Source organism: Lissotriton vulgaris, chromosome 4_1 (assembly GCF_964263255.1).
Source record: "Lissotriton vulgaris chromosome 4_1, aLisVul1.2, whole genome shotgun sequence".
Lineage (NCBI taxonomy): Eukaryota > Metazoa > Chordata > Amphibia > Caudata > Salamandridae > Lissotriton > Lissotriton vulgaris.
Genome location: NC_141691.1, coordinates 1,544,095,257 through 1,544,239,435, shown reverse-complemented (window position 1 = coordinate 1,544,239,435; position 144,179 = coordinate 1,544,095,257).

The following is a 144,179-nucleotide window of genomic DNA, read 5'->3' as shown; positions in this document are numbered from 1 at the left end:
TCCCAGTAAAAATGCTGAACTGGTGCAATTCTCTGGAGAAAAGACACCCACTTAAGACTGAACCTGCGATGCAAATAGAGGCATCCACCAACACACGCTGACCTACATCTCAAACAAAATGCCAAACCACTGCAGTTCCTAACATGCAAGGTAAATATGTCTGACAAACAAAATCTACTGCCAAGCAGAACGTGTCAACGCAACGATTTGCATGCTCACACTTCACGCGCACCGAGTCACATTTGCATAGACAGGTATCGGCGAGCTCAGACCGCTCAGCGGACATCTGATAACTTCAATGTTCACGAAAAGGTTTAGAAGTAAGGCGTGTGGAAAGCCCCATGTATCTTTAATGCAGACAACAAAGATAAACTTCATAAAATGCGATACTTGCAAACTAAATAAATTAATTTCAAAGATTGGTTCATGACAAAGGAGGCTCAGCACCAATCAATATAGTATGAGGTTCATCAACAATAGTAAAATAAGGTTCAGCATAAACCATAGCACAAGGTTCATTAAAAAGAATAACACACGGTTGAACACTAACCTTAGCATGAGGCTCATCACAAAGAATAACACAAGCTTCATGACTAACCATAGCATTCGGTTCTTCACAAAGAATAACACAAGGTTCAACACTAAACATAGCATGAGGCTCATCGAAAAGAATAACACAGGGCTCAACATAAACCATAGCACAAGGTTCATTAAAAAGAATAACACAAGGTTCAACACTAACCATAGCGGGACATCATCAACACCGCCTTCGACACCGCTACCTTGCCGGAGAGCTGGAAGCACGCCGAACTCAGCGCTCTACTCAAGAAGCCATCGGCTGACCCCACCGACCTCAAAAACTACCGCCCCATCTCGCTGCTCCCGTTTCCTGCAAAAGTCATCGAGAAGACCGTCAACAGGCAGCTGGCCGCCTTCCTCAATACGAACGGATCCCTCGACCCCTCGCAGTCTGGCTTCCGGGCCAACCACAGCACCGAGACAGCCCTGATCGCAGCCACCGATGACATCCGAGCGCTGCTTGACAACGGAGAAACAGCGGCCCTCATCCTCCTCGACCTCTCCGCGGCCTTCCACACTGTCTGCCACCGTACCCTAGTACAACGCCTCAGCAACGTCGGAGTCCAGGAGAAGGCACTGGAGTGGATCATCTCCTTCCTCGCCGGAAGGACACAGAGAGTCCGCCTCCCTCGGTTCAGATCTGAAGCCACCGAAGTCATCTGCGGCGTCCCTCAAGGCTCCTCGCTCAGTCCAACCCTCTTCAACATCTACATGAGCCCCCTCGCAGACATCGCACGCCAGCACAACCTCAACATCATCTCCTACGCCGACGACACCCAGCTGATCCTCTCCCTTACCAACGACCCCGCCACCGCCAGAGCCAACCTTCACGAAGGGATGAAAGAGGTAGCCGAATGGATGAAGAACAGCCGCCTGAAACTGAACTCAGATAAGACGGAAGTCCTCATCCTGGGATCCTCACCTGCCGCCTGGGACGACTCCTGGTGGCCCCCCGCCCCAGGCAGCGCACCCAAACCAACAGACCACGCACGTAACCTGGGCTTCATCCTGGACTCCTCCCTCTCCATGACCAGACAAGTCAACGCCGTCTCCTCGTCGTGCTTCAACATCCTGCGCATGCTACGTAAGATCTTCTGGTGGATCCCCACCGAGACCAGGAAGACGGTCACCCAGGCCCTCGTCACCAGCCGTCTGGACTACGGCAATACCCTCTATGCCGGAACCACCGCCAAACTCCAGAAGAGACTCCAGCGGATCCAGAACGCCTCAGCACGACTCATCCTGGACATCCCCCGTCGCAGCCACATCTCCGGACGCCTGAGAGACCTGCACTGGCTCCCGGTCAACAAGAGAATCACCTTCCGTCTCCTCACCCACGCACACAAAGCCCTACACAGCCAAGGCCCAGGATACCTCAACAGCCGCCTCAACTTCTACGCTCCCAAACGCCAGCTTCGATCGACCAGCCACGCCCTCACCGCCGTCCCCCGCATCCGTAGAGCCACCACAGGGGGACGGTCCTTCTCCTACCTCGCCGCCAAGACATGGAACTCCCTCCCCACCCACCTCTGCCTGACCCAGGACCACCTCGCCTTCAGGAAGCAACTCAAGACCTGGTTTTTCGAGCAGTAGCAGATCCCTCTCCCCCAGCGCCTTGAGACCCTCTGGGTAAGTAGTGCGCTATATAAATGCGATGATTGATTGATAGCATTCGGTTCATCACAAAGAATAACACAAGGTTCATGACTAACCATAGCATGAGGCTCATCGCAAAGAATAACACAAGGCTCAACATTAACCATAGCACAAGGTTCACTAAAAAGAATAACACAAGGTTCAACACTAACCATCGCATTCAGTTCATCACAAAGAATAACACAAGGTTCAACATTAACCATAGCATGAGGCTCATCATAAAGAATAACACAAGGTTCAACACTAACCATAGCATGAGGCTCATTACAAAGAATAACATACGGTTCAACATAAACTATAACATGAGGTTCATCACAAAGAATAACACACGGTTCAACACTAACCATAGTATGAGGCTCATCGTAAAGAATAACACAAGGTTCAACACAAACCATAGCACAAGTTTCATTAAAAAGAATAACACAAGGTTCAACACTAACTATAGCATGAGGTTCATCACAAAGAATAACACAAGGTTCAAAACTAACTATAGCATGAGGTTGATCATAAGGAATAACAGGAGGTTAAGAAAAAAATAGCACAAGGTTCATGACAAAGAATAACATGAGGTTCTAACCAAACCATAGCACAATGTTCATCAAAACGAACAACACAAGGTTCAACACTAACCATAGCATGAGGTTCATCACAAACAATAACACAAGTTTCAACACTAACCAGAGCATGAGGCTCATCACAAAGAATAACAAAAGGTTTCACACTAACCATGGCATGAGGTTCATCACAAAGAATAACATGAAGTTCAACAAACCATAGCATGAAGTTGATCACAAAGAATAACAGGAGGAAAAAACAAAATAGCACGAGGTTCATGACAAAAAATAACATGAGGTTTTAACCAAACCATAGCATGAGGTTAATCAAAAATATTTACAGGAGGTTCAACACAAACCATAGCATGAGGATCATCACAAATATTAACATATGGTTCAACACAAACCATAGCACAAGGTTAATCAAAGAGAATAACATGTGGTTAAGCACAAACCGTAACATGAGGTTCACCAGAAAGAATAACATTAGGTTACACAAAAACCATAGCATAAGGTTCATCACAAACCATCACATCATAAGACTCATGACAAACCATCATAGCATGAGGCTCGGCATGAAACCATCAAATTATTAGGGTCATCACAAAGCATAGCATGAAGTTCAACACAAAGTATAGCATATTATTTAGCACAGCTACTAATCCGTCACAGCATTCTGGTACTTGTAGTTTTAAAGGTTCTGACCCTAATACTGTTCAAGAGGGGTAGAAGTCCATCCCTAGACCTATAAAGGTCTGTTAAATTTATTCACTTGTGGACCTTATAATAAAAATATGTATTCTGGAGAAATGAAATACTTATGCATGGGGGATAGAAAACATTTCCAGGGCATGGTACAGCACGGACAGAAGCAAATTAAAAAGTATATGCTTTAAGCTAGTGTGCAGAAAGGTAGAACAGTAAACAAGATCAAAAGAAGAAGAAGAAACACATGGCAAGTGGATACAAAAATCTACAGCCCCAGGAAAATCATGTTCAGTGTTTTTGCTGTTCTGGCTTTTCAACTTTGAATGATTTGCTGCATTTTGTGATGTGTTTCTAACAGCCTTAAACGAGAAAGTGACAATGTCAGGGACATTTGTTAACTGGTTGTCTTTTAGCTTGGCAATTGAATTTTTATGTTTAATTTGAAAAATTAATTTCTTATAAACCGGATAAACAAGGCAGAAAATTCCTCCAAGGAACTTTATCAAATCTTGAAGGAATTTACTACCCCTAGCAACCAGCCATCCATCCCTAATTCTCAAGATTGGACTGACTCCCTTTCTAAATTTTTGGAGGTAAAAATTACAGCCATTCATCAGTCTTTCTCATCACAATATAATAACATTCATTCCGAAGATGTGCCCTGCACGTCCTCTGACCCCCCCATATTTTGAATGAATTTGTCAAATGTGACACTAAGTCAAATACAATTGTCATGCAGAAGATAAAATCTGGCTCTCCCACTGACTCTGTACCTCCAACATTCTTCTCCACTATCGCCCCGGTATTATGGGAGTTTAATTGGTATATTTAATAAATCACTCTCAGAGGCGGATTTCCCTATAATGCGGAAAGCAGCCAGAGTGAGACCGATTTTAAAGAAACCCTCTGCCAATCCAAAACTTCTTCTAAGATATTGTCCAATTTCCCTTCTTCCTTATTTTGGGAAATTGTTGGAATCCTTCATGAACAAACAGCTTGATGACCACCTTGAGAGCCATGGACTGTTAAACTCTCATAGTCCGGTTTCAGGGCGGCGCACAGTACAGGGACAGCATTGGTCGAGGTTACTGATAACATATGACTGGCCTTGGATAAACATCAGTCAGTCATCCTTGTCCTGCTCGACCTGTCTGCCGCCTCTGACACCATCTCCCATAGTATTTTAGAACATCGGCTCAGGGAGATAGGTGTCAGAGGAAATGCTCTTAAATGGTTCAAAAGCTACCTATTGAACTGTGTAACTAATGTCCAGATGGGCAATAGCATTTCATGTGAGAGACCTGTCAGGATGGGAGTGCCACAGGGATCTATCTTGAGCCAGACACTTTTTAACCTGTACATGACTCCATTGGCTAGAGTGATTAGAGCCTATGGATTTGATGTCATATCTTACGCAGATGACACGCAGATCCTGATCCCCATAGGCCCGGACCCTTCTGAAACTAAGCAGCTTTTCAAAAATTGCATGTCTCATGTTGACAGGTGGATGAGACCCAACCACCTCCAATTGAATGGCGGCAAGTCAGAGATCATGCTCTTTGGCAAGGCTCTGGAACATTGGGCACACAACTGGTGGCCACCCAACCTAGGCCCCTGCCCAACCTCCAAGGAAATGATTTGTAACCTTGGTTTCTACATGGGCAATCAAATGTCCATGAAAAGCCAAATAAATCATGTCATCGGCACCTGCTTCGGTGTAATGTGCAGTTTGTGGAAGGTTTTCAAATGGATTCCTACCGAGGCTACGAAACCATTAATCCAGGGATTAATTATAAATAGAATGGACTACGGCACTGCCCTACTGCTTTCAATAACTGAAAACCTCCTAAACAGACTCCAATTTTTGGGGAACACTGCTGCTAGGCTAATCCTAGACCTTCCGCACAGATCTTCCTCTGCTTCATGTTTAAGAGCTCTACACTGGCTCCCAATGAGAAAGCATATTCTCTTTAAAACCCTCTGTTTGACACATATGCACATGTACAGAAACGGTCCGAGATACTGGTCAAAAAATATATGTTGGTATCAGCCACGTAGGATGCCCAGATCCAGTAATGAATCACTGCTTACCTCCCTCAGAATTCACACCGCAAGAAAAGGTGGTAGGTCTTTTTCTTTTCTCGCACCAGCATCCTGGATTAAAAGGCCCTCAAACTTACAAGAAGTTGAAGTCATGGCTATTCGATAACTAAGCTAGCATTTATATCAGAGCCGTCTGCAAGCTCCATGAGACTTTATGAGTGATGTGTGCGCTATACAAATGTCCCTGATTTGATTTGATTAATCAGTAATGTGTAGAGAAAGCTGAGAGTTTATAGCATGTAATAGTAGTTCCCATCTGTACAAGAATGTGTCCAGAGGCAGTCTATAGGCATCAATAAGGTACAAATGGACAGGGGTATAGAAGGATGGTAGTTCCATGCCATAGAGGTGTTGGCAATCAACTGTCTCCATACTTTGTACATGACCATTGTTGGAAGGATGGTACTATGGTGACTGAAGAAGACAATAGTTGGTATGCTAAATGAGACATTAAACAGAGTGTCTTCTAGGTGAACCTGGTTCATTTCCTGTCCTATATTTAGGTATTTGGAATTTGAAAAGTGTGCATGTGCCGATGGTTAAAGTAATATGCTATTTTGATCTTAAAGTGCTGGTGAATAGGAAATGATTTGCATGAAATGTCTGAGGTAGTGGATGTCTTGAACCCAAGATCACCTTTGTCTCAGGGGATCCTTTCAGTACATTACTTTGAAGATTTCACCAGTGACTGACACCTAGTGATAGTTTGAAGAGCTGCAAGTATTTGATGTGGGTGTTGAATAGTTGCTACACTCTAAGGGTTGTGGTTGATCTATATAAATGACTCTGCCTTGTTTGTAACTGGCTCTTTATTGTGTCATGTTTTAATATATCTCAGTTTGTCTAATTGTACAATAGAAATTTATTTTATCCTAGGGAAGCAGACTAATGTACATACAAAATATATGCTTCGAGCCCAATGTCGAGGGCTACACCTGTTGTGAAGGGACATGAAAACAAGTTATAGATCCAAGCCGCAGGCAAAGGCCTCTAATTAAGGAGAAGCTCTTTACCGTATGGTACCAAGGTAGAAGGCCTACAAGGCTAGGAGAATATTCCACCCACTGTTCTTGTATTTTTTTTATTTATGAGGTACTTGTAATGTGTTGTCTTAGGTTAGAGTTGATGAATAGGATGCATTTACCCCTGCTATGCTGTTATATTTTTTGAGTAATTAATGGACCTGAGTACAATTGGTGGTTTTCCTGTGGCTAGCAGTTTTTTAGCGGTTTGTTACACATAAAAACCATCAGTTTTCAGAGGTCAGGAATTCTCTTTCATAAAGTGTTCATCAAGAGGTAGACTTTTGTGCAAAATAGGATTTAGGGCCAGGCCATTGAATAGACGCTTTTATGGCATAGGTTAAACAATATATTGATTTGCAAAGTCACATGTTAGAAGTTGTTGGTCAGTGTTCTGAGCAATCTATATATGTTGTACGAGTTGGTCAATGTGGCATCATACATTGCGTGCATGTGTGTGGGCATGTTCATTCAAAGGAACATTATAGTTATGTTCAAAACTTAAATTAATGTTGAAATTCCCTTTTCCAGTTACATTACACCTTGCAGTAATAGTTCCTGACTACATTATATTTGACATTATTTTAAAGCCATTTGTGGTGGATCCGGTTATGGCCATTCTAGTTGGGCTGAAAAAAAACATTTACAAGTAAAGATCCTCCAATTCATGAAGGGTAATGTGGAAAATATTTTCATTCAGTGCAAGTGACATGTCATGGTCTTCGATGTTTTATATTTTCTTTCAGCACACTCATTTATCTAATTACAAATAACTAACTAATAAACCATCTCTGGTCTATCGCACATGTAACCCACCACCTTGGTGCAAGAAAAATCACATTATCCTAGCCCAATTTGAATACATAAGCGCAAAAGTAAATCCTTGAAAATGTAGCAATTATTTGCAGTATTCAAAGACACACTTTAGTCTCCCAATTTAGGTTGTTATATTTAGAACCAAGAAGAGGACCTCTGCTTAAGGAATTAATCCTCTAGGTTTTCTTTTTAGTATATTTTATTCTCTTCCGTTGAGAACATCTACACATTTTAAGCACATTGGTCTCCCCTTTGATTGTGTCATAAGGAAAATAATCTAATGGTGCCATACCCATACACTTGTGCTTACGAGTGAAGGAAGGCAAATTCTCTTTTATTTAAGTTTTGATCAACTGTTTACCTGAACAGTTCCCATTTTCGTATTTGTTTCAGAAGAATGATAACCTACTGAAAGATGATGAGTCAAAGACCTGTATATCTTTACATATCTTCCTCAGCATGTCCCATTCAGTTGCTGGCACTGTGGCAAAGTGAAGGAATTCTCAGGAATATTCATTACAGAGGAAAGACTGTACTATCTCCAAAGGTAATAGTATCCCCAGTGTTTTACATGGGAGGGAAATAATACATTCTACAGAGTATTCAATATAGTTATAATTTTTTAAAGATCTTTTTTTCAGTCATGAGCCTAAACTTCTGTAAGTGTACATTCTGAAGGCATAAATGAATTTGTTGAGAGTGTAACATTTCTACATAGGCTTTTATTTGTTTGCAATAAGGCAATAACATTTTAGATTATAACACTGCATAAATATTCGATTCAAGAGCCGAACTTTTATTTGAATAGTTAATTAAAACCATAACAAATAAACATCTCACGAGTAAAAGAAAACAGCCGTTAAAATCAGGAACACATTATAAAAGGGCAGGCAGAGCAAGATAAAGTGTCAATTGCAAAGCATCATTTTTTTGTTAACTGACAAAATATATCACCTTCATTATGGCATTAGAAAAAAGTGCAAGATACAAAAAGTAATTAACGGAATGTCCCAAAATTACTTTTAATGCCATCACTTGGATTCAAGGAAAAACTACACAGGGTCGTGACTTTGAACCAGGAAGGCTGAGTCCAAACTATCTAAAGAACAACACAACTGCCAGTACTGGACATCACTCGAATATTTTATGGCAAACTATATGAAGTAAACATAACGGTCCTTTTTTTATTTGCGTCACTAGTTTATTCATTCATTTTTGCACTAGTGGACCAAAGTTATTTTCATAAACAAACAAACAATTTTTATGTGCATGTACAAATATACAATATGCCATTACATATGGATCTTAATATATAATACAATTTACGAATTTACAACACATCCACACTTTCATCCATCTACTATCATACCACAACGAAAAATACTTAGGACCTAATGTCAAAAAATAGGTTCTTTATACATATAAATGATTTCACATCCTAGGAATGAGATCAGCGTGATGAGCACAGTTTTAGAGGTATTAATCCTACTTAATGAACACTATTCATGATATAATTCAACTTTGACAGAAGGAACCAAAGACAGGTCGATGCGTTTCGAACTCCCAAGTGCGGAGTTGTCCTCAGGACCAACAATCTACAAAACACAAACAGACAATCCTTTAAATATTCGGTACAAAAACCAAGTTTCCTTACTGCCAGTAACACCGCCTGTCAACAACCTCTATCCATACCTTATTATTGTGAACAAAGTAATCCTCGAGTAGATGGTGTTCAGATGATAGACAACTCTGAATAGAGAGGACATGACAGACATTTTAGAATTAGACACCAACATACCCAATTCTCACATTTAGTCTCCATTGTACATTCATTCCTCATTTCTAGGCACTTACCTATTTAAGTGCTGTTGTCGCCTTTTCTGGGGGAAAAAAAGATGTATATATATATATATGAGGTGTTGTGGACCTAACTTGAATGCAACGTCGTTTTTAATAAAAAGAAACAGTGTGGCTGACTAACGACATTGCTGGCAGCTTACCGAGTGTTTTCAGGTTTTATAATTTGAAACTTAATTATGTGTTCCGGAGGCCGCGTGTTTGTTTTCGCTGGCATCCTGTGAATGAAATTAACCGCAAGTTTAGACAAGGGTACAACCACGTTTAGATTGTGTTCATAGCAGCGCGATTGAATTGGCCCCTTACCTTCAAGACCGTATTCTCTCATCTGTAACAAGCATGCAGGAACCTCATTAATGCTCCGATGTGTAACGTGCTGTATTATTGGCAACGCGGTCTGTCACATGGTCTAGAGCCCCGTAGTGCGGCACGAAATTTAAAGCAACAGTGTGACCATGTCAGATGTTTATCAAACTTTATTGCCCACGGACATTTGCACATGAAAATATTTTTAACGGAAAACTAAACATCGTGACAAGATCTAAAGTCGAGTATTACTTTTGAAGCATACACTAAAGCGCATGTGATGGATACCACGTGAAACTTTGCTTCAAAAGAAAGTACGCCCTGAACAAAAAAGAATTGTATGTGTTACCACATTTAGTCCCCATGCCAACCAACTACAGAAGATGGTGACTCAAAATTGGCATTTGGTCCAAGATCTACACAGTGAGTTCAATGAACCACCGCTCTTCGCTTTTAAAAATGAAAAAAGCGTGGCGCAACATATCGTCAGAGCATCATTGCCTCAAGTTGCCAAAACATCCCTTAGAGGTACAAAAGGGGTGGTGATGGACGGAGCATCCGAATCAATAAACACTCACACCCAGTCAAAAGATCTGGGTTTAATCCATCACCGTTCTTTAGCCCACTCTGCCACCCCAGTTCAGACATGGCTATATGCAAATCAGTCTGACCCTGTGCCTCATGGGAACAGTCCAGCCCGAACTGCCAAGCCATGTCTTCCCTGGACCGGAAACAAGCTTCCGAGGACCGGTTTCTGGCATTCCAGCCGTCTTCAGCCCGGCTTGCTTGAATCCAGTGGCAAAGTGAGCAAGGGTCTCACGTCTGAGCATACCCTGCCACACTTATGGCGGCCAAAAGCGGTACAAAAGGGGCGGTGATAGACGGAGCATCCGAATCAATCAAACACTCACACCCAGTCAAAAGATCTGGGTTTAATCCATCACCGTTCTTTAGCCCACTCAGTTTTGCCGTATTGATTGGATACTTAATACATTTATTGCTGTGTTTAGATAAATATTGTCTGGAGCTTTATCTTTATATTTCATATCCTGCCACAAGGCTTTGCACAAATGATTTTCAGAGGCAGTTCTTATTCTATTCCACGTTCTCACATATATCCCCATCATTGCTATTGTTTGATCGGTGAGTGCGAATTGCATTCTTATCTGGGCTGGAGATGCTTTCAAAGATAGGTAGAAGAGAGATCTGAATAAGTTTAAGAGGATCAGATTTAAAAGAACTTCATTCCTGCGGCAGAGAACTTCAATACCATATAAAATAGCTGGTAGCAGCCTTGGTGAATTTTTTTGGAAAAAGAAGGGGCCCCTGTATAATTGGATAAAACCCTCACAGGGAAAAAACTTAATTGGGAAAAAGCTTTGTACACATATAAAACACTACAATCACTCATATATTTGGACCACAAATAGAAAAGAAAAACTGTATAACACACACACACATATATATATATATATATATATATATATATATATATATATATATATAACATATTTTATCTTTTTATTTTTTTACTTCATTTATTATATGATCAAAGATATGTTTTGTCAAAGATCAAGAGAATATATACATAATTAAACATCATAAAAATGCATTCATTTGATGAAAACAATACATTAATATATAAGAATCAATGAGAGCATATTACAACCACCAGACAATATACAGTGTGTCCCCACCCCCAGAAAAGAGGAAAAGAGAAGTGTTAGGGGACAAAACCTGGAACAAAATACCCCTAAAGAATATAGTTGACCCGTCACAAATGTAACTAAACAATTGTCTTTAATCTTAAAAGGACTGGTTGCAGATGTAAAAGACCAACACGTTTCGGCAAAGCCTTCCTCAGGGCATATACTTCATACCAGTGGTTTACTAAAATGCAAAAAGGGACAATACAATACATATTAATTGTGGCCCAAAATAATTGTGCTAGATACAGAATTTCAAATAGACCGCCAATTAGACGGTCAACTATCCTAATAAAAACATAGTGAGATCTGCATACCTGACTAAAACCAGAGTCTCCAAACACTTCCAGATGTTACTACTTACTCATACATTCACAAATTAACAGACATTTGTTATTCATCTTTGGCTAACACCTGCTACCTATATGCAGTCAATGAATCCAAATTTCGACTATAACTTTTAGTGTGCTTAAACCCAAAGACTGGAAGATTGTATATCTAAGGGAACACCTCATATGCTTTTATGAATTTAATGGGGTTCTTAAAGCACAACAGTCTCAACACATCCATCCACCTACAAAGTTAAATATAGACATTCCAATTGTTTCACTTGAGTGGAAATACATCCCAAAATTTTGACGGTCGATGTCTCTATGCCTTATTGTCTGGGATATAAGGATATTTATATACACTTATTCTATTTACATCATTGGACATTACTGAAAATACTCCTCTATGGGTACTTCAGAATCACCTACATCTCCTATTAAGTTAAAAAAGCAACCAGAGATTGAAAAAAACCTTACCTATTCCAAGTATTTTCCTGATTGTGTTTTATATCAATTACAATCTCCAAGGGAAACCTTGTAGTGCTTCGTGATTTGCCAGGCTTTAGCTATTATCTAGAGACACATAAGTATGCGAAATATTATCACAAAGAGCCTCTCACATGTAAGTCCTCAATCGCTAAACTCTAATTCTAATATTATAATGTTGTTACCTAGAGAAAAGTCCCTCTATATATATATATATATATAGATTAGGTTGAAAGCCAAGAGGATCCAGGGAAGCTGCATTCTCTAATTTCTTACAGATTTTGCAAGGCCACAGCCCGATATTAATCTGACCGAATTAGAAACAAAACAAAGGGAGGATGCCCCTGATTAAATCTCTAATAAATGCAGATATTCAAGCTCTTAAACAAATAAACTGCAATTGCAAAAACTCAAGTCAGAGGCCACGTTCTTACCTCTACCCATATGGTTTATTTCAGAGCTCAGCAAATATATACTTCAATATATTTATCTTGCAAATAGTCAAAATCACCAAAGATTAGCGATCTAACATATAAAAAGCAAAAAACACAGGAAATCCCCTTGCTGAGTTCGTAATAACAACTGAATTAATAGCTCAATCTAGAATAAAACGCAGTAATGGATAACAGGACCAATGGAGGATATACCTAATACAATATCCAATGAATGTAATAATTCCATCTAAAAAAAAACAGATTTGCCGCAATACCCCAAACCAACACAATTGCTACCTTCTTACCTTTAACCTTATGGTTTATTTCAAAACTCGATAAAAATTCATTCCACCAATGTTATATTGCAAGTTGCCCAGGTCACCAAGAATTAGCGATCTAACAAATAAGGGACACAAGATACAGAGAAATACCCTGGCAACCCAAATAAACGTTCAATATGAAGTCAAAATGCCATAATGGATGTAATAGCCTACGCCACGATCTTACCTATGATACACTGATGTTTGAATTGATTTGACAGAAACTCTGCTCCGATATGGTGGCAGGAACGTGAAACATAAACACTGTGCCTTAAATACTTTTGTGTATGTACCGGTTAGAGCAAACTCCACCCATATGCATGTATGATGGAGCTACGCTCGATCTAGCCACCCAGTATCTCTATGATCTTTAGGGTGGTTTGTAATCGAATCATTGATTCGTCTGTTTCAAGAGCACCGTTCATATTATGCCTATGATAGGGTGCCGTAGTGATGACATCACTGAAAGTACTACCGGCATTCTAACGTGATCCAATCATCGGCTCTAAAAGGTAATCGCCAATGTCCAGCGTAAGCTGAAGGTCGCCAAGTGCCTCAGAACATGGTTCTCTGCCCGCCATATTGAAGCCACTGCTCTGTCCCTTACAAATGTATCTTATGTGCACATTTGAGCTCTATATAGCTGTACCATGGTTAATTATATGTTTTTACACAAAGGAGCAAATATTATAGGTTTAAACAAAATAAAAATGTCGCAACCATATTGTATGTCCAGTAATCAATTTACGGAGATAAGAAAGAATATGAAAACATCCTCTATGGAACTATAAGTCTAACACTGCTAAATCTTTAACCTTAGAATGCGACAATCAATATCAGCCACGGAGGGTTATACACTGTGTCTATAATCTTAGGGACATATCTTTTTACGAACTCCATATTCAAGCAGCCTTGGTGAAAACAGTTTCAGAAGTGGTGCATACCTGGGACCTTCTAAAGTTCTTGGTAAGATGCAGAAAGCTTGGGTTAAGGAGATAGCATTTATCTTCAGATCCACTTTACGCAGATTAAAAGTCACCCAATGGTCAAAAGAACTCCCAGATATTTATATGTTATCTGCTCCACCTGGGTTTTTTCTAAGTACCATTTATACTTCTTCTTTAATTTCCAGCTAACTTCCATGATCTTTGTTTTCTTTAGATTGACTGTCAATCCATTTTTTTGTGGAATATATAAAAAGCTGGTCTATAAGTCTCTGTAAACCAATTTTTGTCTGGCTAAGTAATAAGTAATCATCTACATATTAAAGATTAGATATGGGCATAATGCCCAAATTTGGATGAAGGGAATTTACTTTATCTAGATCTGTCAGGAGGTCTGCTAGGAATAGATTGAATAGATATGGTGCAAGGAAACAGCCCTATTTTAAGACCTGCTGTGTCTCTATTTGCTTTGATAGCCATGTTCCATCTCCTATTATACCTTCACCCAGGTATCCGTATATAATAGCTATATTGCCTTTGAAAGAGAGGTCAAATTACCACAAAGGGTTAGCTTGTGCCATGGGAGATTTTGATTTACAGAGTCGAAAGCAGCCTTGTAGTCCACATAGCATAAATAAAGTGGCTGGTTCCTATTTTTTATTTTATCCATTAATATTGATATCGCCAGTAGGTTGATGTCCATTCCTTGAGATTTGGAAAACCCCATCTGGTTAGAAGGGGCAATGTTGTTATCGTTTGACCATCCTAGTAACTCAGTAAGAACGAGATTGGCAAAATATTTAGCCTCAACGTCATGCAGGGTAAATTAGGCTATAATTAACCCGTAAAAATTGGGTTAATTGTTGCTGCCCTCCACAACATAAATATTTAAAATCTTTTCTTGAATAGATATTTTAACATTAAGACAATTAAGGTATTTGATTGGCTGCCATCATCATTTAATATCTGCAAGGGTATTTATATGTTATGTATTGGAGCTGCATTTAGTTTGTAAGATACGTTCTATTGTGTTAGTCACTATGATCAGGATAATGTCTGCCTTTCCGTTTTTACCATTGAAATGGAGGATCATAGCCTGCTTATTAGACAATTATGTCATATTGCTGGGGTGTTCTACTCTTGTTTGCAGCAGTTCAAGACATTCTTGCCCAATAGAACCACCCATGTGTACAAATATGTTGTGCTTACTTATATAGTGATGTTTACTTGTGGATTCTCAAAGGAATCCCTCTAAACCCTATACCATTGTAAAGCCTATATAAAATCATTGCATGATTCACTTGAATAACTGTTGTGTGTTTTTTCATTGCGCGCACTTGAACGCATTTGGTGTTTCAGTACACGCAATGATATTTGTTTTGTTTATTTATTTCTTTACATTACTCCAGTTGGCGGTTAGCTGGAGTTTACTACCCCCCCCATCCGGCCCCTCCCCTTCACCGCCCTCCCGTCAGCTGCACTCCCTCTGTGGGCCGCTATTGACATTGAGTAATTAAATGATGCATAACTTTATAGTGAAAAAAATTGCAAAGTTTTTGTTAACTTCGGGTTTTTAACATAGAGCTTCTTTACTCCATCAGGTGCCTAGAGTCCTTAATAATTAACCAGTTCATCCTGAGAGAAGGTTTCAGATGTACACTTAATTATGCAACAATATGTGAAAGAAGTAAAAGGTATAGGTAAAAGAGAAGAAATCAAGTTGAACAACCAAGACATTTTACAGGATGAAATCAAGTCTGTACATTAGTGTGGGAAAAAGATAAAGGTGTTTAAATATTTAGTGCAAGGTTAAAGCGTAGAGGTGTTACTTTCTTCTGGAAAGTGCCTAAACCTTCTTGACAGCTGATATCCTTGGAATGAGTTTCCTAACAGGGAGGTAGCACCAGATAAATATTTAGGGGCAGTTATCTTTGATTTTTGAAAATTCAAGGTAGAAGGGGTCTTTACTCCTTAAGTTTCTCATCCCAGCTGAGATGGTAAAGCAAGAGTATAGGAAAGTGTAGGCAAGTAAGTATATATTTCAGATTTCAATGCTTTTTGTTTGAATTCTACTCACCGTGGAGATGTAAAGTGTAGTGTTGCAATATATTTGTCAGAGTTCATTTTCACCCGTGGAGGCTTGCCATGCCTGCCTGCGGCATAGATATATAGCTGGGGCATTCTGAAGATTTCATATGGGGAAGAGGAAAGCCTTTATACTTTTCGAGAGAAGAATCTATTTTTCTAGAAATATCTAGAAAGTGAGAAACCCAGTACTCTTCACCTTACTGTGTAAACATATGATCACATATGTGATTCAATCTTTGGACAGAATGTATTTTTCCTTAATTATTGTTTGCATTCATGCCACAGAAATAAAACATATTCTCGTAAATGAAAAAGGTTGTTTTTAAATGCTCAAAGGATTTGTTCAGGCATGGTTTTCCAAGCCATCACTTGCATCACAAATGAAACAGCTGGTGCACACAAAATGGTGCAAACATTGTTGATCTCTCATCCTTCAATGTACACTGAGGCCGCCATGTCTATAGATCAAATAACATGTATCCTTAACCAAGTATTTAATGTTTTCCTAGTCTGGAGCGTGTGTTAAAGAATAAGTTCATACTTTTCAGTCCACAATGTTTTTTTTTCTTCTGTTAGCTAGCATGATTTTAAAAACGTACCTTTGGTTGCAGCAAGAGAAGATCCCTGAAATGCTGGATAGGTGGAACATGAACCTACAAGGTCCATCAGCTAATGGTTCCCACTTTGGAGCACCCTGGCATGCTTTGCACAGCTAAAACTATTGAAACTGAAATGAAGTTTAGTGGATATTTTCAACAGACACACTTCTTGAACTGTGTACGAAAGCATCACTAAAGATATCATACAAATATAATACAACCAATAAGACAAATAAAGTCTAATCAAATCAAATAAACTTTATTCGATTTTTTGCATTTAAAAATCATAAAAGTCACATAGTAAAATTTACAAAATACTGTTTTTAAAAGAATTAAAACATTACATACAAAATTACATCTTTATATACCACATGTATCTTAATATCCCTTCTTCAGTTAATTCATAATTATTTAACCAGTCATTCTATACATTGGTTCTCCTCAGATTGGATCTCCCACATTAGACTCTTCCTTTTTTTCAATATGGATTTCAAAAGTCCAGACATAACACCCACACAGTATACGTTGTCCAATTTTTGTAAATATATGAAGGCAGGGCGACATTGCCTCCAGCCCGCTCTCTTCAGCAATTGCAAAATCCACCTTGTTCTTTCCGCGCTATAAAACTTACAAAATAAAATCACATGTATTGTCGTCTGAGGAAAGCTTTTATCACAGGGGCACCTGCAAAGGTCATTGGTCCAATCAGTAGATTTTGGGAAGCTGACTAATCTATGGAAACTGTCAAATCTGAGTCTTGTAAAAACATACCTGTCATATCCTCCAATACACCACTCCAAATATGGTTGAATATTGTAGGATATGAGAGTTAGCTGATGTGGGATTACAGTACTTTTCTTCATCTCTATGGCCGCTCTTAAAGGTAGTTTTAAAATCCTTCCTGGAAATTGTACTCAGAGATTCGGGGTTATTATAAAAGTCAGGTTTACCCATGTCTATTAAAGATCTTCTAATATAATTTAACTAAGGAATCCTTTTGGCATGGGTTAAACTCATAACATCTCCAATTATGTCTCTGTTTCGCTCAGTGTTGTTGGCCGTCCAGACTCTGTGCCATAGTAGCAGTGGCTGCATCTTAATCACACACAAATGGTGCAAGTAATTTTCATTAATTGTTGTTTGTATTGTGTACCTGTCCTGACGAATGCTCCGTAGACCCGGCTGGGCGATATGGAGCAGAAACATGTTGACGCTATTAAAAAGGTATAAAGAGATCCATTAACTCGATCTCCTATTATACCGCAATTTATTTTATTAGCAATACTTCACCCCCCTTTTTTAATAAAACTTCCACCGGTGTAGTATTAGCTTCTTAACCTCCTTTTTTTGGGTGCCCTACCTTCCCTTATCTCTGGACACTGCCACTAACGCCAGAGGTTGCCTCGGGTTGAGGCTTGGCATACAGCACGTTATTGGTACACTCGATGATAAATGCCATAACGCGCGTGAGGGGCGGAAGAAAAACATACACCGCACGAGTAACACCGCGTTTATGAGAGTGTCCAATTTTAACCAATGGTTAAAGTGGTAACAAGTGTCCATTCTTCTTTTTTGATTACCATATAACTGTTACCGGGGTGATGAATGGACCGTCTACCCTACTCCCCAATTTTTTGATTAATTGTCTCTGAAGCAGCGCACAGCTGCGGGAGTCCTTGACCAACAGTGTGACACTCAGTATAGTGTAACTCCACTGTTGTAGAACTGGTAGATCATAAACAAAATGGAGGATAACGTGGGATTGAGCTTCACTGGAGAAGACATCAACGAAATATTGGCAGGCCAATCTTTACTGCAAAACACAGACTTAACGCAAGCCTTGGCCCAAACAGACGACTGGGAAAGTCTTAGTGAGAAGAAGAGAGAACAAATTCGTACTGCCATTCATGGCATAATAATGACAGAGTATCTGAGGTCCAAATCAGCCCCAAGAGGACTATGGGTTAATAATGCCCCTAGAATTTTTCTGCACGACTTAGCATTTCGTCGTGATTGGTCATCGATTTCTTGGAAATGTACTCTAGATTACCTGGTTTTAATAGTAAAAACAGCAAAGAGACTGTCTGATGCTCTATTGATTCAGATACAAGCATGCAAAGATGAACTGAAAAAAGCAATCAACCCAGCGATATATCAAAAGAGGTTGGAGGAGATAACGAAAGAAATGAATGACACCCATGAATACCTCATGCAAAATAAACTTCAAAAACTCGCAAAAGATCTCAAAAAGTTCAGCCAGGAACGCATGCACCCATACACAAAAGAGGAGTACACAGGCCCTAATGCAGGATCAGATAACGAATCTTCAGATAGAAACACCTCAGAAGGTTCAGAATCAGGATCCGAGGATTCCATACCCAGAAGAGGCCGCTACAATTACCGGAATCAAAGACCCAGGAGAAGCAATAGATGGCAGAGACCTTACTATCAGGGGAATCAAATGCCATACTTTCAACCTTTCATCCCCCCATATGCAGGCTGGATGAACCCCTACAATCACAGTATGCAACCATTGCCTCCACAAATGGGAAATCAACATACTGCCGGAAATGAAAACACTCATCCTCAACAGCCTTTTTTAGGGAGAGGCCAGAATCAATCCCGCGGAAGAAAAAAGAACATCAATTGGCAAGACCAGAAACGCAACATACAAACGAGAAGCATGGCAACGGCCAAACCGAGTACGAGCAAGAACAACTGATCGTCAACTTGACCAATGTAGTCCTAACAGATGACCAAACAAGAGTCTTGAACAAAGGCCTGGGATTTGTCCCTACCCCCCCATTAGACACTTTCAAACTCAAGTGCGAACTCTCTGAGTTCTGTAGAACCCTAAAATTGAAATCATTCTTCATGGGCACAGAATACCGGAATGAGGGAGACACGTCCTTACGGAACAAATCCAAATTTAATCCACCAAATAGTGCCATTCCTGTAGAAATACAGACCTTTGAACAAGCATTGCTAAAAGGAATAGACGACCTTGACAAAACTAAAAAACACACTTTCCAAAACCTGTCTAAAAAAGAACGTCTAGCCTTGGAAGAACTGCAGCAGAATACAGAAATTATCTTAAAACCTGTGGATAAAGGGGGAGGAATCGTTATCCTAAGCAAACAAGGATATGACGAACAATGTCTGAACCTCTTGGCAGATACAAAATTCTACCAACGGATACTAACGGACCCTACCCCCAGACTCCAGAACACCATTTCAATAATGGTCTATGAGGCTGAAATCAATTCTTGGATCTCTAAAAAAGAAGCAGAATACTTGATAACCAAAGAACCAAAAACACCGTTCTTTTACTCTCTTCCCAAGACTCACAAAAACAGAGTCCCCCCTCCTGGACGCCCCATAGTTTCGGGGATTGGTTCTCTATTAGAACCATTATCTAAATTCGCTGATGAGTACTTAAAACCCATGGTGCAAAAGACACCCACCTACCTTAAAGACACCCGGGATCTACTCATCCAACTATCCAATAAAACATTTGACCCAGACACTATGGTACTGGTAGGACTGGATGTGGAACAACTATACACCAGCCTCCCACAGAAGGAAACTCTCCAAATGTTAGAAGACCAACTATATATGGAGGAGTGGACCTACAGGACACCCAGACACTTTGTCCTGGAGTGCTGTCGTTTAGCACTCACTGAACATATTTTCGAATATAATGGTGACTTATATCTCCAATCCCATGGAACATCTATGGGCAGTTCCTTTGCCCCCTCGGTGGCGGGTCTTTATGTGAGCCAGTTTGAGAACAACTTTGTCCTCAATGAAACTAACCCATACGTTTCCAGTATTTTATACTGGAAACGCTATATAGATGACATTCTATTGATCTGGCACACTAACCAAGACCTAAAACTCTTTATGAATTGGCTAAATGAGAGGGACAAGTGGTTGAATTTCACCTACACCGTGAGTAAAACCCAGTTGGATTTCCTAGATCTCACGATCTTTGTAGAAAACGGAAAGCTGGAAACAAAAACATACACGAAACCCACAGCAAAGAACAGCCTTTTATCTTATAAAAGCTATCACCCAAAAGCCCTCAGGGACAACCTACCTTACAGCCAATTTTTAAGACTCAAAAGAAATTGTAGTAAAAAAACGGATTATGAAACACAATCAAAGGAACTGTGTAAAAAACTGAAATCAAGAGACTACACCTCAGCAACCATCACAAAGTGTTGTAAAAGAGCTAAAAACCAACCAAGGGATTGCCTCCTACAAATCAATAACAAAGAACCCAACCAAGATCTAGTAACATGCGTAACAACCTTCTGTCCTGCGACATATGATGTGCAAAAACTCATCAATAAAAACTGGTCTATTCTGTGTACTGAAAAACAAACCTGGCCGAAGCCCCGTTTTGCCAACAAACGGACAAAGAACTTAAAAGACCTACTTGTCCACACTCGCCCAATCGTACCCAAAACCAAACCCTCCGATCTGAGAAGTCTAGAAATGTCACCAGTCACAGGACACTATCCCTGTGGCTCTTGCCAAGTGTGCAAATTAACAACCATCACACAATCTCTACAACTTACCGACTCCCTCACCTGGACACAAAAACAACATACGAACTGTAATTCGACCCATGTGGTCTATATGATCCAGTGCCCATGTGAGAAGAAATATATCGGTATGACTTGTAGAAAAGTCAAGACCCGCATAGGGGAACACAAAAGTAATATCCGATTAAAAAAGAACAACACGAAACTTTGTTCCCACTTCGTTGACCAAAATCATGATTGTGAAGAAATGAGATGGACAGTTCTTGAAAAGCTAACAGACAGACCGTGGAATGCCACACGAATTTTATTCGAAAAAGAGCAACGATGGGTAGACCGATTGAAAACCCATCTATTTGGGCTCAATGATAATATTCCCTGGTGCCAGTTCTCGTAAAATTCAGAATACCTATGCCTGATAATGCACTAATTTGTGATGCTGTTAAACCTCTCCCCACAAAATAGATAAGCCCTATTTTCCTATTTTTTGGCAGAAGATCATTAACCAGTTAATAATAACATTGTAAGTTGCAGCATTTTCGTATATTCACGAATATTGTTCTCCACCACAATGATTTGTAGTCCCAATACCCGACGGGGTTTTTCTAATCTGAACCTGCCGATAGCATTAACAGATGTGGAGTCTGTCCTCTAGCTCTATTACATCCCCAACCTACAATTGTAACAGGAAACCGGCATCTAGTATCCGGGGGCAGAGACAGCACAAGTTCCGGGAACTTCCCACACGCTGGTAAGAATGGCGGCCGCTTCCAGGCAAACACTTAATGATTATGAGGTAAGAACTCTACCTGAAGGCCCCCTCTATCTTTCCGTTTCAGTCTGGGACCAGAGAGTCCCGTTGCCACCTGACTGAAGCTTCTTTCAGCAAATACATTAGGTAAGATTACCGCGTTTTCAAATATGTGCACACCTCGCTTTGTAAGACTCACATCTTCCGTGTGACACTTTTAAACTGAACGCTGCACTTAATCCTTCGGCCCTGCATGTGTTGACCGACTTAGCCTTAAACTCCACACTGAGCTAACCACCTCGTCAGTCCTTTTCATACATGCGAGGCTCCTTGCAGCAATTAACTAAAAATCCTCCTAAAGAAGCCATAAGTACCACGTTTTGCCTCAAAGCACTATACCAGTTCTTCTTTTCTTCCTTTTTATAAATTTGGCTTTCACTTAATTAAAGCTATTCTCCACAAAATGGTGAGAGATTCCTTGTATGCTATAGTTGCACCCATAAGACTTAATTCCTAAATGCAGAATTATTTCCTTTTTTCAGACAAATTCCTGAAAAGGCGAGAATTCGACATATATCATTACTACACAAATGGTGCAAGTAATTTTCATTAATTGTTGTTTGTATTGTGTACCTGTCCTGACGAATGCTCCGTAGACCCGGCTGGGTGATATGGAGCAGAAACATGTTGACGCTATTAAAAAGGTATAAAGAGATCCATTAACTCGATCTCCTATTATACCGCAATTTATTTTATTAGCAATACTTCACCCCCCTTTTTTAATAAAACTTCCACCGGTGTAGTATTAGCTTCTTAACCTCCTTTTTTTGGGTGCCCTACCTTCCCTTATCTCTGGACACTGCCACTAACGCCAGAGGTTGCCTCGGGTTGAGGCTTGGCATACAGCACGTTATTGGTACACTCGATGATAAATGCCATAACGCGCGTGAGGGGCGGAAGAAAAACATACACCGCACGAGTAACACCGCGTTTATGAGAGTGTCCAATTTTAACCAATGGTTAAAGTGGTAACAAGTGTCCATTCTTCTTTTTTGATTACCATGCATCTTAATCAGGTCAGAGATATAGGGAAGCCCCAATTCAGTGTGACAATTATACACGGAGAAGCTCTGCGGTACTGCTAGTAAAAACCTTAAAAACACATTTTCCTCTCTGTGTAATATTGCTACATCCCAGTATCCTCATACTCCCTCCTCATATATAGCTATACTCATGCATTTTGCTTGGAAAATTTTAAGTAGTATCCCTGGGGGTCCTTTACCCAATTTATTAGAAAAGTTCATCAGTGCCCCAATTGACCTTTTAAAAAGAAGAGTTCTATTCTTAACCGCCGGGAACCATGTCCCTGTGTTATCAAGTAAGACACCCAGATGGGAGAAAATACTGGTTGCGTTAATCCTATCGTTCCTTAGAGGCAAGCTTATAGAAATAGTTCTCCCCTTTCCACATGTCATCACATATGTCTTCTTGACATTAAGTTTTAGGTCCGGCTATCCATGAATTCAGTGTATGTTCTAAGGGCACTCTGTAGGCCTAGCTGGGTTCTGGCCAAAAGCACTGCATCATCCATGTAGAGCAGAGACACAATGGGCCTATTGCTGTAATGAGGAGGGTATTTTGTCCTGGCCATTAATACCTCCTCTAAATTGCTGGTATATAAGGAGAAGAGGAACGGGGCCAGAACGCACTTCTGCCTCACGCCCTTTTCCACAGGGAACAACGTGGTGCATTCGCCCCCTACTCCATCCCTCACTTTTGCTGAGGCCCCTGCATACAGTTGCCTTACAAACTGTACTAAAATTTGGTCGACTTTTATGTCTTGCAAAATATCCCAAAGTTTATTATCACTGACGCAGTCGAATGCGGCCGTAAGGTCCACGAACATTACGTACATTTTCCCTTCTTTGGCTTGAGCATATTTCCCTGACAGCATTGTAAAGTTTAACACCTGCTCAATAGTCCCTAACCCCCATCTAAAACTGTACTGTACATTAGATAAAATGTTATTATCCTCGGCCCATGTTTGCAATCGGTTGAAGACTATTATACCTACAATCTTAACCAGAGAGTCCTGCCGGGAAATTGGGCGGTAGCACGCCGGATTTTCCCATTCACCCTTCTTAAATATTGGAATGATCACGGATTCGGACCATGTTGTGATAAATACCTTCTCACAACAGCCCTTCAATACCTGTGTCAGCAAAGAGGACCAGAGTGCGGGGATGTTATGAAATAAATCCATAGGGACGCCATCTGGCCCGGGAGCTTTGCCACCTTTACTTGCATTTATTGCATTTATTGCTGCTGTGACTTCGTCTAGAGTGACATTTAACCTTATGGGTGTGAAACATTCCGCCCCTCCTTGTGCTCACAAAGCAGTAGCAGTTATAAAATCTTTGGCCCCCCTATCGCTGTAAACACCAGAGAAGAATTTTATCCAAGCCTCTTCCTCTATAGCCACTTCTATCATGGGACCATCATAGTTTGCAAAGAAAGGAGCATTTACTGCCCGCCAGAATATAGTGCAATCCCTTTTTTGTGAGGCCTCATGTTCTTTTTTCCTATTTTTTCTGGCCAAATTATAGTTCTCTCTATATGTACTAATTTCTCCCTGATTTCTCTCAGTCTTGTGGAGGGCCGCCTTCAGTTGGTTATAGGCTTTCGTACATTTAGTATCAAATCATCCATTTATCTTCTTTTGAGGTGCCTTCTTGTGAGCTCTTAACGAGTTTTGGATCTCAGTTGCAATTAATGAGTATGCCCTCAAAATTTCGTTATATCCACACTATCCCGGAGACATACCACTATTTGATCATGTGCGTTTCGAATGATTCTTTTGGTCACCTCTTCAACATTTATCTTACCCCAACTTAAAGAATAGCCATTCTGGTGCGATAAAGTAATTAGAAGCTGAAACTAAAGCATAGTTCATCTTTCTTCAGCTTCTTAAAAAATAAAACCGTTTTATCATTACATTACATTTGAAATTCACGATTAAAAATGCAGTAATCATACATCAACAAAGAAGCTTTCTTTTTTTGATTACTATACGCCCAGGCATCTCAAATATCTAATGCTTTTATTCCAAATGAGTCTGACCAAGTACATGATCCATATTTTAAAAAGTTAGGGATAAGAAATGCATTTTTTTCACCTAAGAAGAAGAGGTGATCTTGCACCAATTGAGTAACAATATACCTTACAACCAGAATACATATTGAACAGCCATTATTGGCATTTCAGTCTGTCTGTGGTTTCCTATAATTCAGAATGGTTCCTGACAAATCTAATTCTTAGAATTGGATCTTGTATATGTTCATGGATGATCTTGAATAGACTAGGAAGAATTCCATCAACTCGATCCAAGGTTAAGAATGAATTACAGAAGTTTCAAAGTTAAATAATCGCTATCCTTAAATTTTCTAATTTCATACACCTTTTCATTCAACATTGTTGTTAGATCTGTTATCTTAGGCTGGTTTTCCCCCAAACCCTTTGCCTGCTTACCTCCCCTTTGTAATGCATTGTTTTGTTGATCATAGGACTATGAGCACTTTACTACCGCTAACCAGTGGTAAAGTGCATGTGCTTCTTCACAAAACATGGTGACATTGGTGTACACATGATTGGCATATTTAGTTTACTTGTAGTCCCTTGGAAAGTGGTATACCATATACCTCGGGCCTGTAGTCTAAATGTTACTAGTGAGTCTGCAGCACTGGTTGTGCCACCCAAACAAGTAGCCTTTCAAACCTGTCTCAGGGGTGCCATTGCAAGGCCTTTGTGTTCAGTCTACTTTTACTTCAACTGGCCATTAAAATCACATACCAAGCCTTAAACTCCCCTTTTTAAACTTATAAGAGACTCTTCAGGTAGGCCCTAATGAGCCCTAAGGGCGGAGTGCTGTGCAACTAAATGGCAGGATATGTGCCATTCAGTTTTTCATGTTCCAGTAGTGACAGACAGCAAAATATTTTTTCCAGCACTGGGAAGCCAACCCCTTTCATAGACTAGCATTGGGAATAACCGAAAACACTTTAAAACTGTAATTCCTGATTTGAAAGGAGTAGCTCTCTCATTTTTCATATATTTTGAAAGAAAAGTTTAATATCAATTTTGGATTTAGATTTACTGTTTGAGAAATACCACTTTTAAAAAGAGAAAGGAACAAATGATGGATGGAATGCTGAACAATTCAAACATTCACCCCCAGTTACAGAGATCTGGGTTTAATCCATTGTTCATTAGCTCACACCGCTACCCCATATTTGACCTAGCCATATGCAAAGCAGTCTTTACCCTGTTCCTCTTGGGAAAAGTCCAGCCTGAATTGCTGAGCAAGGCCTTCCCTAGACCGGAAACAAGGAACCTGGGACCGGTTTCGGGACACCACCTCATATCAGCCAGGCTAGCTTGAATCCAGTGGCATAGTGATTATGGGGCCCGCGTCTGGGCATACCCTTCCCACTTAGACTGACAAAACGAAAAGGAACAAATGATGGACGGAATGCTGAACAATGCAAACATTCACCCCAAGTCACAGAGATCTGGGTTTAACCCATTGTTCTTTTGCTCAACACGCCATCCCAGTTTGGAACTAGCCACATGCAAATCAGTCTTGACCCTGTTCCTATTGGGAACAGTGCAGCCTGAACTGCCAACCCAGGTCCTCTTTGGACCAGAAACGAGCATCCTGAGACTGGTTTCGGGGCATGACCCCTCATCAGCCAGGATAGCTTGAATCAAGTGGCGCAGTGAACACGGGGCCCACATCTGGGCCTACCTTTCCCACTTAGGGTGACAGAAGCAAAAAAACAAATCATGGTTGGAATGCTTAACAAGGCAAACATTCAATCCAGTCACAGAGATCTGAGTTTAATTCATCATTCTTTTGCTGACTCCAGTCTGGACCCATCCATATGCAAATCAGTCGTGACACTGTCCCTCATGGGTAAAAAACCACCCCAAACTGCATTTGCTTGTTTGCCCTAAGTTGGCAGGGTATGCCCAGACATGGGTCCCTTGCTCAATTTGCCACTGGATTTAAGCTAGCCTGACTGAGAGGGGTGTTACCCCAAAACCGGTCCCAGAAGGCTTGTCCAGGGAAGACCTGGTTTGACAGTTCGGGCTGGACTGTTTCCATGAAGAACAGGGTCCAGACTGATTTGCATATGCCTGGATCTGAACTGGGGTGGCGACATGCGCTGAAGAACAATGATGGATTAAACCCAGAACTGTGACCGGGGGGGGAGTGTCTGAAAAGTTTCAGCCCTATGTCCAACATCTCCTTGTGTTTACTTTTAGAAAGTGGAGATGTATCTGCTCTCACTGCTCCCTGTGCCTTGCAGCCTGTCTCCAATACATGTCTCGAGTGGGTCACAGCTACATTTTGTGCATTCCCTCTAGAAGGCCACAAACAAAGGAAGGGTTGGTGTGATAGATAATACAGAGGTCCCTGCACACAAGACGGCTGGGTCTATACTGGCGTTGGTGTTTTGGCAGCAATACTTTATATTTCAAGTTATTGAAAAGACCCAATCCCACCTCTCTACTTCAGGCGGAAAAAGAAGCGGTGTCGGAGTCACTGTACTCCGCGCTGGGTGAGATGCATTGCCATTCTTACCCCCGCTGAACAGATCCCTGGAAGAAACGGTTGTGCAGTCAGGGGACTCGAGGAGATGACACATTCCTGTAGGCAGCGCAGGACATCGGCGGAAGGTTTCACAGAACCCTAAAGTTTGCGCAACCACTGGGCCGCCTGATCCTGACTCACAACTGCATTCTGGGACTTGCAGTCAATTCGACACTTCAGGATTTTTCACAGGTGATATTAATCACCCATGGAGGCGGAGCGAACCTTTACTATTTCTGCTGGGACAAGACACACCTTGTAAATTAAACCTCCCTTTTCTGTTTCATTCTGGGCGCTGAAGAGGCCACATGGCCGAAATGCATACGCCCGCTGCCACATCATTTGGAATAAAGAGTCTCCGTGTTGCTCCCCTACTGCGGCCTCTGCCTTTCTTCTTTGGAGGGGTTTTGAACATGTATGCAATGCTAGCCAGCGGCATACTACAGAGGTCCCTGCACACAAGACGGCTGGGTCTATACTGGTGTTGGTGTTTTGGCAGCAATACTTTACATTTCAAGTTATTGAAAATTCCCAATCCCACCTCTCTACTTCAGGCGGAAAAAGAAGCGGTGTCGGAGTCACTGTACTCCGCGCTGGGTGAGATGCATAATGCATTGCCATTCTTACCCCCACTGAACAGATCCCTGGAAGAGACGGTTGTGCAGTCAGGGGACTCGAGGAGATGACACATTCCTGTAGGCAGCGCAGGACATCGGCGGAAGGTTTCACAGAACCCTGAAGTTTGCGCAACCACTGGGCCGCCTGATCCTGACTCACAACTGCATTCTGGGACTTGCAGTCAATTCGACACTTCAGGATTCTTCACAGGTGATCATAATCACCGATGGAGGCGGAGCAAACTTTTACTATTTCTGCTGGGACAAGACACACCTTGTAAATTAAACCTCCCTTTCCTGTTTCATTCTGGGCGCTGAAGAGGCCACATGGCCAAAATGCATACGCCCGCTGCCACATCATTTGGAATAAAGAGTCTCCGTGTTGCTCCCCTACTGCGGCCTCTGCCTTTCTTCTTTGGAGGGGTTTTGAACATTTATGCAACACTAGCCAGCGGCGTACTACAGAGGTCCCTGCACACAAGACTGCTGGTTCTATACTGGCGTTGGTGTTTCGGCAGCAATACTTTACATTTCAAGTTATTGAAAAGACCCAATCCCACCTCTCTACTTCAGGCGGAAAAAGAAGCGGTGTCGGAGTCACTGTACTCCGTGCTGGGTGAGATGCATTGCCATTCTTACCCCCGCTGAACAGATTCCTGGAAGAGACGGTTGTGCAGTCAGGGGACTCGAGGAGATGACACATTCCTGTAGGCAGCGCAGGATATTGGCTGAAGGTTTCACGGAACCCTGAAGTTTGCGCAACCACTGGGCCACCTGATCCTGACTAACAACTGCATTCTGGGACTTGCAGTCAATTCGACACTTCAGGATTTTTCACAGGTGATATTAATCACCGATGGAGGCGGAGCGAACTTTGACTATTTCTGCTGGGACAAGACACACCTTGTAAATTAAACCTCCCTTTCCTGTTTCATTCTGGGCGCTGAAGAGGCCACATGGCCGAAATGCATACGCCCGCTGCCACATCATTTGGAATAAAGAGTCTCCGTGTGGCTCCCCTACTGCGGCCTCTGCCTTTCTTCTTTGGAGGGGTTTTGAACATTTATGCAACGCTAGTCAGCGGCGTACTACAGAGGTCCCTGCACACAAGACGGCTGGGTCTATACTGGTGTTGGTGTTTTGGCAGCAATACTTTACATTTCAAGTTATTGAAAAGACCCAATCCCACCTCTCTACTTCAGGCGGAAAAAGAAGCGGTGTCGGAGTCACAGTACTCTGCGCTGGGTGAGATGCATTGCCATTCTTACCCCCGCTGAACAGATCCCTGGAAGAGACGGTTGTGCAGTCAGGGGAATTGAGGAGATGACACATTCCTGTAGGCAGGGCAGGACATCGGCGGAAGGTTTCACAGAACCCTGAGGTTTGCGCAACCACTGGGCCGCCTGATCCTGACTCACAACTGCATTCTGGGACTTGCAGTCAATTCGACACTTCAGGATTTTTCACAGGTGATCATAATCACCGATGGAGGCGGAGCAAACTTTTACTATTTCTGCTGGGACAAGACACACCTTGTAAATTAAACCTCCCTTTCCTGTTTCATTCTGGGCGCTGAAGAGGCCACATGGCCAAAATGCATACGCCTGCTGCCACATCATTTGGAATAAAGAGTCTCCGTGTTGCTCCCTTACTGCGGCCTCTGCCTTTCTTCTTTGGAGGGGTTTTGAACATTTATGCAACGCTAGTCAGCGGCGTACTACAGAGGTCCCTGCACACAAGACGGCTGGGTCTATACTGGCGTTGGTGTTTTGGCAGCAATACTTTACATTTCAAGTTATTGAAAAGACCCAATCCCACCTCTCTACTTCAGGCGGAAAAAGAAGCGGTGTCGGAGTCACAGTACTCCGCGCTGGGTGAGATGCATTGCTATTTTTACCCCCGCTGAACAGATCCCTGGAAAAGATGGTTGTGCAGTCAGGGGAATCGAGGAGATGACACATTCCTGTAGGCAGGGCAGGACATCGGCGGAAGGTTTCACAGAACCCTGAAGTTTGCGCAACCACTGGGCCGCCTAATCCTGACTCACAACTGCATTCTGGGACTCGCAGTCAATTCGACACTTCAGGATTTTTCACAGGTGATATTAATCACCGATGGAGGCAGAGCAAACTTTTACTATTTCTGCTAGGACAAGACACACCTTGTAAATTAAACCTCCCTTTCCTGTTTCATTCTGGGCGCTGAAGAGGCCACATGGCAGAAATGCATACGCCCGCTGCCACATCATTTGGAATAAAGAGTCTCCGTGTTGCTCCCCTACTGCGGTCTCTGCCTTTCTTCTTTGGAGGGGTTTTGAACATTTATGCAACTCTAGCCAGCGGCGTACTACAGAGGTCCCTGCACACAAGACGGCTGGGTCTATACGGGCGTTGGTGTTTCGGCAGCAATACTTTACATTTCAAGTTATTGAAAAGACCCAATCCCAACTCTCTACTTCAGGCGGAAAAAGAAGCGGTGTCGGAGTCACTGTACTCCGCGCTGGGTGAGATGCATTGCCATTCTTACCCCCGCTGAACAGATCCCTGGAAGAGACGGTCGTGTAGTCAGGGGACTCGAGGAGATGACACATTCCTGTAGGCAGCGCAGGACATCGGTGGAAGGTTTCACAGAACCCTGAAGTTTGCGCAACCACTGGGCCCCCTGATCCTGACTCACAACTGCATTCTGGGACTTGCAGTCAATTCGACACTTCAGGATTTTTCACAGGTGATATTAATCACCGATGGAGGCGGAGTGAACCTTTACTATTTCTGCTGGGACAAGACACACCTTGTAAATTAAACCTCCCTTTCCTGTTTCATTCTGGGCGCTGAAGAGGCCACATGGCCGAAATGCATACGCCCGCTGCCACATCATTTGGAATAAAGAGTCTCCGTGTTGCTCCCCTACTGCGGCCTCTGCCTTTCTTCTTTGGAGGGGTTTTGAACATGTATATATATATATATATATATATATATATATATATATATATATATATATATATATATACATAAATATATAAATCAATAAATAAATATATATATATATATATATATATATATATATATATATATATATATATATATATATATATATATATATATATATATATATATATATATATATATATATATATATATATATATTACCTACTGGCTATCGCCAGTAGGTATATATAGTTAGGATTAATTCCCTATGGGATTTCTGAAAATTCTATGTCTAATAACTTTGGCGTTTGTGGACGGAATCGGATGAAATTTTCAGGAAAATGGCACATTTTGTTTCTGAGCAGCCCCTGAAAATTTGGTGGGGTTTCGTCAAGGGGGGGCTGAGAAAAAAGGGGGGTCCCAAAACGCGTTTTTTGCATTGAGTTTTCCATAGGGCGGTTGGACTCACTTTTAGCTCGAACGGCTGAATGGATTTGCACGAAACTTGGCAAAATTGTAGGGACTGTTAGCCCGATGTGCCTTTGCTAGGTCTCAATATATGTGCTTCAGTGGATTTTGAGAAATTAACGTTTAAATCAAGATATATATCTGTAACAGCGCTCCGGGCAGCGATCCGGTCCGCTTACTTTTCGCGTTTCGGAACTTTGCGTGCAGAAAGCTGATTGGCTCTCCGGTGTCTGTCAACATTCTAAACAGTCCGGAGCGGCCGCCATCTTGTCTCTCGGTAGGATCGAGAGAGAAGAAGAGGTGAAAAACGAAAGGGGAATTTAATGAAAGGGGGCAAGGTATCCCCCTCTTGACCCCCTAGGAATGTTGTTGGGGTTATTAAAGGGTCCCGTGGGGAAAAGAAAAAAAAAATGATTTTTCACGGTAGAAGCGCTTCACGGGCCGCGAACTGGGCCGCAAACTGGTAGCGAAACGGGAATTCGCCATTTTGTGCTTCGTTTTAATTGTTTAGAGATAAAAATTATCGCCGCACATCGGCCACAATGCATGAGTATCGTTGAAAAGTCAGCGATATTCATGCATTATCCAGCAAATGCTCTTAGCCGTGTTATCCACCTTCCATTGGATAACATGGTTAAAAACTGCTCTGTGCGTGAGCTTTTTTTTTTTTTTTTTTTTTTGCTGCGTGACGTTTGTTAACGTTCGATTCGATGGAAATCAGGAAGTGTTGACCACCATTTTGTCACTGCGAGTAAATATTTTGTTATAAATGAATCCTTATTGAAAAACATTGTCTGCGCCATCTTGCCTTTTTGTCCAATGCCACAATTTTGTCGTGCACGGCAGCCATTTTAGATGCCTTGACCAGGCCCACTCTCTGCACGCCGCCGATCCTCAGCATGGCTTCCCACCCTCGCAAGCATCTCCCCCACGCACTGGTCATCCCCGCTCTGTCTCTCATGCATGGGCCATATACTTCCCCCCATCTGCGCTGCTCTTCTCTGAGAATCACACCCTGTGCCCTCCCGACACCTCTCTTTCACCCTATTCACTACCGCACCCTCTGACACTCCTCTTCCTCTGTGTCCGATTGTCCAGGCCGGACCTAGGCTATCACCTACCCCTGCGGATGTAGTTTATGGCCCCAGCTGTAGAGAATTCAGACATGCCAACCCTCCCGATTCAGGCGTGTGACTACTGATTTCAGTGCTAGTCTCCCGCCTCCCGATTTCTGCAAGCAAAAACTCGGGGGCATATTACCAACAACTAGCGATAATTTTTGTCTCTTATTTGTTTAGAGACAAAAATTATCGCCGCACATCGGCGATTTTTATCGCAGATAAACTTTGCTATTATCGCAGAAAAGTCAGCGATATTCATGTATTATCGAGCAAATGCTCTTAGCCATGTTATCCACCTCCTATTGGATAACATGGCTAAGAACTGCTCAGGGCAGGTGTTAGATTTTGGAGATATTCGCGCTTAGCGCGAATATCTCCAAAAGTTGGTAATAGGAGATAGCGATGTTAGGGACTGTTTCCAGTCGCTAACATCTTGGCACGCCCGCTTTGCATGTCATTAGTGATAAGTATCACTGACATGCAAAGCGGGGCCCAAGATGGTCGCTATCTCCTTTTAGCTGTCACTAACTGGTGTTAGCGACAGCTTGGTAATAGGGAGATATTTTTATCTCCGCTTTCTTGGCTTTTAAAGCCAAAAAAGCGGAGATAAACCCCCTTGATAATATGCCCCACGATTCCTTGGGGGTTTCAGCTGACAGGGCTTGGTATTGTGTTACATGGTAATTTTTCCAGGAAACGTCAGAGGGTCGATGCAGGGGTTCTAGAAGAGGTGATAAACCATTTAAGCCTCATGAACAAGCGCATGGTCTTTTAAAGATTTGTGAAGTACTCGGGCGGCGGTGTGTGTGTGCCCTCTTTCAGGAGCGGGCGGGGGGGCACTGCCAGCAACTTGCCAGGTCAGGTAGTGTTCAACACGTGCATCACCCTTTCTCTGCCTGCTATTGCGCTCCATGCTTCGGAAAGGTAAGAAAAAGAACGTGCATTTGAGTTTGAAATGTCCGATCCTGCAGCAGCACACTTCCAAAGCCCACACATGACAATAACCCGATTCAAGGCCCCATTCACCCGTTTTTAAAAAAATAGATAACACTCCAACAAAGTAAGATTATAAAACTTTATTAACTATTAACTATAACGAACGGAACAAAAACTAAAAACATTTAAACATTTTTCAACACAAAAAGCAACAATGGTTAGAAGCTGTCTTTTGTGCGAATAGTCCCAAGTTCTGGACGGCACCCAGGTGATGTCGCCTGGGTGCCGCACTGGTTTTGGGATCCTACAATGCAGCACAGAAAAACAGCGTGGGGCGTCCCGGGTGGTGCGGGGGGAGGCCTCGTCAGTAGCGGTCTGTTGTGCGAATAGTCCCAAGGCAGCAGAACGCGTTGAGATGTTGATGGGACTGTGTCCAGTGTCACATGGCTGACACAACATGTACGACAGGCACCCAGGTGATGTCCAGTAAACTGCCGCACTGGTTTTGGTATCCTACAATGCTGCTCCGAAAATTGGCGAGCGGCGGCCCGGGGGTGGGGGAGGCGGCGTGAACGGGCCTCCCCAGGTGGCGGCCATCTAGCTGAGTTGCGCTCGCTTTTGCGGCTACAGCGTCTCGCTCACCATGTTGTTGAGTTGCTTCCACTCTTGCAGTGCAGCAATAGGCGGCTGCCACATGGCTCTTAAAATGGCGGACGGCTCCTCGGTTTTGGGCCTGGTCCACTGAAATGGCCCTGGGACACCTTGGAACTCGGACGCTTGCCTGCTAGGGCTTGGGCTCCATTCTCGAAAAGCGTCCCCTTAGCCGTGAAGATTCTACAAAAGTTTTGGGGGCCCCCGACTCCCGCAGGCTTCCGGTGGGGAGCGGCTGCCATGATTGCTCGCGGAATGACCACGACGGAGCCACGAGATGGTGGTGCTCTCATGCTGACGCCAGTTTCAGTCTGAATGATCCAGAAACAAGGTGGGGCTTTCATCGTTTGGGAAAAAAAAATGTTCTAAACCAATGAAAAGTGTTATTTTTAGGTCATATGACCAAGCCTTCCATCTTTAGGAAACCAAAAGTAAAATGAACCAATGAAAAGTTTTATAAACAAGTCACATGACCTGTTATGCGGCATAGGGCTACAAAAAGCGTAGAAAATCCGTTGGCACGTGAGGCGGCGTCAGTAGCGGACCGATGTGCGAATAGGCCGAAGGCAGCACAACGCGCCGAGATCCGGATGGCACCGAGGTGGTGTCCAGCAAATTGCCGCACTAGTGTGGCCACCCTACAATGCTGCGCCGAAAGACGGCGTGTCCAGCTGAGTTGCGGTCACTGTTGCAGTACAGTGACTCGAACGCGCCGAGATCCGGATGGCACCGAGGTGGTGTCCAGCAAATTGCCGCACTGGTGTGGCCATCCTACAATGCTGCGCCGAAAGACGGCGTGTCCAGCTGAATTGCGGTCACTGTTGCGGTACAGTGACTCGAACGCGCCGAGATCCGGATGGCACCGAGGTGGTGTCCAGCAAATTGCCGCACTGGTGTGGCCATCCTACAATGCTGCGCCGAAAGACGGCGTGTCCAGCTGAGTTGCGGTCACTGTTGCGGTACAGTGAGTCGAACGCGCCGAGATCTGGATGGCCCCGATGTTGTGTCCAGCAAGTTGCCGCACTGGTGTGGCCATCCTACAATGCTGCGCCGAAAGTCGGCGTGGGGTGCCCCGTTGGCTTATGAGGTGATGTCAGTAGTGGACCGATGTGTGAATAGGTCGGAACCAGCACAAGGCGCCAAGATCCGAACGGCAAGTCCTGGATGTTGAGTGCCTCAGTTGAGAGTTCTGAGCAGTGCTTGTAAGACTATCTGAAGTTTATTATAAGAATCAGAGTAAGTTGAAGACTGTCTGAAGCTTATTTGCACCTTTTGCAGCTTCACTATTGCCCAAGGTGGTGTTCAGCGGAACTTTTTTCCTTTTCCTTTCTGCTTCTTTTCCTACAATCCGTTTCATCTGAAGACACGACCAGGTCCCTGAATGTGTGTAGGGGGACGCTATTGAGTGAATGAAAATGGCGGCTTGTCCAGCTGAATTGCGGTCACTGTTGCGGTACAGTGAGTCGAACGCGCCGAGATCCAGGACCGATGTGTGAATAGGTCGGAACCAGCACAAGGCGCCAAGATTCGAATGGCAAGTCCTGGATGTTGAGTGCCTCAGTTGAGATTTCTGAGCAGTGCTTGTAAGATTGTCTGAAGCTTATTTGCATCTGCTGCAGCTTCACTATTGCCCTTGTGTGGCCAAAGGTCGCACATGACATAGGCGGCCGGCTCCCGAGGTCCGGCGGAACTTTTTGCCTTTTCCTTTCTGCTTCTTTTCCTACAATCCGTTTCATCTGAAGACACGACCAGGTCCCTGAATGTGTGCAGGGGGACGCTATTGATTGAATGAAAATGGCGGCTTGACACAAAGCTGACTCAAGCGTTACTGTTGATGCTATACAGACAAAAATTGGTTTTCAGTTTGTACATTCTTCATGTTTTTTTTTTCCATCCAAGTCTGATTAAGAGTTTGTAGAAAAATGGCTTCAGATTTTCCACATACTACTCTTCAACATTCTTCCTAAATGTAACAATGTGAAACTCACTAGGAGAACGGCTGTTTCTGTTTCCTTTCAAAATGCTGCCAACAATATTTTCTGAATGGAAGACACCATCTTGTAGCATAAAGGGCCGAAAGGGGTTCTGGTCTGGCCGATGGTTGGTGGAGACATTTTGACTATATCTTGGACCTGCCCGGCCTCGCCCAAAATGGCGCCGGTATAAATGGGACTCGTAACTCCTTGCCCGCAAATGTATATCTAGAAAATGTTATTGTAAGTGGCCCTGTCCTATTTTAATTACAAAATGTATGTCCACCGATTCCGCAACTGTTAGACACCTTAGTTCTTGCAACCTAATGGCCCGCTCGTTACGTTCCTCTACAGTGTAAATGTCTCCTCATCATATACGATTTCAGTTTGCTCCGTGGCCGGCCCACGTGGTTATAGGCCCGTATTTGTATACTGACATTTTCACAATAAAGGTTTTTAAAACAAAACACGGTAGTAGTATTTACATTGGTAAAGTTTTTACTTTTAGTCACTGTTTTCGAATCAGTAAAAGGCAAGTGAAATAAAGCAGTCCAATTACATGACGGATAAAAGGTATAATATGTAGGAACGCAGTAAAGATAAATGGTCAAGGGCAGTTGTGTTTTTCATGTCTGCAACATAAAGTGATCGATAAGAATCTGATAATCAGGCGTATCGGCGACTAAGACAGCAGGCCGAATCTCTTTTACTCAACGGTTCCGTCATGGAAGGAAGAAACGCCCTTTTTCTCGAAAAAGGAATATATTTTACTTGCAAGACAGTTGTAAATTTTCCGGGAAAGTACATTAGCCTGGAATATTATAACATATGTTTGAAAAAAAAATATTCGAAAACAATAAAAAGCGTAATTTTTAGGTCATATGACCAAGCTTTTCATCATTAAATTAACAAAAGTAAAATGAACCAATGAAAAGTTTTATTAACAAGTCACATGACCTGTTATGCTTACGTTACGCGCTGCGCGCTGCGCCTCGGATCACTTCCGGGTGCGCTAACGCGGCGTGTCATATAACGCATTACACGACAACGTAGGTCAAGAATATAGTCAAAATGTCTCCACCAACCAGCGTTCAGAACACAACCCCTTTCAGCAGTCCAAAAAGTTCTGTTAAATGACAACAGAGGGGACAGGCAACAAGAACCATCAGTCAAAGAGGGGAGGGCAAGTTCTTCTCTTCCGGGTCATGTTGGGGCGCTACCGGAACTGATCGAATTGGTAGTCTACAGTGTTTCTGGATGTTTCAGACTAAAGCTGGCGTCAGCATGAGACCACTACCATCTCGTAGCTCCGTCGTGGCCATTCCACGAGCAATCATGGCAGCCGCTCCCCACCAGAAGCCTGCGGGAGTCGGAGGCCCCCAAGACTTTTGTAGAATCTTCACGGCTGAGGGGACGCTTTTCGAGAATGGGACCCAAGCCCTATCAGGGAAGCGTCCGAGTTCCAATGTGTCCCAGGGCCATTTTAGTGGACCAGGCCCAAAACCGAAGAGCCGGCCGCCATTTTGAGAGCCATGTGGCAGCCGCCTATCGCTGCACCGCAAGAGCGGGAGCAACTCAACTACATGGTGAGCGAGACGCTGTAGTCGCAAGAGCGGGCGGTAAACAGCTGAATGGCGGAAGAGGCACAGTGTAGCAAAAGCGGGCGGAATGGCAACTAAAACGGTAAAGGGGCGCCCCACTACAGCTTGTCTTCAGGTGAAACGGATTGTGGGACAAGGTCCAGAATTGAATAGTCATCAAAAGGCAAAAAGTTCCGCCGGACCCCGGGAGCCGGCCGCCTATGTCGGGGGCGATCTCAGGCTACACCAGTGCTATAAGACTTGGGGAGGGTGTCGGAGCCAAGCGTCTTATCCGAGTCCATGGCCATCACACCGCCCCTCAGGGGCCTCCGTCAAGCTGTTTAGGAAGGTAACATATCACATTGTTTTCTAATGCAGTCAGGTCCACAAACGACACTCACTTACTTTGAGAATAGTGAAGCTGCAGTAGGTGGAAATAAGCTTCAGACAGTGTTACAAGCACTGCTCAGAACTCTTAACTATGGCACCCAACATCCAGAACTTATGCTATTTGAGAATGGCAGTGACATCGAAGCAACTCAGGGACCAAAACCATTAACGTACTTTCACGTATGAAAATCTTACTTGGGGAGGGGGCAGGAGCGAAGCGCCCCCTCCCAGTCAGCGCCACCACACCGTATGTTGAAAATTTGAAGCCATCGTTCTACAAAGTCAACCAAACTTGGATTGAAAAATCTAGAAAAATGTACAAACTGAAAACCAGTTTTGGTCTGCTTAGCATCAGTAGCAACGCTTGAGTCAGCTTTGTGTCAAGCCGGCATTTTGATTCAACAAAGCACAGGCATTGAAAAAGGCTCAAACTCAGAACTCTGAACTATGGCACCCAACATCCAGGAGCTTGCCATCCGGATCTTGGAGCCTTGTGCTGCTTTCGATCTATTCACACATCGGTCCACTACTGACATCATCTTATAAACCAACGTTATGTAAATAGTTTTTTAATAAAATGTTTTACCCTGTTTCTTTGCTGGTGTGTTGTCTATATTTTTAATATTTGCATAGGGTTTGTCATTATTTTGTGCGGGATGGGTGATGGAGCCGAGCTGTCTTGCAGCTCTCATGGTGTGGAGCTCAGTTCATCTCACTATTTTCGTATTTCTCATGAAGGGTTGTTCCTAATATTTCTATTTTAGCGAGGTCAAAAAGAGATCCAATTAGTGGCCTACTGATTTTGCTCGATTACTTTTATTTTTTTACACAATTTTTCACTATCTGCAAAGACTAAACAGAGTATTGCGACTTTGTGCTTGTTTGTAAATAGAGAATGATCCAAAGAGAACCAATTCTAATACAGTAAATGCTTGGACAACAATCAATCAAATGGAGAGACAAGCAGGCACGACGGATTACAACGGGGGCAAAGGCTTGCGTTAACTACCGTTCACTATCTGCAAAGAGAGAGTACTACTAAGACAAAAGAGGGGAGGGGTGGTGCAGCGTTCAAAGCACATCAGCGTGCATAAATACGAAAATGTTTTTATCTATCACGTACTTGACATTTTAAAGCTTTTCATATTTGCTATTAAAAAACCAATGAAATTCACAGAAAAAACCATAGGTTATAGTGGATATATAGTTAGGAATTTGCATTTACAAAACCTTGAAAATTCAATGAAAAAACCATTGGTTTTAGGCCATATATAGTTAGGGATTTGCATTTACAAAACCTTATTTTACTCGCATAAAACCATTGAAATTCCATATATAGTTATAAGCGCTAACTATATATCGCGCACCCGCAATCCACTGCTGATGATGTCACATATTACATCATTCATGACATGGTTAGTGACATCACTGATGACATCACTGATGACATCTCAAATGACATCACTGATGACATCACTGAAAACATCTCATTTGACATGACTGATAACATCACTGATGATATCATTCATGTGATAATACGATGAACCTCTTCAGACTCTAATATAACCTTAGATACAATCAGTGTAAACAGACACTCACAGACTGTCACTCATCCATGGAGTTACTCACACACCTAGTCAGTCATGCAAAGAATCAATCACACCTCCATTTCCTCAACTATACAGTTATACAAACTTTACTTATTCAAACATATACTAACACATATTTACTCTATTATACAATCCCTGATACAAGTTCACAATGATCCATACAGCCACTCACACATTCACTGGCTCTTATGCACAGTTATTTATATATGTCAACTCTCACATGTACTGTGTTTTACATATGTACTTACTTTGACATGTAGCACTGAGATATCCATTCACTCACCAATGCACTCATGCACACAGTCAACCGCCCATACAGCTGTTTCCACATGCACTTTTGAAACCATACATCTAGTGAATCAACTGCTCACACATCTATGCACAGAGTCATACACCTCCCAGCCACCCACACACACACTCAGTATCCCATACAAATACTTGGGCAACCAATCAATAACCCATATAGTTACTCATATAGCTACTTATCAACACATGCAACAGTTTACAGAACAACAGACATAATGATGCACAAATTAAGACAGTTTAGTCACTAACCCATGCACTCAGTGAGACACATTTAATCACTCACTCATACAGTCAGTCATGCACCTACTAAATCCTTCATCCAGACACTTATATATCCACTCATTCTTCAATATGTAAGAGATATTTTAACTTTACAGAAACATACAGTCACTGGATGTTGTCATCAGTGATGTCATCAGTGATGTCATTTGAGATGTCATCAGTGATGTCATCAGTGATGTCACTAACCATGTCATGAATGATGTAATATGTGACATCATCAGCAGTGGATTGCGGGTGCGCGATATATAGTTAGCGCTTATAACTATATATGGAATTTCAATGGTTTTATGCGAGTAAAATAAGGTTTTGTAAATGCAAATCCCTAACTATAAATGGCCTAAAACCAATGGTTTTTTCATTGAATTTTCAAGGTTTTGTAAATGCAAATTCCTAACTATATATCCACTATAACCTATGGTTTTTTCTGTGAATATATATATATATATCCACTGCTCCAAATGACCACCAGCCGGTTGCACTCACGAGCGGGTGCTATCAAAGCGGGGGTGTGCCCTCTGTAGAATACAAGCTCCCAAACATTCAAACCCAATTCAAGTCGATGTTTACCATTATAGTCATTTCATTACATCATTCTACTTCACGATGGGACCAATGCCTATTAATCATTAGATTATATAGCCCTGGATGGGCTCGATGCTAATATATATATTGCAGCCACAAAAAATGCATCTAAATCTTACCCATAGATGGGCTTATGTGTCACACATCAAATGACAGTACATGACATCTTGTAAGGTCTTTCAAAAATAATAATTTTGTAAATACATCAGAACAGAAACAACCTATCAATTCATTTGAACATTTTTATTTTACAAATTCATTTGAGACGTTTGGAATCTTGTTACATTATTGATCTTCAAACCAAGAGTCCACTGGATTTAAATAATCATGAAGAATTAGCTTCCCACTTGGGCTAAAGCTAATCGTTCTGTCGTTCTTTTGTCTTCTGAAATTTGTAAAAAGAAAAATGAATTTGGCGGGACTTTTGTTAAACATCTAGTCCTTTGTCTATGTCAATGTAACATTGATGACGCTGTCAGCTTGTATCATATTTAAAAATGGCCGCGATGCGTTATGTGGTGCAATGGAAAAAGGCTAAGTGCCGAAACGCGTCTTGCTGGTGCTTGAAGGTTTCGAATAAAAACACTGGAAACCTCCCCCTCGTGAGTGCTTTTGTCTTTCTTGGTGGCTGACTTTACCGCATTTCGGAAAGGACTTTGGGAGCTTATATATATATATATATATAAACATAATAATAATAAAAAATATAACAATATTTTTTCTGTAGGATAGCGAAAGGGTTACATTTGCTATTACCACTCCAGTGAGTGCAACAGTAGAGAAAACATTGGATAGCGTAGCAGTAATAATTACTATTCCGACTCCAGTGAGTGCAAAAGTAGGGAAAGCGTTGGATAGCGGTAGGGTCAAAATTACTGTTCCCACTCCAGAGAGTGCAACAGTGGGGAAAGTGTTGGATAGCGTAGGGGTAAAAATTACTATTCCCACTCCAGAGAGTGCAACAGTAGGGAAAGCGTTGGATAGCGTAGGGGTAAAAATTACTATTCCCACTCCAATGAGTGCAACAGTAGAGAAAGCGTTGGATAGCGTAGGGGTAAAAATTACTATTCCCACTCCAGTGAGTGCAACAGTAGGGAAAGCGCTGTATAGCGCAGGCGTAAAATTTACTATTCCCACTCCAGTGAGTGCAACAGTAGGGAAAGCATTGGATTGCGGGAGGGTAAAAATTACTATTCCCACTCCAGAGAGTGCAACAGTAGGAAAAGCGTTGGATAGCGTAGAGATAAAAATTACTATTCCCACTCCAGTGAGTGCAACAGTAGGGAAAGCATTGGATAGCTTAGGGGTAAAAATTACTATTCCCACTCCAATGAGTGCAACAGTAGGGAAAGCGTTGGATAGCGCGAGGGTAAAAATTACTATTCCCACTCCAGAGAGTACAACAGTAGGGAAAGTGTTGGATAGGACAGTATTTAAAATGACTATTCCCACTACACAGAGTCCAACAGTAGGGAAAGTGTTGGATAGCGTAGGAGTAAAAATGTCTATTCCCACTCCAGAGAGTGCAACAGTAGGGTAAGCGTTGGCTAGCGTAGAGGTAAAAATTACAATTCCCACTCCAGTGAGTGCAAAAGTAGGGAAAGCGTTGGATAGTGTAGAGGTAAAAATTACTATTCCCACTCCAGTGAGTGCAACAGTAGGGAATGCGTTGGATAGCGTATGGGTAAAAATTACTATTCCCACTCCAGAGAGTGCAACAGTAGGGAAAGCATTGGATAGCGTAGGCATAAAATTTACTATTCCCACTCCAGTGAGTGCAACAGTAGGGAAAACATTGGATAGTGGGAGAGTAAAAATTACGATTCCCACTCCAGAGAGTGCCACAGTAGGGAAATGGTTGGATAGCGTAGAGGTAAAAATTACTATTCCCACTCCAGTGAGTGCAACAGTAGGGAAAGCGTTGGATAGCGTAGGGGTAAAAATTACTATTCCCACTCCAGTGGGTGCAACACTAGGGAAAACGTTGGATAGCGAGAGGGTAAACATTACTATTCCCACTCCTGAGAGTACAACAGTTGTGAAAGCGTTGGATAGCATAGTAGTAAAAATTACTATTCCCACTCCACAAAGTGCAACACTAGGGAAAGTGTTGGATAGCGTAGGAGTAAAAATTACTATTTCCACTCCAGTGAGTGCAACAGTAGGGAAAGTTAATACTTCATATATGAATACAAATTAATTAAATATGAATACCAGTTAAAAATTAATTAAAAGTAATTAACAATTTTATATAATATAACAATTAATCAATTAAAAATACAAATACAAATTAATTATTAAAAATAATTACCTATTAATAATAAATATTTACCAATTAACAATTAATTAAATAACAATTAAAACGTTATTAAAAATTACAACAAAACAAAACCAATAAATAAATTAAAATATTTAATTAATTACAATTTAATTACTTCCCACCCTATTCCCCTACAAACCCACAACCCGCAACAGAAAATAAATAAATAAAATTAACATAATTATCAATTAATCAATTATTTAAAATTAATTACCAATTATATTTTAAATAATTGCCAATTAAAAATTTAAATATCAATTATTAAAAATAAATACCAATAAATAAATTAAAAAATGTAATTAATAATAATTACATCACTTCCCTACCCTATTCCCCTATAAACCCACAACCTGCAACAGAAAATAAATTATAAAAATTAACATAATTATCAATTAATCAATTAATTATAATTAATTACCAATTATATTTTAATTAATTACCAATTAATAATTAAGGGACAATTAATTAAAAATAAATACCAATAAATAAATTAACATATTTAATGAAATATAATTAAAATACTTCTCATCCTATTCCCCTATAAACCCACAATCCGCTACAGAATTATGTTACGCAAAAAATTAAATACCATCAAATTAATTAATTAAAATAAATTATAAAATAAATATACACTTTTCACACATATACTAATATAAAAAACACTTTAAAAATGGGATATTATTATAAAATTAATATGAACTTACTTACCTCAAATTCAATATTTTTGTTGTCTATATTCTGTCCATTCTATATTTTTGTTGTCTATATTCTGTCCATTCACTATTTTGAAATCGATATTACTGACCGATATTACTGCTATTCTATTTGATATTTTTATAGTCTATATTCTGTCCATTCGATATTGTGTCCATTCTATAGTTTTTTATTCAATATCAATGTAAATAGATATTAAAAACTCGAAATTTTGAGTGTATACCGTGATTTCTCAGCATGCAGGGACCTTTGGTGCCAGCAGAAATTCCTCTTCTACCAATCTATCAGGATGCCTAATATTTATAATAAAAAGCAACCTTAATGATGTGCATGTTAGATTAGTGATATTATGGATATATGGATATCCCTGTCGCATGAAGATAGGTTGACTTTTGTACCTAGTGCGTAGAGAGGCCTGATACATGATGTTCAAGGAATTGTGTAAACACAGTACTTTCAGAGAAACTAATCCAACATTGTCGTGGATGCAAATTTGTGCAAAAGGCCACCGCTGAAATGTTACTTTCTAGTACAAGGTCGACGCTTTTCAGTAAAAGCATCCTCAGGCTGGAACTCGCTCCCACGCTGTCTGCGGCTGGAACCCTGCTACCTACGCTTCCGCAAACAGCTAAAAACCCTTCTCTTCCCCAAATAGGACCATCTTTCCACTTTTGGCCAACGCAAGTTCTTACAGCGCGGGGATGCCTCCGGGTCACCAGGCGCTCTACAAATCGTTAAAGAAATAAAATAAATAAATAATAGTACAATGTAAGAAATAAGCTGCCTCGCTAGATGGGCCTAACTCTGGAATATAACAGTCTTACATTAGGGTGCTGGCAAATAGCACTAACAGAAGGTGCCAAGGAGAGATCTACCTTATCCACTCTACTACTTCCTATAATTATGTTGCCGGACTCTGCCATCTGTGAGTTTTAACCTGCCTGAGGTGCCAATCCAGTTCCTGGGCCTTGGAAGTGGTTTCTGCAGCTGGTTTACTTCAAAATCAACACAGTGATGAGTTTATGCAGATCAGAAACAACCCAATGCCCTTTGATACTGACCCAGTGTTGAACCAAGAACAACCGTGCATGGCTCGATGGTGATGTGGGGACCAATTAAGAGGCTCAACTATTCCTCTTCACCCTATTGCGTGAGTTGGGACCAACGCATCGAATCTAAGTATGGACGAATTTTGCGAATTAGCAATTCGCGAATTTGCGGATTTGCGAATTCGTGATCCGCAAACTTCGTGAATTTGTGGGAATTTGCAGATTATTATTTTTTTTGCATGTTCGCGGAGCGATTTGCGTGTTCGCGGGGCGATTTGCGTGTTTGCGGGGCGCTTTGCGTGTTCGTGGTTTTTTTTGTGCGAGACCGCTCGTTGTTGTGCCCTTCTGCCCTCTGCCCCACTTGTATTTGTGCCATTCTGCCCTCTGCCCCCCACTCGTTTTTGTGCCCTTCTGCCCTCTGCCCCACTCGTTTTTGTGCCATTCTGCCCCCTGCCCCACTCGTTTTTGTGCCCTTCTGCCCTCTGCCCCATTCGTGTTTTGTGCAATTCTGCCCTCTGCCCACTTGTTTTTGTGCCCTTCTACCCTCTGCCCCACTCATTTTTGTTCCATTCTGCCGTCTGCCCCACTCGTTGTTGTGCCATTCTGCCCTCTGCCCCACTCGTTGTTGTGTCCTTCTGCCCTCTGCCCCACTCGTTTTTGTGCCCTTCTGCCCTCTGCCCCACTCGTTTTTGTGCCATTCTGCCCTCTGCCCCACTCGTTTTTGTGCCATTCTGCCCTCTGCCCCACTCGTTTTTGTGCCCTTCTGCCCTCTGCCCCTCTCGTTTTTGTGCCATTCTGCCCTTTGCCTCACTCGTTTTTGTGCCCTACAGCCCTCTGCCCCACTCGTTTTTGTGCCATTCTGCCCTCTGCCCCACTTGTTGTTGTGCCATTCTGCCCTCTGCCCCACTCGTTGTTGTGTCCTTCTGCCCTCTGCCCCACTCGTTTTTGTGCCCTTCTGCCCTCTGCCCCACTCGTTTTTGTGCCATTTTGCCCTCTGCCCCACTCGTTTTTGTGCCCTTCCGCCCTCTGCCCCTCTCGTTTTTGTGTCATTCTGCCCTTTGCCCCACTCGTTTTTGTGCCCTACAGCCCTCTGCCCCACTCGTTTTTGTGCCATTCTGCCCTCTGCCCCACTTGTTGTTGTGCCCTTCTGCCCTCTGCCAGCGCCATTCTAAAATAGTTACTAAGTTAGCTTCATCAGGAAGCACTAATAGATAAAATAAAGCAGGTGCTCGAATTCAGTTAAACTCAAGCACCTGCTTCTATTAGTGCTTCCTGTTAAAGCTAACTTAGTAACTATTTTAGAATGGCGCTGGCAGCTTGCCGGCGCCGTTCTAAAATAGTTACAAGCTTGAATCTTTAACTTTTGCCCCCCGGATCCGTTCCGCTCGCAGATTCGTGGATTTTCGGCAAATTCGCGGGAATTCGCGGATTGCGAATTTGACGAAAATCCCCAAAATCCGTGAGCAGAACAGATTTTGCGCCCATGCTTAATCGAATCATTGACGCTGACATTTGCTTCACCCAAGGTACTTTTTTAAGCGGGCTCTGCATGGGTTATGTAGCCAGCCTGCCCTCCATAATGGTTGGCCTGAACTGTGGATTTGCCCTGGTCCAGAGCAACCACAAATAACCCCTTAGCCCTATTGACTACTTTTTGCTTTATTCTTTAAAACATCAAAATTCTGGTTCTACTTATTGGATTTGTGTTGTTTTAGTCTTGGTTTAGTCATAATATGAATCTCTACTTTTCTAAACCTGTGTGGAGTATTTTTGTGGGGTTTTCATTGTGTTACTGTGTGTGTGTTGCACAAATCCTTTACACATTGCCTCTTTAGATAAGCCTGACTGATCTGTGCCAAGCTACTAGAGGGAGAGCACAGGTTATCTTTTAGTGTGTGTCTAACTTTCCCTGAATGGTATTGTGTTCCCTACTTGGACAAGGTGCATACCTCTGCCAATTAGAGACCCAGGGACAGATTTACAAGCCCCTTGCGCCACTTTTGTGCCATTTTTAACATGGAAAAAGTGATGCAAAAGCGGCGCAAGGGGCTTGTAAATATGCCCCCCATTTTCTAATAATTGTTTTAACTTTGACCCACGAGAGCAAATTTAATGATTGAAAGATTAGATATCAGTCCCTAATTCAGGGTTTGACACCAAGTTCAATATATCACATGTTGAGATGTCTGGCCTGCTTATAGTACCCTTCCAGAAGGTAATTGAAACTTGTCTGTCCTTACTCCAGTTTAATGGCTGCAACAGCCACAGGAAGTTGAATTTTGCCTACTAGTTCTCTTGAAAAGAAACCCTGATCTAGCTGAAAGGCCTGAATCATAATGCTAGGGGGAAGTGTCAAAAGCATTTTTAAGCTGAGGCTTTCTAGATTTTCCCAGTTTACACTGGAGCCATCGGTCAGTAGCTCTGCACCATAGAGTACTTGAGGAACTATTTTCCCTAAGATGGCTTTCTTTAAGGGCCCAAATGAAAAGCCACCATGTCAGTAATTGAACAGTTTAAGGGCACTAGCATTAGCTAAAATTGACGATTTCTTTAGAGCCATTTATTTGCCCCAACAGAGAATATATGCAAAATGAAGTCCTCAATATTTATAGGCACTTTCTTTCCAACTGGGTTTCTTTAAAAAATAAATACACTTTTTAGCCTTCTTTGTAAAGATCAACGTTAAAGTATTTTTCCTTTCCAAACTGATAGGGACATAATCCCGGTTATAAAAATATTCGCATGTATAAGACATAGTGTGTTGAATGAGACATAATTTGTCTCTGACAAAAGACTCAATGCTTTTTATGGTGCAAAGAGGCAAGTAACCTCGGTGTGCTCTACCCAGCTGCTTTAGATCACATGTGAGGAAGGAAGCCCTTCAGACTCTTGCCACTCACAATCTTAGCTTTATAACGAAGTACCTAATTGTGAGGATGTCAAGCATCTTTTTAGTCTTCATCCCCTATATCCAGTTAGAATAGAGACTTCCATCAACCTTTATGAAATGCATGATTTGCCGTATGTTTCACCTAACATTACAAATGTAAGCAAAAATCTATTTGTAAGGAGTATATTTGTATGTAGACCAAAAAGCAAGATCTGTGGGAATAGATATGAAAAGTCATTTTTTTAATTACCTAAATGATTTACGCTTTACGTGTCTTGAAATGTACCCTAAGGCCCAGCTAAAGCCATATATCTTTTTTTGTGTACATGTAGATTTTATTACTTTAGAATACTCAGAACTATCATAGCCTTATTAATTTGTACTATGTAGTCCTTATCAATATGTCTCTGGAAATAGAAATAATCTATTGAAATGAGCCACTCGATAATAAAATAAGGAATTTGAGTGAAGTGATCCCCCCTTCATTTTATTATTAAGTATTTATGTATATGTATTATTCAATAATTAGTGCACGTTATGATCCAGACAAAGCAAATACAGAATATGGGGCCCATTAGCATGTTGGGCGGATCGCCACTGTCCGACATTTGTGCCCGCCCGCATGTAAATTCCCCCCATCATATTACTATGGTGGGGGGACCCCAGTGGATGGAAAGACTGTCCACCAGTATCCCGCTGGTAGGCAATCTGCCATCTATATTAGTATGCAGGCGGGGACATGCCTTTCTGTGGCAGCAACGCCGCCACGGAAAGGCATGCGGTCTTCGACATTGGGGGCCCGTAGCGGGTCCCCAAGGATTGTGGGGGGTGCACATGGGGGGTACCTATGGTATACCCCTGCATTTCAATGTACAATGTGGCAGGCACCGTGTGGTGTCCATCACGTTGTGCATTGAAAGGCACAACTAGCTTTTGTGTCATTGTGGCAGGCGGTGATTTCAGCACCGCCCGCCGCAATGTTATAATGTGGGATGCGCCCGCCAATGTGGCGGGTGCATCCTAATTGTAAGTGCAGGACCACAACAAGCATTGCGGGTGGTCCTGTTTCCCGGGGGTATGGATACTAATGACCCCTCATATGTTTAGTAAAGGACTCCAAGTCAATTTAACCAACTACCGTAAACTAATAATATACATTTATGCTGCAGCATAACTCAGACGATATTCATCCTCCCAAATAAATACACTTGCATTATATCCCAAATCCTGAAAGACCCAAAGTTATCTAATCGTAAACTGTGTGAGGTGAGTTACATGTTCTCAACTGTTCCTAACTGAAAACAGGAGGGGTAAGAGCAAAAAGAGTGGAGGGAGAATACACCAAGGATATCAGGTCTAACAATAATAAAAAAATAATGGGCTCTTAAAATATGCCTGCTGTGACAATGAAGTGCTTAAATATAAAGAATTAAATTTGAATGAAAGCCATGTGTCTACATTTTTGGTTTGCTTTCCAGTCCACCACTGCAGAAGCTGTCAACATTATCTTTGACAACCTAAAGACATCCTGCTGATGCAATTTCTGACACTATCATCATTTATTTGTCTGACAAGGGTATTAGTATGAACTATTGAATCACACTGTTCTGCAACTTGAGCCTTGCAAAATGATGTGTCCCTGACCAGTCGGAAATTAATACACATCAGACCAAAATAAGTAATCCCCATGTGATCTCAGAAGTCAAATTAGTTTCTTTACAAGAGCTACATTATCAACCATCTTAAAGATTTTGAAATTTAACATAACCTCTTATCTGCATAATTGGTCTGTCTGGGCTCCAACATCATTCTGTACCACCTGCATTTGGTGTTTTGCTTCTAGCATAAAACATCTGCCACTATAGCAATTACTGATAATTACTGCTCATCGGCATTCAAGGTTATGAGATCCTGACATCACTTGATCAATTGATGGCATTTCAGACCTTAGTTAAAAGCTTTCTCCAGCTCTGGGTGACTAATATATTTAGTCTAGATTACAGATTAGTTGAGTCCTAACCACATAATTTAGCAATGTAATCCTTGGCAGGTGTTCATTCAACCCCACTCAAGTTCCTGTAATTTTCAGAGCTCTCAAAGGATACATTCCCTTCATTGCATTGTTCAAAGTCTATATGCACTCAATGGCTGCATATCTAATTTGAACAATTGGGTGCAAGTATTCTGGGGCCCATCTAAGGTAATATATAGCATTATACAGAATAGTGTGGGGGGTGCTTAGAGATACAGTTCCCAGTTTTTACCTTCACATCAAAGATATTTATTATGAATTTACCAGGTCATGTCAATATCAACTTGGCTAAATGGCTCACTCTTGAATTTCTAAGAGCAATTTTCTGACTTGAGTTTGCCTGTTCTACACTGTTGCTCAGGACAAATTGACTATAAAACAAAAAATGCATTCGGGTTAGTCAGAGCTGTTGGACACTTACATTTTGGTTACTCAGGGCTTTTGGACACTTCCTTATTGCAGATGTAACTCTGTCTACAATGTATTGAATGGAGGTGATTGACTCCTTTAGGAAACAGGCGACTAGTTCTCACTTTCTAGAGTCTTGAGAACAACTTGTTCTGGCGCCTACTGCTGTGCCCTGGGACAGGCGGCAATTTCTCCCTGAGATTGATTCAATCATTCCATCCATCACTTTGTTATTTGATGCTCTAAATGTGGCAAGTATGTCTAGACGTGAGTCCCTTGCTAATTGTGCCACTGGAATCAAGCTATGCCTGATCGATGAACACCGGGGCAACACCTATCCTGGGTTGTTTGTATTACAGTTCAGGGGTTGACCTGGCCTGGCAGTTCATGCTGGACTGTTCCAATGAGGAGCAGGGTCAAGGCTGATTTGCAAAGGGCTAGGTTCAAACTGCGTTGGAATGGTAGGTGATAAACAATGGATTGGGATGTGGCCCGAGGACAGGACTGACAAGAGCAGTCTTGAAAGTGGAACGCGACCATTTGACGCATGTTCCTGTACTGAAGGTGGTTTTAGGTACGCTTGACACAAGCAACCACCTCATTTGGTGTGAAAAGGACTGAGGTGAGGATTGGTGCCCCAACAGCCCTGACGAAGTTGCCTTGATGGTTTGGCGAAGAAACATGTTGGCCTTTGGCAAATGAAAGTGGCCAGATACATGTCTGCTTTTTAAATTGAGGACGCTCACAACATTGAATAACGCTGGTGTTGTATGTGAGTGATACCTCATTTTATATTCCTTGAGAACTTTGTTCTCTCTGCACGGTTGGGGATGATTGAATACTGAGTGAATTATGAAGCCTCAGTGTTGTCAATCACACACTTTCTATGTTGTTTTGATCTTCCACACCAGTGGAATTCAAGCACACACCTCTTTTCCTTTCTCTTTCTCTTTTTTTTAAGGTTAAGAAAGCAGCCAATGATGATACCGTGGCACACTGGCGAGTACCATCCAGTAGCCCTGTCGGTTTGCACAGATCTCACATTTTTTCATTTTTATTTTGAGGAATTTGATACACACATTAATGCAAAATGTTTTTAACACAGTGGTATTATTTGGGATGTGGTTATTGACAATCCCTTTTTTAAATTTGAGCAGCAAGGACTAATCAGTTCATGGATATTTGAACAAAACTGTACTGGGAAAGTGTTTTCTAAAAGATATAATAACCCCCAGAAGTCTAAAAATTTGTGACTGTCTGCTCTTGAAGGTCAGACCTAGCTGTGTTTATAATTGATGGAGTGGGGGTGGCGGGCGGTCTGATCTCCTTATCCCCCTTGTGCTCCAATTGTTGATGTGCGTGGATAGAAAACCACTTCTTTCACAGGTATTGTCTCTTTCACCCGTCTGTCCACAGGCAGCCACTGCAAATACATCATAAATGGCAAAATGTGACGTCTTGCTCTTTTCATCACAAGTGTCTGAAGAATGGTGATAGTATAGATGAGTGTCTCTAACCTTTTCTGTAATAAGAGCTACTTATGTTCAATGAACGTCATCCAGAGCTACTAATGTAATGATCTGATAGTGACCATCAATCCAAGATTGTCAGCAGTGAGCACATCATAGTATAAGGCAGGGTTGCCAGCAGTAAAGTAAAAAACACTATAAATTTGGAATGCATCTACGTGGGTAATACAAAACAGCCATAGCTCCAATCCCCGCGGCATCAAGGAAATAATGAATAATAAATCTCTCCAACTCAAATAATTACTTTACCATTTTTCTCTGAACATTTGCATGTGAGTTCTGAAAATACACATATTTTCATCTCAAATACATGCTTTTTGAATTTGATATTCAAATAATAATACTACCAAGCAAAAGCTTCTATATTAGTAGGCTGGACTGCACACTGGAGAGCTACTCAAAGGTTACTGGAAAGCTACTGATAGCCCTCAAGCTTTTAGTTGGAGACACCTGGTGTTAAACACTGGAGGACATTGAAGGTGATGTAATCGATTTGACATTAGTAAGAAGTCAGGCAGCTGTCTTGGTTTCCTCTTGTCATATGCAAAAGTCAATTCTAAGGCAATTTTCTGAATGGTAAATTTGGAATAATGGTCAAGGGGAAAGCCTTGGTTAATAAAATCTAAAGCCACAGATTCAGCTGCCTGGATTAAAGCTTTGAGTCTCTTACAATACAGCTCCATCCTCAAATCAGACATAACTATGGATTGTAGATAATAATACAAGATTGCCTAACTTTTTGTGAAATTCCAAAACAATGTTTTGGAAAATACGTAAGGTTTAAAGAAATCATATTCTTAAAATTGGGCTATGTTTTTTTAAAAATATAAATATTTTCCATATAATTTAAATAAAATAAATAAATGGTATCTATATACAACAGAATTGAAAAAGCCAACAGGCCTCGCTTGTCACACCAGTGCACACACCCATCAGCTGTACCAATGTTTTTATCCAGACAGATACAAACTGTGTGCAGGCATGGTGACCATCTTGGAATTAAGTTTCTTAAAGCAAAAGAAAAAAAAATCCAAGATGGGTGCTGTTGGTTTGCATACCGAGGTATAGGTGGAAAAAGAAGTTGGAGCAGGTAGAGTCACTGACAGACAGAGAAAATACTCCGTTATTCACTGGAACGCACAAGCCTGATTCAATCAGTAGAAGAATACAACTCATCAAATCTAAACATGGTGAAAGTAAACAGCTCCTTGGGTAAGACATGCACAAGTGTAAGGAGGAAAGCCATTGAGTCAGAAGTAGGAAACCTACATTGGTAAGAAACATGTTGAATCATGAGCAATTAGCGGACACAAAGATTACTCTAATTCTGTATTTGATACAATAGCTATATGTAGATCAGACCTAAAACAATGCACAAGCCATTGCAAAGAGATTTCCATTTGTACACAAATAATGCCAAAATGACTATACAGTCTGCACCAGATCACTAAAAGTCATTTCTTCGATAATCTAAAGTTGATTCACAACTAGGGCCAGATTTGCTAAGGGCTTGTATTGCCCTTGTGTCACACAAGGCAAAGTAAGCCCTTATGTGGGATTTACTAAACCTCACAAGTCCACCTTGAGTTGCTATGCATGGTTTAGTAAATCCAAATTAATGCAGGGCATCGCATTTCCCTGACTTGTTTTATCTTGCATCAGGGAGGCGTTCCATATTTGGAGTGTGGGCATTACTATGCATCCACCCACGGATCTCGGCACATTCCTAAGAACTGTCATTCAGAGAATGTGTCAAAATGGTACGAGGAGAAATATCTTTATTTCTTCTCATTACTTCCTTTTTGCATTCCGCATTACACATAGAGAAAGGAAAATATCTTTAACAATTGATTTTGTGCTGGGAGGTATCCCTTCCTGCACAAAAATAATCCTTCTCATAAGGCAGGCACCCTTTCACCATGGAACAAACGTGCCTGCATTGGCACTAGACATCCCACAGTGCACCAGTGCAGGGAGAGAACTGAAATGCATCATATATTAGTAAATAAGGCACATTTCTGCCCTGTCACACAGTGCAGAGCAGGAAGTTGTCTTGCTGTGTTGTGTTGTGTGGCTTCGGTGTTATCTGCCCCTTAGCTTCTAAATCATTTTGGCAACTCTAGTCAATGTGACAACACGAGTTACTCTAAAATTCTCAGTGGTAAAAACTACCAGGCTTTAAAGTGTTTCGTTGATTGTTGAAAGGAAGCAAAAAACAAATTTGTAAGTAAATCAATAATTTCTTGGAACATGAAAAAACAAAAAGAAACCTCAGCCAAGTGCAGCTAATGAGCTGCAGTGCAATGTTTGCAACACTCCATTCTATGAATCCATTAAAGTAATCTGACTGCTGCTATACATCTAAGCTAACATAATAGAACATATCAGTAGAGATTCATGCTCGGTACAGTGCTGTGAATATATAGACTTATTTGTAATGAATCTCTCAGAAGGGTTTCATGTATCTAACAGAATATCGCTCCTAAAATAGTGCAATCTATTCAGAGGTTGCAGATTTTTCACACTTTATAACCAATGTCAAAGCAATAGTTTTTTCAGCACAAATTTCTCAAAATATTGTTTGTCGACATGTTGTAGGTAGTGTGAAACGTATTTTTCCCCTTTCATCCAACCCTGAACAAAATTAATCATTGACCTAGTCACACCCGGATGCTGTACTTGCAGTGGTGGCTGCTACCATGTGAAATTGGTGTGGTTGCACAGGGGAAAATATTAAATATAAACAAAACTAACCTGAAGCCTGACAACCACCGCCCCGCCACGTCTTCTGCTCAGACAATGTTAACACAGGCTTCCAGAATCCCCTACTACAATCCAGATGCTACTCTCATGCGGCATGAGAGAAGCAAAGGACTTGGGCGGGGATTGGGCAGAGCAGGCTGGTTCTAATCTCCAGCAGGGAGTGGGAGCCTCTGCTCCTGAACCCTGCTGAGATCTCCGAGCAATACCTTGGAGATATCCAAGTGAGCATGTTGGTTTGGCCAACCCAACACCCTTACTGTTCAAAAGGCTCCCTTGAGTCAGCAAGCTGATGTGCTTTGGAGATGCACCTGTGTGCCTGTGCGGAATCACTGACAAAATATTGAGTACCACAATATCGAGGTACAAAAATATTGTGACAAAAATATTAAAGTCAAGAATATTGCCATCCTATCTACATCGTGGTAAGTAAAATAATATTGAAAAAAATATATCGATGTCTAAAATAGCATTGTTAAAAATAACATTTGTTTCAAGTGCTACAAAAATAATGTAAAATAAAGTAAATATTACATATTTAAAAGAAATATAGTTCAAAATATTTAACAATGTTTAAAATCATAACTAATACATATAGGGGTCGATTCCGATTCGGGAGAAAAAACGTCCGTACGATTCGCATTCGGAGCCCTCTCCGTACGAATCGTACCCGTCCGTCCGAGTCACGTAGTACGATCTGTATTTTGTGAATCAATCGGAATCCTCGTGAACTGTACGACTCCTACACATGCCGTACGACCCGACGAATACGATCCGGAACGGGGTATGAGGACGCGATTCGTACGGTCCACGTCAGGTAAGGTCGATTCGTACGGAAAAGCACACAATCACATACACACCGTACGGTCCGTACACCCATGATCGCGGGGTACAGTGCGTACCCCTGCTATCATGGGGTATAAGCATCGTACCCCTGCAATCGCAGGGTGTACGCATCGTACCCCTGCGATCGCAGGGTGTACGCACCGTACACCCTGCTAACATGGGGTACGCACCATGATCACGGGGTACGGTGCCTACCCCCCATGATCGCAGGGGTAGGCACCATACCCAGGGGGGGTCGTTCCGTACCTGTTTTGAGGTGAACTCCGCTTTTACGGCTGTTTTCGGCTGTCATAGGAAAAAGGTCATACGTGCATACCCGGCACGAATCGTACTTGCTGGGTCGGAAAAACCACCCGGGAACCGTACGGATGTCGCGTACAGTGGGTTCTGAGGGAGAATCGGGAGGAGATTTGAATTGTACGGTCTTTGAACGATTCGTACGGAGTCCTGCTCCCGGTACGAATCGTACTTCGTTGTAGTGGCAGGGTACGAATCGTACGGGAAAAACGCTCCGATTGGCTATTCGGAGCGGTATTTCCTAAATCAGAATCGACCCCATAATGTTAAAATAAATTAAACATATACATATAAAATATAATATATAAATATATACTTACTTAATATTATTCATAAAACTTTTTAATAACTTATAAATTGTTAAAAACATTTTATAAATTATAAATACAAATATACACATATGAAAATAATATAAAATTAAAAAAATGTATATAACAAAAAATAAACAACAATATTTTTTAACTTTTTAAAATAAATTACACACAAAATTAACTAAAAAAATACAGAAAAATATTGGATAGCGGAGGGAATAAAATTACTATTCCAGCTCCGAGAGTGCAACAGTAGGGAAAGTGTTGGATAGCGTAGGGTTAAAAATAACAAGGCCAACTCCAGTGAGTGCAACAGTAAGGAAAGTGTTTGATAGCATAGAGGTAAAAATTACTATTCCCACCACAGTAAGTGCAACAGTAGGGAAAGTGTTTGATAGGCTAGGGGTAAAAATTACTATTCCCACTCTAGTGAGTACAACAGTAGGAAAAGTGTTACAAATGAAGGGGATTACATTACTATTCCCATTCCAATTATTTTTTAGCAATTAATAATTAAATTACAATAAATTAATTATGAATACCAATACACATTAAGGGGTCAATTCCGATTCGGGAAAAACCTCTCCGAATAGCCGTTCGGAGCGTTTCTCCCGTACGATTCGTACGGTTCGCGGCTGGTTTTTCCGACCCAGCAAGTACGATTTGTATCGGGTACGTACCGTACAACCCATTTCCTACGACAGCCAAAAACAGCCGTAAAAGCAGAGTTTGCCTCGAAATAGGTACGGAACTGCCCCCCCAGGTATGATGCCTACCCCCATGATCGCAGGGGTGTGGTGTGTACCACTGCGATCATGGGGGGTACGCACCGTACCCCGCGATTAGGGTGCGTAGGGACCGTACCCCATGTTCACAGGGTGTATGGTGCGTACACCCTGCGATCGCAGGGGTACGATGCATACACCCCTTGATAGCAGGGGTACGCACCGTACCCTGCGATCATGGGGGGTACAGACCGTACGGTGTGTATGTGATCGTGTGCTTTTCCATACGAACCGCCCTTACCTGACGTGGACCGTACGAATCATGTCCTCATACCCTGTTCCGGATCATACTCGTTGGGTCGCACGGCATGTGTACGGGTAGTACGGTTCACGGTTTCAGCCCTGCAATATGTACGGATTGCAGCGATTCGGGCGGATGCACGAAATACGGATTGTACTACGCGGCTCGATGGACAGGTACGATTCGTACGGAGAGGGCTCCTGATGCGAATCGTGCGGACGTTTTTTCTCCCGAATCGGAATCGACCCCAAAGTAGTAATTATATAATTATAATAAATCACTTCCCACCCTATTCCCCTATAAAAACACAACCCACTCCAAAACTAAATTAACACAATTAATATATTTATCAATTAATCAATTAATACAAATTATTTACCAATTTACAAGTAATAAACAATAAATTAATTATCAATACCAAAATGCAGTGAATTAATTAATGTATTATAATTAATTTACTTCCCACCCTATTCCCCTATAAACCCACAACCCGCTCCAATAAAAATATAACACAATTATTATAAATATCAATTACTCAATTAATAGAAATTAATCACCAATTAATAATTAATTAACAATAAATTAATTATCAATCCCAATAAATAAAAATTTATAATTTCTTTATTACAATTAACTTACTTCATGCCCTATTCCCCTATAAACCCACAACCCGCTACGGAACTAAAATGCAAAATTTAATTCAAAATAATTATTAATTTCTAAAAATTAAGATTTAATTAATTATAATTAAATTACTTCTCCCCCTATTCCCCTATAAACCCACAACCTGCTATGATACTAAAACGCTATTTATCTAAGGGTGGGCGTCAAATTCCGTTCCGCTCATGGAATTTGTGATATTTTGACAATTTTGCGTTCCGCGGAGAGTGCAAAATTCCCAACATTTCCATGATTTGCAGCGTAGTGGAGCTTTTTTTCATTACGTGCTTTGAAAATGTGTTCTCGTCCATGTGGTCGCCTTACCAGGATCCCCGCGTTCGCTGATGAGTTTTCCAAACAATTCACGTGTGCCACGAAGTGTTGGTAGCAAGTCCTGCTATCCCATGAGAGTTCGTGATCGCGATCACGTCATTCGCCTCGCCATCAGACACCGCGAGAGAGGGCGTGAGGTGACGAACATGTCAATCTCCACCGCGACAGAGAGCATAAGATCGCAAACACTTCATTTTGCATGCGCCACCGACATCAGGCTGAAGTGTGGTGAAGATCGCAATCTCGAACACGCCAAATTTTTATTCTGGAGAAGAATATTATCTCTAGCAGCATAAAACCTTCTGTAAATGATGAATTGGATGAAAAACCTCCTCAGATTGACATTTGGCTGTCCTTTTGTGTGCAAAGAGTCTTTTAACAAAAAAAAACATTTTTGGGGGAGAGGGAGGAAGCGCCAGAGAGTCACCAACTTCCTGTTACTGCCCAGCAGGCTCCTCCCAGTGCTTTGTCCATCTCCTGTTCATTCTGCCTTTGGATTTTGAATTTGATATTTTACAAGTAAGTTGGTGTTGTGTCTGTTTGATGGGGGAATTGCAGTTGCTGCAACTACAATGTTGGTACTTATCATTCTTTTTTTTTAAATTGTTGTCGATAGCCAGTAGGCCCAGAGTTAGTCAAGGGTGGTTGCATGATGAAGCAACTGTTCCTTTGGTGTGTGTTGAATGTATTTCAAACATCATTTAGGGCATGGATGACATTGGATTGAGTTGGAAAATCTGTTCTTTGGGGGCTATTTATGTATTTGGGTGTGTGTTAAAGAAATGCCTTTGTTGTGTGTGTCTGGTGTGTTGGTGTGCACCCTGCAGACCTTGTTTTGCCCTGTGGATTTTCTTTTTTGCATTTTATTGCATTAATAAGGCAAAGCAGTGTGGTTTAGCATGCATCCTTTGCATGGCTTTTATAGGCCTTTTGTCAATTCATTGTTTCCCAAGCCTCCTGCTTGTTGCTTGTGATTTGTGAGTGTCCATGTGGCTGGTCGCCTTTTCTGGTGGGAGTTATTAGTGTGCTGCTTTTGCCGTATAGGCCTGCATGGTTTTCCTATAGGCTCACCGCTTCCATTCATCCCCTTTGCCAGCAGCAGCTCCTTGATTGATGTGATGGTCAAATAATTTAAAGCCAAACAGGGTCCACTCCACTTCCATTACATTTGCATTTTGGTTGTTGTTCTTATTCTTTCCTATCCTTCCTTAGAGTGTAGTGTGTACACAGTAGTTTACCATAGCCCTTGTAAACAAAGTCTCACAAATGACTACACTATATCTTTTATTTGTTTGTTTGTACTAGTAGTAATTGAACCACAGCAACAAATGCAACATTTCACTAATGTTCTTCTCCTGGTTAATTTGCTTGAGTCGTGTGATAGGTGGGACCGAAAAATATTCGAATGTTAGGGTAACTGAATTGCAGTGCATAATTGTGAAATGAAAATAAAGTGTAGTGTTCTAAAATTGGGTAAAAAATTGAGTAGTGGTAAACAATTTTAATAGTTTCTCTCGATTCTTCCCACTTTAAAAAATATGTGATAAACTGGCAGATTTAACAAAATACCCTGCAAGTAGGGTCAACATGTTTCAGCATCCGTGACTAAAGATACGCCACTGCTTTCTTCAGGACCTAGATTTAACAGCTACTGCAATATTAATAAAAAGATATACCTGTGTAGTTTCAGGTCTTACTCAGTCTTCTCCAACTTGCCGAGGAAAAAGTTGCACCCAAAAACAGAAAACACAGAGAACCACAGATAAATAAATAGTTTAAATATTTACATTTTGTTAAACCATGAAGTGTCATTAACACAGCCATTTTGGAGAATATGATCAAAAATTCCAATATCCCTATTGGAACTCGCTTACCTAATTGGTAGGAGGAAATAGCATCACCCCACCTGGCAGCAAGCAAGCAACGCGACTAACGGCACATTTTGTGGAGGTTGGCCATGGCCCTAACGATTTTCAATGGACAGTTTTGGAACAACCTAACATTCCAGAACACGTTGCAGACATCGCAAAATACCCAATTTTAGAACACTACACTTTATTTTCATTTCACAATTATGCACTGCAATTCAGTTACCCTAACATTCTAATAATTTTCGGTCCCACCTATCGCACGACTCTTTATTCATATCAAGTTGATTGTCTGTCATAACAACTTCTAGGGACAGACTACATTTCCTCCTGGGTAAAGGAGAGCCCAGATGATGACTAGGGCGGTACCGGATGGGAATTGATGGGCACTTTTTTCCAATTCAGGAATTGAGCGCCGTTTGTTGCACATTTTGCACTAATTGTCTGGTTGGTTCTTTCTTGCACCACATCCCAGTATACACAGTAGAACCTTTATTTTGTTTTTTGACCTACAGACATCTTTTTGTTGTTAAGACAAATCAAGCAGCTCAGTGGGCTCGGAACCCAATCTATAGTGTATAGGATCTGTGGAGTGTGATTTAAGATTATGAGCCATTTATAAAGCATCAAGCCCTTAAGCACATGTCGGCCATGCTGATAGGGTTTGTGGGAACAGTGTTTTCAATTTGTTGGACCGAAAATCATCTATAACATACGGGGCAGGGTATATGCTACAGATATGGCTCCCAATGAGGTTTTTACCAATGTAACAACTCTAGTGGGTTACTGTGGTAGATTGCTCCAGAAGGTTCGAACGATTGGGACACAGCATCCCACGAGGGAGAACAATGCCCTTTACCCCCCTGAAATTCCAGAACTGAGTGATTCCACAGATAATATGATTAGACCACGAGTTGACGCTCGGTTTCATGAACAGTGGATCTACACTCCTTGGAAGAGCCAGCTGCAGGACTCCTGGAAAAACGCTACTGCATATTATAAAGAGTTGACGGTGTCGGCCTCCTCCACAGTGATGACGTTAGCTGATATAGAGTTATTTTTCATCCTGCTGGTACCAGTAGATATATGGAGGCAGGTTCATATGCAGGATCATGCACTAAAGCTGGGTGGCACATGGGATGAGGTCAAGGCATGGGATCAGGAAAGTCAGCCTGGCGAAAAGCTGAAAGCGGACCTCCTAGCTTTGCCAGGGCGTATCAAAACTTACATGCACTCGCTTATCCCACTGAACCGAGTGGACTGGTATAAGTTGACTGCGTTTCTTCAGAAGAAAGATGAAAATGTGCCGATTTCTTTACCAGATTTGAAGGGGTGTTTTTAGATTTTAGAGGTCAGAACCTGTAACACGAGGGTGGTGTTTGTTTGTTTGTTAACAGATTTATCACTAACTTGCTTTCCGAGATTCCGACACGGTTGCAGGTTTCGGAAAGCATTTGGAAGACTTCGTCCCCGTCAGAGTTATTGAGTATGGCACAGTATTACGAACACAGAGAGAATGAGGACAAGGAAAGGGTAGAGAAAAAGTCAAAGGATTTGAAGACGAGCGTGTTGATGCAGCAAGTTACGAGGGGAAGTGGAAGAGGGTCGGGCTTGGCCCCACGGCTAGCCCATTTCTTACAGGGGTAGTGCTTCAAGCGTGCCTCTTAGGCTTAATCAATGTGTGTACTGTAAGCAGGAGGAAAATTGGCAGAATGAGTGTCTGGAGTTGTTGCAGAAAGATGAGGCCCTGAGAGGTCGAGGGTTTTGAGAAAACGGATGAGGAGGTGGAAGCTGAGGGGGACGCATTCAGAGGATACATCACACAATAGGCAGAGCGGGAACTATTTTGATGACCCTGAGGGAGACGGTACTATCATGACGACTATGACATGGACGAAGTGACAGGGTTGTCTCACAGCTAGGACAGCCAGGGACAGGGTGAGAGACCAGTTCACGTAATTATAGATCAGGGCAGACCTTATGTCACTGATGATTTACAGGGTACAACCGAATTTATTTTAATTGATCCAGGGGCTATGAATAGCTCTGTTTCCCATTCACTATTCCTGGGGGCAGCTCTGTCTAGCCAAAACAATGTTTCGGTGGGTTTCCCAGGTGTGCCGGTTAGCCACATTTCCAAGCCTGTTGCATTGACTATAGGCCCCTTTACGGTTGATTCACCATTTTTTCTGATGTCAAATTGTGGGAGAAATTTGTTAGGACTGGATTTATTAAAAAGGGGCATGGGACAATTTTTAGTTCTCCAGACAGTGTTTACATGACTGTTGGACCGCAGGTGGCTCATGCCAAACAATGCTTCACAAAGGATGCCCCCTTTTCACTGAGTTTTAAGATGTGTCACATACGTTATGGGCTACAGGATGTGGGGTTACTCCAGATCCCACCAGTCTCTGCACAGATCAAAGACAATGTTAAATTGCCACATATTCCCCAGTACAAGATATCCCAGGGAGGACAAAAGGTCCTATTGCAGGATTTGATTAAGTCTGCTGTGGTTGAGGAGACAGTGGGAATGTGTAATAGCCCTATTCTTCCTATCCTTAAAAAGATTCTTCTGATACCCAGCCAGATGTTTACCGCTTTGTATTTTTACCTTAGAGGAGTGAACAAAATAGTGGAGGGGTGAACAAAATAGTGGTTCCCCAGTACACTGTGGTCCCAGCTATTACCACGATCTTGACAATGAATCCCTCGTCAGCAAAATTATTTTCCCTGATCGAGTTAAAGAATGCTTTCTTCAGCTCCCGATCCACACAGAAAGTAGACATCTTTTTGGATTCACAATAGTCGGTTGGAGCTTTAGATTCTTCTGTGCTCCATAAACTCTATAGAAAGCCCAAGTATCTATAGTCAAGCTTTGAAAGCTCAATTGGATTCCTTGGATCTTTCCCCTCGTAATGTGCTGTTGCAGTACATTGACAACCTACTTGTGGCTTCAGTCACTGAGGATGGCTGCTGGGAGGCCACAGTTAAATTATTGTTACACCTGGCACACCATGGACATAAGGTGTCACTTTCAATTTTTTAAAAATATTTTCAACAGGAGGTCACCTATTTATCTCACCTACTGTCGAAGGAGGGTCACAGACTAACACCTGAACGCATAGCTGCTATTACTAATATGCCTGTTCCTAAAACCTAATGCAAGGTACATGCGTTTATGGGGATAACTTTGTATTGTCGGCACTAGATCCCTAATTACTCCTTGCTAACAAAGCCCCTTCTTTACTTGACCACCAAGGATGTGCATGAGCCCTTGTCTTGGACACCTGCATACCAGCAGGCATTTGAACAATTACAGGTTGCGCTTTGCTCTGCTCCTGTACTTGGTACTCCTGATTATCAGAAGCCTTTTGTGCTTTATGTACATGAGGCGGATGGTTGGGCCCTCTTTGTCTTAACACAGGGTTTAGATGGTAAGCAGAGACCCCGCGATTACTTCTCTGCTACTCTCAATAATGTGACCAGAGTGCTCTCAAGCTGCCTAAGAGCGGCCGCTGCCGCGGCAGTTTCTATCAGACAATTGGCAGGGCTTGTCCTTGATACTGATCTCATAGTAATGTTACCTCATGCTTTAGACACACTTTTGCACTAGACAAAGAAGCACCACCTTACTAGTGCACGTCTCACTGGTTATGAGTTAACGCTGTTTGCTCTGCATATTATTATCAAACACTGTGCTACTCTGAACCCAGCCAAGTTACTACCCCTCCCTTTGGAAGAAAAGGACAATGATGTCCAAATTGTTTATTTCGGACTGAGGAAGAAACGAAAGGACAGGTAGACCTGACTGATGTTCCCTTATCTGACCCCCAAGGGGAACTATATGTCTATGGCTCTTGTTTCAAATTACCAGATAGAACTACCACTGCAGCTTATGCAATTACGTTACACACTGTAGTTGAGACATCTAGTATCCATATCAATTGGTCCAAGCTGCAGAGCTGGTTGCCCTCTTTAGAGCTTGCAAGTTGAGTGAAGGACTGTTGTCAATGTCTATACCGACAGCTAGTATGCATTCGGGGTGGCCCATCATATTGGGTGCCTCTGAGTAAAGAGAGTGTTCTTGACCTCGCATGGCTTGCGATTACATCATGGTCCATGGATACTTAGACTGTTGTCAGCCTTGACACTTCCTGATAAGCTGGCAATCATAAAATGCAGCGCTCATAAGGCTGTGAAAGATGATGTGGGGAGGAGCAATGCATTTGCGGATCAGACAGCTAAGGAGACAGCTAGATCGAAGATGAACAAGATGTTTGTGGGAGGTCCCGCTACATGGGTTGCAGACAATGGAATGTTTGAGGACACATTGGAAAATGTCAGGGAAATACAGAGGGAAGCGACTAGAGGAGAACAGGCAGTATGGGAGGAAAGAAAAGGGCATCTGGATGAGGTTGGATGTTGGACTGAATTGTCGGGGAAACAAAGGTGGTTGTTGGCCAATGCCTATGTTCTCCCTGTTGTTACTATGGTCCACGCCTAGCACACATTAGTGCCAAAGAAATATGTAAGCTACTAGACACAGTATGGCAGAATGATAATGTCTCCAAGGTAGCCACACACCTAGTGAAAAACTGTATTATCTGTCTGAAGTAGAACCCTGGGAAGGGCACCCCTACACCCGCAGGTAACTTTGCACTGCCTTCCTTCCCTTTCAAGGTCCTCCAGATGGATTTTATCAAAATGGAACAAGTAAACAACTTGGAATATGTGCTAGTAGTGATTTGTGCATTCAGTAAATGGATTGAAGCTTGCTCCGCTACTACGGCCATGGCGACAGCGAAGGCACTTTTAAAAAAGTTCTTCCATGCTATGGATTGCCACGTGTGATCTGGAGTGACAACGGAAGTCACTTCAACTCAAAAGTCATTGATTTGGATTGCAAGGGCTTGCCTAATAAACAGAAGATTCATGCAGCAAACCACCCACAGTCAGCAGGCCTGGTTGAGAAGTACAATGGTACTCTCAAACTTAAGCTAGCAAAAATACAGGAAAGCACAGGATTGAGATGGGCAGATACCAGATGCATTACCGTTGGCTTTTTTGTCTACAAGAGCAACAGTGCTTGCTAGACGCCCTGCCAATGTCTGGGGTGTCATAAGGCCCAAGCGCTTCTCTGAGACAGAATACCCCCTGCTCCCAGATTATTTGTTTGAGTTGTCTAAAGATCTCTGTTCTCTCCACCAACAGTTTATTGCCATGCTGCAACAAGTACCAGAGGGGCCCGGGCACAACTACAACCTTGTGACTTTGTTATGCTTAAGAATTTTCAACAAAAGAACTGCTTGGAGCTGAGTTGGAAAGGGCCCCTCCTTGTGGTACTTGCTACCCACACCGCTGTGAAGTTAGAAGGTCGGAAGAACATCGCATGTGAAGAGGGTGCCTCTACCCCTTCCGGATAACCATTGGGTCTGCGAAGGCATCGCTCACCAAGAAGGGGAGATGCCCCGATTTGTTCCTTTCTCAGATGCTCGATTGAGGTGGGCGCCAGTAGGACAATCCAGGAGTTAGGGAAGGACTTGAGCTTAGGCCGAAGGTGCTGTGTCTATGATGCCTGCTTTAGATTAGAGTGAACAGCACTGGTGCACTGCCCTGGCCACTGGACAGGATCATTGAGGGTATTTGACTTAAATAGCATGATCCACTTGATATCCGAGGTTGATACCTTGAAACAAAAAGACACCCGTTCCCATTCCTTGAAAATGAATGTGTATTCCCAACTTAGGTCCCCACTTGGTGTTTCCCCCGGGAATGGGCGGTTTGATCGAGTATTCTGGAGTTCTTGTCTCAGAGCAGCAGATTGATGTAGAAAAGCAAATAGAACAGAGATGGACAGAAATGAGTTCTCACAGTTTAATGTATCAGAGTATTATCAATCTTTCCAAGCCTGCAATCTCACCGAAGAAAAGCCCATACCCCTGTACTGGCTCAATTTTTTTTTCAAGAGGCGGGTGATATAGAGGTAGTATAGTGTAGTTCCTATTTTCCCAATAGGCTCTGCGCATTGGAATAACATAAACAGCAGTGTAAACGTAGGGCTGAGGTCATCTAGGTCTCTACTGACTAGGTTAAACTTAATTTAGGTTTGCGCCAGCTAGCTCAGAGGTCACTGGAAACTTTCTAGAATGAATAGGGAGGGACAAGCTCCTCTGGCTCAGACAAGAATGAATTCAGTTTCCGACAACCGCATCAACATGACAACTTTGCTCCCTCAAAATAAGAGTGTATCTCTAGAGTTGTGTGAAAACAATAGACTGCTATTTCACTCAGTCAGCAGTGCATACTTAGTTTCACCAGAATGCAGAGAAATAGAAAGACAGGGTTTTTCAATAAAAGGTGTTATTTATTGAGCAGTCTTCTTCCTCATGCTAGAGAAATGAATTGCCACAATTGCAATACTTAAAGTAAAGTAAAGTGCGTACAGTAAAAGTAGTATTATGAAATAATACTGTAAAAGCATTGATATGGTTTCTTAGCCATATGATACTTTAAAATGGATAAAATATATACATACATAAATACATTGACTAACGTACTTAACTGGTGCTTCTAACTAAGCCTACCCCGGTGTACCTGACCTAAGCCTAATACGTGGGAAGGAATGAGTAAGTAGCAGTTTAAGTTAAGTTGGTTAAGATTATTTTGCCATGAATCTGCATCAAGAAATCTCTTAAGGGTTTAGTCAGCTCCGTACCTTGGTAATAGAATGTGGGAGGTCTGGTATCTCTTTCCTCAGGACTCGATATTCCAGCAACCCGCAAGGGTAGGCTGGAAACACCGGAGCTGAATTTTGTCGGCTGGAGAAAAAGACAGCGTCTCTCTCAGTGCGTCAAACAGGAGGGGCGGCTTCCGTGGGCACTCGCATCAGCTGGGCTCTCGGGCAAGTAAATGGCCACTCTGCTCCAAAGCACTGTGTGTTTGCTTAAGGCAACTGTTGGTATTTTATACCTGAAAGGTGCCGGGTTTGACGTAAGGTTGGACATAAGATGTCACCAAGAACTAACAGTTCTTGCAAGACTGCAGGAGTTCTTGTTCAAATCAAAACAAAAGCAGGGGGGAATTTCCCGGGCTGCTGGAGGCTTGGTTTGTTTAAAGAACACGTTGTGCTTTCTAGGAGTCGATGGGACTAGCCGTGCTGTGCTTTGGACTGCATGGGCTATTGATGAATATGGATCTGATTCTTATGCCTTTATCAGGATAATATTGATTATAACCTCATAAGGGCATAAATCGGGAATATCGAGTTAGGGTCCTAGATATAAACACAACACCCACTCCATGGATTGATGTCCATCATTACTAAAAACTAAGCAATAGTAAATATTCAACGATGCATGCGTGTTTTCCGACCCACCCCAAAATACATATTTCGCATTTGAAATGGTATAAGGTAAATGCACGAAATTTAGTGATAGTACTGTACGCTTTTCAAGCAGTGTCATCATTCAGATAAATGCATATATATATCAGTTGAATGAATTGAGAAAATTACACATGAAATGGCTCTAAATACAGAAAAGAAGGTCGAGACCATTTCATCACATTTTTATACAAATTGCTGTATATGTGCTAGAGGCTAATATTGTCTCTAGTATCCTAAAAATAGAAGCTCTGTTCTCTAAGAATAGTTCTATTTTAAGCAGAGTACCATGTGCCAAAATAAAAGGTAAATATTTTGAAAATATGGGCAAAAATAATTTCGCTTTCAGGAGAAAAGTTCCAAATATTTTCTGTAGCTTTGTTTATCAAAAACTGAAGGCCGAATTCAGAGTTCAGGGAACGCTGTGTGCTCATTGTTTTTATTTTAGAGTTATTCCCGTTGACTGGAGAGAACATTATTTCAGACAGACCAGTAAAAAATTAGTCTACCACATCAGGTGAAAGTTCGACCAAGTTCGAAAATACTGCAACTGTGCAGTTCTCTGCGTGATTGCTGTAATCGATGGTTGGATCAGCAATGCTCACAGAAGGCTGTTCCAGTTTGGTGCTGCTTTCCTCTCGTACTTCACCCCCACCTATTCGTAGTGGTGAAGTCTCAACGAATGCGGTCATCAGAATCGGTAGCCGCTGGGGACAACACGATGCATGAGTCGTTACAGGACCTAGCAAAGTATCGATTTCCAATGGTACTGCTGATTGTAGTGTAAGACAGACGTCCAACACGCATTCTTCTCCGTATAGCAGACAACTAAGCACAGGTATGATGCAATCTTGCCAGATCGGTCTGAATGAAAGAAACCAGGTTGTACTCAGATCTCTTACCGGGCCAATCCGAGACCTTAGTGATACGGTCTCGGTATCGTATTGCTAGGATCGTTTCTTCCATCGTTGCTAGAGTCTTGCCTGTGGATTGGCTTGCCATATCGGTGCAGAAGAAGCAAAAATAAAATTCCTGCCACGAGGCCTAAGATCAAGGGTAGGCCACCAAAGATAAAATGGACAAAATTCGGGAAGATGCCCAGAACTGTTTCAAAGGGTGCTAACAGTCCCGAATTTTTTTTTAAATGCATGTGCGATGCCACTGGTATCAGACATGATTAAGATTTGGCTTAACACTTCTGCAAAATGTACGGGGCAATTTGTTGGTAAAAGGGTATGTATCTTTGCTGCTGTCCTTGCAACTTGCAGATCATATGTTTCTTTTGATGACGTTAAAGGTACAGTTGTTTGTAAAAGAATAGACTTCATTCTGCTTAAAGTTTCAATTCGAATAGAAGAGATATTCAACTGAGGCCGTAACGCAGCCCCCATATCTGGATTGCTGTGTGGATACATTACTTGCATACAGCTAATGGCCCTGGAAGTTACAGTTGTCAGATAGGCTTTTCCTGGCAGCATTCCACAACAGCTGTGGTCACTTATTAAAATGTAACTACCGTTAGAAAGAGGTCTAAAAAATGGCTCTATCTGTTTTGCAGGCGTGCCATGCAGGTGACATGAAAGGTTAATTGAAGACCCTTCGCAGGCCCCATGCAAATTAATTCCTTGACACAGAAGTGTACCGCTTAGTGATTTTTTACAATTTTTACCACTAAGAAATTCCTCCTTGTTTCCTTCACTATAACATCTGTGTGTATAAGGTAAATCCCAGGTTGATTTGATGTATTCTTTACCCAACCTTTCACACTGGCCTGCTGGTATATACTCTTAACAGTATTTAAACTGGAAAGTTGTTATCGGAATTGTAATCGTTCCATGTAATATCCATTCAATGACAGGTCTCTCTGACATTGTCAATGGTAATCTCTCGAGTTTTTCAATGCTCAGAATCGTATAGTCTGCTCCTTTTTGTGCCAAACTGATTTGTTTATCAGTAAGATTAAAGATACAGAATAATGACGTTGTGTTGATTAAACGCCATGGTACGTAGCCTGAACGCAGATTTTGCAACGTCCATCCAAGCTGTACAATAGAACATATTAGAGACTGACCATGTTGTAACATTAGTAAGTCCTGCTCTATTATATAAAAGGCAGACGATACAATACTGTCCAGTGAATATATTCTGGAAGAACATACATTCTAAAGTTGTTAACCCATTGTCCACAACAGAAAGTGATTTTTCCAAATTTATACGATCAATTTCTCGTATTTTTTCTGCTGTCTCAATTTGCATTACTTTCCATGCTTCGTTGTATGCAGCGTATATACCGGCCGCTATGAAATGTTTTTGACGCTGTTTGCGTGGTCCCATTATGAAATCACGTAAGTCAGCACCTACTTTAAGTAAAGTCAAGTGTTGCTTCATTTCAGCCAGTGTGGATTTCTGTAGCCACTCAAGGCATAGTTTCCCTACACTGTATGTTATAACTATCCCTGGATGTTGTCTCTGGGAATATCTAGGGTCTGGTCTGGTCATTTGGAACCCTTGTGTTTTGTTAAGGAATCTATCTTGACAGTTATTCATGTCTGTTGGCCACATCAACCGCTTTTTCCAATCAGTATGTGTTCTGTTTTGGTGTAAAATATTAGAAACGTCTATCTCCACATCAGTAGTGCTGTCACTATCAGGTATGGGTTTCGGAATAGACGGTGTATTCAAGTCTTTTATATTAGCTAAGCCAAGACAAGTAGTTTGTTGAATTGTGTCATTCACGAATATCATTTATTCTGGGATCATGCAGGCCATAAACAAGGCTTCTAGGCCTTGTACTTGCCAATCTTTGGAACCCCAGATTGTTTTTGTTTCAATGCTGTTTTTCCAAAATTCGAAACCTAATGTGGACATTTTGTCATAAAAATTTTCTGAATAAATCAATTTAGTATTTATCAACATTATTTTCATTCCTGTTCTATTTAACATTTTAAAATAAAACGTTCTTGGATCACTGTTATTAAACCCTGAGAAGTATTGGAATTTCTCAAAAAATGTTTTCGAACTGCCTTTTGGTGGAGTTGGACAGTGTTCCCACTGGTTAAAAGATAAAACATTTCTAGGCTTAGCAGTTTTATGCAAATAATGATCACCATAATGGTTGTAGCAGTATAGCTCTTTGCTAATTGGATGAACCCTGCAAGTAATCATGTTCTGTAAATTTGGCTGACATTACTAAATTTGACATCATATTATTAATGTTTTCAAAGTCCCAGTCATCAGAGAAGGTACTAGGTGTCACAAAATCACTTAATGAAATCTTGATCTGGTGAGGATACTTCAAGAGCTCGACCGGGCCAAAAATGTCATAATCAGTTCTGTCCCATGCTACCCCACCGGGTATTGGAATGGCTGTGATGTTCACTGATGACCGTTCTCTTTTCTCGATGTGAGAGGATGTGTGTGGCTTTAGGACCAAGTTGATGTTCTGACTTGCTGTGTCCATTGTACTATATTTCCCCTCAATGAATTGTCCCAAACATAGAACCATGATGAGCCAAAGCAGGAGGAAAAGTACACCTAACACAATCCAAAATTCAATCCAGGGTGAAATTAGATATGTCTCTTTCAGTTGGTGAAAAAGTTCAATTACTTTGTTTTTAAAACTTCAGAGAAATTGTCGAAATTGATGAAGTAGCCTGATGCAGTTCTGTCAATTGTTGGAATTGCTTCCGGATTTTCATTTGTTTTTGCATTTTTATTTGTTTCATTTGCATATTCCGAGGCTACGTCGTTGTAGACAGGTGTTTCTTGACGAACTGGTGATGTTTGTGTTTCAAGAGGCACAAGTTCCATGGCTTTGTGGCATAGTCCTTTTTTATGCACTGTAGGTTTATCAAATGTGATTAGTCTCTCAGTTTGAACCTCTTGAATAGTTGCAAATTTTGGTATTCTGCTATTTCTTGGGAGTCCACTGGGCCTACTACTTATTATCGGCTACATGATTGGGGTTTTACCAGGTCGATGGATACAACTCGGTCCTCCTTTTTACCAGCAAGTGGCGATAGTACTACTGATCTTGTTCCGTTGATAGCTAAGAAAGGTACTGCTTTTCTGTACGAAGGCCCAAATTCCTTCTTTACCGCGATCTTTTCTCTGACCAGATCCCCAATCTTTGGAATCCAGACAGGTCTTGCTAGGATAGGTGGTTTTTCTTCAGTGGCTGTCGACTGTTGTTTCAACTTTATGTTACTCAGGTTTTTTCTTTTTTCATTTAAATCCTGTAAAACAGCCAAACGATCTTTGATATCAAAGGTTTTTCCTTCTACCACTGAAGTGTGACTATCAAGGTCCTGAATATGCATTCTAGTTCCGAACAATAGTTCGTATGGAGTGAGACCTTTTAGAGAGTTTCTTGGCAGATTGTTAAGACTACGTTGGACACTTGTTAAATGTTTGACCCACCCATCACCCGAACCTAATACCCTCGCTGTTATAGATTGCTTTATGTCCCGTTTTTTTCTTTCCACAACCGCATTTTCCTCAGGATGGAAGGGAGAAGAGTACCGCAATGCGATGCCCATACTGTTCATGGCCTCTTTGTAAGCTCGAGCTAAACGCAGGACCCTGATCAGAATGTAGCATGCCAATTGCGTATGTGCCGATAAAGACTCGCCAATCTTTTATAACAGTTCTGGCATCAGCCGAGTGCAGTGGTCTACATTTTTAAGTGAATTCAGTCTTAATTATTATGGGGACGCATTTCTCCGACTGGATTTCTGCGTTATAGATAGCCTGATGCTATCTAATAGTGGTTCACAACTGCGATCTCTGTTGCAGTCCTTGCAACTTTTTGCAAAATAGTAGATATCTACGCTCATTCCTGGCCACCAGTACTCCGATTGTAGTTCCATCAGAGATTTCAGGATCTTTTGGTGCCTCAGACCCAACCCCATATGTGCTTCTTGTAGTAAGAAGATTCTCCGGTTCGTGTTTGGACTTACCCTATCCCCCACTCCAGGGATTCGAGCAAACGGAACGGAGTTTGCATCAATTGTGTATGAGTGGATAGTTGAGAGGTAATGCTGAATAATTGCCTTTTAATGAGGCTTTTACCACAAGCATGGTTTCCCCATCTATGTGTTTTTCTGAACGTTTTTCAGTGGCTACGGAAGCCGGTTGAACCGCTTCCGCTGTGGCTGTGTTAGCCAATGAATTCCCTGCAACGTAAACGCCATCACGTCGATGACTCAATGCGGGTATCATGTGAGTCTTTCGTAGTTCTTTCTGCAAAAGAACTACCTGTTCCCAAAGCCTTTTATGCTTTATTGTAGCACCTGTGTCATCTTTGTAACCGTTTTTGATTCATGTCTGCATGTCACTGTTATAGGTTTTAACGCAGATATACGAATCGCACACTATTAGTGTGGGGAATTCCCGATCGGCATTTTCAAGCGCCATCTTTAAAGTTCTTATTTCAGCTCGCTGAGCTGAACATTTCCTGAGTGATTCCGTTTTGATAATCATTGGTTTGAATTTACCAGAGCACCAGCAACCTTTAACAATCGTGCACGCTGCATCATAGGATTCAATTTCTACATCATAGTGTTGTGCGAATCTATCCAGGTATATTTTTCTAGAGGCAGAATTTCAGCTCGTGATCTAATACCCCTTTAACCAGGTTACGAGGACTTGTTAACGCCTCAAGGGCTGATTCTGCTGAAAAAACAGATATTCTTCTGCCTTGGGCTAGGGCTCTTTCTTTAGCTAGAGCAGTTCTAACCGCAGTTAGAATTTTTTCTGTGGAGCTGAATTTCATTTCAGCTTGAGTGTACAAATATGATTTGTAAGCTATAGGTACCGTTTCTCCCTCATTAAAGGTCAGGTATGTGAATCCGCATCTTCCTGGGATGACTCGGATTACAAGATTGCGTGTGTTTTCACTTGTTTGCAAATTTGTTTTAGTTAACATGTCTGTTTGTAGTGATTTCAAAATTTGTGTGTTTCTGAGTCCAATTGGTTTGTTTGAAATCTGGTCTTATTAATTCATAGAGAGGTTTAACCCTTTCAGCATAATTTAGAATGTATGTTCTTCCGAAATTCAGGAAACCTAGTAGTGATTGTAAATTCTTCAGCGTTTTTGGTGCTTAGAGTACAGCGCATTTCTCTAAGAAATTTTCTGCCAGGCTTTTGTCTTCATTTGATAATTCATTTCCTAAAAATAGGACAGTTAGATGGGCAATTCGTGATTTTTTAAAGTTGAATTCGTAACCCTCTGAAGTGAGTCCAAGTATTATGGTGTTCACCATTTTTAAGTGAGTCTCCAGATCATCATCTGTGTGATAGATGTCATCGACATATGATAATGCTTCATCATCATATATTTGTAGTAACTCCGTTACCCTTGCTGAGAATAATCCTGGGCTATTCTTGAATCCCTGTGGGAGTCGGCAGAATTGTTTTTGCGATCCAAATATTGAGAAAGCAGTCAAATACCTGCTTTCAGGTGCAATGTTTTGACAGAAGAATCCATTAGAGATGTCTAATGTTGTTTTATATTTTTTGCGCACAATGTTATTCATTAGTGCTGCACTATGTGAGTTTTGTACTGCAAATGTTTTACAACAGGAGTTAAGGTGTCTGTAGTCCAAAACTAGAGGATATGAATCATCTGGCTTGGAGACAGGAAACAAAGGATTGTTCATGTTTCGATCACCCCTAGGTATTCGAGTTGATCTAAGATCTCCCTGACTTGTTTTTTAGCTTCTAGCTTAACTGGATACTGCCTTTGTGCAGTGGGCTGATTTTTTAACTGGATCTTGTGGTGAGGTGAGTCCTCATCCCATCCTACATGATTTTTGTACAAAGCAGGAGCTTGGGATACTGCCGTTTTCTTGCCAATGTGTATTTTTTATGAATCGGGATGTGATTCAAGAAGGCAGGCATAATAATTTCTTCGCCATGAGGGCATTCACTGACAAACTCTGGTGGCCAGTCAGCTAACAAAGTGTCATAGCCCTTTGAGAGTTTTTCTCAAACGAGACCTTTTATCTTTTTAGTTTTATCTCCCTCTATACGTAATGTTATTTCATATAGTTTATGGGGCACACTAACTCGTGTGTCTGCAGTTTCCACCTGAATGTACTCATTCGTGTCCACTGTCTCCAGAAGATTCATCAGGATCTTGCGAGCTATGCTCACTTCTGCTGCGCTGTCTAGCATTGTCTGTGCCCACTCTCCGTTTTTCAGCTGTGTCCTCAGAATTCTCAGCATATTTAATCTTAATACTTGCTACTTTCTTTGTGGGATATTGTAATTTTTTACTTTGATAAACAGGTTCCTTGTCTTTGGATTTGACGTGCTCTTCTCTGTGTTCTGACTGTCCTCTTCTTTCCGATTTCTGTGAGGAAGATCGAGAAAGGTTCAGTGAGAAGGATCGAGAGGGACGTGTATCAACATCTTGATGTCTGTCTGGTTTCTTATTTTATACCTATCTCTAAGGCTGTATCTTTTTTCAGAGGGTTCCCTTTGGGGAGACTTGTCTTCTCAGCCAGGAGATCTCTCTCTACGCTGAGGAGACCTTCCCTCTGGACTGGAAACGTTTTTCCCTGGGAATGGTTTATTTATTACCTTCCCAACTCTTTTTTGGAGTTTTTAAATTATTTTTAATAAATGTTTTTTCAGGATTTTCAGTTAGTTGGGGTTTTACCGGTTTCACACCCAAACTATCTCTTCCTAGCTCTTCATAGGATGTTTCTATGATTCTGGCGAGTTCAAATGGTTGTTCTGCTATATCTGTTTCCTTCAATTTCTGGTGGATCGTTATATCATCCCTTGCCACTTGAACTAATTCTCTATATGCCTTTGTTAATTCTTTTAGTTTAACTAGGAGTTGTTCGCTTGACATTATTTCGTAGTCTGGGTGTGTTGCATAGTTGCATAGGACCGGCCCCGTTTCTTCTGATCTACCTAGTGGACCGAGCCTGGTGATGTGATCATTATGTTTTAGGGCGCCTTTAAACCAGAGCAGGTACTCTTGGTATTTTAGTGGAATTTCAATCTCCTCGAAAGGAGTATATTCATCTGGAGGTTCCTCTATTTTGTAATAGTGGAAGTCTTTTGTTGTAGCGTGTGCTGCTGGAAAATGTATACAAGAATAGAATACCTCTGTCTGCCGATATTCATGTGCCTCTATCACGAATATGACTATACCACCTCGTGCTGTCATTCCATTTTCTATAAGTTTTAGAGTTATAGTTCTTCTTACATTGACCGGAATGATTATAGCATCCGGGTCGGTTTCATGGAGTCTTGTGTCTTCCTCTAAGAGTCGAGTTACTATTCTTGCTCGCTCCCTTTCCTTGTCACTTTCTGCAATTTAACTGACTGAAAGTTTTCTGTTGCAGATCGAGTTTCAAGGAAACAAAGTGTCATGATTTCCCAGACACTGCTCCCTTCTAAAATGTATAATCCTGAGGTACACCTTTAAAAAGGTATAATTGAAGACTTTCTTCTTATATGAAACCCACTCCTGTCCCGCGCACCCAGCACTCCAGTTATTCATGTATTTAGTTATTTAGTAAAAATGTTTTGGTACCAGTGCTTGTTGTTTCTAAATCATGTCAATGTCTGAAAAGGTGCAGGTTTTATATCAAAGTATTTGTGCCAGGGACTTATCTTTACACATGATAACTCTGAGCTATGTTCTGGGCATAAAGATCTGTTTAAGGTCGAAATCGGCAAAAAACGGCAAATAGAAAAAAAGATGCACGTTTAAATTCTGCACGCGTTCATGAGAAAAGCTCTCACGCTGTGTGATGTGCAACACAGCGTAAGGGCAAAAGTCATGCGTGCGTCTTCTAGAATATCCTGGGGTGTGGCAGGGCTATAAAAGCCACACCCAGGAGTCCAGAAGGTGCTTAGTCTTCCAGCTTCAGCCTCGGAGGAACATCGCGCTTGAAGACTTCTCCAGCGGAAACCCACGAACCGGAATTCAGGCCTGAGACTTCAGTGATTCATCTGGAAATCGCCTCACTGTAATTCTTCCTTTGACAAGAAGAAAAGCTAAGTAGCAATTATTCTTTTTTTTTTGAGAAAATAAGAAAAGGCGCCCAACGCTAGCAAAAGAACACTTGTTGGACATTCTAACTGAAGAAAGAAAACTTCGACATGGATATTTTTTGAGACTTTATTCCTGAGATTCAAATTCAACGTTGTTAAAGGATATTATGTTTAGAAGCCATGATGTTGATTTTGTTTAGGCACTAAGAGAAAACTTGTGTAGGCATGGTGTATTAGAATTTGTACAATTTCTTTATTCCTAAAGAGAGAAGTCGTGAGAACAGCAACAGGGGATTGTTAAGTGAGTAGATTTAAAGGAAGCTTTGATTTTTAGGTAAAAACTATTCTAAGGGAAAGTGCAAATTATTTCTTTTGTAATTTTATGCAGAATATTTTACATTCAGTCTAAAGATCGGGGGCGGACAGTTCAACCACCTTCGGACTTAAGAGAACAGCATCTCTTCAAAGCAGACTTCACCAAAAGACGACTTCCAGGACGCGAAGCCAAGTCCAGTAGATCGCAGGTAGGAATTTACAACTTGACATAGAACTATTTAAAAGAGAGCTAAAAGAAGTAGGAAAGAGAACAAAGGAGGAACAAAGTCTAAGGAATTTCTTGTTGCTTCGCAGGTCGACTACAAGAACATAATAGCGTCAGATTCCGGCCTCTCTCCCTGATTTCTATCCATCACCCTGCTGTACTAAGAAAGATTACAGGTTGTAAGGTAGGGTTTCTGGGAGTTTGGCCCATAGCGTCTCTGCAGAACCGATTAAAGCACCTTACAGGTAAGAGATCGTGAGAACACAGGTAAGAGTGCTTTGATCCGCCTGACAGAAGACTAAGCCCACGGAAATGTTTTGCCTAGACGCTATGGACGAAACTCCACAGATATCTCTGCAGGATATAGCTGCAGTATTATTAGAAATAAGATCTGAAAAAGCTGAATTGAGAAGAGATTTAACTGAAATTCAGAGTAGGTTACAGCCCCCTAGTCCTTCAACTTGGACCTAAACCTCAGACCAAAAATCCTATATAAAACCTCCAGTTTTTCAACCAACCATGCAAACCCTGTATGGTGGGAATGCCACATCTGAGCCTTCGGTTAGTACTCAGATTCAGGTAGTAACCCCAATCAATTTCTGTACCTTCAGCACCCCCAGAGAGATTCTATGGAGATTGCAATAAATTTACGATATTTTTGAACCAATGTCAGTTACATTTTGTGGCAAAACCTTCTGCATTTCCCGATGACTCTTCCAAGGTAGCCTTCATATTATCATATTTAGGAGGTGATGCCGCCTTGTGGTCAGTACCATATGTGGAGAGAAATGACCCGCTTCTAAATTATTTTAGATGTTTTAAAAGAGCCATGAAAAAATGATTAGCTAAACATGTCTTCGTACAGTCAGCAGATCATGACCTACTTAATTTGAAACAAGGCTCTTCTGATCTTTTACATTATATTTCTACTTTTAATAGACTAGTCATAGAAGCTGAATGGCCAGAGGAAAAAAGAATATCTCTGTTCTATCGTGGTTTACGTGATGATTTAAAAGACATGATAACATAAATCTTAGATCCACCAACCGATTGTGAGGACTTTATTGATCTTGTTGTAAAACTCAATCATAGAATCTCAGAAAGAAAGGGTGAAAGAGGAAAATTAGATTTCAGGATGATGGTCTTTAAAGAAAGAGGGACCTCGAAACCAGAACCTTCCTCTGCTAAATTAGACCCAGTAGAGCCAATGCAAATAGGGACAATTAGAGGACCTCTTTCCAAAGACGAGAGGGAAAAGCGTAGGAAATTAAACCAGTGCATGTACTGTGGGAAAGCTGGACATTTCATAAAGGACTGTCCCACTCGACCCGTAAGACCAAAGGTAAAACCTTCAGAGATAGCAGCAATTCAGCAGTCGGAAAACTAGGAAACTCGGTAGACAATGAGGTCAATCTATCGAGTGCACATACCAGTTTGGCCTCTCTAACCCCAACTGCCACTCATTGTCACCTCAGTATGCGAGTTTTTCTTCAATCACTAGAGGATAAAAATCGATCTTGGTCTATTGATGCTTTAATAGATTCTGGAGCTACAGGTAATTTTATTGACACTCAATTATTCAAAAAATTAGGTCTACAAAAGGTAGTAAAAGACTCTCCAGAAATCGTTAGAGCGGTAGACGGAAAGGAACTCACTTCTGGACCAATTAAACATCATACTGAGAAATTAACGATGACTTGTGCTGAGAAACATAAAGAGGAAATAACTTTCGACATAATTGATGCTCCTCAATTTGGTTTAATACTGGGCATTCCTTGATTAGTGCTTCATAACCCGTGCATTGATTGGACGAACAGAAGTATATTATTTAAATCTGATTATTGTCATGCCAAGTGTTTTCAACAGTACCAAGGTTCAGAGTTGTTAATACAAGGTTACGATTTTCCCAAAAATTCTAAAAGTGTTTTGGTTGTTGCTGGAGTACCTGATGAGTATCAAGACTTGGTGGAAGTGTTTGATAAAAATAAGGCTAATACCTTGCCACCTCATAGGGATTTTGATTGTAAGATAGATTTAGTTCCCGGGGCAACCTTACCTTGTAGCCGCATTTATGCGTTAACAGAAAAAGAAAATGAGCATTTACGTAACTATCTTGATGAATATCTAGAAAATGGATTCATTAGACACTCTAAGTCTCCGGTCTCTTCACCTCTCTTTTTTATTCCAAAAAAGGGGGGAGAATTGCGCACGTGCATTGACTATAGAGCGATTAACAACGTGACAGTCAAAAATCGATATCCATTACCGTTAATACCCACACTATTAGATCAAATCAAAGACGCCACTATTTATGCAAAATTAGATTTGCGAGGAGCATACCATTTGGTGCAAGTCCGAGAGGGAGACGAATGGAAGTCAGCCTCCGTACAAAATTTGGATTGTATGAATATCAGGTTATGCCTTTTGGACTCTGCAATGCTCCAGCTGCATTTCAGTTTTTCATAAATGAAGTATTAAGAGATTTCTTGGATATCTGCTGTATCGTCTATATTGATGATATACTCTTTTATTAAAAAGAGAGATCTGAGCATGTAAAGCAAGTGTGAGCCATCCTTCAACAGCTTTTACAAAATTCTTTATTTGTAAACCTTGAAAAGAGCCTATTTCATGTTAGCACTCTGGACTTTCTGGGATACATCCTTAGTCCTGCAGGTATAGAAATGGACCCAAAAAATGTTCAAGCAATCATAGATTGGCCAAGTCCTACGACAGTGAAACAAGTCCAAAGTTTTCTGGGGTTTGCAAATTTTTATAGAAGGTTCATAAACAATTTCTCACAAAAAGTAACTCCTATCACTAAATTGCTAAGAAAAAATATGAAATTCGAATGGACCTCAGAGGCTGAATTGGCCTTTCAGGATTTAAAAAACCAATTCATGACAGCTCCCATATTAAAACATCCTGATCCCTCTCAGCCTTTCATAGTGGAAGCAGATGCCTCCCAATTTGCTATAGGAGGCATTCTGTCCCAAAGGAGTAAAAATACCAGACAGATGCATCCAATCGCATACTATTCCAAAAAGTTATCTCCCACAGAACAAAATTATGCCATTGCTGATAGAGAATTATTGGCCATAAAAGCTGTGTTCAAAGAATGGCAACACTACTTGCTAGGGGCTCGTTATCCTGTAACCATTTATACTGATCATAGGAACTTGCAGTCCCTTAGATCTGCTAAAGCTATGTCTCCTCGTCAATTGCGTTGGAGTCTGTCTTTAATGATTATGACTTTATCATCACTTATCGCCCTGGTAAAGATAATAACAAGGCTGATGCATTATCCAGAATAGGTATAAGCGATGATTTGAGCGCTAAAAAAGAAACTGTACATCCAATTATTCCTGCGGAGCGTTTTCAAATAGGAGTTATTGACTCTGTAGTTTTATCGGACATAGAAAAAGCTCTACAAAATCAAACAAAGGAAGAATGGAATAGGAGTTACCCATTATTGCAATGGAAAGAAAATGTTTTATGCATGAATGATCAGGTGTTTGTCCCTAATGAATCTGTACAGGAAAAGGTGTTACAAATCTATCATGATTCAATTTTGTCAATTCACCCAGGTGTAACGAAAATGTACCAATTAATTAAAAGGCAATTTTGGTGGCCAACTATGTTCAAAGATATCCCAAAATATGTAGAAACTTGTGCAATTTGCAGTCAAAACAAACCAACTCATCAATCCCCACATGGTTTACTTTTGCCTCTGTCAATACCACCACAGCCATGGCACACTGTATCCATCGACTTCATTGTAGAATTGCCTCGTACTAGGTCTGGTTTTACCATCATTCTAACTGTTGTAGATCATTTTTCTAGATACGCTCATTTTATTCCGCTGAAAAAACTCCCTTCGGCTGTTGAATTAGCTCACATTTTTGCAACACAAATTGTTAAGCTACACGGAATTCCTTCGGTAGTGCTCTCGGACAGGGGATCTCAGTTCATATCACATTTTTGGCAGAACCTAGGAAAGTCTCTGAACATGGAATTGCGTTTATCATCTAGCTATCATCCACAAACTGATGGTTTAACAGAACGCACAAATCAAACAATTGAACAATTCTTGCGATGTTTGCTGGCCACTTGTGATCAGGAATGGTCTGAAGTTTTATGGGCTACAGAATTTGCTTACAACAATTCTGATCATTCCTCAATTGGTATGTCTCCTTTTTTCTGTGTTCATGGTTTTCATCCTAAAGACATGTTAGGTGTAGGGAAAAAAGTAACAGCTACTCCAGCAGTCACTGATTATGTAAACCATTTGGTTTCAGTTCAACAAAATGCTCAACAACATTTTATTCATGCAAAGGAGACTCAAATGAAATTCGCAGACAAACATCGCTCTAAACCACCACTTTATTCAGAAGGTGACAAGGTTTGGTTGTCTACAAAAAACTTAAAATGAAAATGTCATAAAGCCTTCCGTCCACGATTTATAGGTCCTTTCATTATACAGAAAGTTATAAATCCTGTTAGCATGAAATTGAAGTTGCCAACTACTTATTGATTCCATCCAGTATTTCATGTCTCTCTACTTAAACCATGCAATCCAAAACCAGATTGTTGAGTCGTCCTCCAGCAGTGGAAGTGGACGGTATACCGGAATATGAAGTAAAGGCGGTACTAGATTCCAAAAGAATTAAAGGCAAGTTGTACTATCTTGTAGATTGGAAAGGTTACGGTCCTGAAGACCGCTCTTGGGAACCCCTTGCTAATTTGAGAAATTCTCCCCAGTGCTTAAAAACCTTTCATAACAGATACCCAGAAAAACCAAAACCAGTTCCCACGATATTAGGGGGGATTCTATGGGGCGGGTACTGTCATGATTTCCCAGACACTGCTCCCTTTTAAAATTTATAATCCTGAGGTACACCTTTAAAAAGGTATAATTCAAGACTTTCTTCTTATATGAAACCCACCCATGTCCCGTGCACCCAGCACTCCAGTTATTCATGTATTTTAGTTATTTAGTAAATATGTTTTGGTACCAATGCTTGTTGTTTCTAAATCATGTCAATGTCTGAAAAGGTCTGAAAAGGTGCAGGTTTTATATCAAAGTATTTGTGCCAGTGACTGATCTTTGCATATGATAACTGTGAGCTATGTTCTGGGCATAAATATCTGTTTAAGGTCGAAATCGGCAAAAAACGGCAAATAGAAAAAAAGATGCACGTTTAAATTCTGCACGCGTCCATGAGAAAAGCTCTCACGCTGTGTGATGTGCAACACAGCGTAAGGGCAAAAGTCATGCGTGCGTCTTCTAGAATATCCTGGGCTGTGGGAGGGCTATAAAAGCCACACCCAGAGTCCAGAAGGTGCTTAGTCTTCCAGCTTCAGCCTCGGAGGAACATCGCGCTTGAAGACTTCTCTAGCAGAAACCCACGAACCGGAATTCAGGCCTGAGACTTCAGTGATTCATCTGGAAATCGCCTCGCTGTAATTCTTCCTTTGACAAGAAGAAAAGCTAAGTAGCAATTATTCTTTTTTTTTGAGAAAATAAGAAAAGGCGCCCAACGCTAGCAAAGGAACACTTGTTGGACATTCTAAATGAAGAAAGAAAACTTCGACATGGATATTTTTTGAGACTTTATTCCTGAGATTCAAATTCAACGTTGTTAAAGGATAATATGTTTAGAAGCCATGATGTTGATTTTGATTAAGCACTAAGAGAAAACTTGTGAAGGCATGGTGTATTAGAATTTGTACAATTTCTTTATTCCTAAAGAGAGAAGTCATGAGAACAGCAACAAGGGATTGTTAAGTGAGTAGATTTAAAGGAAGCTTCGATTTTTAGGTAAAAACTATTCTAAGGGAAAGCGCAAATTATTTCTTTTGTAATTTTATGCAGAATATTTTACATTCAGTCTAAAGATCGGGGGCCGACAGTTCCGCCACCTTCGGACTTAAGAGAACAGCATCTCTTCAAAGCAGACTTGACCAAAAGACGACTTCCAGGACGCGAAGCCAAGTCTAGTAGATCGCAGGTAGGAATTTACAACTTGACATAGAACTATTTAATAGAGAGCTAAAAGAAGTAGGAAAGAGAACAAAGGAGGAACAAAGTCTAAGGAGTTTCTTGTTGCTTCACAGGTCGACTACAAGAACATAATAGCGTCAGATTACGGCCTCTCTCCCTGATTTCTATCCATCACCCTGCTGTACTAAGAAAGATCACAGGTTGTAAGGTAGGGTTTCTGGGAGTTTGGCCCATAGCGTCTCTGCCAAACCGATCAAAGCACCTTACAGGTAAGAGATCGTGAGAACACAGGTAATAGTGCTTTGATCCGCCTGACACAAAGATTAGGTGCACAATATTTTGGAACACTGAATCCTTCAATGTTGATCAAACCAAAAACTAATACATAGGATTCTCATCCTATTAAGTTCCGGCGGATATTAACCTTTCACCCACTCCAGACGTCTATTGGAGTTTTTACGGGGAAAGGGTTCTGTGTGAAAAAGCACAACTGAGTTACTCAAGTGTCTTGCGTTAGATTATCGCCTTACCAAACGTTGGACGCCATGTAGTGTAGTTCCTATTTTCCCAATAGGCTCTGCGCATTGGAATAACATAAACAGCCGTGTAGACGTAGGACTGAGGTCATCTAGGTCTCTACTGACTATGTTAAACTTAATTTAGGTTTGCGCCAGCTAGCTCAGAGGTCACTGGAAACTTTCTAGAAATAATAGGGAGGGACAAGCTCCCCTGGCTCAGACAAGAAGGGATTCAGTTTCAACAACCGCATAAACATGACAACTTTGCTTCCTCAGAATAAGAGTGTATCTCTAGAGTCGTGTGAAAACAATAGACAGCTATTTCACTCAGTCAGCAGTGCATACTTAGTTTGACCAGAATGCAGAGAAATAGAAAGACGAGCGTTTTTCAATAAAAGGTGTTATTTTTTGAGCAGTCTTCTTCCTCATCCAAGAGAAATGAATTGCCACAATTGCAATACTTAAAGTAAAGTAAAGTGCGTACAGTAAAAGTAGTATTATGAAATAATACTGTAAAAGCATTGATATGGTTTCTTAGCCATATGATACTTTAAAATGGATAAAATATATACATACATAAATACATTGACTAACGTACTCAACTGGTGCTTCTAACTAAGCCAACCCCGGTGTACCTGACCTAAGCCTAATACGTGGGAAGGGAGTAAGTAGCAGTTTAAGTTAAGTTGGTTAAGATTATTTTGCCAAGAATCTGCATCAAGAATTCTCTTAAGGGTTTAGTCAGCTCCGTACCTTGGTAATAGAATGTGGGAGGTCTGGTATCTCTTTCCTCAGGACTCGATATTCCAGCAACCCGCAAGGATAGGCTGCAAACACCGGAGCTGGATTTTCTCGGCTTGAGAAAAAGACAGCGTCTCTCTCAGTGGGTCAAACAGGAGGGGCGGCTTCCGTGGACACTCGCATCAGCTGGGCTCTCAGGCAAATAGATGGCCGCTCTGCTCCAAACCACTGTGTGTTTCCTTATGGCAACTGTTGGTATTTTATAAATGAAAGGTGCCGGGTTTGACGTAAGGTTCGACATAAGACTTCACCAAGAACTAACAGTTCTTGCTGGACTCCAGGAGTTCTTGTTCAAATCAAAACAAACACAGGGGGTGAATTTCCCGGGCTTCTGGAGGCTTGGTTTGTTTAAAGAACGTGTTGTGCTTTCTAGGAGTCGATGGGAGTAGCCGTGCTGTGCTTTGGACTGCATGGGCTATTGATGAATATGGATCTGATTTTTATGCCTTTATCAGGATATTATTGATTATAACCACATGAGGGCATAAATTGGGAATATCGAATTAGGGTCCTAGATATAAACACAACAGTAGGTGACAGTAGATGCATAACCACTTCTATATTGAGGATGCCCAAAAGTCCACCCTTGATTCCGCCACCTAATGTTTATTTTGTTTGAGGTGCTTGTGGTTATGTGCGGCTCCCTGAGGGATAGTCCGGGAAGTGTTACCTTTCCTATCTCTTTCCCCCAGTTTATATAGCCCTCCTGACTACCACAAAACTCATCGCCTATAGTGTAGAGGTGTCCTAACTTCCAGGTTTAAGAGGATGATTGGTACCTCCGACTTAGACCAGACTGACATAACCTTGCAACAGTTTACTGTTCCTGATCCTACCCTTCTGGGGCCCTGTGGCAATAGCTTCAATATTAGATGACTCACCCAGGTGGTAGAGGGGGTTATCAAGATGATGGCAGGAATATTGACCAACATTGCGGTAGAGCCTCACGCCACGAGACTCGTTGCTCTTCAAAATCTGATGGTTTTAGATGTCATTCTCGCATATAGGGATGGAGCTTTTCGTCTCATCCGTAGCAGTTGTTGTGTCTACATCCCTGATCACACTCCTACTGTCTGTTCTGCTATGCAGAAGCTCTACAAGCTTGCATCTGACAGTCACCCAGATAATGGGTCATGGTTCTTGTCAGGGTAATTCTGGGGTCTACTGACATCATGGGGTTGGAAGATATTACATGTTCTAACAGCCATCGCAAGCGCTATTTTTACGTGTTGCCTATGTTTTAACTGTCTTCCATCATGTTGCACCTATTGTGTGGGTAAACTCACCCCGCCCCTAAATTGCCAAGATGAGATAATAAGGTCTCCACTATAATGATGCAGGACATCCAGGGTATCATGCTCTTAAATGAGGGCATCTTTGAGTATTAAGTAATTTTGAGGCTTCTGTGTTGATATGTTCTCTTTCATAACTTGAGCGATTATGCAATTCCTTTCTCCCCATTGCAAAGACCATACCGGATAGCCCGATAAATAATTTAGTCACCTATGCTAAAAGGAGGGTCTGTAGGTTTGAAAATCCCATTTCCGCAATGCATTTGTGTCATGCTGTATTAGGTTAGCAGTGTGTGGCTAGATCCCATTTGTATCCATGTTATGCAACCCACTGAGTTATCCCTGCAACATGCAAGCTTTAGGGGCCAATTATGATCGCGGACGGACTTGCGTCTGTCCGCGATCATTGAGGAGGAGGGGAAGTCCGCATGGGCTGCGGAGTCCCCTCCTGTGTGATTAGGATGTGACCGCCAGGGTAGCGGTCACATCCTCTATTTTTAACATTGCGGCGGGGGTGCGGCTTCAAGCTGCACCCGCGGCAATGTTAAAAATGCATGCATTGCATTTGCATGCAGAAAGAGGCAGGCACCGCGCGGTGCCTGCGGCTTTCTGCATACAAATGCAGGGGGTACCATAGGTACCCCCCATGTGCACCCCCCACCCCCCTCCACCTAGGGGGCCCGCAACGAACCCCCACAGTGAGGTTACACATGCTTTTCTACGGCGGAAAAGCCGCAGCGGAAAAGCATGTTTGCAGGCACATACTAATCTGACGGACGGTTTTGAGAGACACCGTCCCCAGATTAGTGCTTTTCCTCCGCGGTTGTAAGCCAACCGCGGAGGAAAAGCTGCGGACGGAAACCAGGACCCACCAGCCATCCTAATGTGGCGGTGGGTCTTTGGTGGGTCCGCTGCGGATTTTCCGCATCCTCCGGGCCGGCGGTGGCTTCCGCCGGCCCGGAGGATGCGGAAAATCCGCAATCATAATGAGCCCCTTAGTTAGTAAGTGTGACTCAATTTTGTATTTCGTAATCCTCATTAAGCTGCTTAGGCTGCATCTGAATTAGGCCTCATCATTCGTATTGCTTGCCTCAGCAGAACATTGTATTTCGTTATTATTTTCTCTCCTGTTCAAGGCTTTTTTACAACTTATTAATGAATGGGCCATTCTGCCTTCACATACCTATCTGAGTGTGTAGCTCTGCTCCAATGTTAGGAGAAGCTGAGACTCAACGCGGTGACCTCGACTTGATAATAACATGTACCCATATGGCAGGTGGTAGCCCATCTCCATGTGCCTTCTTTGTTCATGTTCGGTCCATTGTGGGCGTGGTTGGAGGTTTCTTCCAAAGAATTATTTTTCACTGTCGACTGTTGAGGAGTCAGTCCCTCGGCAGGTATCTTAGGGAGCAGGTCTGATTGGACTCCTCTGCAGAGTATTGCTAGTAAAAAATGTAAGTTTGTATTCTCTACTGTCTGACTGATTCTTCATTCTTGGGAAGGCATAGCAGGTGGTTGTTAGAAGACCCAAGTGGCCCCTGGGGCCACTTCCTTCAAAGAAGTTAGCCAAACAGCTTTAACGTGTGGCTTAAATGTAGAGATGTTTGTGCAAAGCCAAGTGTGCATCTATCATAGCATGCAATATAGCTTCACCGGCGTTTCCCACCTCACCTGGTTGATGGGCAGACAATTCCACACAGGGTCGTGTCCCAATTTTTTTTAAAGATAAGCCATCCTGCAATCTTGACTCTCTAAGCTACAATAGTATACTTTGAGATCAGGTACATACCAGGTAGCACAAACACAAGAGCTGATAGTTTATCCAGACTTCTTACTGAGAAACAAGAAGGAGTGCACAATTGCTGTGGCCCATTAATGCTTTCTTAGGAGTCTATATATAACACCTTGCATTATCCCTTATGTGCCAGCGATACCCTTAGAAGGAACTCCCAGTGGGCAAGCAATACTTACAGCGCCTGCAATTATGGGATGCCAAGAGAAGGGCATCCAAACTCGGAGACCTATACCACTGGGGCAATTCTTTGCCCATTGCGCGCTGGTTGCCTCACTTACGGCAAAATGGGGGGATGTCACTACAGAGCAGCGGAGGCATTTCACTATTCTGTACTTACATGTCATGGGACAGGGCAGACACCTATCGTACTGGTTTGCAGCCTCACTCAGAACTCATGCAGTGATAAGTCTTGACACACTTCACCACAAGTGGGAATGGGACCTGGGTCACTGGTTTACCGACAAGGAGAGGGCCCAGGTGCTTGAGAGTCCGACACGCATCCCCGGGAACATGCGCTTTCGGCAGATACAGTTTCACATAGTTCATAGGGCATACCTCACGCCTGAGGAAATCAACCAATATTTTAGTTGAGGAGATGCCACATGTCCAAGGTGTGCTGTGACTGGGGCTGACTTGGTACATATGTTCTGGAGCTACCCCCGGGTGGGTACATACTGGAGTGAAGTGGCTGCACTACTACGTGCTTGTAATGGTCGAGAGCTGCTTTTCGATTGGCCCTCCAATTTATTGCACAAATTCTGCAGGACACCCAATACGAAAGTCACGTCCAAATGTGTAGACCTGGGAATGATGGTGGCCAAGAGACAGATCCGTAAAAGGTGGAAAGCGCCAGACTTCCCCCATAAACAGGCATTGTGGAATTCCATGCACGCGTGGGAAAAAGGCGGAAAGCCTGGCCATCAAACGCGAAGAAACCGCGGGACTGCGTAAGATCCCTATCGCCTCATACTGGGACGCCCTCTATACTGAATTGCAATGAAGTGCAGTCGCACCGTCCACGGACCCCTCTGATGCACAGGCCATAGCTAGCTACCATACATACCAGCTAAGACAGCGTATACACCCTGTCACCCTCTTACTGGCAGATACGTGCTGGCTGTACCAATATACAAGCATACAATTTAGAAATGGGGAGGTAGCAAGTAGCTGCTAACTGTATGATCGAGAGCAATATGTAACACTGTTCATGGAACCGGGGGAGGGGTTGAGGGCTGAACAATTTATTGCACACGTTTCATATTTCTTTTCTTTTTTACCCTTTTCTTTTAGCAGTTAGTGTATGCAAAGTTCTATTTCTCTTTTTGCTCTCCTGGGAATCTGTTATTGTGCGCCCAACCGTATATGATCGCCAGTGCAATAGCTTGATTTGTACGTCTACACATGTAAAGAGCGCGCAGAGGTAGGCATGTAGCAACATATATGCTTCACAGGACACTCAAGAATGTAAGCTATAGTGTAACGGGCATGTCTTTTGTCCCCCCTTCCCTTCTCTAAACCCTTCCCTTAACTACCAATTGGAGACAATTGTAAATGCACTTACAGACTTGTTTTCTACAGCTTTTTATATTGCCCTGAGAAAGTAATAAGAATGCACAAACGAGCATGCACTGTACCTTGTGTGACATCTCGATCGCCCAGCAGTACCTGCACATATACGTGTTATGTTCTCCTAAAATACAAAATCAATAAAACAGATTTACCAAAAAAAAAGGAGTGCATAATGGTGAGTTGTTGTGGCAAGCAGGGATGTGGTGGAGGTTTGCCAAGGGGCCAAAGTGGAACAACAAATGGGATAGTGTGTGAGAAGGAACCACAGGACTACAAGTGCTTAGCAGAGCCTTCTAGAGGGGCAGGCCCCAGAATTAAAATGAAAGATGGCTGGTGCCATTTAACTAGAGTCAACATAAGCCACAATGTTCTTTTGGAAGGCAGAAGTTAGGGATGAAGCCTTGAATTGGAAGATGTCTTCATGCACCTAAAGGACAGAGCAACGCACACCAGTGACAGACATGTGTGATCAGACACTGTACAAAATAGCAAGAATAACATGATAGCATGATCAGCCACAGTGGGGCTGAATATGACGGTGGTCGAACGAGCGTCCAACGGCCATTATTGCAGGAACGGGACCGGCCAACAAGTAGTCAGCGTTCCTTCCCAGCAAATTACAATTCGACCGCTGTGGAGGCAGATGTAAGTATGCCTCTTAGCATTGAGGCTTATGCTGCAGCCTGGAAAAGGGCCCCAGCACAAGCCCCAATGCCAAAAGGCATGTTTGTAAACCATACACTGCCTGCCACATAATGCAGGGCCTGTGGTGGAGGCCACAGGGGACTGGGGCCCTGCTAAGGGTCCCAGCCTTTTCATGTCAGACAAACTGACGTGAAATGGATGGTGGAAAGGTGGATCAAAACCCCCCGGCAGTGCCTAAGAAGGCAATTCCTCCTTTGTGGGGAATGCAATACGACCAACTGCTTGACGGGCTCTTTGAGCTAGTTGGAAGCTGTCAGTCGGTCCCTGGAGCAATGCAGTCTGACTGACAGCATCCTAGTGCAGCTGTCTGACCATGGTTTTAGATGTCTGTGGGACTGACAGCATGTCGGTGTTGGTCTTGACTACACTGCAATCAGCCCCTGTGTGTCCAACTGTACCATGAAATTGCCCGCAAGTAATAATCACAAAAAAAACCAGAAACACTGCATAATAATACACTGACAATTGAGGGAGAGCTTCCCAAGGGATCTCAAGGATGCTGGCAGTACAACAAATGTAAGGTTGTAGTAGAAAGCCTCAGCAAGGCGCACTAGTGCAAGGGGTTCGCCCTTCTCTGCACAAAGCCCTCAGACCAATAGGAAGAAGTTGGCACAAAAACTAGAATAGAAAAGATAACATTTATTACACCTCATGAGGTGGTGCTACGATGCAGACAGTACCCTTTGGTATTGCAAGAAGTAACAACACAAACTAAAAAGAGCATGGTCCATTTATACCCACACAGGGGCTAAAAAGAAGGTGGTACAAACACAGAAGCCAGTTTTATGTACATATAAGGTAATATGGAAAGGCACAATCAATCAGTGTGAGAGCTAACGGTTTTGGGAACTGATAAATACATTCCTGTCTGGTACTAATCACTAACAGCTGTAGACCCTACTGGGCATGCGCGAATGTGGGGGATGCTAAATATAACTTGTTGCCGGGCAGATTTCAAGCGCAGTTAACAGGAAGATTGGACAAAGCACATGGTCGACACGTGGCAGTATGTAGCAAACAAAATGACTGCCTGAATGTCACGATAATAGCTAAAACTGAGATGTCTTCTGCTAATGCTTAATCTAATCCCTGTTAAATTACTACAGATGACCCTTTCAGCATTAGCTGAAGACATTCGCTTTTCTGGGATTATCTAAATATTCATCCTGTATATCAATACTCATCATTTCAGCTATTTCCTTATCTAACATGTGTTGTTCTTTCATTTCTGTAACATCCTTCTTGGCTGGTATACAGGCAGTAATACATATGGAGCAAATCGTTGGGCCGCAATGAATACACATACAACATGTGAAAAACACTGCAACTACAATATATAGTATAGTCAATAATTTCCAACCCCAAGCAGAGACTAGAGCCCAAAACCATCCAGCAAAAGTTCAGGTACCAGTTTCTGTATGAATTTCTGCAGCAATTTCATGCAGTTTAAATATTGCATCATATACTGAGGGCGAATTATCGGGAATAAAAACACAACAACTACTACCGATAATTCAACATGCACCACCTCGATCCGCTAACATCACATCTAACACCATACGATTTTGGAGCGCTACAATCCTTGCAATTTGCAGTTCCTTAGTAATATTTCCAAGCGCTATAGCTGTCTGATTAGTAACAGCTTCTACAACCCTAGTTAATCGTCTCACGTTCCTACTATTCAATGCAGCACCAACAAAAGACAACAAACCTAAATTAAAATCGACATATTGTAGACTAGTGTCTGTTTGGTCTACTTTATCAGTACTTATTGTCCTCTTATATCTGTTTTTAGTAATATCATTAAACAGTTTAAAATCTCGATGATATGATGCAGGTGCCAGAAACACATGAGGTAATAGAAAAGATGCATAACATATACCCGAACATCCAATTGGTAGTCAACAATATCCATAATTGCCACATACGAGGTATGTGCTATGTGAAGCTACAAAAGAACTATCGTTTACACCTTCAATATCTAAAATCGTAATACAATCACTTATTCCAACTGGAATTCGTCCAATACTTTGTACACATAAATCTGCAATAGTCTTTGTAAAAGTAATCACAAATTGTTCATTTTCAACAGAGTCTCTTGTGTTGGTGAAGACATATGGCATGGAAATATTGCCAGGTCGGTATTCCTCCCATTCCCATTTAGTTTCATTACCTTGAGGATATCTATCTTTGTCTTGATAACACACTTTATTAAGCCGTAAAAGAAGTCCGCCCACTGTAGGCCTTCTAGATGCAAACAAAAGCATATACCAGGCTTGGCAAGAACCATTATGTGAGAAAGGAAGAGGAATAAAAGGTGTTCCTCCTTTCTTTTGATGTGCAGGTATCATTCCACATACCCAACAGTTGGTAGTGTTTGTGGCAATATGAGTATGATGCAACATCTGAACAAAAGTGTTATTAAGATAAGATTGACAATGCTTCTGCTCATGATACGAAAGGGTGAAGTAGAGGTGGTCCTCTGGGACTGGAGAAGTAACAACGAAAAGCTCACGGGCAGGGGCCATCTTCTTGACAGACCAAGTGATTGCTGCCATAATCATCAAAACAGCAACAAACCCTATAGCCCCAATGATCATTTTCTTATTCATCTTAGCAGCAATGAAAATCAATTCTTTCCAGAAACAAAAAACAAAACGTTGGAGCTCTTATCCAGTGGGCAGCGGCTGATTTCTTCACCAGAGATCAAGACAGGTGTCACTACACTATGCAGGGCTGATCGGCATTCCGTTTCCACTAACCCAGGGCGGTAGCTCAACTTGTCTTTTTCAAAACTGCATATTATTTTCTTGGTCTCAAGTCGTATCGCGATGCTTCAGAAATGGTGGGGTCCCGGAAGAACTCTGCAGATTTGTCAGGTGATACAGCTTGGCCTTTCTTCTGAGTCAGGATCTCTCGATGATCAGTCAGCACAGTAGATTCCTTCAAGGTAGGCAATACTTTCTTGCATTGGGTGCTGTGCACCCAATTTTTCCGGTTCGTCACTCGAACTGCTGTTCTCGTGGCCAGGAGTACTTGCTCTGGCCCTCGCCACCTCGGTTCCAGGCTGCTTGATCTTTCAAATGACTTTACCATTACATAGTCACCCGGTCGGAGTTCATGGCCTTCACCTGCAGATCTGTCAGGAAGTGCTTCTCGAACCTGTTGATGAATAGAAACCAAGCCATCATTAACTATGCCAAATAGTCTTTCATCAGGACACAAGGTACATCATATACAGAACTCGGCTTCAGAACTCCCCAAATATTCATTGGCCTCCCAAACTCAACCTCGTAGGAAGTAAGACCTGTTGGAGAATGTGGTACTGATCTAATGGACAACAATGCCAGTGGCAGCGCATCTGGCCAAGTCAATGATGTGGAAGCCTGGATTTTCGCTATTTTCAATTTCAGAGAAGCGTTATATCTTTCCACCAATCCTGCTGATTGTGGGTGGAACACCGCATGAAACTTCTATTTAATCCCTAATCCTTTCAGGACATATTTAATAACTTCCCCAACAAAATGAGGTCCGTTATCATTCCATAAGAGTTTGCAAACACCAAATCTCGGGAAAAATTCCTTCAACACCTTTGCTGTAGTGATAGCAGTATTGTCCTTTGTGGGGTACACCTCGATCCATTTACTAAAGGCACAGACCACCACCAAGACATACTTTAGGTTGTTGCAACGCTCAAACGGAATGTAATCCATTTGCAAAACTTCAAAAGGTGCGGTTGGTGTAGCAAACCCTCCTGCAGGAGTTTGTGTCCCTTTTCCAGGATTATATTGTATACAGATTAAACAAGACTGTACCACACTCTTAGCTGTGCTAGAAATTTCTGGATTCTCCCAAACTTGCGTAAGCAATTTCGTTATTGCTGAAGCTCCAACATGCGCTAGCCCATGTACCATCTGAACCATTTATTGTACAAAGACTGTAGGCAGTTTCCACCTATCCATCTGCTTATTCTGCCAACAACCCTCATCATCCAACTCTCCTTCTTCAGACCACTGTTCACGTTCTTTCACAGAAGCAGATTTCTGTATCTCTAGTACTTCTTGTCTAGCATCATGCCAACGTTCAGCTTGTGACTTCACTACATACATGGGAGTAGTGCTTTGCTGCATCGCAGTCTCACGTGCTACGTGGTCTGCAAAGGCATTACCTTGTCCAACTTTATCAGTCACTTTCATGTGTGCACTACACTTCACAATAGCTATTTTCTTTGGGTATGTCAGTGCAGTCAAAAGATTATGTACTAGTACTCCGTGCATTATTTGCATCCCGTGGGATGTAAGAAAAACTCTTTCCTTCCAAGAGCAGGCCAAAATCATGTGCCACTCCAAAAAACATAGCGCCTATCTGTATAAAAGTTCACACATAAGTCAGTACTAAGCTCAAATGCTTGTGTCAAAGCTATCAATTCAGCTGCTTGAGCCGATATCTGTAGTATGCGAGCTGTCTCCACTATCGTGTGAATCATAGTAACCGCATATGCAGCCGAAGTCGTACCATCTGGCAATTTCAAACAAGACCCACCAACCCACAATTCCCCGTCTACATCTGGAAGGGGCGTAAATAGACCCTATTGTGAATTGCATCTCCCCCCATTGCGCGCAATGGGGGGCCCCACGGTCTGCCACGTGGGGCCCTTGCCCCACGTGGCAGACCGACATGATGGACACAATCCAATTGAATGTCCTGGACCTTCTCCTCATCAAGGATCTGGAGGAAAAGTGCCCCCACATACTCGCGTAGGTCATCCCCCTCTTCTTTCCACGGAACCACCCTAATTCTAATATTGTTCCACGAGATCTATTCTCCAAGTCCTCGGTGTGTGATTGGCGCTGGGGTGGGGAGTTTGGGGTTGTTTTGGGGGCTCTGCATCAGCTTTTGGTGGACCTGGGTGAGAATCCGGGGAGCAGTTGAGGCAATGTGGTACAGTAGGGGCTTTGGGGATGGGGCGTGCATCAGCTATCTATCCCTCTTAAAGATATGGTGGGTAGGGACCTAAAGGTAGTGAGCCTCAATGTTAGGAGTCTAAATAGCCCAGTTAAGCGCGCTGCTATCCTCTCCCTCCTGGAGAATGTGGAAGGTGGTGTGTGCCTGTTGCAGGAGACTCACCTCCTCTCTAAAGATATTAGGTGCATGGCAGAGAAGCGCTTTCCGCTACAACTTTGGTCCTCAGGTCCAACTAAAAAGCACGGGGTGGCCATTCTTTTTAGCATGCATGTGCATTGCAAAGTTATCTCACAGGTGGTGGATATTAAAGGTAGATTTTTGGCTGTTTGCGAGCAATGGGGGGAGATGCAATTCACAATAGGGTCTATTTATGCCCCAAATATTAAGCAGGAGCCTTTCTTGCAAGCGGCCCTCTCACAGGTGTTGGTGTTGCCGGACGCCCTGATTCTTGTGGGTGGTGACTTGAATATTGTAATGGACTCGGGAGTGGACAGGTCTGAGCAGAGGTCCCACCAGGCGGGGGCAATGCCACAGGGGGGGAAGCAGTGGCTCTTGGAGGGAGGGTTGCATGATGTATGGCGTGTACAGCATCCCCAGGAGCGCGATTATACATACTACTCTGCAGCCCATAAGACGTACGCGTGCTTAGACCATTTCCTTGCCACGTCCTCTCTTTTGCCTCATCTATCGGCAGCTGACATTGTGCTGCATTTCCTTGTCGGATCATGCGCTCATCTCAGTTTTACATACTTCCCACGGCGCTTCAGCGACTCCTTGCTTCATTCGGACTCGGTGGTTGCGAAGATACGTGACCCTATTACCCACTATATTGCTGATAATGAGGTTGGGGATACACCCCTAGCATCGATCTGGGAGGCATTGAAATTAGTAGTTCGGGGAGAATTTATAGCGCTTGCAGTGACGTATTCCCGACTGTGCAAAGAGAAGCACGCTGAGTTGGAGAAGGAAGTTTGTGGCTTGGAGGCGATCTATAAGAGGACTGGGGCCCGAGGTTCTGGAGAGAGTTGGAGACGAAAAAGTGCATGATGAAACACCTAGACCTTGATAGGGCTGTGCATGCTTTATTGCGCTTGCGTCACAAGTTCTACCTCTGTGGGGACAAAGGGGGAAGGATGCTTGCACACAGATTGCGGGCGCACACTCAATTAACCACTATCCAATCCATTAGGGACCCTCAAGCAACTGAGCAAACCACTGATGCCCCCATTGTGGATACCTTTTGACAGTTCTATCAGAACTTATATAGGGGAGAGGGCGCGGCCTCTGGGGGAATGGCGGACTATCTGGTGTCTTGCGGCATTACGCCTCTCTATTGGTAGTCGGCGGCAGCTTTAGACTAAGCGATCCGCATCGAGGAGGTCATATCTGCAATCGCGCGGTTGAAGGTAGCTAAATCTCCAGGGCAGGATGGCTTCTCTGCCATATTTTATAAAACGTACTGCATGGAGCTGGCTCCTCTTTTTGCCCGCCTTTTTAATTCCTTTCTTGATACTGGTGCGGTGACTCAGTCAATGGCTGAGGCGGCGATCACGATCATTCTTAATCCTGTGAAGGACCCTAAAGAATGTGGTTCGTATAGGCCGATCTCGCTGCTAAATATTGACGCCAAATTGTTCGCAAGAGTGCGGGCTGCGATACTTAGCCCCCTAATAGACGGAGTTATTGAGCCGGTCGAGTGGGATTTTTCCCAACTCAGCAAGGGGTGGATAATACCAAGCGGTTGCTCCACCTCATGGATTTGGTTCATCGCTCTCTAACTCAGGCCTTCTTTCTCTCTATTGATGCGGAGAAGGCCTTTGACTGTGTAGAATGGGAGTATCTATTCGCTGTTCTGAGGGCATTCGGGGTGGGGGACAACTTCCTACGGTGGGTCCAGTAACTTTATGCGGCCCCTAAAGCGGCAGTGCGAGTGAATGGCTGTAAATCATCCCTTTTCCCCATTACTAGGGGAACGCAACAGGGATATACCCTTTCCCCCTTGCTCTTTGCACTCTATATGGACCCCTTCGCCCAGCGCGTTTGGTCCAACATCGGTATCTCCGGTGCTGATACTCATAAGATCAACCTGTATGCTCACAACGTCATTCTGTCATTAACCAAACCTCACTCCTCCCTGCGGTGTTTGTCGGCGGAACTCCTCGAATTTCAGAAGGTAGCGGGCTTTAAAGTTAACTCCTCAAAATCACAAATTCATAACATCTCCGTCCCTGTCGCAGAAGTACAGGATCTGCGGAAAACTTTGCCTTTCAGTGGGGGCATTCCGACATTCCATGCCTGGGCATCCGACTGTCCCCATCCATTGCTAAAACGGTGTCCCTTAATTATAACTCCCTAGTTGAACATGTCGTCAAAGCCCTTTCAGACTGGTCCCGTCTCAGTTTGTATTTTGAAAAAGGGGGGGGAGAATTAGCACCGGGTTTTGTGCATATTTTGGCACATCCTATAGACGCCTCTATGTGTACAATGTAATTCAACTGACACTAAACCTTTTTGATTAGAATTTTATTTTATTAAAAATATTTTTTCTCTTTTTCTTTTTTCTTATATCTTATGTATTGTTGTTTTATCTGTGCAAATTATCAAATCTTAAATACATATCAAGATCCATATCAAAATCCACAATTCATTAGATACAGTATTTTTGTTCACAATTATATACAGAACATTTCCATCTCAATTTGGCCTGGTATGGGAGGCTGGCTGCGGTAAAAATGACTGTTGTCCCATGTATACTGTATCTCTTCCAAATGCTACCTTTGAGTCCCCCACCGAGCATTCTGCAGAAGATACAGGGGCTCCTCAATAGGTTTTTATGGAAGAATAAGCGGCTACGGCTGGCATTGTCCATAGCTACTACACCGAAGGCGGTGGGTGGGCTGGGCTTTCCCTTGTTGACGGCGTACTTTCAAGCATCCTGTCTTAGTTACATCGTAGAATGGAACAGGCCCCTGTCTAGCAAGCATTGGAACTTCATGGACCAAACGGGTGCGGGTTGTAACATATGGCGAAGTTGTGGTTGTCGCGCAAGCATAGGGCATGGGGTCTTTATTCTTCCCCGGTGACTTAACCGACCCTCAAGGCATGTAAATGTAAATGTAAATGTAAATGTCAAGGTATTTGTAGAGTGCACTGCCACCAAGCGGTTTCCTGGTGCTTTTACTCATACCGCTGTGGAACCCTTTCTGGCTTTCCCTGTGAAGTGTCCAATCCTGGGCACCCCCAGGGTGAAGCTAGGCATCCTAGCGCTGTTGGGGCCGGTGTGGAGGTTAAACAAGCTATTGCCCAGAGTTGCAGCATGGGGCCCATGATTAGAGTAGGCACTGAGGCGAGAATCGTCAGGTCAGAGGAAATTGAGCCCAAGACCCGCCGAGGCGGGAATTGAACCCTGGTCCCGGACCAGAACTTTGCATCAGGGTCTGCCGCTCTAACCATTGAACCACACTCCTCCACTCCTCCAAAGGCATGGGACCAATTGGCACAGCGCAAGGGGTGGACTACTTTCCCCTCCATAATGACACCTATCGTTGATAACCTGGACTTTCCGCCGGAATGCGCGTCTCCAGTCTTCCATCGATGGCGAGAGGAAGGCTGTAAGAGTGTGGGCTCACTCTTTGACCTGGATGGCCTAATTCCGTTTGCCTAGTTATGTACAGAATACTTCCAGCTGCCGGAGGCTAACGCTTTCCGCTATTCGCAGGTGGCACATTGGGTGACCCAAACAGCCAATGTTGGCTCTATGTCTCGGCCCTTGAGAGCGTTTAAAAAAATGGTTAGTCTGCAAGAAGTTCGACTGCAGGATTATCTCGGAGCTATATGCGATGATTCTGCGCCATCCTAAGAAGCAGCGTACGAAAGCACAAGTCCACTGGGAGATGGAGCTGGGGCGTCCCTTGATGAGAAAGGAGCGGGAGCACGTTTTCTATCATGCACATCACATGGCTTCCAACACTGCGGGTACCGAGTCAGCCTACAAAGTGGCGGCCCATTGGTATTATACCCCAGTGCGCGTCAAGGCATGGGAGGTTACGAAGTCAGGCCTCTGCTGGCGGGGGTGTGGCCTTTCAGGGACACTAGTGCACTTGCTGTGGCATTGCCCGAAGTTGGGGCGGTATTGGAAAATGGTATTTGATGAGTTAGATGATGCGTTTCAGATTACTTTCCCCCGGATGCCTGAGCATGTGCTGTTGGGGCTTCCTCACCATAAGTTCTTTCACTTGCGCTTGCTGAGGGGTAGACAGGTTGCCTTGGATTTGCTGACATCGAGGCAGGTTCTATCGGCGCAATGGGGCTCCCCGGCCTTACCCGACCCCCAAGATTGGATTCCAAGACTTTGGCACATTCTAGCAATAGACGGCTCTCGCTGGGCATGGATGGGAAGGGCTCTGAATATGCAAAGCTCTGGGGTCCGTTCTTATAACTCCTTCTAAAGACCTTCGAGAAGTGACATGCCCGAAGTATCTACAAATCCTGCAACTCATTCCTTTAGAGCCTAAGGGGGTTACGTCTGCTGTTGAGTGTTGCTTAATAGATCTGGCGGATCCTGAAGACTGGAGGTTGTAGGTGGAAGCTGATGTGGAGTTGGGTGGGAAGAGGGGGTTGTCAGTGGGGAGGGGTGTTGGGGGGTTGGGGGCCTTTGTTTTTCCTTTTTGTTTTCTTACAAAAGCGGTGGATACAGCTGAGAACGGTCGTAAACTGCAAGTGTTGGTCGCAAAACATTCATACATGGGTTCTGGACTCGGTATTAGGCAGGGACGTACTTGGAACGCCCCTTCCTAATAGCGAGTTGCTAACTCTATTTTGGGAGTCACTAATTGATTAGTGATTCGCAAAATAGGGTTAGTACATTGCCAACACGTTTTTTTGCGGTTGCAAACAGGCCTAAAACCCCTTTGCAACCGCAAAAAACAGCTGCACATCTGGCCCTAAATGTTGATTTTCCTTCCAATTGGTGAGGCCATCTGAAACCCATGCGGGCTGCAATTAAGTTCCTACCACCTAGGGAATACCTCCGATGTTGCCCTGCTATTTTCAGCCATTGAAATAAGGTTTTTCTAAATTATAATGGTAGCCTACTGATGTGTCACACAATTTCAAGAGGGAAAGCTAGGGATGAAATTCAGATTGATCTCCAAATAAGCCAACCTAAAGCATACACAATTCACAGGATTGACAACCTGTTGGAGATTCTGTGTTTCGGTGTGAGGTGTGACATAAAACTAAGAAGGATACAACATGCATTTGTGGTTTCATTGTATGTTGTTAGCTGTTTTTCACCTTGAATTGGTCATGTCACCGGTACCTCTGGGTTGCTTTTAGTATTGCTCACTCGAGAAATGAAATAACTTATGATATAATAATAATCCTTTTAGAATGGAGGAAAAACGATTACTTTTGCAACAGCAGAGCTGTTTATTGATTGAAGACAGAGAAAACCATTATTTGAGTTGCACAGTCTCTGCTTTCTTGTTATGTTTTCCAATATTCCTGCAGCTCTGCTTCGAGAAGCAGTTTGCAGACGTTCTTGTAAACAAAGATTTTAGACTCCAGGTGTTTCATTTGTGTTTTACACCTTCAACTCATAAAGAAAATGTTGTGGTTAACAGAGCTTTAAATGCAAACACATTTTACTTGCCGCTTGTTATGGTTTTTTATCTAACAATAGCATTGATTATCTCGTAAGAGAGATAATTGTGCTCTGGTGTGTCACAAACATGTTTAAAAAAACATATTTATTAAGGATTCGAATGACATTTTCAAAATAATTCTTAATGCTTCACTTTTTTGCGAGCAAATTGGGATCAAGCAGTTATGATGCTGTCGTTTTTCTTTGATAATGGGTTCTGTATTGCTTTGTCGGTGTGCTGCATTGCGGTAGTGTTTAGCTGCGGAAAAGATTCAGACGAATGGAAACTCGCGCTTCCAAAAAGTCCGACACTTTTGAATTTTATACCAGACTGACGTCAGTGCTATTTATATGTTAATATCCTTGCAGCATTTAACAATTACCAATGATTGGGAGAGAGTGAGAAGCTGTCCAAGCCATGTTTTCTTCGTTAAAGGCATGTGTGGCCCTTTGCAGAAACCCTATGTATGGGTTTATTAGCATTTGAACATTGTGGTAGGTCCGGGGTCACCCGGATCACTTGTGGGCTACTTTGGTGACCGTTTGGTGGTGCCCTTCAGGGCCATGCCCCTTGAGACAGCCTCGTCGAAGGATTGGAAATCTTCTTTGAATGCGATAGGCTCTTAGAATAACATTGATCCATGGCTCACCTTGTCACCACAGAAGTCACGGCACCACAGCAGCTAAGTTCAAGTTTCTTTATTAATACACAAAAACCATGTGCATTAGCAACAGGACGGCCTATATATATCACACATCCAATAGGGTCCTTCTGGAATCCCTCCCATTGCCAGTTGGTGCATCTGCCGGCAGGAGCCCCCTAAGCCGGCTCGTAATAATTAAAGTAAAAAAAGGGTAATGATGCAAAGTAACTTTCCACCAAGTTTTTTTAAATTCAATATACAGTTACGCGTTTCTACACAGTCTCGTGTCTTGCTCACACAACTTTACAGTATACATGGGACGTGCTAAATACATAATAAACATAAATGAGGCACTTGGTTCCTGTATCCGGTGTCAAACAAGTTCGTCCGCAATCTTATAATGGTCAAATACATCGTAAATGCATAAGTACGTATTACCAATCATACGTTCAATTCCTTACAGCAATTCTACATTTCAGAATGTTGTATTATTTATACAATTGCTATTTAAATTCCACAACCTATTTTTGTCTGTCAGATTCTAAATTAGGAAATGTTTTTCATGCACTGTTTTTAATTTATCTTTATGTCTGATTGCATTTCAGGAGGGAAGGAAGAGACCCGATACAATCACTTTTAAAAAGCACCTGGGTTCCCTACCCTTTTCTTCATCGCAATGGACACTGCACTTCGTTTAAGATAAGAAACTAATATTGCACTTTTTCTTGATTAAGACATTTATATATATTTTTTCACGCAGTATCGGGGTGATGGAGGGTGAATAGAGCAAGATGCCTCCTAGTACAAGCCAATGAGCGAGAGTAGTTAAAGATGTATCCATATTCATCAGGAATACTAGTCGGCCACGGGCACTAGTCAGCAGAAATTAAAGCAATCTTGTCTTGCTGGGCATTAGAATGTATTTTTCACCTACCTAAGAGGTCTGACAGAACGAGAAATATCCTGAGAGAACACAATAAGGCACTAGTCCTCGTCACTTTTCTCTTTAAGTCACATGCACGGTAGTGCAGAAAGGCACATTTCTTAATTTAGAATTCGACCGACAAAAATAGGTTGTGTAATTTAAATAGCAATTGTATAAATAATACAACATTCTGAAATGTAGAATTGCTGTAAGGAATTGAACGTATGATTGGTAATACGTACTTATGCATTTACGATGTATTTGACCATTCTAAGATGCCGGACAAACTTTTTTGACACCGGATACAAGAACCAAGTGTCTCATTTATGTTTTTTATGTATTTAGCACGTCCCATGTATACTGTAAAGTTGTGTGAGCAAGACACGAGACTGTGTCGAAACGCGTATCGGTATATTGAATTTAAAAAACTGGTTGGATAGTTACTTTGCCTTCTGAGAGTGCATCATTACCCTTTTTTGACTTTAAATATATATATATATATATATATATATATATATATATATATATATATATATATTTGAACAAAGTGCTTGCGCTTTCGAGGGGCACACACTGACAACATCTCCACCATCCGGTTTCCTTGCCTCTTGTATCTTGTGGGTCATGTGATCAAGGCTATCTCTAGCCGAAACGCGTCATGGCGGACTGGTGCTGGGCTGACATCTAAATAAAAAGAAAAATTTGCACCATCTTGGGTCTCGCCGGTTCCTGTTTGTTGGTGTGGCTGAATGCGCTGTGCTACCTGCTCTAGGAACTGGACATACCTCATATATATATATATATTAGCAGCCCACCCCGGCGTTGCCCGGGGCAGAAGAGGGCTGGGGGCAGCATCGCAGCAGTAGAGGCACAGCAGAGCGGCCGGGAGCAGCAGAGCGTACTTACAGTGTTTCCTTGCTCCGGTTTTGTTGCTCCTGGCCGCTTCTGCCCACGCTCGTGTCCGCTGTTTCCCCCGACATCCCGACTTTGAGGAAACGGCTTCCGGGCACTTATGGCCCCCGCCCGTCCCTCCGCCCGTCCCTCGGTGCGCACCCGCGGCTCTTGTCCGCTGTTTCCCCCGACGTCCCGACTTTGAGTAAAAGGCTTGCAGGCACTCATGGCCCCCGCCCGTCCCTCGGTGCGCACCCGCGGCTGCTTCACTTACCTCAGCCACCGCTCCTCCCCGCGCTGCTCAGTTTACCGCTCCACTGCTCCTCTGCTTCTCGCTGCTCCTCACCGCTTGTCCGCCGCTCGCCGCTCCTCCCCCCGGCCCCCACTCCTCCCCGCGCTCATGTCCGCCACTCTTCCTCGTGCTCCTGAACGCCGCTCCTCCCCGCGCTCCCGATGTCATCACGCACGTTGCGGTCGGCGCTACTTGCAAGGGACTACTTTTTTTTTATTCCAACATTTTTTAAAGAACGTATATTTTTTATTTTTATATAGTCTATGTCCTTCTGCTTGCCCTGAGGTTTTCAAAGATGTCTTGGAAGTTTGGATTGGTGGTGTACTTTTTGAGTTTACCTGCTCAAAGGACACAGTTCTCTCTTTACAATAGTGATATAGATATATATATATATATATATATATATATATATATATATATATATATATATATATATATATATATATATATATATATATATATATACACGCACACCACCAACATTATGTCAAATAAGAATAATTTGTATTTCAGATAAAGAACAAAGAGTCTGTCTACAATAGAAAGAGGGTAGTTCGATTACGTGGAAAACAGGAAGAGATTGGAGGAAGTAGAAACAAGGGTCATGGATGGACCAACAGGTCGAGATAAAATATTTAAAGGCGTAGCATAGGAGACCACACCATTAAGTGGCGTGCAAGGAAAAAGATACCACAATGGTTGTAGGCCAGATGAGTCCACATACATGTTATGCAGCAGAATATTGTTAGAGGTGAGGTTGACTAGCATGTCATTATTCAGAGTTTTAGGAACGATTTATATGGACATTGATTATTTTTTTTAATGTGTCTAATGCAATAATTGTAGTCTGTGACTGCCCATGGTAATGAGTTAAACATTTAGATGGAGATCTGATGCACACACAACATAAGTGTAAGTTGACCGTTTCTTTAGAAATATGAATTTTTTGATCGTATATTGGGACGTTCCTTGAAGAAGTTTTTGGAAGCTCTGAAATACATAGCAGTGACGTGAGAGCACCGAGTAACGATAAGAAACATTTGATCTCAAAGACAGTGCAAGAAAGAACGAAGCTGATTTTGCAATATGAACAGATGCATGAATCTACATGTATTTGTTTCTTGTGAATCGCTTTTGAAACACCTATTATGAAATGAGGAAGGAAACAAAATATTCCATAGATACACTTCCGAGTATTATGCTTATGATGACAGATGGGAGAACATGGATGCATATTATTGAAGCTTATTACTCAAACTAAAACTGAAAGGAGGGTGCAAGATATATACAATAGTTGTGAGAAAGTGGAGGATGAGTGTCCACCAGAGGTAGTAAAGTCTATCTCAGTGCTAGGTGTAGTGAAATGGTTTAGTTATTTAAATCTGAGCTCAACCCCTGGTAGCTGTGACAGAACAAATAGTCTTAACTGAGGAAAAATGTTTAAAGCATTTAGAAGTACCAAAACTTAGAAAGTCGGCAACACATCACAATAAATATACCACTCCACCTTGGAAACATAAAGTAAAATGTAAAAAAATCAAATGGTGCCAAATTACAAAAGTACATTTAGAGCAACCAGGAGAAGTGGATGTTTACAAATGTAAGTGAAATAGCACCAAAAAGAGCAAGGGACAATGTTAGTCAATGGTCACTGTTGACTGGGACCTTGGCATGATTTGGAGGCATACTGTGACAGTGCACATGTTGAGTACACCAAGTATTCCCTCCCTGCTAGGGCCTGGAAGTAGGGAAGTTCGAAAAAGTTTCAAAGATCCAATCTGAAAAGGGACTGCATTCATTTTCTAAAGAAAAAATCTTCTCTACATGGGACGAACCTGAAAGACAGTCCAGACTGTGAAACTGCTGATGATTTGTCCATGTGAAGCTTTGGAGAAAGAAGTTTCAAAAAGTTACCTAATTTTGTTTGTTGGTCAGAGAACCACAGGAGCACACTTCCAAAACCCCTCCTTCCCCAGGATCTCAAGGGTAGCATTTAAAGATTCTCAGTGTGTCAGGCAAAGGCCAATAGCAAAGTTCAGTACAGGTTCAGTTGCCACTAGTCATCTGTGATACTGTGAAGCAATGTCCCCTCAGCTTTATGATACTTAGAGATCAGTCTGTCATTGGATGCCAAGTGGAAGGGGGTCCTACCTTTTCAGGTCCTTCTCACAGGTCAGAGATGCCAAGTACAGCAGTATCAGTTGACCTGTTATCCTTCGGAAAGGCTATGTGTGGGTCCAACTTTGTAGGCATCACCAGCCTGTGGGTGAGGTACACCATAACACACTCCTGGTTCCTCTCTGACCAATGGAGTAAAGGTTCCTAGACCTTTACCCACCTTCTTTTGCAGTAGTTTCTCGTTGCTTTACTACAAAGAGGCCCAAAATACTAGGTGGTAGGGCATGTTCACGATGGCAAAAATCTTCAGCAGCACTACACCTAAGCTCTGAGTGGTGGGGTGGGTGGGGGGGTGTATTATGGTAATTCTAATCCAGTTTGAAGCAAGCACTGTGTTCACAACAAACCAAGAGACAGAGGACTGGCAAGACAAAACAATGGTCCTTCAACAAACAGTCAGGCGATGCACAAGAAATAACCAAACTTCCTGTTTGTTTCATTTGAAGGCAGGATTTGACACTGGGGTGTCAACAGGCAGGACAATGCCCCCACCCTGCATATTTCATTGAGCTCAGAGCTCAGTTGAGCTGCCCGTTCAGGACAGCTTATTGTGTGCCCCTGGGAGAAATTTCTCAACTCAATCAAGGCTGAGTACTGACGAGGAACAGCTTGAAAGCTAATGCAAATTGGCCTCTTAAAAGCTCCTGTAGGGAAAGGGTAACTTTCTAAAAGCTTCCTTTCCTGAATAGTTATTAAGAGTCTAATTTCACAATTGAATTAGATTTTTAATAACTATAGAATACAATACAAGAAAGCTTTCAAACCAATTTAGAAACACAGAGTAAGTTGAAAAAACAAAATGATACCACAATGACACAATTCCTATCAGTAGAACCAGAGATAATCCCCCTCCCCTCAGCACCTTGAGTCCCTCACAGGTAAGAAGAGCGCTCTACAAGTACTCTGATTGATTGATTGAAGTTTAAAGTAACTAAAGTGCCTAACTCGTGCTGTATGGAGGGAAATCACTGGTTCAGACTGACTGCGATGGAGCACGGTTAGGTACAGGGATCAGGCTAGTCCCACTGAAAGAGTTACCTTCTCAAAGTCAGGTTTGCAGAGTTCCATTCACTATGGTGGGGGCCGTTAGGAGCAGGGAAAGCGTTGTGGATGGTTGTCGTCTAGCATGAAAAGCAGGCTGGGCACAGCCTCTCTTTATTGCAGTGCAAAGAGCCCCTCAGGTGATGTGGATGGTCGTCCTGGAGCTTTTAGTTGGTTGTCACCGCATGCTGTTGATGCTATATCGCAAAGAGCAGATCTGGTATTGCTGGTTTATTTATTTATTTTTATTGTTTTCTATAGCGCGAACATGACCCTGCACAGGGTATCAGAGCGCTTTACAGTAGAATATAAAACATAATTTCTACATATTACTAGCCAGTGGTGAATGAAATATAAGCAATTCCGTAATGGCAGCACCATTAAAAGTTCACAGAAAGATAACCCATCCGAAAGTTCACGGATAGATTTCCATAGAGTCTTTAGAACGTAACTGAGATAAAAACTAGTATAACATTCCAAACTTAGGGGGCCCATTAGGATGTCGGGCGGATTTCCTCCGCCAAGGTAGCGGTGGCCACCGCCACCCTGGCGGAGGCAATCCGCTTGACATCCTTCCCTGCATTCCCCTCCACCATATTACGATGGCGGAGGGGACCACAGTGGTGGGAAACACCGCCCGCCTGTTTTCCATCCCGATCGCCTTGCGGCCGGGGCAGAAAAGGGATAACATGGTGGCGGTGTCTATCAGACACCGCCAGCCATATTAGAATAGGCATTTTGCAATGCATTGCCGCCACGGACAGGCATGCGGTGTTCACTCTGGGGGGCCCCTGTGGGCCCCCAGAGTGACTGCCAAAGGGGGGTGGCACATTGGGGTACCTGTGGTACCCCCCTGCATTTGCATAATCGCAGCGGCAGGCACCGCACGGTGCCTGCTGCTTCGATTATGCAAATGCGTGCATTTGTTTTTAACAATGTGGCGGACGGTGCAGTGAGCACCGCCCACCACAATGTTAATTTGAGGAATGCGCCCGCCACTGTGGCGGGCGCATCCTAATGCCAATGTCGGAACCCCCGCCCTTCAGGCGGGCGGTCCCGATGTCCATTAGGGTGGCGGGCGGACTTTTTCCGCACGCCATCCTAATGGACCCCTTAGTAACATGGCTGCTTGTGTGAAAATTCTGCCCGTCCTCTATAATGAAATACTTGAAGTACAGTTGTAAGGATTAAGGGAGAAATTTCCTCATTTAAAAAGATTTTGCTTCCTTTTTAAATTTTGCGATGGTTGGAATTCTTCTCAAGTTTGGGGAAAGGGCGTTCCAAATTCTCGGTGCAGCTCCTGAGAATGCTCGGTCATACGTTCTTTTGTTACAGAAGCGCGCAGGTTTCAATAGTAGTTCCGCATTGCTCCTAGAGGAACGTGACCCTCCTGACAGCGTAAGTTTCTTGGCGAGGTATACTGGAGATTTGTTATGTATTGCTTTGTGGGTGATGCATGCCAGCTTGAACTGGATACGTGCTTCAAACGGTAGCCAGTAGAGAGCTTTTAAGTGTGGAGAGATATGGTCAACTTTTCTGGATCCCGCTATGAGTCTTGTGGCTGCATTAAGACATGCTTTCAATGGTGCTGTTTAGATTTTTGGCAGCCCAGCTAGGGTTGTGTAACCGTATTCAATCCTTGAGAATACCAGTGCCTGAACTGCTGTTTTGAGGTCTGCTTTGTTTAGGAAAGGTTTTAGTTTTCGTAAGTAGCTTAAGTGGAACCTGGTGTTTTTTGCCATTGTGTTGATATGTGCAGACATATTAAGGTTTTTGTCCAGAGTTATACCCAGAGATTTAGTTGATGGAGTGCACTTTAGTGCAGTGATGAGGTTGGACCATTCAGCAATCAATGTTTTGCTTTTTTTGGAGTAATCAGGAGGAATTCAGTTTTCTGAGGATTTAGTTTTAGGTGGTTCTTGCTTAGCCATAGAAGTGTTCTTGTTAGAGCAAGACTCATTGTCTTTAAATCATCAGTCGACGCCACCTTAATGTACAGCTGAGTGTCATCAGCATACATATGATAAGCAATGTTGGCTTTTTGGAGTATTTCCTTAAGAGGTTCTACGTATAGATTGAAGAGTGATGGAGATATCGTGGATCCTTGAGGCACTCCTATAGTATTGTCAGTTGCGTTTGAGAGGGTTTGGTTGACCATTACTTTTTGTAATCTATTCTCCAGAAAGGAGCTGAACCAGGATAGCACTGTACCCTCCAATCCCATCCTGTTCTTCAGTCGATCAAGTATATAGGCATGGCTCACCGTGTCAAAAGCTGACGACAGGTCCAATAAGATTAGGAGGCATGTTTCAGTCTGGACCAGGGCCAGTAAAGCATCATCTACTATGTGCAGAATCGCAGTTTCTGTACTGTGATTTAGGCAGAACCCGGATTGGCAGTCTTTTAGGAGCTTGAATTCCGAGATGTGTAGGCTCAATTGATGTTGGACACATTTTTCCAGAATTTTAGCCAACATTGGAATATTGGTTACCGGTCTAAAGTTGTTTGCATCTAAGGGGTTCTCAGTCGTTTTTTTTAGGAGTGGGATGGCTTGTCCTGTTTTTAGAAAAGGGGGTGATGATGAACAGAGTGTCTGAATTAAGCAGACCACTACATGCAAATTAGCCTTGCTCATTGCACCATCAGGATTCAAGCAAGCCGGGCCGACGACGGCTGAAATGCCAGAAACCGGTCCCCAGAAGCTTGTTTCCTTCCCAGTGTAAGAATTGGCTTGGTAGTTTGGTTTGCCCTGTTCTCATCATGCACTGGGACAGGAACAGACTAATTTGCATATAGCCAGGTTCTGAGCTGGGATGGTGCAGTGAGCTAAAAAACGGTGTTGGATCTAGCCCTGATCTCTTGACTGGGTGAGAGTATTCTGCTTAATTCAGAAACTCTGTCCATCACCACCCCTTGTTGTTAAATATTTTGTCCACCCTAAGCATGGAAGGGTATACTCAGATGTGAGTCCCTTGCTCATTGCACCATCAGGATTCAAGCAAGCCGGGCCGACGACGGCTGAAATGGCAGAAACCGGTCCCCGGAAGCTTGTTTCCTTCCTAGCGTAAGAATTGGCTTGGTAGTTTGGTTTGCCCTGTTCCCATCATGCACTGGGACAGGAACAGACTAATGTGCATATAGCCAGGTTCTGAGCTGAGATGGTGCAGTGAGCTAAAAAACAGTGTTGGATCTAGCCCTGATCTCTTGACTGGGTGAGAGTATTCTGCTTAATTCAGAAACTCTGTCCATCACCACCCCTTGTTGTTAAATATTTTGTCCACCCTAAGCATGGAAGGGTATACTCAGATGTGAGTCCCTTGCTCATTGCACCATCAGGATTCAAGCAAGCCGGGCCGACGACGGCTGAAATGCCAGAAACCGGTCCCCGGAAGCTTGTTTCCTTCCTAGCGTAAGAATTGGCTTGGTAGTTTGGTTTGCCCTGTTCCCATCATGCACTGGGACAGGAACAGACTAATGTGCATATAGCCAGGTTCTGAGCTGAGATGGTGCAGTGAGCTAAAAAACAGTGTTGGATCTAGCCCTGATCTCTTGACTGGGTGAGAGTATTCTGCTTAATTCAGAAACTCTGTCCATCACCACCCCTTGTTGTTAAATATTTTGTCCACCCTAAGCGTGGAAGGGTATACTCAGATGTGAGTCCCTTGCTCATTGCACCATCAGGAATCAAGCAAGCCGGGCCGATGACGGCTGAAATGCCAGAAACCGGTCCCCAGAAGCTTGTTTCCTTCCCAGTGTAAGAATTGGCTTGGTAGTTTGGTTTGCCCTGTTCCCATCATGCACTGGGACAGGAACAGACTAATTTGCATATAGCCAGGTTCTGAGATGGGATGGTGCAGTGAGCTAAAAAACGGTGTTGGATCTAGCCCTGATCTCTTGACTGGGTGAGAGCATTCTGCTTAATTCAGAAACTCTGTCCATCACCACCCCTTGTTGTTAAATATTTTGTCCACCCTAAGCATGGAAGGGTATACTCAGATGTGAGTCCCTTGCTCATTGCACCATCAGGATTCAAGCAAGCCGGGCCGACGACGGCTGAAATGCCAGAAACCGGTCTCCGGAAGTTTGTTTCCTATCCAGTGTAAGAATTGGCTTGGTAGTTTGGTTTGGTCTGTTCCCATCATGCACTGGGACAGGAACAGACTAATTTGCATATAGCCAGGTTCTGAGCTGGGATGGTGCAGTGAGCTAAAAAACGGTGTTGGATCTAGCCCTGATCTCTTGACTGGGTGAGAGTATTCTGCTTAATTCAGAAACTCTGTCCATCACCACCCCTTGTTGTTAAATATTTTGTCCTGTTTTTAAGCATGCCGGTATTTTACCTTGAGATAATGAGGCATTGATGATCCTAGACCAGGCCGGGATTAGCAGGTGATTTATTGAGGACCAGCATTTCCCCGGAAGGGGATCGTTGTAATGATTGTTAGGTTTCGATGTCGCAATGATCTTTGAAATGTCTAATTCGCTGACCTGTGTAAAATCTGCAAACAAGAAAAAGGGGGGAGAAGGAGGATAAACTAAACTAGGTCGGCCTCCAGTCTATATCAGAAAATCAGGAACCCACTGTGATGGGTTCAGAGACCTAGTTTGTGTGTATGGTTGCTGCCAAATTTTGTCAGTTTCTACCAAAATGAGAAAGAAAAATTTATTTCTAGAGTCCCCTCACTCACCGGGGTTTCCCCACGGTGACATGCTTCATCATTGGGGCCATCCCAGTTCTCTACGAAAAGGGGCGTGCTGCGACTAGCGAACTACGCAGGAGCACTATATTTGTGAAAGGCTATGTGTTGTGTTGGAGTTGGTGTGTGATTAAAAATACTGTGCTAGTGGGCCTCAACAATTTATTCTGCTCCTAGTTTGGTATACTAAAATGGGGTAACACTGTTATCAAACCTTAAATTTGGGCTAGATCAGTGTTCTGTGGTCGACATGTTTCAAGCTCCCCAAGCTTTTCATCAGGACCCTTGGTCCAAAACACTGATACTTACCTTAGGGACACTAAGGACATACTCTGCCTCCTTAAAGATCTAAACTTTGACCCCACATCCAGTATCCTCATCAGCCTGGATGTGGAGAGTTTATATACAAGTCTGCCACACACAGAGACCTTACAAATACTGGAAGAGGTATTGTTTGAAAATGAATGGAAATACCATACCCCACGACATGTGGTGATGGAATGTTGCCAATTAGCACTATCTGAGAATTGTTTCCGTTTCGAGACCACACTGTACAAACAACAACACGGGACCAGCATGGGCAGCACTTTTGCGCCGAGCATAGCGGGCCTGTACGTTCACCAATTGGAGAAAAACTAAATTCTGAATGAGAGAAACCCCTACAGACACCATATACTGGAATGGAAACGCTACATAGATGACGTTTTTCTAATCTGGCAGGGTACGGAAGAAGAAGCAAATACTTTTTTGACATGGCTAAACACGCAAGACCCCTTTCTGAATTTCACGTGCTCAATGAGTAAGACCAACTTAGTGTTCTTGGATTTGAACATATATGCTGAGTCAGGAAAACTGATCACAACAACCCACTTCAAAGAGACATCCCGCAACTGTCTTTTAACATATGACAGTTTTCATCCTCGCCACCTCAGACAGAACCTCTCCTTTGGACAATTCCTGCGATTACGAAGGAATTGTAGCCACAAAGAGGATTACATGATCCAAGCGGAAGACCTGAGCAACAAGCTGAAAAATAGGAAATATCCAAGCAAACTGATAAAGGAAGTAAAAAAACGGTCTGGAAATAATAACAGAGATGCCCTTTTGGAACCGAAAGAAAAAAAGAATCGGATAACACCAGACCAATCTGCATTACTACATTTAATCAAGTATCAGACACAGTGGCCAAGATAATCAAAAAACATTGGCCTGTGGTCAACAGTGGAGGACTGACAATACCCACCCCTATGTTCAGCCACCGCCGGGGGAAGAACTTGAAAGATTTCCTGGTGCACACTCGCCCCATACTTACAAACCCTACAATAAGAACTCAACCACTACCAAGTGGACACTTTCCCTTTAACAATTGCAGTGTCTGTCACTTAACATCAGTAACAAAAACTGTAATTTTCAACAACGCCACGAAATGGGAACTAAGAGGTTTTCCCAATTGCAACACCAGTGGAGTGGTATACCTAATAACATGCACCTGTAACTTACACTATGTAGGTATGACCACAAGGAAGGTCAGCACCCGCATAGTGGAACATAGGAGCAACATCAGGTGCAAACGAGCCACTACCCGGATGACTAACCACTTCATCGAGCAGAACCACACACTCAACGATCTAACTTGGGTGGTGTTGGAAACAGTTAAAAATAAAGACAACCTGGATCGAATTCTCCATGAACGCTAGCAAAGATGGGTGTTCAGATTACACACAGACACCTTTGGGTTAAATGATGAAATTCCATGGGGCTCATTCAGAAATTAATGTGGTTCACAAAAGACAAGAAGAAATCATGAAAATTAATTTTACAACTCTTTCTGACCGTTCACAAAATCCATCAGGCGTTTTAGATGACATCTAAAACAGTCATAAGCCCATGTAGTTATAAATAAAACAAATACACCAGTATGAAGTCCTATTACAGAACCCAATGCACAAATAACCATAACCTTATGGGTCCGACCTTCTCACTGAACGAGTATCGGAAAAAACTAATGTCTCTTCATTTTTTTAAAAAAGTGTTCTAAATATCACCAAAAAGAAGCAAAACACTGGGACACCCATGAAAAAACTTTGTTTCTAAAAATCTCTGTGAAATACGACATCTGCGAGGGGTTTTAAATCACACTCGCGCCCACACCATTAGCATCCATCCAAGATGGCCGCCGTATACGGGACGGTCTAGCTTCCAACGCTCAGAACCCGGAAGCGCGGTGACTCTAAATACACCGGTTTACCCGATTACCGTCAATATGCGGTCGGGTGAGGATTGAGCAGGTAATACCGAGCGGGTTCGCCAATAGGAAGTAAGTACAGCAAGACAAAGCATCAGGAGATAATACTGGTATATCAACCTTATGGAGGGTCTTGACTCTTCATTGAAAACGCGTAATTTCTGATGAAACGCGAATTTAATTATTGCTTTAAAACTTTACAGCAATGTTTCCACGAGGTGATCCTGCCCTCGCCTGAGACCATGAGGTGTAACTTAGCACTCATACATGTAAATATGCTGTTTGCCATGACAAAACTGTGTGTATATATATGTTGTGTGTCATGTCTATAGTCACATTAAGTCCTGTGTTATTTAAATGTGTGAATTCACAAAACCACTTTTTTCACACTTTTTTATATATTTGCACTGGATTTGAAAGCCTGCACGCACCGATAAGGTGCACAAGGCACACTCACGCCCTAGACAATGTGAGCTGCATGTGTGATCCCCTTGCTCTTTAGGGGGGAGGTTTGCCACTAATTAAGTGTCATTCTCTTTTACAGATACGCCAATAAGATACAAATCGTATGTATAAAAACCCATGTTTAATCATTAACAGCGCAAAGTAAAACAAATTAAAAAACAAACCTATTTATTTAAATATAGGAGTGGAATATACAGGGCTGGACCCTGTATGTCCTGATGAAAAGCTTGGGGAGCTTGAAACATGTCGACCACAGAACACTGATCTAGCCCAAATTTTAGGTTTGATAACAGTGTTACCCCATTTTAGTATACCAAACTAGGAGCAGAATAAATTGTTGAGGCCCACTAGCACGGTATTTTTAATCACACAACCACTCCACCACCACAACACTCTACACCACACATAGATTTTCACAAATATAGTGCTCCTGCATAGTTTGCTAGTCGCAGCATGCCCCTTTTCGTAGAGAACTGGGATGGCCCCAATGATGAAGCATGTCACCGTGGGGAAACCCCGGTGAGTGAGAGGACTCTAGAAAGAAATTTTTCTTTCTCATTTTGGTAGAAACTGACAAAATTTGGCAGCAACCATACACACAAACTAGGTCTCTGAACCCATCACAGTGGGTTCCTGATTTTCTGTGTAAAATCTGACCATCTGGCATTATTTTTAGGATCTGCTGCATTTAGTTCATCTGTCACCTTATCTCCCCGGTCCTTCTCCACTTCAATGTCTTCCGCCGCTTTTTTGAGTTCCCTCTCCAATGAGTTGGCTTTGTTTGTAAAAAAGATCGAGAAGTCTTCGCTGTTTTAGTTAGTTTTGGCAGTGACTGGTGCCATTTTGGCTGCCTTGTTTGATTGATCTTTAAGTAGATCGAATAGTTTCCTTGGTCTATTTATTGCGTTATCCAGTTCTTTTCTGAAGAATTCTTTTTTAGATTTAATAATGCTTTTATTATACGCTTTCCTGGATTGTCTCAGTAAGGTTAGCTGGGGTGAAGAGGGGTGTTGACGCCATTTACGTTCCGCTAATCTCAATGATCTTCTTTCTTTATTTAATGCACCATTGAACCATGGGTTTTTTTCTTTGTCTGAGACCCTTTTTAATTTTAGCGGGGCTATGTCCTCAATATTGTTGGACATTGTTTTGTTGTAGTGTAGCGTGAGGTCGCTGACGTCATTCATGCTCATGGGTGGCTACAGATCAGTATTGCATTGTGCCGCTAAATTTTCCATATTAATTCCTCTGGTGTCTCTAGACCACTTTTTGGGTTTAATGGCTTGTGTAGATGATTTACATTTTCTGAGCGGAATTTCAAAGGTAATTATATGGTGGTCCGACCAGTTGCAGGGTGTGATTGCAATGTTCTCAATAGCTTTCTCTTTAGCTAAGATACAATCTAGAATAGATCCTTTATTGTGGATGGGGAGAAGGCAACTTTGGACTAAGGATTGGCTGTCCAGGAAGGATTTTAACAGGGTTAATTGAGTGTCATTGGGATCTTCCCAATGTATGTTGAAATCTCCTAAGAATATATCGCTTGTCTGCAGATTAGAGTTAGAAGTAATGATTTCTATCAACTGGTCTATGAATTTGGCCTTAGTACCCAGGGGGTGGTATAATGCATGTATTTTATAATTCTGGTTATTTGCTGCACTTAAAGACATGCCTAGATATTCGCAGGATTCTAAAGGCTCAGCCTGTATTTTTGTGATGGAAATGTCAGATTTATGTATGCACGCTATACCACCACCCTTTCTGATGATTCTGTCCTGCCTCAAAATCTGGTAGTTCGGGGGGACAAGTAGGTCTAGGTAGGGTGATGAGGGTGTTGCTCATCGTTGCTGGAAGTCGCTGTAGTACAGGTCTTCCCCAAAGCTTTATGTTGACAGTAATGGTGGGTGGCAGAGTCTCAACGAAAAGTTGCCTGTTCATGGTCACCAAGAGCCTAAACTTAAGGACTTTACCTTTTCCTCTAGGAAGGAGCTCGGACGGATGCCAGACAAGTGCCCAGGACCTGAGGGGAACATCTTGGGGATCTAGGAACTCACTCCATCAGACATCAGCAATGCTCAGGCACTTCCTGTTGCAGGTCCAGGCAGGTATAGTTGCAGCAGGTCTGCTGGGCAGGTGCAGGTAGGCCTGTTGAGCTTTTTAGGTCCCGGTGGCTCAAACAAGAGACCAGCCAAGGGACCCATGGAGTTACTCAGGTAAGCATGGGATGAAAGTAAGCAAGACCATTCTTGCTTCTCAGACAACAAGGCAGTCCTAAAGCAGATGTTCAGTATAGCAGCATATCAGTCCTTATTCTGTAATGTCCACATGTCCAGGACTGTTCTGATCTGTGGGTCTGGGGGTCCACTATTTATTCCAAGAGCCAGCATTTTTGTGAGTGGATTCCCTATACTACCACCACATCTCGTTCTGGAAAGTTCTTCCCTTACCCTGTCAAGGCTCCAAGAAGTCAGAGGTGAGAAGCTGCTGCTGTCAGGTTCCTATGTGTGTGCTGGAGGCAAGCTCTTAGAAGTGCAAATGGGACAGGGCACAGCTATGCCCCCGTCCATCCTGGCAGAATGGCCCATCCTGCCCACTCTACTCCAATTTCTGGGAGGAATACACAAAACCTAACAGCAGATACATTCACAGTCATGTGACCCAGGACACTGGCAGAAAGCAAAAATGCTTAGGATAAGAAAATGTAAACTTTCAAAAGCAGCAGTTTATGCCCTTTTTCTTTAGAATCCAAAATATTTGTACATTACAACATTGTGGTACCCATTAAAAGATTTTATGACTGCAATAATTCTAATGTTTTGTATGCAATAATATGCCTATGTGGTAAACTTTACATTGGACAAACCACACAAGAAATACAAGTAACAATTTGTCGACACCATAGCCATATCTGCTCTAAGTTCCCCTCTGCTTCCTTAGTAGAGCACTACTTAACTGAGGGTGACACAGAAAATGATATCCAAATGCAAGTTATTAGAGTCCTCATATTACCTGAAAAAGGGGGGAATATGGAACAATTGCTTAATGAAGAAAACTGGGTTAAAACAACAAGAGGAATGGACTCATTTAAGCTCAATTGACACAAAGATAATTTCCTTTAACCAAATGTACTAGATATTGTCTGGAATTTCTTTATGTGCATTCCTGGGTATTCCTTATGGCTCTCATCAGTTTGTGTCAATTGTGTACATTGAGGCAATTAATTGTAACAAATGTTTTCCTTTCATGTGTGATTCTTGTATGTGTTATTTTTCATAATATTGCCCTTTTCTTTCTCTATGTATGTATATGTTTTCAGATCATCTTACTCCTAGTCCCTTTCCAAAAGGGCAGCCACTAGACACGTGGAGAAGTGTGGCTCAGGGGTTAGAGGCGGCAGACCCGGAAGCTGAGATCGGCCCTGGACCAGGGTTCAATTCCCCGCCTCGGCGGGTCTTGGGCTAAAAATTCCACGGACTCGATAATTCTCGCTCCGGTGCCTTCTCGACTCACGGGTTAAGACTCGCGGCGGGATGCCTGGCTTTTACCTTGTGGATACCCTGCCGGGGTTATCTCACAGGGGAATACCAGGACGGGTTCCCTAAGCAAGCGCCGGGAAACCCACTGCGGGTAGCTGTGCGCTATATAAGCTCAAATACATCTCCATGTATTTTCTCTGGTCTGCCCTTTCTTTATTTTCATGGACTGGATGTCAATATTTAGGACAGTCTTTCCTTCATTTTTATTACCCAGGAGGCAGTCAATTTTGGAGCAAACCCAGCCATCTTCACTCAGCTCTCCTTTCAAGTGGGATTTGTCTGTTGTCTAGTCCAGGAAGATCTTGATGTACTCCTCTGGAGGTTTATTTACATTCTAGAACCAGCCCACTCTGCCCACACACATTACCAGGTATGTGCCCTTGTCATAGGACATTTATTGATAGATAATTTCTTTCCTGACCTATTTTTTTGGTTTACAGTTTCTGACTACTCACATTCGATTCCCCTGGAGTCCATTCATACAATATTGGCAATTTTTGACAAATGTGGAATTCTATGTAATCTTTGCACAGGTAATTTGATATTTATGGTAATCCCATTCACCGAGTCCCCTCCCCCAATTGTTCTTGCCATTTTGGCTGATGTTTTGTGTATTTTCATTCTATAGGTGTATCTGAATTAGGACCCTTGGTGCCTTCAACAATGATTGATTAGTGCCCAGTGAGTTTTTATTCATTGCAAATGCTTGAATCCCATATTATTGCTTTCCCTAATCTAACAGTATATTTTCTGTGCTCTCTTCCAATTCTCCATTTTTCTAGGCCTTCTGTACTCCAGAGTCTTTCTGATGATCCTTGTAACTGTTTGTCAACTAGTTCGACAGACCCAATTTGATTGTACATAAGAATAATATGAGGCATGTTGTTCTTGATACACACTTTTGATCATGTATTGGTAAACGTGTGTATCACGTGTAAGAGAGCACCAAGAACCTTTCAAAAACACACCTACTGTGCCATCATATTGTTTTTAATCTTTTTATATACAATGGAATAAAACGATGATTGGATGTATTTGTACATTGATTGTGATATCTCTGGGCTTGGGAACACTGTTTCTTACTTATAGGCTTAACCAATGTCACAGGTGACACTCAGGTTTCATTGTTACTTATAACCTAACTTTCTAAAAGTGGATTTTCAAAATTGTGATTTAAAATCTCACTTTGCCATTGAAGTGGATTTTAAATTGCAATTCATTTCAGTGTAAGCAGCATATTCCTATCTGCTCCCAATTCACCGTCATCATTTATTAAATGTAAATAAATTGACCCAATGTTAGTCAATGGAAATGATAGGCCTTACAACTGTGAAAACAACTTTAGCACTTTTTCACTGTCAGGAAATGTAAAACTTTAGCACACATGTTCTACTGTTTAAATATAATGAACCCTGCTCTGTGAGCATTGATTGCCTACCTTAGTGTTTCCTTATAAGTATTAAATAAAATAAAGGATTAGGACTGGGAAACGTTTTTTTCCAGGTCGAAGTGGCAGTTCAAAACTGTGCTACAGGCCTGCCTGAGCCACGTTTTAAAGTGCTACTTTTGTGGGTGCAACACTGAGTACAGCGGCCCACAAGTAGCATTTAATTCACAGGACCTGGGTACAAGTAGTACCAAATAGTAGGGACTTAAAGTAAATACAATTTATGAATCAGATGTGAGCCAATTTTACCACAATTTATGGAGAGAGCACTAGCACTCCATCACTGGCTAGCAAGGAAAAAGTGTGCCGAGTCCTAATGCCAACAAAACGGGTTCAACACCAGAAGGTAAACATCTGGAGGAAGCCCTACAAAAAAGGCAAGTTCCAACATACAGCTATGTTTGCCATGGTGAAATAGCATTTTGAGTGTTGTCAATGTTAACATTTGTTTCTACATACTCACTTTGAAATAGCATGCATCCCACCTTGTGGGTCACTAAGCCAATCAAGGGGTGACTTAATAGTATTTAAAGGATTATTTGTTTTACCTGTAAAAAAGGGTTATTGTAACAGGTTGCACTGCATGGTTATACTGCAGTGGTCCGGTTTCAATGGTAAGTTAAGTAATGTTTTCTTTGTCACATTAGTGGAATGCACAATAAGTGCTGTAGGCAACAAGTGACATATTTCTTTCCATGCCAAGAATGCCGTTTTTACATTGTATAATATAGCATATAGGGGAGATAAATACACAATTCAGGGATTACCAAATGTCTACATGTTTGTGTGGTCAGGGCACATACAGTAGGCAATAGAAAGCAGTGTTGCAGTGTTCAGAGTTTAGAAACCAGCATTAACGTTAGCAAGAAATCAGAGTCACCAGGTAAAAAGGGTATTTTTTCACAATAGTCATTAGTGTAATAGATATTAGCCACAAAATTAAAAGATAATCTAGAAAGAGAAACAGATAAAATAACAAAATAAATACAAATGTGACAAGCTTCACATTCACAAGAAACTAACATTAAATCCAAATATGAACATGAATTTGTGTAAACTACAACTGTTTCAATCCAAAGAGATTAAGCAGGTGTAACATGACTAAATTTGATTTTATGTTACAGGTGAAAGAGACTATCACAAGGACTGTAGTTGCTCCTAAGGCCAAAATATTACAAGGAAAATAATGACTTTGTGTTAGGAGGAACAACATTTTTTATATTAGTGTTAATTAGATTTAATTATTCATAATATTGAGTAACTATGTAATTGAAAATGTGATATGGATCTAGGGCAAATATTAATAAAGTAGAAAGAAACAAATCTGATATACAACATAACAAATTTAAAAATTACATAGGGAAACTTATGTTTATGAAAATGAGTGCAGGAAAAGGGCTTACTCCGAAAGGTCAACCTAAACATGTTGCCTTCCTTCTCCTCTCTTTCTGACCTTCTTTTTATTGGTTTTAGGACTCTAAGCACTTTACCACTGCTAACCAGTGCTAAAGTGCATGTGCACTCTTCTATAAACATGGTGACATTGGTTTTCGACCAGTTTGGCATATTTGATATACATGTAAGTCCCTTGTACAGTGCTATACCCAATACCAATGGCTTGTAAAGCAAATGCTACGATTGGGCCTGTAGCACTGATTGTGCCATCCCCAGAAGTAGCCTTTCAAATCAGTCTCAGGCCTGACACTGCAAGGCCTGTGTGCCCAGTTTACTGCCACTTCGATCTTGTATTTAAAACTAGTTGCCAAGTTTGAAACTTCCCTTTTATTAAATATCCATCACCCCTGGGGTAGGCTCTAGCTAGCCATAAGGGCAGGGTGTTGTGTAGATGAAAGTTAGGAAATGTACTGGTGCGGTTTGCATTCCCTGGTAGTGACAAACAGCCTATTATTACATTTGTAACTACTGTGAGGCCTACTTGTCTCAAAGATTAGCATTGGGTATTCCTTACCAGCCTTTATAGGCTGTAATTCCTGATTAGAGAAAAGTAGCTTTTTCTTGTTTCATATTTTTTGAATGGTAATGGCAAATCCTCCGTACTGATAAAGTTGGATTTGGCATTACTATTTTAAAAATGCTTCTTTTAGAAAGTGGAAGTTTCTCTGTACTTTTATCTCTGTTTGCTTTACAGACTGTCTCCAATACACATCTAGACTGGGTGACAGCTATACTTTGTGCATTACCTTGAGGCAGCTACAACACAGGAAGAATAGGTGTGTTTGAGTACCCATTTACATATATTTGCATTCTGATGGCCTTGCCTGGGCAGGAAGAAAGGGAGAGGCTATCACTGTACTTGAATAGGTAGTGTCCTATCCCCACACAAATGACTGATTACCTCCACAGAAAACCTTACAGACAGGACACTGAAAGGGATACTTGTGCACTTCAGTCCCCGGGAGCTTGTTTCCTTCCCAGTGTAAGAATTGGCTTTTGTAGTTTGGTTTCCCCTGTTCCCATCATGCACTGGGACAGGAACAGACTAATTTGCATACAGCCAGGTTCTGAAACTGGGATGGTGCAGTGAGCTAAAAAACGGTGTTGGATCTAGCCCTGATCTCTTGACTGGGTGAGAGCTTTCTGCTTAATTCAGAGACTCTGTCCCTCACCACCCCTTGTTGTAAATACTAAATTTAGACAGCAATTTTAAAAAACTTTCTGAAAACCTCTGGTTTCTCTACAGTAGGCAAAGAAATGTTATAATCATAGATTGCACTGTACGAAGCCCTTGGTGCAATTAAGTCAGTGCACACCGATTGTTTTATGTTCAGGCCTTCATTTTGTGATAGAACTGATGTACTAATTATTCACATTACAAAATGGCCATTTGCAGAAGGTTGCTAAAGCTCCTGCCTCATTGATATGATTGAGGCAGGAGTTAATTTGCAACCCCCTGCAAATGGCTATAGCGCCTGAGTTCGAACTCTACAAGTCCAATATTCACTCACTCACTCGCTGTAATATCAAATGGAATTAAGTTTTGAAGGAGCAGCAGACCACTAGCACTGCACTTGCATTCCCTGCATTCCAACATTGTTTAAAGCAGCTCCTGTGACATGGGCTGCTTTTGAAAGTAAAGGTTGACCTCTCTGGAATGACATTAGAGGAGTAGGCATGGTCTCCTGGACCAATGTTTGCTCTCCTTGAGGCAAGCATCCACCATTCACAAGGGTGATGTTGTCCAGGGGGACTGGCTACACTATGAGAATCAGATACCCCCTGGCACAGGGTCAAATACAAGGTGTGCACACAAGTAAATGTAACAATGTAACAAAAGATAACATTATGTATCATTCGTACACAGGAAAAGTGGTTTAAATAAGAGTATACTTCTCATATCACAGCAGTCACATAGTCAATTTATCAAATGTCTATGTGGGTTATATAACTAGGTATGACGCACCAAAAGAAGAGGAAAACACAGATGAAATGAACCAAAGTAAATTCCATGAACTAAAACCAACAATTATCTTTAGCAAAATATTTTCAAGTGTTTAATCGTACAGTTACAGAGATAACATTTCAAATTGATGCTTCAGTGTTGAAATTTCCATAAAGGTTTTGTAAACAATTCCTTGGGAACCAGAAAGAGACATTCTGGATTAATAGATTGAAACAAAATCACCAAAAAGTCTTCCTTAAACAGAATGTTGGGAATGTAATTTGTGAATAACTGGACATAAGGAAAAAACATTTTCATTTTGTTGGAACTGAGAAGGGCATTGACTGCTAATACTGGCATGGAATTATCAAATGTTCTAAATGAACAAAGTTGGCAGAGTCCCTCCTTATGAATCTTCTGTACATAAGGGCACCAGTTATGCTCTGCAAAATCATAATTGTTTAAAATCCTTTTTCTACTCTATAACACTACGCAATGGAGATGGGAAAATATAACATTGTCCAAAAAACATATAAAATGTATTTGAGGTAATCAACAAGGAGCCTGTTTAAAAACACAACGGAAAGTGCGTTTTTGAGCATGAAGAAAAGGAACAAAGTTCTAGAGTAGAGGGAGAACATGTAGGAAATGGAGATAGCTGAAACAAGGGATTACATAATCTGAATGAGGTAGTGTATTTAAGACATAACACAGGATGCCATAATACATGTATGCAGATGGTGGATGGCATTGATTGAACCCAAGGTAAAATAAAAAACTAAGATTGGGTAGGCAATTGGACCTTAACAAGGAATTTAAGTAACAGAGTATGTTTTGCTATGAGGTTGACTAGTATTAGCATTTTTAGAAGCGAGTAATTCTGACATAGACATTCTGCTGATTGGAAACATACTAATGTATTTGACCATACCTGGTAATAGATTAGGCATTTTGGACAAGATTTAATCCACAATTTACTGAAATTTTTGTGTTTTTACCTGAGACATAGATGCTATAATTACATATTTGTTTATTCTAGTTCTGGGTGAAATTTTATTACATCTGAGTTATTTCATTAATTTTGCGATGCTCTTGTGATGTGAAAATACCAAAATAATGTGATTACCCCCACTCGCATAATTGAGAGTAATTTGGGGTAAAATGCCTATTGCAAGAGCACAGGACCAGGGAGCGAGCAAATGCTGCTGTTTTTGCTTTGTTGGATGTTGTGCTGCAAAAATAGAGCTAAATGCATGGTTATGCCTAGTGGGCCCCCCCCGGGACACTGTAGGAGACGGCCCTGGGGGGTGTTGGTCCCCAGGGCCCTCGATAGCTCCAGGAGGGGGGCCACGCTGCCCCTCCCAACTTTTTTAAAGTCGCGGATGGTGGTGGTGCTCGTGGCTGGGAAGTCTGTCACGGATCCCCCAATTTAAATATTTAGAGCCCCAGGGAGGTGGCAGTCCCCGGGGCATGTGGGGGGATTGAGCTCCCTCACACAGGGCATTTTTTTTTTGTAAAAAGGCCCAGGGGTGGCGGTCTCCGGGGCTCAGGGGGGCCTTAGAGGCCCCTCAACATTATATTTAGAAACCCCGGGGGTGGTGGTCCCTGGGGCTGTGGGGAGCAGTGTACCCCCCTGCAATCTCTATTAAGTTGAGCCCCAGGGGGTGACAGTCCCTGGGGCTCGGGGAGGCCTTAGAGGCCCCCAACATTATACTATTAACCCCCGGTGGTGGCAGTCCCTGGGACTGCGGGAGGCCATGTGCCCCCCGCAATTATTCATGCTTTTGCCCCCAGGGGTGGCGGTCCCCGGGACAGTGTTGGGGGACTGGGCCCCCCAAACTATTTTTTTAACATGCTCCAGGAGGCTAATTAGCATCGGAGCGTGGGAGCCCACACTTAGTTTTTATTAATCGCCAGCATCCGCGCACCCTGTGTGGATTTTGCCAATTTAAATAAAACAATAAAATTTGGGGGGCCTTCGGGGTCCTTATGGGACCCCTGAGTAGGCCTAGGGGGTCATGGTGTTCCTACCATGCCCCCTTTTTGCATTTTGCAAGGTTTTGTTTCTGCTTTCTTGTGCCTCGGCTCTACTGAGGCACAAGATGGCTGCCAACACTTCATGGTTTGGAGTGTTGACAGCCAATTAGCATACAGCTCATGCTCAGCAGGGTGTGCTTAGGGTGCACGGATCCAGCGCGGCCATAGATATATATGTTTTGTCAATTTTGATTTTCTCAGGAACTACTGAACGGATTTACACCATTTAACCAAAAGGCACAATTCTGAACCAAGGGCTACCTTTTTGCCAAATTTGGTGTAATTTCGTTCAGCAGTGCGGGCTGTAGCTGCGATTAAAGGTTCTTATGGGAAATTGGATGGGAAAAACATACAGCTGTTTCCACATGCAGTTTTGAACCCATACATCTAGTGAATCAACTGTTCACAAATCTATGCACAGAGTCACACACCTCCCAGCCACCCACACACACACATGGAAACAGCTGTATGGGTGGTTGACTGTGTGCATGAGTGTATTGGTGAGTGAATGGATATCTCAGTGCTACATGTCAAAGTAAGTACATATGTAAAACACAGTACATGTGAGAGTTGACATATATAAATTACTGTGTATAAGAGCCAGTCAATGTGTAAGTGGCTGCATGGATTATTGAAAACTTGTATCAGTGATTGTATAAGAGAGTAAATATGTGTTAGAATATGTTTGAATAAGGAAGGTGTGTATAACTGTATAGTTGAGGAAATGGAGGTGTGATTGATTCTTTGCATGACTGACTAAGTGTATGAGTAACTCCATGGATAAGTGACAGTCTGTGAGTATCTGTTTACACTGAGTGTATCTAAGGTTATATTAGAGTCTGAAGAGGTTCATCGTATTATCACATGAATGATGTCATCAGTGATGTTGTCAGTGATGTCATTTGAGTTGTCATGAGTGATGTCATCAGTGATGTCACTGACCATGTCATGAATGATTTAATATGTGACATCATCAGCAGTGGATTGCGGGTGCGCGATATATAGTTAGTGCAACTAACTATATATGCGAAATTCAATGGTGTTGTGTGAGTAAACTAAGGTTTTGGAAATGCTAATCCCTAACTATATATGGTTTATAACCTATGGTGTTTTTCAGTGAATTTTCAAGGTTTTGTAAATGCTAATTCCTAACTATATATGGTCTATAACCTATGGTTTTTTCAGTGAATTTCAATGGTTTTTTAATAGCAAATATCAAAAGCTGTAAAATGTATTCTTCTTTTAAATGAAAAATATATTTTATATGTATTTATTTAAAAAAATGTATGCATCTGCCAAACCCTGACCTCTAAATAGTGCACTGTGGTTGAAATGATTTGGGCACTATGACTGGGGTAGGTCTGGAAATGCTTTTCAAGGACACCTTTGAGCAATTGATGGCACTTTTTTCCTCAAACTGCCTTGGTATATTCAAATATATGCCAAAGACAGAAATGGAGGTGGTCCAATCAAATTTGCCCACAAATTGAGAAACTGAGGAAGCATGTAAATAAGTATGTTTCAGCTTACATGAGAAACCATGGAATGGGCTCCATCTACAACAATAACTTGCGTTACTACATGCAAGATATCTACAGAGGAGATGGTGTGCACTTCTCAGATGAGGGGAACAGAGTTTTCATCCAGAATTTAAGACTGTGTATTGGTACCTACTTATAAGTACCTAAATCTTCCACAGACCCAAAAGCTCTTTTCAGAGCTACACTAACTTTGATCACTCTAAATACATTTTAAATGTAACTTTTTTTTTCTAATTTTCACGCACCGGGCGCTAACCGCGCTAAAATTTGAAAAAAAATAAATCTTTTTTTTGAGCATTTATGGGCCTCCTCATCCACCCTCACAAAACATAGGGGGTCAGGATATGTCTCCCTTGCCCCCTTTTACACAATCCCAGCATTGTTTATCATCCATCTTGTGTCCAAATTAGACCTTAACGCAAGATGGCGGACTCCCGTTACGCTGCTGGTAAGCTACCCGGTGCGCGAATCGGGGCGCGCAACGGCACGGGTACCCAGGAAAAAAAAATGTGGGAAGTTAATGTACCAAAAAAGCACTGGAGACACTTACACCAAATTTTGAATAGTCCCTACTACATACCAGTCCCTACCATTTTCCCAAATTTGATGGAATTCTATAGAGCCATTCAAGTTGTAGCCCTGTCTAAATAACCTGAGGTAAATTACATGGCAAAAACACATTAGAAAGAGTTGACATTTTCTACCAATGATAACATTACTTTCAAGTTGTATTTTTATGTGCTGACATTTGATTGGTTTGTTACATGAATATATATGAAAAATAAGAGGGAAAGACAGCCATTTTGACTGGAACTCCCTGAGGCACATTTACAGAGCATTTCCTGAGAAACCTAAGACACTTTTCCAAAGGTAAGTTAATATTTTCTAAGGAGAAATATGTTGTGCACCTAAAGTTATTTTTATAAAAACGTTTCCTGTTAGATATTTACTGTCCCTCAGTTATAGTTATAGATTGAGTTAGGCTTCTCTGTTGTAGTCATGGATTGAGTTAGACTTGATCACATGCAGTACTTTATATTTCTACTTCCTGCCTTGTAGAATACACTGCCCAAACATAAATTCACTCTTAAAAACTCAGAACTATGTTGTACACGTTAAGTTAAAAATAAAAATGTTGAAGTTTCTTACTTAAACTCTATTTCTCTCTCTCTTTTTATTCTACCTTAACAGCAATTATGGATAAAGAAGCACAGGAACCCAAAGTACAATCAGAAATACAGGACAATATTGACGATTTTTTTTATGTGACAGTAGACGAACAACTGTTGGAATTTATGGACAATTTTGAAAAACAAGAGACAATTTATGAAAATAAAGATCATGAAATTTCAGATGAAGTAATACTTGAAATTTCCAAAGATTATTAAAATTAATATCAATAAAATTGTATTTATAAATTAAAAATTGTTTAAGACATTATTTTTTTTTCAAAATTTAAGATATAATAGAGTAATTATAAAAAAAGTCAGACTAATGGTAAAGAGTACAACATTTTTATATTACTATGTGCTCAGGGAGTGCTCAAAGGATCTGTTTCTACTTTCCCATGAATCTGGGAGAATAAATTACTTGATGTGTTTTAAAAATTTGTTTTTTGACTTAAGATGACTCAAAGGCTTTGTAAATATGCCCCATGCTGACTATGAAACTCTAGCAGTATATATCAAGAAACCTAAATGACTTCATAAACGTTTTTAAACACATCAAGTAAGCAAATTATTCTCCCCATTCATGGGGAAGTGACTTAAAATGCCCTAACACACATGAGGGCGTATTTACAAGGCCCTTGCACCACTTTTGCATCACTTTTAACATGGGGGAAATAACTTGAAAGTGGCTCAAAGGCCTTGTAAATATGCCCCATGCTGGCTATGAAACTCTAGCAGTACATATCAAGAAACCTAAATGACTTCAAGAAACGTTTTTATACACATCAAGTAAGCAAATTATTCTCCCTGAATCACGGGGCAAGTGAAATATTTCTTTAAAGAAGCAGACACCATTTTTTCCTTCTCTGGGGTAGGTCTGGAAATGCTTTTAAAGGACACCTTTGAGCAATTGATGGCACTTTTTCCTCAAACTGCCTTGGTATATTCCAATATATGCCAAAGACAGAAATGGAGGTGGTCCAACCAATTTTGTCCACAAATTGAGAAAGCGAAGAAGCATGTAAATAAGTCTGTTTCAGCTTATATGAGAGACCGTGGAATGGGCTCCATCTACAACAATAACTTCCGTTACTACATGCAAGATATCTACAGAGGAGATGGTGTGCACTTCTCAGATGAGGGAAACAGAGTTTTCATACAAAATTTAAGACTGTGTGTTGGTACCTACTTATAAGTACCTAGAACTTACACAGAACCCTAAAGCTCTTTTCAGAGCTACCTTAACTATAATTACTCTTTTTAAATTTCCAATGTACCTTTTTTCACTAATTTTCACTTATGTTCGCTTCCCTGTTCGCTACCCGGTTCGCGTACCGGCAGCTAACCACGCGAAAAATTAAAAAAAAATTCTCGACATATATGAGCCTCCTCAGCCACCCTCAGAAACCTAGGGGGTCAGGATACGTCACCCGTGCCCCCTTATACCCATTTCCCACATTGTTTTGATTAAATTTGACCGAAACACAAAATGGCGAACTCCCGTTACGCTACCGGTGAGCTACCTGGTTCGCGTACCGGGTAGCGCTTCTACCGCGATAAATCGAAATTCTTTTTTGTTTTTTTTTTGCCCCACGGGACCCTTTAATAGCCCCCACATCATTCCTGGGGGGTCAGGAGGGGTCTACCTTGCCCCCTTTCATTATTTTCCCCCTTCGTTTTTCTCCACCTCTTGTCTCTCGATCCTACTGAGAGACAAGATGGCGGCCGCTCCGGACTGTTTAGAATGTTGACAGACACCGGAGAGCCAATCAGCTTCACTTCACGAAGTTCTGTTACGTGTCAGGTACGCGAACCGGGGCGCTAACCGGAGCGCTGTCACAGATATATCTGTTTTTTAAAACGTTAATTTCTCAAAATCCACTGGAGCACATATATTAAGACATAGCAAAGGCATGTCGGGCAAACCATATGTACAATTTTGCCGAGTTTCGTGTAAATCCATTCAGCCGTTCGAGCTAAAAGTGATTCCAACCGCCCTGTGGAAAAATGAATGGGAAAAACGCATTTTGGGACCCCCTTTTTCCTCGGCCCCCCCTGACGAAACCCCCCCAAATTGTCAGGGGCTGCTCAGAAACAAAATGTGCCATTTTCCTGAAAATTTCAGCCAATTCCGTCCACAAACGCCAAAGTTATTCGACATAGAATTTTCAGAAATCCCATAGGAAAAAAATCCTAACTATATATACCTACTGGCGACCGCCAGTAGGTAATATATATATATATATATATATATATATATATATATATATATATATATATATATATATATATATATATAACCTACTGGCGGTCGCCAGTAGGTATATATAGTTAGGATTTTTTCTCTATGGGATTTTTGAAAATTCTATGTCTAATAACTTTGGCGTTTGTGGACGGAATTGGCTGAAATGTTCAGGAAAATGGAACATTTTGTTTCTGAGCAGCCCCTGACAATTTGGGGGGGTTTCATCAAGGGGGGGCCGAGAAAAAAGGGGGGTCCCAAAACGCTTTTTCCCATGTTAATTTCCATAGGGCGGTTGGCCTCACTTTTAGCTCGAACGGCAGAATGGATTTGCACAAAACTTGGCAAAATTGTAGGGACTGTTAGCCCGATGTGCCTTTGCTAGGTCTCAATATATGTGCTCCAGTGGATTTTGAGTAATTTAGGTTCAAAAAAAGATATATATCTGGGCGGAGCCTAACCACACATCTGATCTGATTGGCTGTCAGCACTTCATCCAAGAAGTGTTGGCAGCCATCTTGGGACCAATATACATGATAGCGCCTCATTAAAAAGCATTGTAGTTAATAGAGGGTTTTAGGACTTTAGTTACATTATAAATCATTTGTTGATGGTACCATACTCGTTTTAGGAATTGTGGTGGGTTCTAAGGTGATTTTACCATGTGAAAAAACCTTCTGCTGTGATATCATGAATATTGTTTGAAAGAAAACTAATATCTCATGATTTTCCCACAGTGGTTTGGAAGAGGATCTATAAGCTAAACTGAAAGCATATTTTCTGTAAATTCACATTATCTTTCTCAGTCATGTGAAAATGAAGTCTGACATTCTCAGTAAAACATGTACATCCAACAAGGACAGAGACTGTCAGTTGATTCCTTTGTGTTCTACTGCAGCCTCCTAGAGTGTTCTAAAGAACAACTAGAGCGCTAACAGTCCTACTTATCACAAAGGTATGGCACACCTGAAGCCATCTTGATTGGAATAAAGTGGTAACTCTTAAAACATTTAATTTAAAAAGAAACAACATGAGGGGGTATATTTTGCCATAGAAAGTATGATTAGTGCTGCAGAATGAAAAATTAGGGCACATTTTGAGTGACTTCTCAAATCCTTTTCTATTTCATTAAAACATTCTGACATGCAGTCTCCCAAAATGGCCCCAGAGACAAAAGAGCCCAAATGTAGCCCAAATATCACCCAGATGTAGCCCAAGTATAGCCCAATGACAGAATGTCCCAGAGTGTTCTAAAGAACAACTAGAGCGCTAACAGTCCTACTTATTACAAAGGTATTGCACACCTGAAGCCATCTTGATTGGAATAAAGTGGTAACTCTTCAAACATTTAATTTAAAAAGGAACAACATGAGGGGGTATATTTTGCCATATGAATTATGATTAGTGCTGCAGAAAGAAAAATTAGGGCACATTTTGAGTGACTTCTCAAACCCTCTTCAATTTCATTAAACAATTCTGACATACAGTCTCCCAAGATGGCCACCAGAGACAAAAGAGCCTAAATGTAGCCCAAATATCACCCAGATGTACCCCAAGTATAGCCCAATGACAGAATGTCCCAGAGTGTTCTAAAGAACAACTAGAGCGCTAACAGTCTTACTTATGACAAAAGTATGGCACACCAGAAGCCATCTTGATTGGAATGAAGTGGTAAGTCTGAAAACACTCAATTTAAAAAGGAACAACATGAGGGGGTTAATTTTGCCATAGAAAGTATGATTAGTGCTTCAGAAAGAAAAATTAGGGATCATTTTGAGTGACTTCTCAAATCCTCTTCTATTTCATTAAAAAAATTCTGACATGCAGACTGAAACATGCACTTTGAATACCAGCAGCAGACGTCCCTGGTGAGCAGTAGCTTTACTACAGTGATCTAATGTGCAACTAGAGTGCTAACATTCAGCATTTTTATGGCAAATGTGTGACACATCTGAATGCCTTCTTGATGGAACCAAAGTAAACAAGCATTGAAAATGCAATAGATCTCGCCCTCGTTTAAGTTAAAGCCATTCTGTTTGTAATGAGGTGGCTTTTTAGCTTTGCTTTTATTAGTGTTTTTTCAACTTTCATCTAAATAACATGCATCTGTATGCATATAAGTATATGTATGCATGCATTTATGTTTGTATTTATATAGATATACAGATGATATATGTTTATATATGTATGTATATATATATATTCACTGAAAAAACCATAGGCTATAGACCATATATAGTTAGGAATTAGCATTTAGAAAAACCTTGAAAATTCACTGAAAAAACCATAGGTTATAGACCATATATAGTTAGGAATTAGCATTTACAAAACCTTGAAAATTCACTGAAAAAACCATAGGTTATAGACCATATATAGTTAGGAATTCGCATTTACAAAACCTTATTTTACTCACACAAAACCATTGAAATTCCATATATAGTTAGTTGCACTAACTATATATCGCGCACCCGCAATCCACTGCTGATGATGTCACATATTACATCATTCATGACATGGTCAGTGACATCACTGATGACATCACTGATGACAACATCCAGTGACTGTATGTTTCTGTAAAGTTAAAATGTGTCTTACATATTGAAGAATGAGTGGATGTATAAGTGTCTGGATGAAGGATTTAGTAGGTGCATGACTGACTGTATGAGTGAGTGATTAAATGTGTCTCACTGAGTGCATGGGTTAGTGACTAAACTGTCTTAATTTGTGCATCATTATGTCTGTTGTTCTGTAAACTGTTGCATGTGTTGATAAGTAGCTATATGAGTAACTATATGGGTTATTGATTGGTTGCCCAAGTATTTGTATGGGAGACTGAGTGTGTGTGTGGGTGGCTGGGAGGTGTATGACTCTGTGCATAGATGTGTGAGCAGTTGATTCACTAGATGTATGGTTTCAAAAGTGCATGTGGAAACAGCTGTATGGGCGGTTGACTGTGTGCATGAGTGTATTGGTGAGTGAATGGATATCTCAGTGCTACATGTCAAAGTAAGTACATATGTAAAACACAGTACATGTGAGAGTTGACATATATAAATAACTGTGCATAAGAGCCAGTGAATGTGTGAGTGGCTGTATGGATCATTGTGAACTTGTATCAGGGATTGTATAAGAGAGTAAATATATGTTAGTATATGTTTGAATAAGTAAAGTTTGTATAACTGTATAGTTGAGGAAATGGAGGTGTGATTGATTCTTTGCATGACTGACTAGGTGTGTGAGTAACTCCATGGATGAGTGACAGTCTGTGAGTGTCTGTTTACACTGATTGTATCTAAGGTTATATTAGAGTCTGAAGAGGTTCATCGTATTATCACATGAATGATATCATCAGTGATGTCATCAGTAATGTCAAATGAGATGTCATCAGTGATGTCATCAGTGATGTCATCAGTGATGTCATCAGTGATGTCACTGACCATGTCATGAATGATGTAATATGTGACATCATCAGCAGTGGATTGCGGGTGCGCGATATATAGTTAGTGCAACTAACTATATATGGAATTTCAATGGTTTTGTGTGAGTAAAATAAGGTTTTGTAAATGCGAATTCCTAACTATATATGGTCTATAACCTATGGTTTTTTCAGTGAATATATATATATATATATTCCAAAAGTTTCCAAGGTTAAGGGTGCTCTCAGTTCGCAAAAACACACGCAACTCCGCTGCTGCTCCAAGGGTGTTTATTTACCTAACAACATGTTTCGGCTGCGGACAGCCTTGATCACGTTAGGTTGTCATCAGTTTCAACCACTGATAAAGTATCGGTGAGAAAACATAGAAACAGGACTTTCAAAGTCTGGACCATCACACAACAGTAAAATGCATAAAACACCTATTATCCATAATCCAAGGTTATACAAGAGATTGTGAAGCCCAGCAAGATATTAATGCATATTTTACCGTGAAAAATCAAATGAATGTATGACAACGTAATTAAATAGTAATCATGTGATATATATGCATGAGCAGCAATAATACATGAAATTGATAGTGCTTGCTCTATGGGCAAAGAAGGATTTTGCATACACGCTCGCCATTTCAAATAGCAAAGAAATGAAAATCGCCGCCATGATTGTAGTTTGAACATACGGCAGAGAACTACGCAGAACCGTGCGTGTCAATGAGGTGACTGCCGCTCGTACAGAAAGAAAATAAACATACTGCAAGAACACCAATATACACAAATAAAGTGTGCGTCACCTTGGAATGTGCTAACATTCTATGTCTGTAAAATACACAGCTTGAGTATAGTGCTCCTTCAAGATTGCCCATAATCTCCACGGAGTTACGCACATAGCAGTACAATACATTAAACCGGGCAGATTCTAAGTATTGAACATTGCACTACATTCTATATATGTAAAATACACAACTAGAGTTCATTGTTGTCAAAGCTTGTGTCACTGATGACCTCCATGTGACACTATGCAACATATAAAGAAACAGTTTATAAAGAGGTCCAAGTTCTAATATACAAAGTCCAGAAATAGAGGGTTGCCCCCACGTCGGGGCATACCGTGCTCTTAAGAAACTGACGTGATGTCAAAGGGAGTGAGTGGCCGTGCTCGTGAAAGTGGTGTATTAATTTCCCATATAACAGGAAACATCAGGTAAGTGAAGTGGTGACGAGATCCAGTACTAGGTGCCAATCTATAAATAAAAGCATGAGAGAACATAAGATCAGAACTCAACATGTTAGTTAAAAACTCACTAAGAGCATCAGTATGAAAATAAACAGTGCAATCATACATGGAAGGGAGAAAGAGAAAAGGGAAAGAGAGGCACAGAGTATAAACTAGCATATAGAACCCTAGAGACAATAGAACAGCAGGGCAAAAAACATACATGTCATGCTAGATCAGCTCGGATTAGTCCCTGAGATGTACTGCAAGCTCCTCATCCTGGTTGAGTCCTCCTGGAGCCTTACTTTGAAACTCTATTATGTACTTGGACTTTTTTTGCCTTAGTTTCAAAGTCCTATCTCCTCCCCGGGGATTTCTTTCTATTTGTTCTAGCACGTGGAAACTCATCTGTGCTGGATTGGAGAAATTTTTTCAGCAAAATGTCTAGCTACAGGGTATTTTTCGTTGTTATTAGAAATAGCCCGGTAGTGTTCAAGGACACGGTTTTTGGCATGTTTGGTACTGCTGCCTATGTACCACAGGCCACATGGACAGACGATGACATAAATGACAAAAGTCGTGCTACATGTCAAGAATTGTTTGAGTTCTTTTCTTAACCCATTGTACTCTACAGTTTTCTTATGAGTGCTGAATCTACACGCTTTGCAGTGACCACAGGGAAAGAAACCAGCCAGCCCAAGGTTCTGCACCATGGGGAAGATAGTGATGTCACTTTTCACAACTATGTCACGTATGGATCTCCCCTTTCTATGTGTTATAAGTGGCCTGCTAGAGATATCATTGCCGATCATATTATCGGCAGTGAGAATGTTCCAATTCTGGGATATGATTTTTTGAATTTGCTTGGATTCAGTATTAAACGTGAGAATGAGACGGGTATGTTCATCCTTGCATGAGATTTCAGGAGCCTTTTCTTCTAGAGTATCAGATCTGGGAATACCATCCGCCCGGGATTTTGCCTTTCTTATCACCCAAGCTGGAAAGCCTCTGTCTCTAAATCTGGCTGTCATTTCTAGGCTGACTTGTTCATACGCTGCATTAGTGCTGCAATTCCTTTTGGCCCTGAGCAGTTCTACAAACGGATACTCCACTTAAGAGTCTCCGGATGGCTGCTCAGGGCATGTAGGACACTGTTGCCAGCAGTGGCTTTCCTGAAAAGGCAAGTTTGTCATTGTCCTTTAATCACCTCGACTTTCACATCCAGATATTCTGCCGTAGTGTTACTGATGTTACTAGTAAGTATGATATTCAGATCATTCACATTGAGATTTCTTACAAATTCTTGTGCAATTTCCAAGGACCCCCTCCAAATCATGAAGAGGTCGTCAATGTAACGCCACCAGGTGTTAACATATTGCCAATACCTGGTGAGATTAGGGTCAGAGCGGATGCTTTGCTCCTAGTGCCCCAAAAAAAGGTTCGCAAAACTGGGAGCAAAGCATGAACCCATCACCGTTCCAGTGGTTTGTCTGTACAGGACCCCATCATGTTTTATGCATTTTACTGTTATGTGATGGTCCAGACTTTGAAAGTCCTGTTTCTATGTTTTCTCACCGATACTTTATCAGTGGTTGAAACTGACGACAACCTAACGTGATCAAGACTGTCCGCAGCCGAAACATGTTGTTAGGTAAATTCACACCCTTGGAGCAGCAGCGGAGTTGCGTGTGCTTTTGCGAGCTGAGAGCACCCTTAACCTTGGAAACTTTTGAAACTTTTATTACCGGCGTGCTCGGCCGGCATTGGTGCCACCTCCCTCGGGCCGCAGTCAGCACGCACAGAGCGGACTTTTTAATATATATATATATATATATATATATATATATATATATATATATATATATATATATATATATATATATATATATATATATATATATATATATATATATATATATATAACCTACTGGCGGTCGCCAGTAGGTAGTTATAGTTAGGATTATTTTCAATAGAAAATCACAACATTCTATTGTGAATAACATTGGCGCCGGTTGAGGAATCTGCCTGAAAATTTCCTCAATTTTGCCTTGCAGCGCTCTGGTCTTTCCCTGAAAGTTTGGGGGGATTCGTCAAGCGGGGGCCGAGATAAAAGGGGGGTCCCAAAACGTGTTTTCCCCATGTTAATTTCCATAGGGCGGTCGACCTCACTTTTAGCCCGAACGGCTCAAATGGATTTCCACCAAACTTAGCAAAATTGTAGGGACTGGTAGCCCGATGTGCCTTTGCTATATCTCAAGATATGTGCTCCAGTGGATTTTGAGTAATTTAGGTTAAAAAATATATATATATCTATAACAGCGCGCTACGCGAGTTCACGCACGGAAAGCTGATTGGCTCTCAGGTGTCTGTCAACATTCCAAACAGTCCGGAGCGGCCACCATCTTGAGTCTCGGTAGGATTGAGACACAAGAGGTGGCAAAAACAAAAGGGGAAATGACCATAAGGGGGCAGAGTAGACCCCACTTGACCCTCCAGGTTTGATGTAGGGGCTATAAAAGGGCCCTGCGGGGCAAAATACATTTTTTTTTCATTTGCGCGGGGGGAGCGCCCGGTACGTGCACCGCGGAGCGTACCGGGGAGCGTACCATGGGGAAAAAAGAATGATAGAGTTTTTAAAAAATTTGGCCTTATTTTATAATTTGGAGGTAGTTCTAAAAAGAACTTTTTTCTTCTTTTTGTTGTTTTATATTTTTTTTAATGTTTTTAATGGCTCAACTGGAGCAAAAAACATCTGGAAAAAATTAAGGATTTTTGGGGCATTTGTGGTTGTCACCAGCACGGTTGATAAGCGTTATGCTTTGCTCACCATAGGTGATGGTCTTACCACAAAAAATACAAGAGATCTTGTATTGCCCAAACTTTGATTCAATGTTTGGGACCATCTCCCTTGTTTCTGGTCCCGATGGAGTGGGTTGCTTTCGTTTGGAGGTGCTGGGTGAAGATTGGGGAGGGTTGCTGGCCAGTTCTCTCACCTCTGCTGCAGCATAGTTGTTGGGATGCTTGCGCTGCATGTGCTGAATCATGGTGCTATTACCAAATGAATATTTCTTATTAGGGTTCCCCCTTGAAAGTCAATGCCACAGATTTGGCAAGTCACCTTTGGCGCATTCACTTTCTTCTTGCCCTCTGGCCTGTATGGGGTATTGTCTTCTGGCAGCCACCTCCTCCCCTGCTCCTCCTCCTCCTCCTCCTCCTCTTCTTCTTGACCACCAATGTGATGTTGTGGTGGTCCTCTTGGTGGTGGTGGTGGTGGTGCAGATGCTCCAGCTGCTGCTGCTACTGTAGCCATTTTAAAGTACAAAATATTACTCAAAGATCTCCAAACAGGTCTTCCTCAGTCAAAGGTCAAAGTCAGAATAAGGAAAAAAGGGGGGAGCTTTCATTATTTGGAAAAAAAAACTGTCCTGAACCAATGAAAAGTGTAATTTTCAGGTCACATGACCCGGGCTTTCATCATTTGGAAACCGAAACTGTTCTGCAATAAAAAGTGTTATTTTCAGGTCACATGACCCGACATGCTTACGCGACGCACCCCCGGGCGCGCCCGGGGGCGCGCCACGGGGCGCGTCGCGTAAGGGCGTCGGATGCTTACGTTGCGCGATCGTACTTGCTGGAGTGCTTCCGGGTGCGCTTACGCTGTGCGTATCATGCAGGCGCGGCTACGCGATATGTCACGATGTTGTTTTCGTTTGCAGCAACAGCAGTATCGGGACGCTCACCGGTGCGCGACCCGAGGCGCGCCGGAAAACTGCGCTTTACGGTGCGCACACCGGGGCGCGCACCGGGAGCGCACCAGGGCAAAAAAATAAACAAATAAATAAATACAGTAGTATTATATAAATATACAATATAGGATTCATTATAAAAAATATTACATTTCATAGGTTTGAGGCCCTATATATAGTTAGGAAAAAAACATAGGTTTCACAACGTTAGAGTTAGGAATTAGCATTTAAAAAACCTATTAAATTCACTGAAAAAAACATAGGTTTCACACCAGTTATAGTTAGCTGGAAATTTCACTGACATAAAAACATAGAAATTCCAACGTTATAGTTAGTTGGACTCACTATAACAAGCGCGCCTGCAATGCACTGCTGATGACGTCACATATTACATCACTCATGACATCGTCAGTGACATCACTCATGACATCACTTATGACACCATCCTTGTGACAGAGTGACAGACCTCCTTTTAGTGTAATGTAACCCTTGAAACAAATATTCAAAAATAGAAACTAACATTTTCAAAAACATGGAGATACCCATACCAGTTACAACAACCAATTCAGTAATTCCACCATCTATATACACATCCACTCATTCACCAACAGTTCTACATAGTCACTCATACATCTACTCACTCATCATATGTAGTGATACATCTATACATCCTGTTATACACCGACAGTCATCCAAAAGTTACTCACACATGCAAATACATTATTGAACATCCATTTATTTGCATATACAACTATACACACACTACCTCCTTACTTCAAAGGAAACTTACACATACTTACTCTCTTAAACAATCACTTATAGAAACACATACTTATTTACACAGGAACTATTATAATCTCTTACTCTCACATATACTCACTTATATACATCAAAACTCACATACACTAGATTAAAATATATGTTGTTACTAAAAAAGACAATAGTGAGACAGTCATTCACTCATTAACACACACATATACACACTCATCCACCCATACAGTCCTGCACATATGCTGTCTTAAAAACACATACAAACAGTGAGTCAATTACCAACACATGCAGCCACTTATACACAAAGTGAAACACTGATACATATATTTCAATATTTAAAAGTTACTCGCTAATATATGTATTTAATAGGATACACTTAATAAGGCAGTTAACCAATCACTTTTTTTTAAAAAAACATCCATTTACACACTTATTTAACCATTTATTCTTCCATCAACCTTTACAAATACATATATAAAACATATTGATTTTTCAGAAAGACACACATTCACTGGCTGTTGTCATCAGTGATGTCATGAGTGATGTCACTGACGATGTCATGAGTGATGTAATATGTGACGTCATCAGCAGTGCATTGCAGGGGCGCTTGTTATAGTGAGTCCAACTAACTATAACGTTGGAATTTCCATGGTTTTTTGTCAGTAAAATTTCTAGCTAACTATAACTGGTATAAAACCTATGGTTTTTTCAGTGAATTTAATAGGTTTTTTTAAATGCTAATTCCTAACTATAACTGGTGTGAAACCTATGTTTTTTTCAGTGAATATATATATATATATATATATATATATATATATATATATATATATATATATATATATATATATATGTATATATATATATAACTGACAGCGTTGAATCCTTCTTCAAGGAAAATACCAGCGCAGGACACCACTGGATGCTTAAGTTGATTTATTCAAGGCAAAAAAATGTGAGCTGCCAACCGACGCGTTTCGCTAGCTACGGCTGGGTCACCGTGAAGCTTCAAACGTAAGTGTTCTATTTACATACATTTTTATAGACATGAAAATAGGACTTTCGCCAAAACAATCCTACATTACAATGGCAGACATCTTAGGTGAAGTAGTGTGGCTCACTGGTTAGAGGCGGCAGACCCGAGAGCAGAGGACGGCCCGGGACCAGGGTTCGATTCCCGGCGCGGCAGGTTTCTGGACCAGGGTCAGCGGACTCGATAATTCTCTCGCCTCGGTGCCCACTCTGATCAGCGATCACACTCGGCAACTCTGGGCATTAGCTTGCCTCATCTTCACTAACGGCCCCACCAGATCGCCGGGGATGCCTGGTCTCACCCTGGAGATACCCATTAAGGGACCATCTCTCAGGGAAGCCAGGAAGGGTTTCGCAGCGTTCGAAGCGCCTTGGGACCCTACGGGTAAGTAGTGCGCTATATAAATGCCAATACATACATTTAGACTGGTTCAAGCCCAAGTTCATATGATTACAGTAGATCATAAAAGCGTTTTTTCAATCTCGAAAAGCACTTGGAATTCAATTTATAAATATACAAAATACAGTATATTAATAGCGCAATTTCATTTTTTGCGATCAAAAATTTGCAATGTTTGATTTACATGAATTCAGTCTGCCGTATTATATTGTTAAAACAGGCGAGTTACATTTCTGACATCTAGTGTGTAGTTATCAATTCATTTGGTTCTTCTAAATCCCGCCCATATGGGCAAATGTAATTTATTATGGTCTTTTAGTCAATGTGATCCACAGAGTCCCAAATACCAACTCTCTCTTGACGCAACTATGTGTTTATCGATGCGTACAAATTCATTTGGTTCTTCTAAATTCCGCCCAAGTGGGCAAATGTCATTGATTATGGTCTTTTAGTCAATGTGATCCACAGAGTCCCAAATACCAACTCTCTCTTAACACACCTATGTGTTTCTCGATGCGTGCAAATTATTCTGCCCTGTGACATTGGCATCCTATTTTCAGGAAAATGAACAAACAAATAAAAGAAAAAGTGTGCTATGTGAGAATAAAACGTATTCAAATGTACATGTAAAAAACATTATTTTTAAGTTACAGAAAAGATTTACAAAACGTTATCCTTCTACTCCAATTACACAATCAGGTGAACAGCTAGCTCCTCATTTGAATTCATGCCCACAGGTTGTAGAGTTTCAAAATCTATGATGTACTTAGACTCCAGTACTCTCAGTTGATATAATCTGTCCCCTCCTCTTGCAACCTGTGTTTCGGCATCCAGAAATACATAGGCCAACAAGTTGTCATTTGGACCATGATGGATCCCAACAGGCCCCCATGTCCATAGAGAGGGTGGTGGTGGTGGGTGGGGAGTGCTACAGGTCACTAGACCAACTCCCAACAGGCCCCCATGTCCATAGAGAGGGTGGTGGTGGTGGGTGGGGAGTGCTACAGGTCACTAGACCAGCTCCCAACAGGCCCCCATGTCCATAGAGAGGGTGGTGGTGGTGGGTGGGGAGTGCTACAGGTCACTATACCAACTCCCAACAGGCCCCCATGTCCATAGGGAGGGCGCTGGTGGTGGGTGGGGAGTGCTACAGGTCACTAGACCAACTCCCAACAGGCCCCCATGTCCATAGAGAGGGTGGTGGTGGTGGGTGGGGAGTTCTACAGGTCACTAGACCAACTCCCAACAGGCCCCCATGTCCATAGAGAGGGTGGTGGTGGTGGGTGGGGAGTGCTACAGGTCACTAGACCAACTCCCAACAGGCCCCCATGTCCATAGAGAGGGTGGTGGTGGTGGGTGGGGTGTGTGAGGGGACGGAACTACAACTCCCAACAGGCCCCCATGTCCATAGAGAGGGTGGTGGTGGTGGGTGGGGAGTGCTACAGGTCACTAGACCAACTCCCAACAGGCCCCCACGTCCATAGAGAGGGTGGTGGTGGTGGGTGGGGAGTGCTACAGGTCACTAGACCAACTCCTAACAGGCCCCCATGTCCATAGAGAGGGTGGTGGTGGTGGGTGGGGTGTGTGAGGGGACGGAACTACAACTCCCAACAGGCCCCCATGTCCATAGAGAGGGTGGTGGTGGTGGGTGGGGAGTGCTACAGGTCACTAGACCAACTTCCAACAGGCCCACATGTCCATAGAGAGGGTGGTGGTGGTGGGTGGGGAGTGCTACAGGTCACTAGACCAACTCCCAACAGGCCCCCATGTCCATAGAGAGGGTGGTGGTGGTGGGTGGGGAGTGCTACAGGTCACTAGACCAACTCCCAACAGGCCCCCATGTCCATAGAGAGGGTGGTGGTGGTGGGTGGGGAGTGCTACAGGTCACTAGACCAACTCCCAACAGGCCCCCATGTCCATAGAGAGGGTGGTGGTGGTGGGTGGCGAGTGCTACAGGTCACTAGACCAACTCCCAACCGGCCCCCATGTCCATAGAGAGGGTGGTGGTGGTGGGTGAGGAGTGCTACAGGTCACTAGACCAACTCCCAACAGGCCCCCATGTCCATAGAGAGGGTGTTGGTGGTGGGTGGGGTGTGTGCCAGTGCCGACTGAATGTCAAATATAAATTAATTTACACGTAATGGCCACATGACTCATCCTCACATTTTTGTTTTGCAGGGGATCCTAATCTGACGGCTGCAATAAACACCCGGCCTCCAGCCTCCCCACACTCAGAAGTTTCAGGGGACGATTGGCCAGCCACCTCCGGGGCTGAGGATGGTGCCGGCTCAAGCAGGCAGCCAGGGACATCTGGCTCCCAGGTCACACCTGCACCAACAACTACTACGGCCTCTGGCATTACCACAACACCGGCTACTGTGACCTGCATAGCTACCTCCAGCACCACCTCCACCATCACTACTACCACCACTTCTGCCCCTGCCACCCTGCCCAACCCACCGCCCAACGCTGGGCCAGCGCCATCCCAGCCACGCAGGGAGAGTGTGAGGCAAACCACAGATGCAAGGCCAGATCCGGCAGGCAGGAGCACAGCACAAAGAAGGCATGATGAAACAACTACACCCAATGCCGTGCAACAGTGTCTAGAAGCACTAGCCAGGGTGGAGGAAAACTATCTACGTGCACAGGCAGACCGGGCCCACCAGGACTTTGTTGACAACACAGCAATGTTGGGGGCCATCGAGAGGCGGCTTGGCCAACTCGTGAACATTTTTAGCACGTGGATATCCGCCAACACCACCCTCCCCACACCCCCTCAAACAACGCCACCGCCACCACCACCTGCGCCACTGGCGGCGGATGTGGTACCTGATCAGCCAGCGCCCCCAGCTGACTCCGTCCCGACACAAAGACGGAGGAGCCGTCCGAGGCTGGGCGAGAGCAGTGTCGAAGCTCCTGCCACACGCTCCAAGAGGAGCCGACAATGACTCTTTTGAGTACCTGAGCCTGCCATTCACCCTGCCAACAATCCGGTCCCACCTGGCACAGGCCTGCTGCACTAGGCAGACACCACCCTATGTGGTGTCTGCACGGACATCTCATCTGCCATAACCTTTGACTCCCCCACCCCTTCACTCATTTGTAAATATGCACCTACACCTATGCACAATCTGTAAATAAATGCCACTTACTCACTCAATGATGTGTTGCCTCCATGTTTATTCACATGATTGCATCAGAAACAGACGTAACCAGGTTCAGGGATCCAACTGGTACAGAATCATGCCGCAAGGGAGTGACCTAGGGAAACATAAAAAACGCAAACACACGTTAGGAAACACCATCACACTCATCCCAACCCACTGCAGTGCAATATTCAACAAACCACACACATCACAACAGGAATGGATGAGACTACACACATCATGGAGACGTGCATGTACTCATAAATGAAGAGACACACACACATGCATACATCACATAACAGAACACATAGATGATGCCCAACACAATGACACAAGAGCAGCAAACCTACACAGGGCATACACAAGCAGCACAAGAGGGGCACACTCACAATCAAGGGAAGTAGCGATCAATGAGCTGGCGCCTCTGGTCCACACCTTCCTACTCACCACTATCCTCATCAGTCGACATGGGTGGGTCGGGAGGGCGAGGAACTTGCTGTTCATCTGGGTCCAAGAGCAGTTCAATGTTATTGCGCACAGCCAGGTTGTGGAGCATGCAGCAGGCAATCACGATCTTGCATACTTTGCCTGGTGAGTAAGGCAGGGCCCCTCCAGTCTTATCCAGGCACCGAAACCTAGACTTAAGCAGGCCAAATGTTCGTTCCACCACTCGACGTGTCCTTCCATGGGCATCATTGTATCGCATTTCTCCCGCTGTAGTGGGATTGCGTATTGGACTCAGAAGCCAAGGCCTGTTTGGGTAAGCCGAATCGCCTGTGTTTGTGGAAATTAGAGAGAGAGAGAAACATCACTACCTGAACATGTGGGCACACCATGCCACACAGATATCACTCCTGTCACCACAGCATACTCACCAACAAGCCACGCTTGTGCCGGACGCAGATTTGCCATCAGTTGGGGGACAATGCTGCTCCGCATGATGTGGGCGTCATGTGCAGAGCCAGGAAATCTTGCACACACATGTGAGATTATGTTGTCGGCCTGGCACACCACCTGCACGTTTAGGGAATGGAAGTGCTTCCGATTCCTAAACACCTGCTCACGTGCCCGTGGTGGAATGATCGCAATATGCGTGCCATCAATGGAACCCACAACGTGTGGTATGCGACCCAGTGCATAGAAGTCTGCTTTGACCGCTGCCAACTCTGCCGCCTGTGGAAAATTTATGTAGTCATGCTTGTACAGCATCATGGCTGTCAGTACATCCCGAAGTACCGTGCTGAACATGGCCTGTGACATTCCCCCGGCATGTCCAACAGTGTACTGAAATGTGCCTGTTGCAAAAAAATGGAGTGCCGCCATCACCTTTTGGGTGGGTGAAATGGAACCTGGATAAGTTCTTCGCGGCTGCAGGTGAGGAGGCAATTGGTTCACAAGCTCCAGCAATCGACGTCGATCAAGCCTGAATTTCCTGATCACCTCCTCGTCCACCATATCCTCCAGCACAGTGTATGGGCGATGGACATTTTGAGCCCTCCTGTGTGGGAGTAAATG